The sequence below is a fragment of the Hypanus sabinus genome, chromosome 6, assembly GCF_030144855.1.
Source record: "Hypanus sabinus isolate sHypSab1 chromosome 6, sHypSab1.hap1, whole genome shotgun sequence".
In the NCBI taxonomy this organism is placed as follows: domain Eukaryota; kingdom Metazoa; phylum Chordata; class Chondrichthyes; order Myliobatiformes; family Dasyatidae; genus Hypanus; species Hypanus sabinus.
In genome coordinates, this window is record NC_082711.1 from 176,331,301 (window position 1) to 176,453,196 (window position 121,896).

Sequence of the window (121,896 nt, forward strand, 5' to 3'; positions counted from 1 at the left end):
GTTTCCTGCCTCTAGCGTGTCCAATTCCTTAATAATCTTACGTTTCAATCAGATCCCCTCTCATCCTTCTAAATTCCAGTGTATACAAGCCCAGTCGCTCCAATCATTCAACATACTACAGTCCCACCATCCTGGGAATTAATCTCGTGAACCTATGCTACACTCCCTCAATAGCAAGAATGTCCTTCCTCAAATTTAGAGACCAAAACTGCACACAATACTCCAGGTGTGGTCTCACCAGGGCCCTGTACAACTGCTGAAGGACCTCTTTGCTCCTAAACTCAACTCCCCTTGTTATGAAGGCCAACATGCCATTAGCTTTCTTCACTGCCTGCTGTACCTACATGCTTACCTTCAGTGACTGATGAACAAGGACACCTAGATCTCATTGTACTTTCCCTTTTCCTAACTTAACACCATTCAGATAGTAATCTGCCTTCCTGTTCTTGCCACCAAAGTGGATAACCTCACATTTATCCACAGTGAACTGCATCTGCCCACTCACCCAACCTGTCCAAGTCACCCTGCATTCTCCTAACATCCTCCTCACATTTCACACTGCCACCCAGCTTTGTGTCATCTGCAAATTGCTAATGTTACTTTTAATCCTTTCATCTAAATAATTAATGTCCCAGCACTGAGCCTTGTGGTACCCCACTAGTCACTGCCTGCCATTCTGAAAAGGAACAGTTCATCCCTACTCTTTGTTTCCTGTCTGCCAACCAATTTTCTATTCATGTCAGTACCCTACCCCCAACACCATGTGCTCTAACTTTGCCCACTAATCAACTACGTGGGACCTTATCAAAGGCCTTCTGAAAGTCCAGGTACACTACATCCACTGGCTCTCCCTTGTTCGTTTTCATAGTTACATCCTCAAAAACTTCCAGAAGATTAGTGGAGCATGATTTCCCCTTCGTAAATCCATGCTGACTCGGACCGATCCTGTTACTGCTATCCAAATGTCCTATTTAATTATGTTGATATGGGGATTCGCCAGAAAGACTCCGCTCGTCTGCAGGATCCTAACGGAATCTTTTGCCCATTTGACCATCAGTTCTTGGCCCAGCATAAACTAGTTGGAGTTTCTGGCCCTGCCGAGATGATTATTTTCCTCTGCTGCAGAGATCTAAAGGAAGAAAATTCAAATGCTAACCACGGGGGTTAATTACTGCAAAAGGAGACGTCAAAAATTGAACCACAACAAAGGTGTTTCTATTAAAGCATGTAACTTTTGTTTGTCTTGGACAGTCACTTTTTTTGTTTGACGTAGAGTTCACAATAAAGTTAAAAATCCTTATAGCAATGTTCCACTTTTTCTTCAGGAACTGGGAAATATTCTGAAATTTGAAGTTCAAAAAAATATAACCAAATGCTGTCGATGTCGTTTGGTTAGAAAAGTGGGTTACTCGTGGCCGTTACTGGCAATTCGGCACCGCGGTGCACCGTCGATAATCTTCACTTGGTGTCACTAGCCGTAGGCCGTTACCACCCAAAGCAGGAAAAATAAGGCCGAAACGTCATTGACTGATAAGGAAGCCTAGAAATGAGCCACTGAACACATCTGCAAAGAAAGCAGCATCCGTAATCAAGGACAGCTTCCATCTAGGCCATGCTCTCTTCTCGCTGCTACCATCGGCCAGGAGATGGAAGTCCCGCACCAGCAGGTTCAGGAACAGTTATTACCCTACAACCATCAGCCCCCTGAACCGGCGTAAACAACTTCACTCACCTCGTCTCCAAACTGAATCAATAACCTATGGTCTCACTTTCAAGGACTCTACGACTCCTGTTCTCAATGTTATTTATCACCCTTTACTGTTACTATTACCACTAATGTTGATTTTTCATTTATCCGATTGTGCTTCTTTGTATCTACTGTGAATGCCTGCAAGAAAATGCATTTCAGGTGTGACATGTACATACCTTGATAGTGAATAATGGAGTTCTCCATAATCCTGACTGCAGTTTACATACCCCCAGTAGCTACTACAATCAAGTGCTTGAGATACTCCATGATACTGTCCCCAAACAAGAAACAGTCAATCCCGGCGCATATCAAATCGTAGTTGGAGTGGTGGGGGGGGGGGGGTCTTCAATCAGATTTGTTTGAAGAAACAACTTTATTACTTACATCCTTCATATACATGAGGGGTAAACATCGTTACATTACGTTACGTCTCCGTCTAAATGTGCAATGTGCAATTTATAATAATTTGTAACAAATAGTATGTACAACAGTACAATTAATGTAACAGAAATACAGTTGTATCAGCATGAATTAATCAGTCTGATGTCTTGGAAGAAGCTGTCCCGGACCCTATTGGTCCTGGCTTTTATGCTGCAGTACCGTTTCCCGGATGGCAGTAGCTGAACAGTTTGTGGTTGGGGTGACTCGGGTTTCCAATGATCCTTCAGGCCCTTTTTACACACCTGTCTTTGTAAATGACCTGAATAGCAGGAAGTTCGCATCTGCAGATGCGCTGGGCTATCCGCAGTGCGATTGAGAAAAGTACGGTTCCCATACCAGGCAGTGATTCAGCCAGTCAGGATGCTCTCAATCGTGCCCCCTGTAGGAAGTTTTGATGATCTGTGGGGCCCCCACACCAGACTTCTTCAACCGTCTGAGGTGAACTTTTTAATTGAGGTGATTGTGACATGTGCGCCAGTCGTTCAGACATGTTATCTTGGTCTTTTTAGGTAGGGGAACAATGGTAGACGTTTTGAAGCAGGAGGGCAGTCTACAGTGGGAGATGGAGAGATTAAAAATGGCTGTAAACACCCCCGTCAGTTGTCCCGCACACACTGAGTACCCGGCCTGGGCTGCGGTCTGAGATGACCGTCGCTTTGCCGGCTCTCCTCGGGGTCTCAGTGTTGGCGACATCGAACCCAGTGTAAAAAAAAGAGATTACTTCGAGCAGTGGACCGAGCTGTGTTCATGGACCCGTCTGTGGATCTGAATGAACGCAGCATAGTTGTGACAGGCTTTATTAAAACAGTCTTAGGCGAGTGTGTTTCCACAAAATCAGTCGGAGTCTTCCCCAATCAGAAGCCTTGGATGAACCATGATATCTGCAATCTGCTGAGAACCGGATTAGAGGCATTCAAGTTTGCCGACCAAAACAGTTACAAGAGGTCCAGGTACAATCTCGGGAAAGCCATCTCGCCGGCGAGGTGGCAATTCTTGAAGTAATGACGGATGCTTGTCAGATGCCATCAGTTGTTATAAATTAAATCAAGCGGCATACTCGACAACAGGGCTTCGCTTCCAGATGAACTCGCTGCCTTCTGTGCTCGCTTTGACCGTCAGAGCATGGAGCAGACGTGCAGACATGGAGGAATCACCACGAACTCGCACAGCCCTTGATGGTCCTGTGATGTCAGTCTCTAATGCCGACGTGCGACCCGCCTTCAGGAGAGCGAACCCATGAAAAGCATCGTGCCCCCCTGGGGTATCTGGCCAAGTACCAAAGACCAGCGTTGATCAACTGGCTGGTGTGTTCATTGAGATCTTTAGCCTTTCACTTTGGCAGTCTGAGGTACCCACCCGCTTCATGTAGGCTCCAATAGGACTGGTGCCTAACAAGAACGTGGTAACCTGCCTCAATAACTATTGTCCAGTAACACTTACATCAACCGTGAGGGTGTTTTTGAGAGATTTGGTGATATCCTGCTGGAGAAGTGACTTGGATCAGCCTACCAGAGCAACAGATGTCATCTCATCGGCTCTTCACTCAACCTTGGGACATCTGGACAGCAAAGGTACATACATCAGGGTGCTCTTTATCGACTACAGCTCAGCAATCAATACCATCGTTCCCTCAAAACTAATCAATAAGCTCCAAGACTCCGGCCTCAATACTTCCTCGTGAAATTCGATCCTCGATATCCTCACTTGCAAACTCCAGTCAGTTTGGAGTGGCAACATCTCCTCCACGGTCTCCATCTGCAGAGGTGCACAACGGGGCTGTGTGCTTAGCCCCTGCTCTACTCGCTTTACCCTGTGTAGCTGGCACAGCTCCAGTGCCACATTCAAGTTTGCGGACGCCAACACTAGTAGACCGAATCAAGGTGGTGACCAGTCAGCATACACGGGGGAGATTGAAAATCTGGCTGTTGTTACAGAGTCAGCAAGATCAATGAGCAGGTTATTGACTTCAGGAAAAGGAAACCAGAGGTCCATGAACTATCAGAGGTGGAGGAGGTCAGCAACTTTAAATTCCTCAGTGTTATTATTTCGCAGGAGCTGTCCTGGGTCCAGCACGGCAGCGCCTCTACTTCCTCAGGGATTTGCCAAGATTCGGCACCTAAAACTTGGACCAACTTCTATAGGTGTGTAGTGGAGGGTATTTTGATTGGCCGCATCACAGATTGGTATGGAAACATCAGTGTCCTTGAACGGAAAATCCCACAAAAAGTAGTAGATACGGCCCAGCCCATCACGGGTAAAGCCCCCTGCTCACCATTGAGCATATCTACTTGAAACGTTGTCGCATGAAAGCGGCATCCATTACCGGGGATCCCTACCTCCCAGGACATGCTCTCTTCTTGCTGCTGTCAACAGGAGGAAGGTTCAGGGGCAGTTATTGCCCCTAACCAATCAGGCTCTTGAACCAACTTCACTCAACTTTATTTGTCCTACTATTGAAATAGTCCCAAAACCTACGAACTCGCTTTCAAGGACTCTTCACCTCATGATCTCGATAGTTATTGCTTATTTATCATTACTGTTATTCCTTTATTTTTGTGTTTGCAGTTTGTTGTATTTTGCACCTTGGTTAAACGCCCAAATTGGTGCGGTCTTTCATCGGTTCTGTTATGATTATTATGGGTTTATTGAGAGTGCCCGCAACAAAACGAATGTCGGAGTTGTATATGGTGGCATATATGTGCTTTGATAATAACTTTACTTTGAAAGTTACTTTGAACTCTCTGAACTTTGATCATTTTGATCTCTACAAAAGGAGACAGTCATCCTCTATTTCAACAGAGATCTAACCGCAATCCACAGAGTGCTTTCGAGCCTTCCTCCTCCGTAATCATCACAAAATAACTTTTAATTTCTTCAAACTCCAGTTGTCTTCAAATCAGATTGTTAATTCCGGTGGTTGTTAGCGTGCCTGGGCCCGTGGTCCTCAATCATCGTAGTGCTAGATTAAAAGGTATCTGATAGTCTTTCATGTCGCAAGATCTTTCACAACCATTTACAGTACAAAAAAAACCACTTAGGCTCAAAACAAAAAAAGAAACCTTATCACAGAAACAGAATCAGATTGGCAACACGAGATTTCAGACCGCCAACGTCAGCTGAGAAGCCAGAACAGAAGATGATGTGTCTACATTAATCTGGTTTGGAGTTTGCTTTCAACATTAAGCCAGAAGAGTGAAACTGTCAAACGAGGTCAAGTTGAATTTACCAATTCAAAGTAGCGAGGTGAGTAAAACAGACCTAATATCCAGTTATAGACAAGGGAAAAAATAAATCAAATCATCGTTTCAAAATCAGGAAATAACTTCAATCCAATTTTACAACATCATATGGAAAGAGAGAGTTGCGATGAAATTCTTCGGTTAAATTTGCGTTAAGGAATTTAATTATAACTCGCAGGGACTCCGCTTCAGACCGCGTTAGGCCTTTTGTCAGAGTGTTGTGTGGAGTCAGGGTAAAACGTAGATTAGTTCCTACCAGATTTAGTAGATAAATTGGGACAGTCAAGGGCGACTTAAGCGTCGGAAATCATTTACGAGGGGAGGGATGTATGGGAAAACTCGGCCGTGGACGGTCCCAAGCCCGGCTGCGAAAGGAGGAGGGTTGGGCATGAGGCTAGTAACCCCATCCCGTAAAAACCCAGAACTACAGAAACTTCAAAGGACTTGTCCCCGGGAGAGGAAGATTCGTCGACTATTCGGCTTATGAGGTCTTGCGGTGAAAGGAGTCACGGGGTCAGTCAGAGAAGGGCAGAGGACTGGCGAGTTGGTGTCGGCGGTGCCCCAGAAGGGGTGATGGGCTCTAATAAGAAGAAGAAGAAGAAGAAAAGTTCACAGGGAAGGAGGAGTGGGGGGAGGGGCAGCTTTTGTTCACAAGGCGCAATGGGCACGGAAATTTCATGTCAGGCTGCTAGCTTCAATGTAAAGCTTGTACTCCGGTCGCCAAAACCATTGCACAAAGCTTATGCAGTAAATTTAAAATTGCACTTATTTCGCTCCTTAGCACTGAACCCTGCACCAGCCGGAGAGCCGAGGTACCAGGTTGCGTGTATAGTTTTTTTTCCCCGATGAGATCAGTAAATCTCCGAAAGTTGGAGGAATTGAGGGTTATGGGGAACTGGCACACACAGGAGTCAAGGCTCATGTGGCTCAGCCATGTTCGGACTGAATGGTAGAGCAGGCCTGGGCGGCGTGATTGTCTGTTCCTGCTCCAGTTTTATCGTTTTGTTGTGAGACGGTGAGATTATCTAGACAGCAGTGGGCAGGCTGACAGCCAATTGGGGACTTGTCCATCGGTCAAAGTGGGTATTCGTTCATATCATCAGTGACAACATAGATGCAACTTTAATCATAAACACGAGACTCTGCAGATGTTCGAAAGCCAGAGCAAAACACACACACACACACACACACACACACACACACACACACACACAATGCTGGAAGAAATCAGCAAGTCAGGCAGCGTCTTTGGAGGGGAAGAGCAGTCGCCGTTTCGGGCCGAGATCACCATCAGCGGAGTCTACGACCGGAGGACACAGCCTCAGAATAGAGGGACGTCCTTTTAGAACGGACATGAAAGGATTTTGTTTAGCTGGAGAGTGCTAAATCTATGGAATTCGTTGCCGCAGGCAACACAAATATATTCAAGGCAGAAGTTCATAGATTCTTGATTAGCCGGAGTGTGAAGTTATACGGGGAGAAGGCAGGAGATTGAAAATAGATCAGCCATGATGAAATGGCGGAGCAGACTCGTGAGAGTGTGTGTAATATGTCAATATTAAACTATCATCAATGACGTTAGCTCACTGTTGAGTTTAGTCGAGCGAGAGGGAGCCTTTCAAAGACATAAGATCCTGAGCAGTCTTGACAGTAGATGTGATGAGGATATTTCCTCCTGAGGGAGAATCTGGAAGCAGGTTCATGGTTCCAGATTAAAGCACTTAAGACAGAGCTGGGCGATTTCCTTCTCTCGCTGAGGGCCGTGAAAAACTCTGTCACAGTCAAATTTATTATCAAAGCACCCCTATATGTACCATCTACTACCTTGAGATTCATTTTCTTGCAGTCATTCACACTGACATAAATAAATAAAATACAATTTTAAAAGCTGTACACAACAAAGGCTGACAATCAGCGTTCAAAAAGACAATTGCATAAAATAATAATGAGTTGTAAAGGATCCTCGAAAGTGTGTCGGTAGGTTGTGGAGTCAGTTCCGTGTTGATGGTTGTAAGGTAATAATTATTCCCAAGGCACTGTCAAAGAACAATAAAAGTAAAGTCTTTGGATGTTGATTAGGGCAGGAGGTGGATAGATTCTCGTTAAGGAAAGCAGGTGAAAGTTTACCGCGGCACAGGAACGTAGAGACGAGTTTACAGTGGGATCAGTCCTGATTTTATTGGAGGCCAAGGAGGCTGGAGGGGCCGAATTAGCTCCTCCTGCTTCTCAGAATCAGGTTTAATATCACTAACATATGTTGAGAATTTGTTGTTTTCCGGCAGCAGTACGGTGCAATACATAAAAAATACTATAATTTACAAATAATTGTTATAATTGTAAATTATTTCACTACACACACATATATGTAAATATATAAAATTTATTACATTATAGATATGTAGTGGAAAAAGAGCAAAAATGGTGAGGCGGTGTTCATGGGTTCATTGTTCGTTCGTGAATTTGATGGCTGTTCCTGAACTGTTGGGGCTCTGTGTCTTCAGGTTCCTGTACCTTCTCTCTGACGGCAGCAATAACAAGAGAACATGCCCTGGGTGATGGGGCCCTTGATAATGGATGCCGCCGCCTTGGGGCATTTCCTTTTCAAGATATCCCCTGTGCTGGGGTGTTTAATGTCCATGGCTTGAGATTGCAACCTTCTGCAGCTTTCTTTCCGGTCCTGTGCGGTGCTCCTCCATACCAGGGGCTGTTGCGACCGGTTAGAATGCTCGTCCCGGTACATCTGTAGAGATTTGTTAGTTCGGATGTTTGATCCTAATTTCTGTGTTAATAAATAATTAAATTGACGGTCGATGTTTTATGTTTTATTATATCTCAATACTTGTTTGATGCAGCTATAAGTGACCAATTATCATTAACGTTTACTTTTAGAGGTTAAAAATGAAGTAACACTGTGACACTACTCCGTGTCTTGTATCGTTACTTTAGGATGATGGTTCACGGTGATTAAAGAAACCTGCACCTTAACAATCTTCCAGTGTCTCTTCAGCGTTAATCAGATCTCTGTCACTGCTCGTGGCCACACAGTTAAATTTTATCCTGCAAAAGAAGTTGCAACATCAAGCTCACCGTTTGAAAGTGAAGCCGCCGTTTCAATGTGGCCACCACGAAAAGCATAGAATGACACAAACTTGCATTAACACAGATATAAATACAATTACATTTACTCAGACTAGAGGGAAAAAGCATATATATAAACGCAGTTAAAGCAGGCATACACACACTTATATACAGTAAACGCCACATTTGCCCGCACGCACACGCTAATACTTGAAATTTGCGTATATGAACCAACATATAATCCCGACTAATGTATGAATAAATATAGCATGTGTACCTGATCACAATATTTTTAAAATAGTAAAATTTTGTATTTAAAGTTTATTAAAATATTTCATTGCATTCCTAAAATAATGACGTGACAAATTTTCTTGCGGGGTAAAAGATGTTCCAGTAAGAGCGAGGTTGCCGTTTAAATGGAATAATCCCTTAATGGTTTCCACCAAGCACTCGGTTGCAATGTAAACGGGCAATAAATTAAGAGGCAAACCATGTCGCTACTTTTCCCCACGTTCGGTGTAATTCATTACGCACGATGCTATAGAAATGCAACAGGCTATAAATGTCAGTATTCTTGCTTGTGGTGCAGTTGTCTCTCACGACAGATCTGTGTCACAATGTATCAGTGTACGTGTGTCTGTTGTGAATTGCAACATGTACAACAGGCCGGGACACTGCAGGCAGAATCTGTGTTTATGTTATTAAATACAATGAATCTTCACTACGAATAGGTTGCGGGTCTTTTGTTCGGGGAGTACATTCAAATATAGTGTTGGGTATTTTGTTTCATGGAAAGTACGCTTGTCCGACCCTCGAAACGCGTCTAAAATTGTCTCATAATTATTCATGCTCCTGACACACGAATATTAATCTTGGATGGACTTGGCTCATCTTGGCTCTTTATTGAGTCTGTCATTCGGGCGGAGTGGTTTAGAATTACAAGATTAACACTGGTTTGGATACCTTTGTCGTTTAATATTTATCCTGTTGTTCGTGCTTCAATGTTAACGTTCATTGGGCCTGAATGCTAACTCGAAGACTTTCTGTGATATAATGATCCTATGAGTGTATTCCTCTCTTCTTCAAACGTTTTCTATTTGAAAGTATATTTTCTGCGCGGTCACGCCAGAAAATGCAAAGTCCGACCTGTTTGTAATCTGTAAATTATACTTTGCTTTCCGTAGGAATTAAATTTTCAGTTTTGGACAATAATTTTCCTGTTGGATAAAGGTTTGAAGAGGAAAGTGTTTTAGGAATACCCGGGCAGAGCCGGGTCGCGGGAACATTTGTGTGGCTCGTTGCCTTAGTTATAACATCGAGGGTGAATATTTTTCCACATAACATCACCATACTTACTGGCCAGCAATTTGGCGATGTGAATTCAATGCTGCCTCGAGGGACCAGTCTCGTCATGTTTGTGTTTTAACACGGGTGGCAGTATTACTTCAGCCTGTGGCAATGAGTTATTGAAAACCTGTTGGTCGACACGGTTCTATACCAGTGTTTCATTATCCTGGAGAGCGGAAAGTGAAAGTAGTTTTTGTTAAGCATTACCATGTAGCCACGTAGTCTCCGTAGAGTCAGAGAGGAGTCGCTGAACTTTACATATTCAAGTACTTTTAACTTAAAAATTTACAAATACTGGAATCGGCATTAAATTCCACGTACCGTATTATACGGTTTCAGGTAAAAGACTCAATGTGATTGGAAGAAAAAGGAACACGGTGCTGGAAATCTGTGGAGATTCGCAGATTAGAGAATTCAGGTCGATGATTTCTTGCGGTCTTATGAATTCCTCTGGAGAAGTTCGAAAACAGGTTCGAACTATGAGATGCAAAACCGACTGCGGCTGTGGAGCATCGGAAATAAAAGGAAATTGTAGAAATACTCAACAGGCCAGGCAGCATCTGTGCAAGCACGGAATTAACTCTATTGGTTAATTTATCAGTCTGCACAGGTGTGTTACAAGTTAGATACATCGGTGAGTTACCGTTGTTGAGTGTAACGTTGAGCCTTGAACGCTCTCTCAGCGGGCACTGCCGCCTCTTCTATCATCTAGCTTCTCTCCTTCTCCATCTTATCACAGACGTTCCACAAGGCATGGGAGAAGAATTAGGCCATTCGGCCTGTCGAGTCTGCTGCGCTATTCCACCATGGTTCATTTATTATCCCTCTCAACCCCATACTCCTGACTTCGCCCCATAACTTTGGTGTCCTTCCTAATCGAGGACAGCAGCTTTAACTATACCCAATGACTTGGCCCCCACATTCGTTGCTGTGTGGTAATGAATTCCATAGAGTCACCACGCTGTGGCTAAAGAAATTCCTCCTCATCTGTATTCTAAAGGGGCGTCCTTCTATCCTGAGACTGTACCCTCTGATCCTAGTATCTCCCGCTATAACAAGCATCTTCGCCACGTTCACTCTATATTTCAATATTGGTTAGGTTTAAATGAGATCCCACCACCCCCTCAATCTTCTAAGCTCCAACCAGTACAAGCCCAGAGCCATCAAACTTTTTATTCCCTTAATCCTCTCCACCCTCCCTCCTTCCCTTCAACCTGAAGCATGTTTGATTTCTAACCAAACCTGCCGGCGAAGAAACGCAGCAGGGCAGACAGCAGAAATGGCGAGATAGACTTTACATCCTGGCTTTGTTCTTCCTTCCTTTCCAGTCTCGGCACGAAACGTCTACTATTTATTCATCTCCATAGATGCTGCCAGACCTGCTGAGTTCCTCCAACACTTTGTCCTTGTTGCTTTGGATTTCCATCAGCTGCAGAATCTCCTGTTTATAATTTCGAAAAAAAAAATATTCGTAGCCATCCTAAAGTTTCTTTGTTCCACTCGCCATGTCCTGCTAAATTTCTCCAGTATTTTCTGATTTTATTGTCTTGCAAGGCATCGTAATGTGGATGTGACTGGGCCAATGTTTGCTGTTGAGACAGGACGTTTCCACCTTTTGGAGCCTGGACTGTCAACCCGGAGCGACATCTAGCGGTGTGTGCACGACATGACCCATTACGGCTGCGGCATTCAGTATTGTGAAACCAAACTCTGGCAACGCTTATTTCACAGTCCCCTAGCTGTTGAACGATTGAATTATTCATTGAATATTTTATGATGCATATTAAAAGCAAGGAAACAAATTGCATACATAGTAATGTTCAGCAGTAAATCTACACGCGTGTGTGAGTGTTTGTTTTTGCTGCTCTTGAATTTGAATTCTCAGTCGTATTCCTGGAAGCAATCACACGGGTCGAAGATACAGAGACTCCGAAACCAGGCCTTTTAAAGACTTGAGTTTTTACAAGTTGGGTTTAGGGACGCCAGCAATTATTGGATACGTTCTCCAATATCCCACTCTGCCAATAACCCTCTTTGACATTGATCTCAAAACTTGGAGACCACAACGCTTAGAAGCGCAATTAAGCTATTATTAGACTACTTTATTATCCATCTCTAACCTATTTTCCTGCCCTCTCCCTGTGACCTCCGATGCCGTTACTAATGAATATACGCAATGATTTGGCCTCCAGAACCTAATGTGGCAATGAATTCCACAGATTCACTACCGTCGGGCTAAAGAAAATTCCCCCTAATCTTGATTCTGAAGGAGAGTCCTCCTATTCTGCCCTCTGGCCCTTGACTACCCCACTATAGGAAACATCTTCCCCCGTTCACCATTCAATGTTCAATTGTTACAATAAGATCACCCCCCACCATTCTTCCATCAGCCGCTCCTCATACGTTAACCCTTTGATTCCCGGGATCATTCTCGTCAACCTCTGGATCCTCTCCAATGCCAGCACATCCTTTCTCAGATACGGGGCCTAAAACTGCTCACAAATATCTAGTCAACATTCATTAATACTAGCACCGTCTCCCGCCTCCGGCTGTTTAGTTCTTGTCGACAGTAATTTATATATTTAATGAGTGTGCCAGGTACTGTACATAAAGCTGCGCTGGATTAGATCAACATAACCTGTGTTACACATAGTGCAAACCCCAAACAATTCGCACACAGACACAATCAAACTCTGCATATACAGAATGCACGATAAATATATTGTATTCAATATAATATTGTCCCAAAGAACTTCTACAATAGCTCAGACGATTAAAGCAAGACAGTAAGAATACAGTAAATGAAAACGTAGATTCTGGAAATTGAAATAAAACAAGACGGGACTGGAAATACTTAGCTGCTCAAGCAGCATCTGTAGAGAGGGAAGCAGAGTTAACTCTTCAGGTCGAAGACCCTTCTCAGAGATGAGAAAAAGAGAAAACGCGTTTGCTAAATTGAAGGGAGGCTGAGGGGGGAACGAGTGACTTTCTCTGATAGGGTGAGACCAGCCTCTTGTTTGTTGGTCCAAAGGTTCAAAGGTTAATTTTGTTGTCAAAGTATGCATGTACAATCGCCTACTCAGAAAACGGCGGCTGAAGCATTGAACCCCAATTCCCCAACTCCCTCCTCTGCTAGAAAACAGCGACAATTACATCAAACCCCAACCCCCTCCTTCGCAGAAATGAACAGCCACAAACCCCCAGTGATATTGAAGAGAATTCACTCTGCAGTCATGGTCTGAAGGGAGAGAATGGTCAAGCTAGAGTATGGGGTGAGAAGGGGCAGGCCGCTTTGTCCTGGAGATAATGCTGAGTGCTGTCAGAGGTCTATTCATCCAACGTTCAAAGTAAATTTATTATCAAAGTACATACGCTCAAAGTCCACGTTATTAGGAACCTAATGAAGTGCCCAGAGGGTGTATAGTTGTGGTCTGCTGTCACTTTAGCCCATCCAATTCAAGGTATGACGAGTTCTGCGTTCAGAGATGCTCTTCTGCACATCACTGTTGTAACATGCGGTTACTTGAGTTACTGTCGCCTTCCTGTCAGCTTGAACCAGTCTGGCCGTTCTCCTCTGACCTCTCTCATTGATAAGGCATTTTCGACCACAGAACTACTGTTCACTGGCTTTTTTTTTGTTTGTTTTTCACGCCATTCTCTGTAAACTCTAGAGACTGTTGTGCGTGAAGATCCCAGGAGGTCAGCGGTTTCTGAGATACTGAAACCACCCCATCTGGCACCAAGAATCATTCCACGGTCAAAGTCACTTAGATCACATTTCTTCCTCATTTTGATGCTTGATGTGAACAGCAACTCAACCTCATGACCATGCCTACATGTGTTTATACTTTGAATGGTTGATTAGATATTTGTGAGCAGGTGTACCTAATAAAGTGGCCAATCAGTGTATATGTCAGTATTTTCTTGCAGGCGCTCACAGTAGAACAAAAAAAAATACTATAGAATTAATGTAAAGCTGCAGACAAAGACTGGTAACTAACAAATTAGCAAAAGAATACAAACTGTACAAATACAAAATACAAATACAAAAAAAAACAGATAATAAATGAACAATACAGCAACGAGAACATGAGTTGTAGAGTGTTTGAAAGTGAACCCGTAGGTTGTGGAATCAGGTCAGAGTTCAGATGAGTGAAGTTGTCCACGCTGGATTAGAAGCTCGATGTTTGAGGGCTAATAATTGCTTCCCAAGAAGGTGGTGTGGGACCTGATGCTCCTGTGCCTCCTTCCTGATGGCAACAGCAAGTGGAGAGCATTCCCCTGCACTCCTGACCTGTGCCTTACAGATAATAAAATTAATTTGATGATTCAGGCAATATGTCAGTTTTTTTAACAGAGAAAAAAATAAGTGATAACCCCGTGTAAATGAGACATCAAGCAAGATGATGGTAGGATTGAGGTTGAATCTGGTAAGACTGTTAAAAATCAGTTTGTCAAGAAGACATATTATGTGTAGTTCTATATATTAAAAAAAAACCCTCTGGTTAAACCGCATGGAATATTGTGTTCAGTTCTGGTCGCCTTATTATAGGAAGGATGTGAAAACTCCAGTGAGGGTGCAGATGAGAATGCTACCCGGATTAGAGAACATGTCTTACGGAGAGCTCTCCATTTCTTTCTGGACACCAGACCCAACCAGTTCTCCTCTGTCTAGCGGAACTTGCCCTCACCTTTAATAATCTCTCCTCTTCCTCCTCCCACTCCGTCCAAACAAAAGTTGTAGTTGAACAGTCTATGTTCCAAACCTACATCAGTGTCCATTCCCACTTTACCTACACTTCATCGATGACTGCATTGGTGCTGCTTCCTGCACCCATGCTGAACTTGTCAACATCATCAACTTTGCCTCCAACTTCCACTCCATCCTCAAATTTACCTGGTCCATTTCCAACACCTCCCTCCCCTTCCTTGATCTCTCTGTCTCTGGAGACAACTTATCTACTGATGTCTATTATAAACCCTCTGATTCTCAAAGCTTCCTGGATTATACCTCTTCCCACACTGTTACTTGTAAAAACACCTACCCTCCTTCTCTCAATTCCTCCGTCTCCGCCGCATCTGCTCTCAGGATGAGGCTCTTCACTCCAAAACAAATGGGATGTCCTCCTCCTTATTCAAAGAAAGGGGCTTACCTTCCTCTACATTAACGCTGCCCTCAACAGCATCTCTTCCATTTCACGGTTGTCTGTTCTTACCCCATCCTCCCACCACCTTACCAGGGATAGGGTTCCTCTTTTCCTCGCCTACCACCTCATCAGCCTCTGCGTCCGGCACATAATTCTCCGGAACTTCCGCCATCACCAACGGGATCCCACTGTGGTGAACTACATATACCTGTCTGGACACGCCCCTCTGCTGACTGCTCCTGTGTCTCCTCCCACAGACCCCGGTATAAAGGCGATTGGAGGCACTTGCTCCCCCCTCAGTCTCCAGGATGTTGTGTGGTGGTCTCTTGCCCCTAATAAAAGCCTATCGTTCGCCTCCCGTCTCCGAGAGTTATTGATGGTGCATCAATTTTATTAGCTGACAGTGATTGGTGGGAGGGGCACAGGACCCACCTTCCCCACCCCGCTTTCTGCTTTCCACAGGGATCTCTCCCTACCCCAATCCCTTGTCCATTAGTCCCTCCACGCTGATCTCCCTCCTGGCACTTAACCTCGCAAGCGGAACAAGTGCAACATCAGCCCCTACACTTCCCCCTTCACCGCCATTCAGGGCCTTCCGGGTGAGGCGACACTTCACCTGTGAGACTGTTGGTGTCCGGAACTCCTGGCGTGGCCTCCTGTATATCGGTGAGACCCGACGTAGTTTGGGAGACCATTTCGCCGAGCGACAGAGGAAGCAGGATCTCCCAGTGGCCGCCCATTTTAATTCCACGTTCCATTCCCATTCCGATATGTCTATCCATAGTCTGCTCTGCTGTCGCGATGAGGCAGCACTCGGGCTGGAGGAACAACACCTCATATTCCGTTTGGCTAGGCTCCAACCTGATGGCATGAACGTCGATTTTTCGAACTTCCGGTAATGCCTCCCTAATGCCTCCCACCACTCCCCATCTCCTTTTCCCTCTCTCACCTCATCTCCTTGCCTGCCCATCGCCTCCCTCTGGTGCTCCTCCTCCGTTTTCTTTCTTTTTTTTTCTGTTCCCACCAATCGGACTCCCCTTTCTCCAGCCCTGTAATCTCTTTCACCAATCACTTCACAGCTCTTTACTTCATCGCTCCCCCTCCCGGTTTCACCAATCACTTTACGTTGTTCTCTCCTCTTCCCCCACCTTATGAATCTACTGCTCATCTTTTTTTTCTCCAGTCCTCCCGAAGGGTCTCGGCCCGAAACGTCAACTGTACATTTTTTCCATAGACGCTGCCTGGCCTGCTGAGTTCCTCGGGCATTGTGTGTGTATTATGAGAGTAGTGTGAGCGAGCTAGGACTTTACTCTTTGGAACAAAGGATGGTGAGAGGCGACCTAATAGAAGTGTACAAAATGATGAGAAGCATAGTCAGAGTGAAATGATGCAGACTTTTCCCTTGGTGGCAATGGCTAATAGACGAGGACAGGCTTTGAAGGTGATTGGAGGAAAGTATAGGGCGGAAGTCAGAGATAAGTTTTCTACTCAGAGTGGCATGAAATTCACTGAAGTGGGGATAGAGGCATTAGGGGCATTTAAGAGATGCTTAGATAGGTTCGTGGAATGCAAGAAAAATGGAGAACAATATGGGAGGGCAGGGGTAGGTTGATCTTAGAGATGGTTAGAGGGTTGGCACAATATCGCGGGCCGAAGGACTGTGCTGTGTTGAATTGCTCTGTGTTTTATATCATATGCTGGAAATCTGAACAGAAAATGCTGAAACTACTCAGCAGGTCAGTCAGCCTGTGCCTGTGGGAAGAGAAATGGAATCCACAATCAGGTCCGTTCAGTTCGTGAACCAACCGACACAGTTTAGCACCACTGTGACCAATTTGACCACTTCGCACTAAAATGGTCATCGCTTTTATTGTTCTAATTGCACCTTCGTGCAAAACTTCCCATAATTTATGTTTAGTTTATGTTGTGAATACTGCCTGTGTGATGCCACTTGCCCGTGACGCTGCTGCAAGCGCGTTTTCCATTGCACCTCTGCAGACGTGAATTTGTGCACACGCTAACCCAGACCGACTCCGGATGAAGGGTTTCGGCCCGAAACGTCGTCACTACCTCCTCCCATAGATGCTGTCTGGCCTACTGAGTTCTGCCAGCATTTTGTGTTTTTATTTATTTATTTCCAGCATCTGCAGATTCACTGGTGTTAATTTGCCTTTGACTTGTTTTTCTTTCCATATCTTTCCATCCTGGGACCACGTGAAGCAGCAAATGATTTGCACCTTTTTTTTTCTAGTTAGTGAATTGCATTCTGTGTTTACAGTGTGGTCTCCTCACACTGGAGATCCGAAACAAAGATTGGGCCACTGCTTTGTGGAGCATCAGAGGTGACCCTGAGCTTCCTGTTGCTTGCCACTTTTATTCATCATCCTACTCTGACCTATAAGTCTGGTACTGTCACCGTGAGACCAACACGCAGGGGGAATGAGGAACCTCACCTCATTCTTCATCTGCTAATGGAGTCACAGAGCACTACGGCACGGAAACAGGCCCTTTGGTCTAGCTAGCCAATGGATCCAGGCAGATTAACTGTTATTCTGCCCAGATCCATTGGCTTGTACCTGGATCATAGCTCTTCAAACCTCTCTCATCCATGTACCTACCCACATTTTACTTAAATCTTGAAATTGAACCAACATCCATCACTTCTGCTGGCAGCTCATTCCATATTTTCACCACCCTCTGAAAGAAGAAGTACCCCCACAAATTCTACTCAAATAATTCACAGTTCACGTGTATCCTATAACCTCTCGTATTCGCGCCAAAGTCCAGCGGGAAAAAGCCTGTTTATATTAATCCTATCATGAGATTGTATGCTTCTCTCAAACTTTGCCCCATTCTTCTGTGGTACAAGGCATGAAGTCCTGGCATATTCAACCTTTCCCATAACTCAGGTCCCAGAAAAATCCTTGTAAATCTTCTTTGCACTCCTTCAATCTTGTTGATATCTTTCCTCCAGGTAAGTGACAGAACTGCACACATTATTCCAAATTTGGCTTCACCAACATTTTATACAACTTCAACATAACATTCCAGCTTCTGTACTCAATACTCTGGTTTATAAAAGACAATGTGCCAGAAGTTTTCTTTACTACCCTGTCTACCTGTGACACCATGTTGCAGCCTTCGGTATTTAACGCTGAATTCTGCAACTTGATTTCTCAAGTTGTTGTCCAACTTGATATCGGACAACCACCTGAATTACTAGTTCAACATTTTTTCCTTGTTCTGACTCGGATTGGAAGACAAACCGAGTCTGACCTGCCGGGCACATCCTCCTGCTTTGCACTTCACAACTCCCACATTTTATTGTCTGTGCTGTCACTCTCTAACTCACATCCATTAACTATTGACCAGCTATCATGGTCATCCTGGCTTTACCCTCTCAGAGTCTTTCACCCTCTCCACTCCCCTTGCAGTAGATGCCACAGAGGTATTCCAATTAGTGTGTACAGTGCCAGTGATTAGCGATCTCGGTTCAATTTCCACCACTCTCCGCTTGAGTTTTTGTATTCTCCCTGTGACTGTGTAGGTTTCTTCGTGGTGCTCTGGTTTCCACCCACATTACGAAGATGTAAGTGTTAGGGTTAGCAAGTTGTGGACATGCTATGTTGGCGGCACTTGCGGGCTGCCCCCAGCTCATCCTCAGCCTGTGCTGGTCACTGAGGTGCAAAGAATGCATTTCACAGTATGTTGCGATATTTCGATGTACACATGTCAAATAAAACTAACCTTTAACCTTTAAGCTTTTACAAGGTTCTGTTCCACTTTCAGTTCTGACGAAGGTTCTCCACCTGAAACGTTGACTCTTATTTCTCCACCCACAGATGCAGTCTGACCTATGGAGTAGTTCCTGTGTATTCTGTTTCTGTGGTAATGTCTCACCCTCAGATACAGGACAGACACCAAACAGTGTTTCAAAGTAGGCGTATTATCAAATATGTATATATCTCAACATATAATCCTGAGGTTCATTTTCTTGCAACTTTCACAGCAGAACATAGAATCAATGAAGAACTACACAAAGACCCACAAGCAGCCAATGTGCTTAAGAAGACAAACTGCAGATATAAATAATAAATAAACAAGCAAATAAATAAATAAATAGATAGATAGATAGATAATATTGAGGACATGAGTTGTAAAGTCCATTGGTTGTGTTCAGAGATCAGTTCGGAGCTGAGTTGCGCGAAGTTGTCCAAGCTGATCCGGGAGCCTGGGGTTGCAGGGTTCCTGAACCTGCTGGTATGGGACCTAAGGCTCCTGTATCTCCTTCCTGAAGGCAGCGGCCAGAGAGAGCGTGGCCTGGGATGGTGAGGGTGTTTGATGACAGATGCCGCTTTATTTTTGCAGCACAACAAAGCAAGAAAGGCAAACGTTTATCCGACCGTCTCTGCGCGTTCCCACTCCAGAAACATGGCGCGGGAATTGTGGGATGATAAACAGAGTAAATCCGCAGCTCTCTTCCATTCGGCCGTTCAAAGGAAGGGATGACATTAAATATGAATCTCCTGTGAATGCTACCAATGTGAGTGATAAGTTAAATATACAAAGGGTGTCGAGGAAGTATTTTACCAATGTGAGAAGAAGAGAGCTGACCATATTAAAAGTGCGGGCGCTGAATTCAACACCAGGACTTCACACCGCTGTTACCGCGTTCCTTCGACAGAGCGTGAGGCAATCCGTGGATTAGTCCGAGATATTATTGATGTTTCAAAGTGATCCGGCTACTTTCCGGCGGACAGAGAGTTAAAACCGCGGTATTGGCCGTTCCTGACCCCGCCAATGGTTGTATAATCATTCATCTATTGTTTCGGAACCTCCGGCGAATGCTTATTAATTTAGAGTCGATATCTTCATGTATTTTTTATTTAAACGTCAGAATTTCCAGTGGTCTGGCGAGCCGATGTTCGTTAGATGACTCCAAATAATTATAACGTAACTCCGAAGCTTGGTGAGGCGGAGAGGCTCCGAAGCCGCTTTGTGGACCGAGCCAGAAATGAGAGGATTTTATTAAAGGGTCGCACTTTATAAATCTGCCCCTCACGGTGTTGCTGAACCTGTCCCTCACTGGCTCGTTACCCCCCGCGCTGCAGTGCCATTAAAACTTGTCTAAGGGCTATGGCGCAGTTTACAAGACTTCTTTGCAATATCGGAGCCGTAAGGCCGTTCGGCTTAATGATGAGCGAATGCTCCTACAACGGGCGAGATCGACTGCAATATTAACACAACAGTTAACTTGCCCCGTTTATGGGTTATGTGTTGGTGTTACTTTAAGTACCTGCGGCAGGTGTGGCGGAGAGACCAATGATACCACCGAGATACCCGGGGGTCCCCTGCTGCCGGACTGGTTTAAATCGTTCGTAGACCCACCGTTAAAGATCTGTCGGCTTCATTGTTGAAATAGGATTTTTTTTAAAACTAATATCATATTTCGTCGATTAAATAACATAATCTTACAGAATGGGTTGAGGACACTCAGCCGATCTTTAATAAAATTGTCCAGTTAATGCCAGTCCTCCCCTGGCCAATATCTGTCTTCAGTCCTATCCTGGCCTTAACAATATGCAGACAAAAAGAGGGCCATTCGGTTCATCATGCCCATGCCAGCTCTTGGAGAATAAGGGATGATCTTACAGATGGGCATAAAATCCACGAGGGCAGAGTTAGCAATGTGCACCATCCCAGGGTTGTGGAATCAAGAGCTAGAGGTCATTGGTTTAATGTGTGAGAAAGGAAAGATTTAGTAGGAACCTGAAGGATTTTTTGCACCCAGAAGGAAGTCAGTGTATGGAGTGAGCTGGCAGAGGAAGTGATTGAGGCAGATACATGGACACGAGGGGGCGGGTGGAGATACATCTCTAGCAAAGGAGCCGAAAGGTGTTCCTTCTCTCCACTGGGCTGCAGATAACCCCTGGGCAAGGTGTACCACCTGCTTACTGCACCCCCACCCCCCAATCAGGGTCAAGTCCTGGTTCTGTGACTGCTGACACCAGGCAGACAATTTCTGCAGAGTACTGATAATGGCAGGGGTCACCCGTCTTGTAAAGACACTGCCCAGAAGAAGGCAATGGCAAACCACTTCTGTAGAAAAATTTGCCAAGAACAATCATGGTCATCAAAAGACCTTGATCACCTCTGCCCTACGACATGTCACATGATGAATGAACATACGAACATGGATAGAAAAGGTTAAGAAGGTTATGGGCCAAATGCAGGCGAATGGGACTCACTTAGTTTACGCTTGGTAAGGACTAGTTTCTAGAGAGCCCACTTCCATGCTCTATGAGTCTATGACTCATAGAAAACAGTGTCCAGTTGGTCTAATTCTCAATCAAATGTTTCTTTCTCCTCTAATAGTTAGATGCGATGGATTTGTAAAAGCTCACCAAAGCAACAAGGAAGCTGAATGATCCATACAGGTGACCGCAAACCATACCCTTGCTAATAAAGCCTTCAATCCTAAGAGTATATCCATTCAAGAACGTAAACCTTGGGCTGTTCTCTTTGGAGTGAGGGAGGATGAGAGGTGACTTGATAGAGGCGTCCAAGATGTTAAGAGGCATGGATAGAGTGAACAGCCGGAGACTTTTCCCAGGGTGGAAATGGCTAATGCTAAGAGGCATAATTTTAAGGTGATTGGAAGAAAATATAGAGGATTTGTCAGAGGTAGGTTTTTTTACACAGAGAGTGGTGGGTGCATCAATGGGTGGTGGTGGAGGCAGATACACTAGGGACGTTTCAGAGACTCTTAGATAGGCAGATGGATGAAAGTAAATGGAGGACTATATGAGAGGGAAATATTAGATTGATCTTGGAGTAGGTTGAAAGGTTGTCACAACATTGTGGGCTGAAGGATCTGTACTGTACTGTACTGTTCTATGTTCATAATGCCTGTTAAGAGTCAGGCACTATGGAAGCACAGGAGGGAACAAGCTTTGATAACGTTAAATGTACTGTATTACCAAGTGGAAGCATTAGAAAGATTTTTTTTAATTGGGTAAACATGCCTGGAGCATTCTGCAACGGTGCATTGGATTTATTTTATCAGCACTTTGCCCAGAACTTCTGTCTGCTGCTGCAGATGAGGTGCCAGCAAAATGTCTTGCTTTGTCTCATTTGACCTCAAGCATGAAGTACAGCTAATAGCTGCTTCTGAAGGACCTCCTGGTGTCGGTTTCACACTGGGTGTGCCTAATGGCACTGCTTACTCACTGTTCTCTGAAATGGGGTCATTTTGCAGATCCTGCCTTCTTCTCAACACATTCTCCCAGGCTGTTATCTTCCAGGGCAGGAACGTATTGGGGGAGGGATGTCAAAGGCAAGTTCTTTACACAGAGAGTGATGGGTGTATGGAGCACACTGAAAGGGCTGGTGGTTGAGGTCGAAGCATTAGGAGCATTTAATAAACTCTTAGATAGGCACGTGGATGACAGAAAAATGGAGGGCTATGTGTGAAGGAAAGGTTTGATTAATCTTAAAGTAGGTTAATAGGTTGGCACAACATGGTGGCTCAAGAAGCTATCCTGTGCCGTTATTTTGTATGCTGCGTGTTCTATTCTCTATGTTCCATTTTTAAATGCTGCCTCTGATAACAAAAGCAAAGATCTGGCTGTCTGTCCAGCATCAGAAATTCTTCATCTTCTGATCCAAAAGCAAAATTAAGAATTGATTTTACAATTTGTAACTAGAACAAATATCTGCCTCCCTTTAGTAGCTGCATGTCAGGCACAGAACTGGAATGGCCTGGGCAGAGTAAGGTAATTCTACCGATGACACACCTCTCTGTGCACAGGGTACAGAAATCATGGGTCATTAAACCTGATAGAAAAACTGGGAGGATTTTTGTTGGATTCCTTTTGTTGGATTCTTGTTGGATTTTTGTTGGATTCCTTTTGTTGGATTCCTTATGTCCCACATACCACATACCTCAAGAATTCAGATTCAGATCCAGAATTAACTATTTCTTGTGTGTACACTGAAACACACAGTGAAATGCATTAACAACCGACACTACCTAAAAGGATGTGGTTGGGGCAGTCTGTAAGCGTTGCCACACATTCCACAATGTTCTGCAGAACAACGGCAGCAAAGCAACAAACAAGCCCCCTTTTCTCACTCCCACACACCCAATCACACACACAGACAGTCCACCAACCCCAGGACAGACCACCCAGCCCCCACCCCCCAGGCTTGCAGCCTCCATTGGGCTTGTACACATCGAGACTCCAAGCCCAATGGACTCATCAGTGGGACGGATTCATCCTAGCCATATGACTTAAGAGACTGAAGATGCTGGAATCTGTAGCAGCAACAAAGAGGCTGGAAGAATTCAGTGGGTCAGGCAGTAGCTGTGGGAGGAAATGGGCAGCTGACACTTCGGTCTGAGAATCTTCAACTGGACTGAAAGACAGAAAAGAGGAATATAAAAGGGTGGGAGGGTAGGAGTTGGAACAAGAGCTAGTGAGCAGTGGGTGGGTCCACGTGAGGAAGGATGATAGGCAAGTGGAGGAAGGGAAAATAGAAATGGAGGTGATTAGGACAAATGGCTGCAGATGATACAATCAGAGAGATGAGGAAGGTGAACATGGAAGCCTCAGGGAGGTAGGGAGGGCAGGTGGGAAGAGTACAGGGGCAGGGTGGGAAGCCAGGAGAAGTGTGTGTGTGGATGGATGTAGTGGGCAGAGGAGTGGAAAGAAACAGGTTGTTTGGGGCTGGGCTGTGTGTAAGTAGAACTGAATAGATCAGGATGAGAGAGAAAGGGGACAGAGTGGGAACAGTTTGCCTGACATTGGGAATAGCTAAAATTCTAGAAAGACTGTGAACTGAGAGAATCTGTTAACAGAGAAGTGTTGGGTGCTGGTTCAATTGTAACATTTAAAAGTTTTATTAGGTATGTGATAAAGAGGTATGGGGGAGGCGACAGTGCATGTGCAGGTAGATGGGACTAGGCAGAAGACACAGCCAGTACAGATTAGGTAGCCGAAGGCTCTGTTTCTGTGCTGTAGTGTTCTATGTCTCTATAATTTCTTCATCAGTTCAGCATGTCCACTTACGCAGATGAAGTTCCCTGCAGAAAACCAAAGGCAACGACCACCACGTGCTTCAGTAGAAGGTAAACATACATTTTTATTTTATTCTAATTAGAGATACAGTATGATAACAGGCCCTTCCAGCACAACAAACCCATGCCAACCAGCTGTCTAACCTAACCTTAATTACACTCCTGTGACCAATTAATCTGTTAACCCATACGATTTTGGAATGTGGGAGGAAACCAGAGCACCCAGAGGAAATTATTATATAATGTACAGACTTCTTTCAAACAACAGTGGGAATGGAACCGTTCGCAGTTTGTAGAGACATATTTATGTTCATTAAAGTCTTTGAAGAGGCACGGAGGTTTGCCCGTGCTGCATCAGAGATGTGGGACTTCAGACTGCTTCAGAGAAACTACTTCCACTGAACGTGAGGCAAGAGCAAGTGATCTGCTGAATAGTGTGTGTTGGAGGAAAATGGCGTGCTCCATGCCTAGGGCAGGTCTCACACACTGACTAGTGGGAGGCAGGAGGAGTAATCCATTAATGGATGATTGAATAATTATGATCTGCTGATGTGAGAGTGAAAGGGTGTGGTGGAGGGGAGGAGAAGGTTTTCTTTCATTTTGGCATATACCATGGTAACAGGCACTTCTGGTCCAAAGAGCCTTTGCTTCCCTATTATACCCATGTGACTTATTAACCTACTTAACCCGTATGTCTTTGGAAGGTAGGAGGAAATGGGACCACCGGGAAGAAACCTATGCAGTCTCACGGAGAATGTAAAACTCCTTACAGACAGCAGCAGAATTTAACCCGGGTTGACGGCACTAACTGCCCCACTTAATTGGTTGAACTGCCAATGAGTGAATATCAATTGAAATTTAAGCCTCCTTTCCTTTCTCCCATGTTACACTCTCCTCTTCTATCAGGTTCCTTCTTCTTTAGCCCTTTACCTCTTCCACCCGTCTGCTTCCCACTTCATCCCTCCTCCCACAACCAACTACTAACTACCTTACCCCTCAGCTGGTTTCATCAGCTTGTGCTCCTTCCTCTCCCCACCCCCACCATCTTGTTCTGGCTTCTTCCCCCTTTCTTTCCAGACCTGATGAAAGGTCTTCACTTGAAGCATTGACTGTTTGTTCCTCTCCATAGATGCTGCCTGCCCTGCTGAGTTCCTCCAGCATATTGTGTGTGTTGCTTTGGATTTCCAGCATCTGCAGAATCTCTTGTGTTAATTGGAGTTTGTGACGTAGAGTTCACTTTCTAATATCGAAAGAGACTTGCTTTGTAATGACTAGATTTCCCCTTTTATATCTTCTTTGGTCTTCAGTTGGGTCAACGTACTTTATTTTATACATTCTACCTTCCTGTTTAGAGTGACCATTGGACCTTTTCTCATTTTCCCTGTGTAGAGTGACCATTGGACCTTTTCTCTTCTCGCTGTGTAGAGTGACCATTGGACCTTTTCTCTTCTCGCTGTTTAGAGTGACCACTGGACCTTTTCTCATTTTCCCTGTGTAGAGTGACCATTGGACCTTTTCTCTTCTCGCTGTGTAGAGTGACCATTGGACCTTTTCTCTTCTCGCTGTATAGAGTGACCACTGGACCTTTTCTCATTTTCCCTGTTTAGAGTGACCATTGGACCTTTTCTCTTCTCGCTGTATAGAGTGACCACTGGACCTTTTCTCATTTTCCCTGTATAGAGTGACCACTGGACCTTTTCTCATTTTCCCTGTTTAGAGTGACCACTGGACCTTTTCTCATTTTCCCTGTTTAGAGTGACTACTGGACCTTTTCTCATTTTCCCTGTTTAGAGTGACCATTGGACCTTTTCTCTTCTCGCTGTTTAGAGTGACCACTGGACCTTTTCTCATTTTCCCTGTGTAGAGTGACCATTGGACCTTTTCTCTTCTCGCTGTGTAGAGTGACCATTGGACCTTTTCTCTTCTCGCTGTATAGAGTGACCACTGGACCTTTTCTCATTTTCCCTGTTTAGAGTGACCATTGGACCTTTTCTCTTCTCGCTGTATAGAGTGACCACTGGACCTTTTCTCATTTTCCCTGTATAGAGTGACCACTGGACCTTTTCTCATTTTCCCTGTTTAGAGTGACCACTGGACCTTTTCTCATTTTCCCTGTTTAGAGTGACCACTGGACCTTTTCTCATTTTCCCTGTATAGAGTGACCACTGGACCTTTTCTCATTTTCCCTGTTTAGAGTGACCACTGGACCTTTTCTCATTTTCCCTGTTTAGAGTGACCACTAGACCTTTTCTCATTTTCCCTGTTTAGAGTGACCACTGGACCTTTTCTCATTTTCCCTGTTTAGAGTGACCACTGGACCTTTTCTCATTTTCCCTGTTTAGAGTGACCACTGGACCTTTTCTCATTTTCCCTGTGTAGAGTGACCACTGGACCTTTTCTCATTTTCCCTGTGTAGAGTGACCACTGGACCTTTTCTCTTCCTCCCTGTTTAGGTGACCACTGGACCTTTTCTCTTTCCCCCTTTATAGAGTGAACTCTGGACCTTTTCTCTTCTCACTGTATAGAGTGACCATTGGACCTTTTCTCTTCCTCCCTGTTTAGGTGACCACTGGACCTTTTCTCTTTCCCCCTTTATAGAGTGAACTCTGGACCTTTTCTCTTCTCACTGTATAGAGTGACCATTGGACCTTTTCTCATTTTCCCTGTTTAGAGTGACCACTGGACCTTGCACCTTTTCTCTTCCTCTGTACTGGACCTTTTCTCATTTTCCCTGTGTAGAGTGACCACTGGACCTTTTCTCATTTTCCCTGTATAGAGTGACCACTGGACCTTTTCTCATTTTCCCTGTTTAGAGTGACCACTGGACCTTTTCTCATTTTCCCTGTTTAGAGTGACCACTGGACCTTTTCTCATTTTCCCTGTTTAGAGTGACCACTAGACCTTTTCTCATTTTCCCTGTTTAGAGTGACCACTGGACCTTTTCTCATTTTCCCTGTTTAGAGTGACCACTGGACCTTTTCTCATTTTCCCTGTTTAGAGTGACCACTGGACCTTTTCTCATTTTCCCTGTGTAGAGTGACCACTGGACCTTTTCTCATTTTCCCTGTGTAGAGTGACCACTGGACCTTTTCTCTTCCTCCCTGTTTAGGTGACCACTGGACCTTTTCTCTTTCCCCCTTTATAGAGTGAACTCTGGACCTTTTCTCTTCTCACTGTATAGAGTGACCATTGGACCTTTTCTCTTCCTCCCTGTTTAGGTGACCACTGGACCTTTTCTCTTTCCCCCTTTATAGAGTGAACTCTGGACCTTTTCTCTTCTCACTGTATAGAGTGACCATTGGACCTTTTCTCATTTTCCCTGTGTAGAGTGACCACTGGACCTTTTCTCTTCCTCCCTGTTTAGGTGACCACTGGACCTTTTCTCTTTCCCCCTTTATAGAGTGACCACTGGACCTTTTCTCTTCTCGCTGTATAGAGTGACCACTGGACCTTTTCTCATTTTCCCTGTGTAGAGTGACCACTGGACCTTTTCTCTTCCTCCCTGTTTAGGTGACCACTGGACCTTTTCTCTTCTCGCTGTATAGAGTGACCACTGGACCTTGCACCTTTTCTCTTCCTCTGTACTGGACCTTTTCTCATTTTCCCTGTGTAGAGTGACCACTGGGCCTTTTCTCATTCTCCCTGTGTAGAGTGACTGCTGGGCCTTGCTTTCTTTCCTCTCTCTCTCTGTTTAGAGTGACCCCTGGGCCTTGCTTTCTTTCCTCTCTCTCTCTGTTTAGAGTGACTGCTGGGCCTTGCTTTCTTTCCTCTCTCTCTCTGTTTAGAGTGGCCCCTGGGCCTTGCTTTCTTTCCTCTCTCTCTCTGTTTAGAGTGACTGCTGGGCCTTGCTTTCTTTCCTCTCTCTCTCTGTTTAGAGTGATTGCTGGGCCTTGCTTTCTTTCCTCTCTCTCTCTGTTTAGAGTGATTGCTGGGCCTTGCTTTCTTTCCTCTCTCTCTCTGTTTAGAGTGACCCCTGGGCCTTGCTTTCTTTCCTCTCTCTCTCTGTTTAGAGTGACCCCTGGGCCTTGCTTTCTTTCCTCTCTCTCCCTGTGTAGAGTGACTGCTGGGCCTTGCTTTCTTTCCTCTCTCTCCCTGTTTAGAGTGACTGCTGGGCCTTGCTTTCTTTCCTCTCTCTCCCTGTTTAGAGTGACCCCTGGGCCTTGCTTTCTTTCCTCATTCTCCCTGTTTAGAGTGACCGCTGGGCCTTGCTTTCTTTCCTCTCTCTCCCTGTTTAGAGTGACCCCTGGGCCTTGCTTTCTTTCCTCATTCTCCCTGTTTAGAGTGACCGCTGGGCCTTGCTTTCTTTCCTCTCTCTCTCTGTTTAGAGTGACCCCTGGGCCTTGCTTTCTTTCCTCATTCTCCCTGTTTAGAGTGACTGCTGGGCCTTGCTTTCTTTCCTCTCTCTCCCTGTTTAGAGTGACCCCTGGGCCTTGCTTTCTTTCCTCTCTCTCCCTGTTTAGAGTGACCGCTGGGCCTTGCTTTCTTTCCTCTCTCTCTCTGTTTAGAGTGACTGCTGGGCCTTGCTTTCTTTCCTCATTCTCCCTGTGTAGAGTGACTGCTGGGCCTTGCTTTCTTTCCTCTCTCTCCCTGTGTAGAGTGACTGCTGGGCCTTGCTTTCTTTCCTCTCTCTCCCTGTGTAGAGTGACTGCTGGGCCTTGCTTTCTTTCCTCTCTCTCCCTGTGTAGAGACTGCTGGATCGTGCAGATTTTCTCTTGGGGGGTGTTGCACTCTGCATGTCATGGTTCTCATATCTCCCCCTCAGGAAAAAAAGACACAGTGAAAAATATCTCTGAAGGTTTCTCTGGCAATCTCCTGTCAAAGGAGAAAGTTACACCATTAGTGAACACAAAGGCCAATGAATTTACCCAGTGACTTGCCCTCTGCACCTGGGGCAGTGAATCCCACTGATTCAACACCAGCACATCCTTTTCACAAACTCGAGCTCAAGTCAGCCTTAAGGAGAGGTGGGTTGCTCCTTCAGGAACATATCAAGGCTGGCAAGAGCTTCTTGATCGAGTGAATGCCGTGACCTCAACAGGGGAACAAAAAGCTGATATGAGGGCCCGTGAGGGAAGTGTACCATTGATTTTGCAAACAGCAAGCTTTTGCTTCCTCCTGCATTGTAGTGAATGTCTTCATTTTGCCACAATCTGTAGTGAGAGGAGCCCGAATCAGCTGCAGATATAGAACATGAAAAGCGTTCCTTTAGTGAGGAGGCTGTATGTGAACGGTAACACCATTAGTCTAAGTGTGTAAATACTTAACTTCTGCTATTGATTTCATGCCAGTGATTGTTAATATACTGCTGCTGCCAGGAGCCGGAGAGTTCAGTACTCATTGTTATTTATTCTATAAGAGGGAAAATGTCATACACCACCACTAATCCTTGGTGACACGGCGTCACTGTGGCTACAAACCTTCAGTCATTTGTCCCCACTTGAGACACACGTCTGGGAACATGGCCCAATGTCACAACAACGAGGATAATTTGCAATAAGGATAAAATCTGATTAGTCACCAGACACTAAATGGCAGCCTTTTCTACTTTCTGGGTTTCATTTTGCATTCATATCCAGCACAATCTGTTCAGATATAACGGATCAGATTTGCTTGTTATGCACTTTCATACCCACTCCTCAAAGCAGTTAAAACGTAGCTTGACGAGCCCAATACTTTTCAAGGAACACTTTCAGCTGACATTTTATGCCACATTAATCAATTGTCTGGTTAACCTGGAGCCGATTTGATATCTTCCCTCAAAAGAATAGAATCAGAAGTAGGAGATTCTGACCACCGAAAGAGTCTCACCACTTTTTTGACAACTTCCCTGACCACCACTGTATTCCTATATTTCTTCAAGAATATTTCCAACTGTTCTTTGATAATTGTTAATAAATCTACTCCATTAACCCCCCTCTATCAGTTTATATTTCTGAGTTTACCTGCTTTGTGTGTTTGTGTGCAGCTAGTATTATTCAACAAAATTTGTAGCAGGTGCATTTAATATTGTAATGAAATGATTGCATGTCTTCTGTCCTGTAATATTACACCACTAAATTTCTCTGGTCTGGGGTTGCAAACTCGTATGTGCAATCTATTGCTCATATCCATGAATAGAGGAATTATATTTAGAATTATGGTTATCTTGCAACATAGGACAAAGGAATAGACTTTAAGAACAATCAGGCAGGGTACTGTGTATTATGTGGCCCTGAGGATTAGCAGTTACTTGCATTGATCTGTTTGCTGATTTACGTTCTGTTCTGCACTTAATTAGATGTTTTTCCAAAAAGAATAGATACTGTACATTCATAAAGATTATACTGTGGAGGCATTTTTGATTTAATGAATTAAGAAGCACTATTCAATTCAATGCAATGTATATAACTTAAATATTAAATGGAAACATAAAGAGGCTAATTATTTTTAGATGACTGTAGAGGAAATCTGCTATATATTCCCTTATGGTCCTTCAATTGACTGAATCTGAATTAAGATGTATATAATGTAAGGTTCACATTGCAGAGTTCCCTGGCCGTCCTTGTTAAATTTTCTTACAGTAGCATCAAATGAATAGAGTATATTCTGGAAGGTCCTGATGAAGGGCCCAAAACATTGGCTGTTTATTCCTCTCCACAGATGCTGCCTGACCTGCTGAGCTCCTCCAGCATTTTGTGGGTGTTGCATATATTTAGGAATTTCTAATACTCAATGGCATTGATGAATTTCTGTTCTTATTTATTTATTGAAATACAGTGCGGAATAACCCCTCCTGGCTCTTCGAGCCACACCACCCAGTAATCCCCCGGTTTCACCCGAGCCTAATCAAGGGACAATTTACAATTATCATTAACCTACTAACCAGAATGTCTGTGCACTGGGGGAGGAAACCAGAGCACCCAGAGGAAACCCACCGGTCACGGGGAGAATGTACAGTCTCCTTATAGACAGTGGCAGTATTAAACCCCAATCACCTGTACTGTGAAGAGTGGTGTTAACAAAAATATAGTGTTTGCAGTGAAACAAGCAATATATTTAATGACATGACATCTCAGACATAAACATAGCTGTGCATTACATTCAGGAACATAAGGAGAATTATTTATACAAGAATAAATGTTGTATCAATCAATAGCATTCTGAAGCATTTTCGAGCCATTCAATTACTGCCTTTTGAGGTAGTCACTGTTGTAAAATAGGGGAAGGGCTGCCCACACAGCAAGAATCACACAAACAGAATTGAATAACTACCAGATGATCTTTTCTACTGGTTTTGAATGTTGCCACCACCTACATCACCATGACAGAAAGATGGGACAATATATCAATAACTGGAGTGTAAGGTGGTTCCTCTAATGATAAAACATCTCTCTCAGTACCGTCTAGAATTTTTAGTGTGACTTGAGCTTAAGTTTATAGGAAAGGATGTGCTGGCATTGGAGAGGGTCCTGTGGAGGTTTACATGAATTATCCCAGGAATGAATGAAAGGGTTAATGTATAAGGTGCGTAGATGGCTCTGGGCTTGTACTCGCTGGAGATTAGAAGAATGGGGGGGGAGGGGCATCTCATTGAAACTTACTGAATATTGAAAGGCCAATACAGTGTGAATGTGGAAAGGATGTTTCAAATGGTGTAAAAGTCTAGGACTAAAACACGTAGCCTTAATATAGACAGATGTCCCTCTAGAATAGAGATGTGGAAGAATTTCTTTAGCCAGAGGGTGGTGAATCTGTGGAATCTGTATATTTAAAGTGGAGGTTGATAGGTTCTTGATTAGTAATGGTATCAAAGGTTATGGGGAGAAGGCAGCAGAATGGGGTTGAGTGGGAAGATAAATAAGCCTTGATCAAATGATGGAGCAGCATCAATAGGCTGAATGGCCTAATTCTGCTGCTATGTCTATAGACACATGGTTTTCAGCTTCTAGCTTGGAAAGGAAAGAAACACCATTGCAGGATACCCAATACTTCATAGAATACAATGTACCACATTTATACCACCTGCACTTCATTTTCCAAGTTACACCATGGCATCTATGCTATCAGCTCACTTAAAAAAAGAATATTCAGAGATACCTGGTGAGACTCCAGATAGGATATTTTGTACAAATTTACTCTCCCAAAGTAATGAGAATGTACTTATCGAAGATGTACACAAATGTTCATCAAATTGTGTTGGGATGGTAGATTTATTGGGTGAGGTTAACAGAATGAGCCTACCAGGGTGCCGAGCCTATGGCATGCTCAAAAATTTGATTGGCGTGTGGCTTGCAGTACCACCCCTCAATTCTTTAAACCCCACCCATAATAAAAAGTTGCATAACAGATTATCTTTACTGCCAATTGAAGCAGTGATTGATTTTTTACAATCCAAGAACAGTAAGATGTTTACACAGGAAATGTCTCATACTGGCTTGGAGCCAGCTAGATGGTTGCAAGAGCACATAAAGTTGGATGATACTTTTTGAAATCTTTGAAGACCTGGTGTACACATCAGTATTGGATGGTAAATGGTTGCAATGGCAATACTATTTAGAAAATGTCTTTTTCAAAAAATATTATTAATAATTTGACCAGGGTTTCTAAAGTGCTTCATTTATTTCAATCTGTTTTTGTTGTACTTCTATTAATAGTAAACCAATGAATACACATACACAAGTAACAGGATTCATCTTTTTTCCTTTAAAGTCCAGAATTATTGTTACTAATTCATTAATCAATGATAATCTCTGTTCAAATTTGCCATGGTCCTCAAAAGAATTGTTTGGAAGATTATTGGCATTTGGGAACACACTTTCAAAAAAGTTGACTTAAACTGTCTGGATTTTAGAAGAAGAAAAAGCTATCTTGTTGAACATGCAACAATACTATGGGATTGACAGGGTAGATACAGAATTGACATTTCTTCTGGCTGGGTACCCACAAACCATGATTATGGTCTCAAAATGAAGGGTCAGCAATTCAGGAAAGAGACGATAAGAAACGTCTTCACCCAGAATTTGGTGAATCGGAATCAGGATCAGGTTTATTATCACTGGCATGTGACATGAAATCTGTTAACTTAGCAGCAGCAGTTCAATGCAATACATAATCTAGAAGAGATAAATAATAATATAATAATAACAAATAAACAAGTAAATTGAATTCCTTGAATCCTTGAATCCTTGAATTCTCTGCCCTAGGCTTGAAGGTTCAGTTACTTAGTATATTCCAGGCAAGGGCTGGCAGATTTTTGTATGTCGATTTCTAGAAATGTGGAGTTGGTGTAGGAAAGCAGTACTGAGGTAAGAAATCATGATCTTATTCAACAGTGGAACAAGTATATAGGGCTGATGGGCTCATTTCTGTTCTTCATCTCATGTATTTATATTATGAAGGAATATTATGTATTTATATCTGAAAGAATTAGTATTTTAAACTGAAGCTCTTTCTGTTTTGTTATATAGAGCAAAGAGAAACTAATCTATTAGATGAGCAATCAATATTATATATGAGTTAACAGACCTGCTTTATATTATATATTAAATGTGAACTACAATGCAGCATTGTGCATAGAGTAACACTGGCTCCATGATAAGCAAGCAATTTGTATTAAAAAGTCATGAAAATGATTACCCAGAGTAGAAATTAACATAATCAAAGCTATTGTGAAAATTCAAGCAAAACACAGAAAGTGGTCCTTCTGGGGAGGGTATGACCTGTACTAAAAGGACACGTTACACCTAAACTCAAGGAGGACCAATATCTTAGTGGGCATGTTTGCTAGAGCTGTTGGGGAGGTTTTAAACTAATATGACAGGGGGGTAGGAACCAGTGTGAGGGGGCTGAGGTTGGGGCAGATGGTATAGAAGTAGATGCAGTGTGTAATGAGACTGTAAGAAGGGACAGGCACATAATAGGGCAAAATTGCAGTCAGTGGGATGTGTTGAAGTGTAACAAGGGGACAAAATTGAAAAGGATGATGAATACAAGAATAAAGATGTTATATTTGAATACACGCAATATATGGAAAACGGAAAATGATCTTGTAGTGCGGTTAAAGATTGGCAGGTATGACATTGTCGGCATCACTGAGACATGGCTGAAAGATCATAGTTGGGAGCTTAACATCCAAGGATACATATTGTATCAAAAGGACAGGGAGGTAGGAGGAGGAGCTGGGTGGCTTTTTTTGATTAAAAAAAATTAAATCAAATCCTTAGAAAAATGTGACGCCATCAGAAGAAGTAGAACCCTTGTGGGTAGAGTTAAGAAATTACAAGGGTAACAAAACCCTGATGGAAATTATATACGTGGCTCCAAACAGTAGCCTGGATGTGGGATATAAATTACATTGGGAGATAGAAAAGGCATGTAAAACGGCTATGCTGCAATAGTCTTGGGGTGACTGGGGAAATCAGGATGGTGCTGGATCCCAAGAGGATGAAGCTGTGGAATACCTTTGAGATGGCTTTTTAGAACAGCTTGTGGTTGAACCTATGAGGGAAAGCCAATTCTGGATGGGTGTTCTGTAATGAACCAGATTTGATTAGGAAGCTTAAGGTAAAGGAACCCTTCGGAGACAGTGATCATGATAGAATTCATACTGCAATTTGAGATGGAGAAGATAAAGTCAGATGTATCAGTATTCTAGTATAGTAAAAGGATCTACACGGGCACAGGAGAAGATTTGGCCAAAGTCGATTGAAAGGGGACACTAACAGGGATGATGGCAGAGCAGCAATGGCTGGAGTTTCTGGAGGAATTTGGAAGGCACAGAATAGATGCATCCCAAAGATGAAGAAGTGTTCTAAATGAAGGATGGGGCAACCATGGCTGATGAGGGAAGTCAAAGACAGCACAAAAAGGAAAAATAAGGCATATAATATAGCAAAAATTAGTAGGATGTTACAGGACTGAGAAACTTTTCAAAACCATCAGAAGGCAACTAAAAAAAGCCATAAGGAGGGAAAAGGTAAATTATGAAGGTAAGCTAGCCAATATTATAAAAGAGGATACAAAAAGTTGTTTCAGGTATATAAAGAGTAAAAGAGAGGCAAGAGTGGACCACTTCTTTTCACATTATATGTCAATGTTTAGGATGATTTTTTGGCTCTGTGACCAGGTTTGCAGACAATATGAAGAAAGGTGAAGGGGCTGGTAGTGTTGAGGATGCAGGGGGTAAAGAAGAAGGCCTTAGACAGGTTTGGAGAATGAGAAAAGAAATAGAAAATGGAATATGGTGCAGGGAAGTGTATGGTCCTGCATGTTGGTAGAAGGAATAAAGGCATAAAGTATTTTCTAAATGGGGAGAAAATTCAAATTTCAGAGTTGAAAAAGGAGTTGGGAGTCCTTGTGCAGGATTCTCTAAAGGTTAACTTGCAAATTGATTTGTTGATAAGGAAGGCAAATGCAATGTTAGCATTTATTTCAAGAAGACTTGATAATAAGAGCAAGACAATAAGAATGATAATAAGAATGCTTTATAAGAATTGATCAGACTGCATTTGGAGTACTGTAAACAGTTTTGGGCCCCTGTATCTAAGGAAAGGTGTGCTGGCATTAGAGAATGTCCCAAGGAGATTCACAAGAATGATACTGGGAATGAAGGGGTTAACATATGAGGAACATTTGATGGTCGTGGGCCTACAATTGCTGAAGTTTAGAAGAATGAACAGAGATGTCAGAGAAACTAATTGAATGTTGAAAGTTCTGCTATCTAGGAGTGGATGTGAAGAGAATGTTTCCTGTAGTGGAAGAGTGCAGTGGACAACAAAGATTTTGCTTCCTGAATACTTTTGGGTTTATCTTATGGATTTTTGGCTTCTGACCATGAAAATCACCATGAAATTTTCCTATCATGAACCTATTGAATTTGCCTATTTTTGTTATTTAAATGGATAATTAAAGCAAATCAAAATCTTGCCCACAATGTAAACTGTAAAGTTTTCTATCTAGTCCAGGTATGCCCGGGCATGCTTAGCAGGGTGGATGCTGCATGGCAGGACAGGTTTCAGAAAGGCTATAAATTTCCATGAAGGATTTCAATATTTGAGACAGATGTTTCCCAAAATAACTGATGCCAAGATTAAGGAAGGCATTTTTCTTGGTCCACAAATCAAACAGGTCATCAATGACAGGCCATTCTAGGAACTTCTAGTATGACCAGAGAAAATCACATGGAAAGCATTCAAGGATGACATTGAAAATTTTCTTGGCAACTGCAAACTATGTGCAGCTGATTGACAACATGCTTCAAACATGCAAAACCATTGAACAAATTCCAGTCAAGATGACAGTTGACATCTTCTGGATAGATCATGAAACCATATATTTCACTTCTTTTATGTCTTTTGCATTCTTTTCATCTTGAGTGTGATTCCGGAACTGTTGGAGCCTGTAATTTGCAGTTTGGAGATCATTTGGATGTTTCAGCTCTCTGCAGTCTCCAAAGGGATTCTGGGAGTTAAAGACAGCATGCGGGAGAGGGAGAATGTTGCCCAGATTTCCTGTGTTTTGGATGTGGACTTGGACTGCGGACTTCTTTATAGTCTTACTTTTTATTATTCTGTGTTTTTTGTCCCATCTTTCTCATTTTTTTTGTGTGAGGGGAGAGGGATTTGGGTGTTCATGTGCCTGTTCTATTTTTTTGTGCAGGAAGAAGGGATTTGGGGGTTGATGACCATGCAGCCATTCCTTTCTTTCTTGGTTTCATGGCTATCTGGAGAAGAAGAACTTCTGAGTTGTATATTTTGATAATAAGTGAACCTTTGGACTTTTGGATCTTTCTGTGTTCCAATTCAGACTTCTTCCCTGCAAATCTTGGTGTTGTCAGTGACAAGCACGGTGAAAGGTTTCTCCAGGACATCGATCAACGGTATGAAGGCAACTGGAATCCATCGATGCTCGCTGATTATTGTTGGACATTGAAGTGAGAAGCCTTAGACACAGAGTAAAATGAAAATCATCAACAAAACATTTTAGCTTAGTTAAACTATTGTGAGCATTAAATGCAATTAAATGCACTGAATTGAATAGAAGTTAATTTCTTGTTTTTCCAAATTCTTATGTGATACAAGAACTCTGAAATTATATGTGTTCAGCTTCAAGCGGTCTATCATAAACAAAAAAAGTGCTGAGGAAGCAACACTTTCAAACAATTTGTTGTCTGGTGGTATCAGACCAGCCTCATAAAAGAGGGATGTCCATTTAGAACAGGGATGAGAAGGAATTTCTTTAGATAGAGGGTAATGAATTTATGGAATTCAGTACCACAGAATGGCTGTGGAGACCAAGTCATTGAGTTAAGGTGGAAGTTAATAGTTCTTGATTAGCCAGTTTGTCGAAGGTTACAGGGAGCAGGCAGGATGGTGGGGCTGAGAGGGAGAACAAATCAGCCATGATGGAATAGCGGAGCAGACTCGATGGGTCGAATGACTTAATTCTGCTCCTATGTCTTATGGTCTCATGCTCTAACTCAGCAGCTCAGGGAGTGTCCATGGAAAGGAATGAAGTGCTGATGGTTCAGACCAGGACCCTTCACCAGGATTGGAAAGGAAACGAGAAGGGGGAGGACACTTCCTCTTCTTCAGGACGACCTCACTTGCAAACTCCGGTCAGTTTAGATTGGCAAAAACATCTCCTCCACAATCTCCATCAGAACAGATGCACCACAAGGCTGTGTGCTTAGCCCCCTGCCCTACTCATATTATACTGTGATGCTGAACACAATCCTTATTTAAGTGTGCTGACAACACCACTTTCGTTGGCTGAATCAAAGGTCGTGACGAATTGGTATACATGAGGGAGATTGAGAATCTGGCTGAGTGGTGCCACAACAACCACTCGTTTAATGTCAACAAGACCAAGGAGCAGATTAGAGATGGAAGAAGTCAGAGGTCCATGAGCCAGTCCTCATCAGGGGAATGGGTGGAGAGGGTCATCGACTTTATATTCCTTGGTGTTACCATTTCAGAGAACCTGTGGTGGGCCCAGCATTTAAGTGTGTAAGTGCCATTACAGATAAAGCACGGCAGTGCCTCTGCTTTCTTAGAACTTGTTGGAGGTTCGGCTTGACATTTGACACTTTGACAAACTTCTGTAGATGTGTGGTGGAGAGTACTTTGACTGGTTGCATCACAGTCTGGTATGGAAACACCAATACCCTTGAATGGAAAATTATACGAAAAGAAGTGGCCTTGACCCAGTTCTTTACGGGTAAAGTCTTCCTCTCCATCAGGCATATCTACATGGAGTGCCTTTGCAAGAAAGTAGCATCTATCATCAAGGACCTCCACCACCCAGGTCATGCTCTCTTCTCACTGCTGCTATCAAGAAGAACGTACAGGATCCTCGGGGCCTACACCACCACGTTCAGGAACTGTTATCACCCCTCAACCATTCAGTTGTTGAACCAGAAGGGATGACTTCACTTGCTTATCACTGAACTGTTTGCACAACCTATGGATGCACTTTAAGGGACTCTTTGTCTCATGTTCTCAATATTTATTGATTATTTATTTCTTTTGTATTGCAGTCTGTTGTCTCTTGCACATTGGTTGTTTGTCCGTTTGGTTGGCTGTGGTCTTTCATTGATTCCATTGTGTTTCTTAGATTTATTGTCTATGCCTGCAAGAAAGTGAATCTCAGTGTTTTATATATATGTACTTTGCTTTGAACTTTAATGCATACACACACTCAGTGGCCACTTTATTAGGTACACCTGTACACCTGCTCGTTAATGCAAATATCTAATTAGCCAATCATGTGGCAGCAACTCAATGCATAAAAGCTTGTAGACCTGGTCAAGAGGTTCAGTTGTTGTTCAGACCAAACATCAGAATGGGGATCTAAGTTACTTTAACTGGAATGATTGTTGGTGCCAGACAGGGTGGTTTGAGTATCTCAGAATTGCTGGTCTCCTGGGATTTTCACACAGAACAGTCTCAAGAGTTTACAGAGAATGGTGTGAACAACAATTAAACATCCAGTGAGCTGCAGTTATGTGGGTGGAACTGCTTTGTTAGTGAGAGAGGTCAGAGGAGAATGGCCAGACTGGTTGAAGCTGACAGCAAGGCAATAATAATTCAAGTAATTACACATTACAACAGTGGTGTGCAGAAGAGCATCTCTGGATGCACAACACTTTGAACCTTGAAATGGATGAAGTGGCCCACACCTGGTTCCACTCAAGTATCTAATAAAATGGCCAATATATACATGAATAAATAAATAATATACACACACACACACACACACACACACACACACACACACACACACACACACACACACAGATATATATATATATTCTATAGCAACTAATCTCTTGTGGTATGCCACACTGAAAATCCCAACCAAATTCTGTGGTGAATCATAATCACGAGGAAATGCATATAGCCACAATTTGTACCTCATAATAAAGTCATTCCATTTGTAATGGACTACTCTTATGTGGCGTTGTGTCCAACGTACTGACTAATTACAGTAAGCTGAAAGGCAGGGCGATGAAGTTGTTTAAAGAAGTGGAATTGCAGGACATATAAACTTGAGAACACAGTACCGATGGCATGAAAGGGACAGAAGAGACTGCAGGTGCTGGAATCTGGATCAATTCATAACCTTAAGAAACCCAGCAGGTCAAGCAGCATCTGTGGGAGGAAAGTAATTGCCACGTTTCAGGTCAAAACTTTGCGTCAGAACTGAGTGTGGGAGGTGAGGCCATCATATATCTTATTAGAATGAGTTGCATTATAAGGATAGGTGAGTGAGCTATAGTTTTACTCTTTGGAGTGAAGGAGGATGAGAAGTGACTTGTTAGAGCTGTACAAGATGATAAGAGGCATTGATAAAGTTGATAGCTAGAGACTATCTTGTCCCAAGATGAAAATGGCTAATATAAAGGTACGTGATTTTAAGGTGATTGGAGGTAAAGTGTAGGGGGGATGTCAAAGGTAAGCTTTTTTAAACAGAGAGTGGTAGGTGTGTGGAATGTCCTGCCAGGGGTGGTGGTAGAGGCAGGTACATTAGGGACATTTAAGAAACTTCAGATAAGCACATGCATGATAGAAGAATGGAGAGCTATGTAGGAGTGAAGGGTTAGATTGATCTTAAAGTAGGTTAAATGTTGGCACAATATTGTGGGCAGAATGGCCTGTTCTGTGCTGTACTGTTCTATGTTCTAGAGTGTGGAGAGGGGAGATGACCAGCACAGAAATCATTCACTACTGCCACTGTCTTATAAAGGAAGTATGATGACCAGTTTTCCCCTCCCTTATCTCATCCACCTGTGACTGAACCCAGTCATTCCACTCATTCCATAAATATCTCTTCTTTGCTTCTCCCTCTGACTGTGAATGTGTATTTCTTTTCTCTGACTCTTGCTATTTCCTTTCCCCTTGGAACATTTCATTATGTTAAAGCCCCATATAATTACAAATGTTATTAAAGTGAATGTAAGGCTTAATACTAATCTCAAAATTCATTGATCGAATATATATAATTCACTAATTCAACCATGATGATCTCATCTAAGCTTCTCCATTAACTTCCCATCTTCCAGTCAATCCCATTTATTCATTAATTGTATTCCACATTCTTTGTTACATCAGAGTATTATTTTTTTCTCTCATCAGGTATTCTATCTAGTTTTTTTTTAGCTTTATTGGAGAATTTGATTTATGTGGGAGTTTGTGCAAAAAGGCGGAAATACTCTTTCGTACATTGACTAAGCGGCTGCCGTTCACTTGTGAATCTGGCTGTTGGATATTGTTGACAAAAATAAAATAGTCTCTGCAGATGCTGGAAATCCAGTGTAGCACACAAAATGCTGAAGGAACTCAGCAAGTCAGGCAGCATCTTCCCCCTTCCTTTCCAGTGCTGATGAAGGGTCTCGGCCTAAATTCCTCTCCATAGATGCTGCCTGACCTGCTGAGTTCCTCCAGCATTTTGCGTGTCGCATTGGATATTGTTGGGTATTCTTCCAGAAAAGAGCCATTTCCTTTCTTCACTTGATATACACGCAAACACAACTTGGCGCAAAGCTAATCACAGGATCCAGATCGAAGCCCGAAGTTCGATCAGATGTCCAAAGCTCAACAGCAGGAGCCCTAAGTCTGCAAATCTCTGTGAGTCTGCTGGGGAAGTCGGGGCCTAAAGTCTGTGAATCCACGAGTGAGCTGAGGGTGGAAGACAACCTGTCCTGGGGTCAGACGACTGTGCACGCACGTGAGTGGTAGGTAGGAACAGGGCTTGTTTCACTGTTGCTGCGTTATTGCTTGTTGTATTCTGTGTTGCTCTGCTAAACACTGAGGGCACGCTATGTTGGCAGCAACTCTTGCGAGCTGCCCCCTGCGCATCCTTGGGTTGTTAGTTGTTAATGCAAATGACACATTTCATTGTGTGTTTTGATGCACGTGTGACAGATAAATATGAATCTGAATCACTTGGTGATCAAGAATAGAAACTCTGGTTAATTTATCATTTTTCTGAAGCTGATGATTATGCTTTTTTTTTCTGAAGGCCATGATTGGATAGTTTGGCACCAGTCAGGAATAGATGTGAGCATTCTGGACACAAAAGAAAAAAACATTTATTTCACTTCCTTGTATGTTCAGGAAACACCAGTCAAGGAAGCACTTCCAAAGTATTCACTGTTGTCAACCAATGCTTACTCGTATTTTTCACCCTTCATTAACAGGAATGGGGAACATCTGCCATAAAGTTCTCTACTGCTTCCCAAAGAAATCCCATCAATCTAATTCTCAGACTATTTTCCTGTAATGTTTTCTCTCTCACACACCATAACCAGCACACTGAGATATCCATAGAGGAATGTTGCCAACTGACACATTCCAGACTGCAGGAATACATACTGAAGCAAGACTCAGTGGGGAAGGATCACAGTGTAGGGTTCTTCTGTCACTGGACAGGGAGGGGCCAGATTGGGTGAGGAAACCCCTTAATTATTGCAGTAGTGTATCACTCCAAGGGGCCACATGAGTGGCAACAGTGGCCCACTGCTGAATGAATCTCTATGTAAACACTTCGATAATTCATTTACTTTGACTTGACTTTGACTTTAAGGCATGTAATAGAACCTTACTTTAAGCATTGGCTATGAATAAATCGGAACGGCTTTGCACCGTTTATTTATTTATTTAGAGATACAGTTTGGAATAGGCCCTTCCTGCCCAGCAACACACCAATTTAACCCCAGCAATATATAGGGGTCAATCAAGTACAGCATCCACATCAAAGTGAAGCTGTACCAGAGCCGTGTTCTGTCCACACTCTCGTACGGGTCAAAATGCTGGGGCATGACAGACAGCAACATCATTCCAAGCTATCATCATTCCTCACCATGAGTCTCCAGAAGATCCTCCATATTTTCTGGCCAAGGAAGATCTCCAACCACCTCCTACTCCTCCAGTGTCACCAAGAGGTCATGGCCACAGTCATCATGGGGAAACATTACGTTGGAGATGATTGGGCACGTGATGAGAAGAGAGGGCAACTCCATCATCAAGACAGTACCTCTTGGGACCCCTGAAGGGTGAAGGAAATGTGGGAGACCAATGACAACTTGGTGCCATGGCATAGAGGCAGAAATTAGGACTCTGAAACACACCTGGGCTCAATAAAGAAGATAGCCAATGACAGTCAGAGATGGACGACCTTCATTGCCTCCCTAAACACCAGTGGGGTAACAGGCAGTAAGTATATAAGTAATCACAGGACTACTTGCAATGACCAATTAATGACTAACTGGCTCTTGTACATAATTTTACAATTATGAATAAAGTCTATTTTGATATTTAAAAATTCTATTCTCTTGCACATGAGCAGTGGTTCTTTTTGAGATTCCTACCACCCCAGTTTCGGTATTTTTAGGGATAATTTTACAAATGCCACGTAAAGAGAAGGACAACGCTGTGCCAGTCAAGTGACTGATAACTGAGGCCTAGGTCACCGGGGAGGGGGAGTTCCCTACTCTTCGAGTAATGCTACCGAATACGTTCCTTTGGCTTAGAAGCCAAACGTACCTCAGTTTAATGTACTTTGGGCACTTCAAACAATGCAACACTCCATTAGCCGACGTGCGTTGTGTGCTCCGTTCTCTGCTATAGAGCTTCGCCTTAGCTTTCTGACTCTGAAACAGTGGCATGGTAGCGTAGAGTTCAATTCCTGTCGCTGTCTGTAAGGAGTTTCTACATTTTCCTCGTGACCACGTGAGTTTCCTCTAGGTGCTCTGGTTTCCTCCTACATCCCAAAGACGTATGGATTAGTGAGTTAATGGGTGATGTGGGTGTAATTGGGCGGCGCAGGCTTGTTGGGCTGGAAAGGCCTGTTACTGTGCTGCATCACTGAGTAACATAAAATGATCACTTATAGGTCCATTTCAAAGTACCACCTCTGGCATTAAAATATAGGAATATAAATGGTGCATAGTTCCCTGAAGGTGAAATCTCATGGGGATAGGGTGGTGAAGAAACCTTTTGGTATGCTGGCCTTTATAAGTCAGAGCATTGAGTATAGGAGTTGGGATATAATGTTAAAATTGTAAAAGGCATTGGTAAGGCCAAATGTGTGGTAATGTGTACAGTTCTGGTCACCGAATTATAGGAAAGATGTCAACAAAATAGAGAGAGTACAGAGGAGATTTACTAGAACGTTACCTGGATTTCAACACCTAAGTTACAGAGAAAGGTTGATCAAGTTAGGTCTTTATTCTTTGGAGTGTAGAAGGTTGAGGGGGGACTTGATAGAGGTATTTAAAATTATGAGGGGGATAGATAGAGTTGATGTGGATAGGCTTTTTCCATTGAGAGTAGGGGAGATTCAAACAAGAGGACATGAGTTGAGAGTTAAGGGGCAAAAGTTTAGGGGTAACATGAGGGGGAATTTCTTTTCTCAGAGAGTGGTAGCTGTGTGGAACGAGCTTCCGGTAGAAGTGGTAGAGGTAGGTTCAATATTGTCATTTAAAGTAAAATTGGATAGGTATATGGACAGGAAAGGAATGGAGGGTTATGGGCTGAGTGCAGGTCAGTGGGACTAGATGAGAGTAAGCGGTCGGCATGGACTAGAAGGGCCGAGATGGTCTGTTTCCGTGCTGTAATTGTTATATGGTTATATGGAAAGAGGTAAGTATTCTGCCGTATTTGCCTTGGCATATTTTCAAGAAGTAACCATGAAGTTGATGCTTAAAAAATAGCATTGAAAAACTAAAGTGCTTAAAATAGTCAGAAGGTCAGAGAGAATCTGTAGGAAGAGAAATTACCGATACTTTGAGGAGCGTTCATCAAAACTAGGAAAAGTTAGAAATGAAATAAGTTGTAAGTTGCAAAGAAAAAGAGACCAGTGCAGAGAACAGCAGAGATACAATGACATGTAAAAATGGTGCTGGCTGGAAAAGGGTGGTGTTCAATCGTGAGGGCAAATTACAGTTTGGGAGGTGCAATAAGGCAGAATAGGAGGAGCATTGAGGTCCTGAAGCCTTGCAGTATTGCAGGAGGTTACAAAGGCAGGGATGGTTCAGAATCAGGTTTATTATCACTGACAGACTGTCTATCATGAAGTCTGTTATTCTGCAACAGCAGCACAGTGAGAGAGTTGAAATGATAGATAATACTACTTTGAAGATTGAGAGGCTGAGACTGGGGGCAGTGCAGGAGTGATGGATTACAGGCAGCATTCTATTGGACGGCGGATTTGTGTACTGGATTCTCCTAGAACCATAATGTCATAATCTAATACAGGATGGAAACAGGTCGATCTCACCATTGTAAACCAAGATGGGCATCGAAAACTAGTCCAATTTGGCCCATATCCTCCTTCACATTTTCTATCCATGTGCCTGTCCTTTGAGTATTGTTACTGTACCTCCCTTAGACACTTCCTCCTGGCAACTCATTCCATATACGCACCCTCCTCTGCACAATGAAACTATCCTTTTCCCTCTCACCTTAACTCCTAGCCCTCTAGTTTTTGTTCCTGTTTCCCTCGGATAAAGTCTGTGTGCATTCATCGGGTGCCCCTCATGACTTCATACACCCCTATGAGGTCACCTCTCAGTCTCCTACACTCCAAGGAATAATGTCCTATAACAGGAACATAGAAAACCTACAGCACAATACAGACCCTTCAGCCCACAAAGCTGTGCCGAACATGTCACTACCTAAGAAGTTATTAGGGTTACCCATAGCCCTCTATTTTACTAAGCTCCATGTACCTATCTAGAAGTCTCTTAAAAGACCCTATCATATCCACCTCCACCACCGTTGCCAGCAGCCCATTCCACACACTCACTACTCTGAATAAAAAACTTACTCCTGACATCCCCTCTGTACCTACTCCCCATCACCTTAAACCTGTGTCCTCTTGTGGCAGCCATTTCAGCCCTGGGAAAAAAGCCTCTGACTATCCACACGATCAATGCCTCTCATCATCTTATACACCTCTATCAGGACACCTCTCATCCTCTGTCGCTCCAAGGAGAAAAGGCCGAGTTCACTCAACCTTTTCTCATAAGGCATGCTCCCCAATCCAGGCGACATCCTTGTAAATCTCCTCTGCACCCTTTCTATGGCTTCCTCATCCTTCCTGTAGTGAGGCGACCAGAACTGAGCACAAAACTCCATGTGGGGTCTGACCACGATCCTATATAGCTGCAACATTACCTCTCGGCTCCTAAATTCAATTCCACGATTAATGAACGCCAAAACACCATATGCCTTCTTAACCACAGAGTCAACCTGTGCAGCTGTTTTGAACGTCCTGTGGACTCGGACCCCAAGATCCCTCTGATCCTCCACACTGTCAAGAGTCTTACCATTAATACTATATTCTGCCACCATATTTGACCTACCAAAATGAACCACTTCACACTTAGCTGGGTTGAACTCCATCTGCCACTTCTCAGCCCAGTTTTGCATCCTATCAATGTCCCGCTGTAACCTCTGACAACCCTCTACACTATCCACAACACCTCCAACCTTTGTGTCATCAGCAAACTTACTAACCCACCCTTCTACTTCCTCATCCAGGTCATTTATAAAAATCACGAAGAGTAGGGGTCCCAGAACAGATCCCCGAGGCACTCCACTGGTGACTGACCTCCATGCAGAATATGACCCATCTACAACCACTCTTTGCCTTCTGTGGGCAAGCCAGTTCTGGATCCACAAAGCACTGTCCCCTTGGATCCCATGCCTCCTTACTTTCTCAATAAGCCTTGCATGGGGTACCTTATCAAATGCCTTGCTGAAATCCATATACACTGCATCTACTGCTCTTCCTTCATCAATGTGTTTCATCATATCCTCAAAAAATTCAATCAGGTCGTTAGGCACGACCTGCCCTTGACAATGCCATGCTGACTACTCCTAATCATATTATATCTCTCCAAATGTTCATAGCTCCTACCTCTCAGGAGACTGATGGGACTGAAGGCTGACAAATCCCCAGGTCCAGATGGTCTGCACCCTAGAGTACTGAAGGAGGTGGCCCTGGAAATTGCGGATGCATTGGTAATCATTTTCCAATGTTCCTTAGATTCAGGATCAGTTCCTGAGGATCGGAGAATGGATAATGTTATCCCACTTCTTAAAAAAGGAGGGAGGGAGAAAACAGAGAACTATCGACCTGTCAGCCTGACATCGGTGGTGGGGAAGATGCTAGAGTCCATTATTAAGGATGAAATAGTGGCATATCTAGATAGCAGTGATAGGATTGGGCCGAACCAGCATGGATTTACCAAGGGTATATCATGCTTGACTAATCTGTTGGAGTTTTTCGAGGATGTAACCAGGAAGTTAGACAGGGGAGATCCAGTGGATGTAGTGTACCTCGATTTTCAGAAGGCATTTGATAAGGTCCCACATAGAAGATTGGTGGGTAAAATCAAAGCTCATGGCATCGGGGGGAAGACATTGACATGGATAGAAAACTGGTTGGCAGATAGAAAGCAAAGGGTAACGGTGAATGGGTGTTTCTCAGAATGGCAGGTGGTGACTAGTGGGGTACCACAGGGCTCGGTATTGGGACCACAGCTGTTTACAATTTACATCAATGATTTGGATGAAGGCATTGAAAATAACATCAGCAAGTTTGCTGATGATACTAAGCTGGGTGGCAGTGTGACATGTGATGAGGATGTTAGGAGAATTCAGGGTGACTTGGATAGGCTGGGTGAGTGGGCAGATACTTGGCAGATGACGTTTAATGTGAATAAGTGTGAGGTTATCCACTTTGGCAGTAAGAAAAGGAAGGCAGATTATTATCTGAACAGTGTCGAGTTAGGTAAGGGAGAAATACAAAGAGATCTAAGAGTCCTTGTTCATCAGTCACTGAAGGTGAATGAGCAAGTGCAGCAGGCAGTGAAGAAGGCTAATAGAATGTTGGCCTTTATTACAAAGGGAATTGAATACAAGAGCAAGGAAATCCTCTTGCATTTGTACAGGGCCCTGGTGAGACCACACCTGGAGTATTGTGTACAGTTTTGGTCTCCAGGGTTAAGGAAGGACATCCTGGCTGTAGAGGAAGTGCAGCGTAGATTCACGAGGTTAATTCCTGGGATGTCTGGACTGTCTTACGCAGAGAGGTTAGAGAGACTGGGCTTGTACACGCTGGAATTAAGGAGATTGAGAGAGGATCTGATTGCAACATATAAGATTATTAAGGGATTGGACAAGATAGAGGCAGGAAATATGTTCCAGATGCTGGGAGAGTCCAGTACCAGAGGGCATGGTTTGAGAATAAGGGGTAGGTCATTTAGGACAGAGTTGAGAAAAAACTTCTTCTCCCAGAGAGTTGTGGGGGTCTGGAATGCACTGCCTCGGAAGGTAGTGGAGGCCAACTCTCTGGATGCTTTCAAGAAGGAGCTAGATAGATATCTTATGGATAGGGGAATCAAGGGATATGGGGACAAGGCAGGAACCGGGAATTGATAGTTGATCAGCCATGATCTCAAAATGGCGGTGCAGGCTCAAGGGGCCGAATGGTCTACTTCTGCACCTATTGTCTATTGTCTATCTTCTCCATCATCTTACCGACTACTGAGGTAAGACTCACTGGTCTATAATTTCCTGGGTTATCTCTACTCCCTCACTTAAATAAAGGAACAACATGTGCAACCCTCCAATCCTCTGGAACCTCTCCCGTCCCCATTGATGATTCAAAGATCATCGCCAGAGTCTCAGCAATCTTCTCCCTTGCCTCCCACAGTAGCCTGGGGTACATCTCATCCGGTCCCAGTGACTTATTCAACTTGATGCTTTCCAAAAGCTCCAACACATCCTCTTTCTTAATATCTACATGTACAAACTTTTCAGTCCACTGCAAGTCATCACTACAATCAGCAAGATCCTTTTCCATAGTGAATACTGAAGTAAAGTATTCATTAAGAACCTCTGCTTTTTCCTCCGGTTCCATACATTCTTTCCCACTGTCACGCTTAATAGGTCCTATTCTTTCACATCTTATCCTATTACTCTTCATGTACTTGTAGAATGCCTTGGGGTTTCCTTAATCCTGCTCGCCAAAGCCTTCTCATGGCTTTTCTGGCTCTGCTAATTTCCTTTCTAAGCTCCTTCCTGTTAGCCTTATAATCTTCTAGATCTCTAACATTACCTAGCTCTCCGAACCTTTTGTAAGTTTTACTTTTCTTCTTGACTAGATTTACTACAGCCTTTGTGCACCACGGTTCCTGTACCCTACCAAAACTTCCCTGTCTCATTGGAACGTACCTATGCAGAACTCCACACAAATACCCCCTGAACATTTACCACATTTCTTCCGTACTTTTCCCTGAGAACATTTGTTCCCAATTTAAGCTTCCAATTTCCTGCCTGATAGCCTCATAATTTCCCTTACTCCAATTAAATGCTTTTCTAACTTGTCTGTTCCTATCTCTCTCCAATGCTATTGTAAAGGGAGATAGAATTATGATCACTGTCTCCCAATGTCCAACACCTCCCTATATCTCGGGCCCTTGAGTCCTGACAACATTCCCATTAAAACTGCTGCAGGGGAAGGCTTTGAAAGGCTGTCTTTAATTCTTTGGCAGTGTCCCAGGATCAACAAGGACTTTAGAAGGCAGGTTCAGAACAGAAGTGTCCATCTGGAACTGTGGTGAACACCATAAACTCCAATCCAGTTCCAACCAGGACCAGCAATGCATTTCCTGATAAGTATATCAAACAGAGGAGCTGAGAGGGGGAAAGTTTCATTTCACACATCGAGTGTGATAGCTACCTGGAATTTGCTGCCAGGGAAGGTGCGATAGAGATTAGCTTTATTTGTCATATGTATATAGAAACGTCAAAACATACAGTGTGTTGTTTGTGTCAACAACCAATGCAGCCTGCTTCTGACATGCCCACAACTTATCTGTACATCTTTGGAATGTGGGAGGAAACTGGAACACCTGGAGGAGACCCACACAAGCATAGGGAGAGAGTACAAATTCTTTACAGACGGGTTTGGGAATTGAAACTCGATCTCACAGCTGGTACGCTGCAAAGTGTCATGCTAACCCCTACATGACTATGCTGCCCTGAAGTGGTGGGAGCAGATACCTGGAGCAGGACCTTGAAGAAGGGTCTCAGCCCAAAACGGCGACTGTTCACTCTTCGCCATAGATGTTGCAAGATCTGCTGAGTTCCTCCAGCATTTTGTATGTGTTGCTTTGAAGCAGATACAATGTTGGGGTTTAAGAGGCATTTATACAAGTACGTGAGAGAATGGAGAGATATTCGATCATGTGCAGGCAGATGGGTTTAGCATCTTACAGCAGTCAACGAGACATCAAAAGCCAAGGGGCCTGTTCTTCTGCTGTATCGTGTAAATTTATCTGAAATGCCATGGCATTTTAATAAGTGGTTTTAACAAACTTCTCAACCGGTTAGAAATGTTGGATATGGTGTCTAATTCCTCTACATATATTGTTCTTTTTAATGGAGAGTTTTAAGACACGTTGTTGTGGTTTATTTAGTCGTGTTTGCCAGTGCTGTTACTCAGTTGTCGAGTAATACCGGCTCTGACCAGCGGGTGGCTCTGTGCGCCGAGTGCCCGCGTCATCCGGCTCTCACACCAACCTGAGTGTAAATCCTCACATTCGTCACACAATACGGGAGGATTAGCAGCGATTTATCCAACAGAATGAAACCGCAGCAGGCAAATGTTCACTCAGTAATCAGAGGGACAGGCACCTGGCACAGATAGGGAGGACACCGACCTGTGTTGGGTCTGAAGAAACTTTGTCTTTGTACATCGCCCAGTCCCCTGTCATGTAGTCACGCGTGAGGAAGTGCAGATAGTATCGATAGATTGGGATCAAGAAGCCTAAGGACCAAAGAAAATAAATCCCAAATTTCCAAGGGAGGAAGCCAAGGGAAAGATTCCGCCAATCCTTCATACGCAGGGGAATGCATTTCCTTCGTTCTAGAGTAGAGTGCAAAGCACTTCCTGAACACAGGGAGCAAAGGGAGTTCTCTTCAGGACCGCTCGGATGTATTTAAAGCCAACCTTCAGAATTTTAGTTGCAGATCCTCAGTACGGAACACCTCCCTCTTTCTTTGACAACATCCCTTTCAAGATCAGTTGGCAAGAAAGATCATTGATGCAATTACAAAAAAGGCAGGCCAGCAGCTATACTTCATTGGGAGTGTGAGGAGATTTGGTGTGTCACCATAGAGGAGAAAATCCCTACAGATTCTCACTGGTTGCATCGCTGCCTGTAAGGAGAGTCCAATGCACAGGATTGATAAAAGCTGCAGAGGACTGAAGACTGGGCCAGCTCCATCATAGGCACAACCCTCCCCCCACCCCCCACTGAGAACTTCAAAAGTTGATATCCCAGAAAGCAGAATCCATCATTAAAGGTCATCAGGACAGGGCATGTCCTCCTCTCATTGTAAACGAGGAGGTACAGGAGCCTGAAGGCACACACTTAGCATTTTAGGAACAGCTTCTTCCCCTCCACCCTCTGATTTGTGAGTGGTCCACGAACTCTCCAACACTGCCTTACTATTCCTCTTCTGCGCTATATATTTAGTTTAGTTTTTATCGTTACTAATAAGTGTTTTTATATCTTGCACTATACTGCTGCCACAAAAAAAACAACAAATTTCACGACAGTGATAATAAACCCAACACTGATTCCGGTTCTGACTCATTGCTTTATATATGGGCTGATAACCTGAGGTTGGCAAAAGGAGGAGAAATTCTTCTATTGGAGAGTTGTATAGAACACAGAACAAAATAGTTCAGACCCTTTGACCACCATGTTGTGTCAACCTATTAATCTACTCCAAGATCATCCAGCATAGCTCTCCATGTTTTCTTTCATCCACGTGCCTATCTAAGAGTCTTGAAATGTCCCTAATGTATCGGTCTCCACCACCCCTGCAGTGCGCTCTATGCACCCACTATTCTCTGTGTAAATAAAAACCAGCTCTGACACCACCCCCCCCCCCCCCAGTGCAGTACATTCCTCCAATCACAAACTTTTGCACAACTCTGCCCTGGGAAAAGAGCCTCTGGTTTATTTATGCCTCTTATTCAGCTTGTACATCTTTATTAAGTCACCTCTCATTATCTTTCACTCCAAAGAGAAAAGCCATAGCTCTCGTATCCTTTCCTCGAAAGACATGCACTCTAGTCCAGGTAGTATCCTGGTAAATCTCCTCTGCACCCTCTCTAAAGCTTCCACATCCCATCTACAATGAGGTGACCAGAACTGAACACAAAGTTGGGGGGAAGTGGAGAATGATTTGTTAAATAATTTTTCAAGGATTTCTGAGGGTCCGGGTGCTTGGGATCAGGTATATAGAACTCCTTCAGAGATCCAGCATAGATATGATGGTCCAAATGATCTCGTTCACTGCTTCTCTGCGGGCATCATTGCTTCTCAACGCTCCCCCCCCCCCAGTGCAGAGGAGTACAGTTTCCAAGATTCATGAGGGAGGGTCGCTGAAGCAACCGTGAGATCAAACGCCAAATGTTGTTTCCGAATTCAGTGAGGGCACTGAGAGTTCTTCTTCAAAGCTGTGTGGAACGTTTGCCAACGAAGACAGCTGTGGTCTCATGTTACAGTCCTGTCTGAAAGAAGGGGGGCAACTTTGGCTCTCTGAATCTGGACCTCCAGACCCAGAGGGAGGTGGCTACTGGCTTAAGTTCAAGTTCGAGTTCATTGTCGTCTGACTGTACGTCCAAACAACCAAACAGAAGTGTTCCTCCAGACCATGGTGCACACACGAAACATCCATCACACACAGCACCTAAACCAAAATATTGCCACAAATAAGTTAATAAAATATAAAGTGCATGTAGTAAGCAGCACAGATAAGCAGTCTGGCTGTCCAAGTGAGCAGATCTCAGTGGTGCCAGGGTATTCATTAGTCTCACACCCTGGGGGAAGAAGCTGTTACCCAGTCTGACAGTCCTAGTCCTGATGCTCCTGTACCTCCTTCCTGGGGCAATGAGATTGTAGGGTGGGTGGCAGAGATCCTCAACTATGCTTCCGGCCCTTTGTCTACGACACTCCCAGTAAATTTCACTGTGGTGAATATAACCCACAATATTCACCCTACTAAATTGCACCAAGATAATGAATAATCAAGGGTTCACTTTATTATCACCCATTCCCCCAAACTAACCCCTCCCTATTACTGATAAAATTAAAATAGTTGCATAGTTTAATTGGACTTTCTGCGGTTGGGAATCAATTACCATTTCCAGCCGACTGATCTCTGATTAAAGGTGCAACACACACCAAGTGCTGGAGGAACTCAGCAGACCGGGCAGCATCTGTGGAAAAGAGTATAGTCGATGTTTCAGGCCAAGATCGTTCATCGGTCAGAAACTCCTGGCGGGCGCCGCCAGAACTGAACTCCCAACTCCGACGCCCCGAGCTGTAATAGCGTCGAGCTAACCGTTAGTCTACCATGGCACCCAAATATGTTATTGATATAGTTACTCTTGCACTTTTCCAGTATTCTCATCCACAATTCACACAATATTTTTAGATAGCGCCTAAACATTAAACTACTGTATTAATTAAGTTTTTAATACACAGGCACAACACTTTCCCATATACACACATACGGCATTTTCATTCACGTTAGTCACATACGCATGTATTCTGCACACAGTGACTGTGCGCGATCATGGACCAGGGATCAACTTTATTTGCCAAGTAGCTTTACTTGTATTAGGAATTTGCGGTGGTGTGTTGGCCAGGGCACAACATGGAACAAAAAGGCAATATTCAACACTTATAAAGAATAAATAATTATATAAATATAAAGGTTAAAGTATGGATGTAGAATACCGTAAATATGCAAAAATACACTAACACCAGCAAGTGTTTACAATGTAAGTAACATTATAAAAAGTGGTCTTAAGTATCTACAGTGCACTGTAAATGATGGGGGTAAGAAATAGAGGGGACTGAGGAATGGCAAGAATGGGTGAGCAGATTAACTGCCCCGGGGAAGAAACATTGAAGATGGCATTAAATTTTTAGTTCAAATAGCCTTATAGTGTTTTCCTGAGGGAGCTTTTGGAAAAGGTACTTTGCATGGTGGGTAGTGCCTGCAATGATATTTTCTGCCCGCTGCTTTGTCCTGGACATATAGAATTCCTGAAGTGAGTGTAGAACCTTTTCTGCTGACCTGACAACTGGCTGTAGTTTTTGTATATTGTGAGAAGGTGCTGCACTAAACCCAGGCTGACGTGAGGATGCTCTCTACGTGGAATTGCACCAGGATGTTCTGGGGAAGTTGGAATTTTACCAAGAACCTCAAGTACGTTCTCAGCCAAGCCACTTTGTTAAGGAAGGAGATAAGGTTCTCCCACCCAAGGTCCTGAGAAATAGTGACACCCAGGAAGCTGAATATTGAAGTGGTGCTGACTGTAGAGTTGTTGATGAGGGTGTAGAGGGTGGAGTGGAGATATATTTCTCCTGAAGTCAATATGCATCTCCATGATTTTGAAGGTATTTATATCCAAGTTGTTGTGATTGCACAAGGACATGAACTTGTTTATCTCCTAGTGATATGTGGATTTGCCACTTCTGGTGATTAATAGTGTATATGTAGATGCACGATTCGATAGAGATATATGTTCACAAGTGATTTGCGGCCACCTATTAGAACTCCATCCATTTCACAAACTAACCTTCAAAGACGCTCATCCATTTTGCTTCCACACATTCCTCCAACCGAACACTTCAGCTTTTCTCTGTGTATGGCACTAGATACGATTAAATTCTACCTTCACTGGTGCACACCATCACATACCCACTGACACAGTTAAACCATTTTGCAGCATACTGTACTTACAAATGTATTTAACAACGCATGTCCAAAACCAAAGTTCAAACTTCAGAATAAATGTATTATCAAAGTACATATAATTCACCACATACCACCCCGAGATTCATTTTCTTGCAGGCATACTCAATAAACTCATAATAGAATAATAACCATAATAGAACAATGAAAGACCACACCAGCTAGGCAATCAATTAGACAAAACCCCATATTTAATACTTATTCTCATAATACATTCTCACATAAAAGTTATGAAATAAGCACAATCTGTTGGAGCTTAAAGTCCTCTCCACATTCCTGCCTTTCTCCATTCACATAATTTTCTTCCTCTTTCAATCTTCAGCCATTTCTATATTATTTTATTTATAATCCCTTGGCCTCTTCCTACCCTCTTCGACTGTTCCATTTCTTCTTTCCCTTGTTATCTCCTCATCTATCTACAAAAGGTTGGTGGCATTGGGGGTAGTGTTGAAGGTTAGAATGGGACATTGATTGGACAGGCTGAGAAGTGGCAGATGGGGTTCAGTTCAGCAACACACCAAGGAAAGTCGAACTTGAAGGGAGATAGATTGGAGTCACTTAAGAGACTCTTAGATAGGTGTGGGAATGAAAGGAAAACTGAGAGCTATGCAGGAGGGAAAGGCTAGGTTGATCTTAGAGTAAGTTAAAATGTCGGCACAACACCGTGCTCCGAAGGGTTGTAATGTTATATGTTTTATGCATGTACAATAACCAGAGCTCCCACACCCTCTTGCTCTAATAAGCTTCTGAGCCACCTTGGAAGAGCTGATTAATTTGCTTCATGACGACCTGGATGGCGCCACTCCTAATCTATTGCATGCCTTCCCATCTAACTGATAACATAGTGATAGTAAAAGTCCATGAAAAGAGAAAGATGGTAATGATTCTGATCGAAGATTATCAGTCTGAAACATTGCTTTCCTCACCACAAATGCCACCTTGCCTGCTGAGTATCTCTTTACATTTATATTACACTACAGTCTTTTATGTAAAAACTGTCCTGTGATGTTTTGCAAAGAGGAAAGGAAGAATAACATTAAGTGGTTCAGGTTATCTCAGGGGGTGGATGAGCCAGATGATACGTATGCTATTGGAAGGAATGTTGAAGATGGAGCATTTCAGAAAGTGGGAGCAAAGTAAGTGGAAACGTAATGCCATACATGGGCATGGAGAAGAGCTAAAGTGTCCAGTTAGAGGAATGCATGGAGTGATAAAAATAGTAATAGTACAATAATAAGATGTCCATAAGATGTTGGGGAAGAATTAGGCCATCAGGTCCGCTCCACCATTGCATCATTGCCGAAATAGTATCCCTCTCAACACCATTCTCCTGCCTTTTCCCCAAAGCCTGTGACACCCTGACTAATCATGAACCTATCAACCTCCGCCCAAAATATACTCAATGACTTGCCCTACACACCCATCTGTGACAATGAATTCCACTGATTTGCCACCCTCTGGCTAAGAAAATCCTCCTGATCTCTGCTCCAAAGATACCTCCTTGTGTTCTGAGGCTGTGTCCTATGGTCCAAGGCTCTTCCAGTATTGGAAACATTCTCTCCATGTCCACTCTATCTAGACCTTTCCATATTTGATAGGTTTCAATGAAATTCCGCCTCGTTCTTCTAATCTAAAATAATAAAAGTGGTAGAAATGCTCAGCAGACAACATAGAACATAGAATAGTACAGCACAGTACAGGCCCTTCAGCCCATAATGTTGTGCTGACCCTTAAACCCTGCCTCCCATATAACCCCCCACCTTAAATTCCTCCATATACCTGTCTAGTAGTCTCTTAAATTTCACTGGTGTATCTGCCTCCACCACTGACACAAGGCAGAGAGAAAATGGACACTGTCAGACATTTACACTTGCTGGAGCTCGTTCTCCCATGCACTTGCTGGTCTTGTTCTGCTCGGCTAATATGATTGTGGCCACTAATACACCGAACGACCATATGATCACCAGATAGAGGAGAAGGGTTAGGCCATTGGGCCCATCGAGTCTACTCCACTATTTCATCATGGCTGATCCATTTTCCCTCTGAGCCCCAATCTCCTGCCTTCTCCACGTATCCCTTCATGCTTTGGCTAATCAACTTCTGTCTTAAACATACCCAATGATTTGGCCTCCACAGTCACCTGTGGCAATGAACACCAGAGATTCTCCACCCTCTGGCTAAAGAAATTCCTCCTCATCTCCGTTCTAAAAGGATGCCCCTCTATTCTGAGGTTGTGTCCGCTGGTTTTAGACTCCACCACCATAGGAAACATCCTCTCCACATCCACTCTATCAAGGCCATTCAATATTTGATAGGTTTCAACATTGTGTATTGGTGTTAGTGGTGTAAATGTTTAGGGTTACCAATCAAGTGGGCTGACTTGTTGGAGCTCTGCTCTTCTGGACAGGGGGAGAGTTTGCCTTGGCTTGCGCCTTGGCAATTGTGGAAAGTATCAAGAGATGAATTGTTTACTGCAGGATGAGGATGTGCTGGGGGCAGCCCACAAGTGTTGACATGCTTCCAACGTCAACATGGCGTGCCCACAACTTACTAACCTCAATCAGTGCATCTTCGGAATGTTGGAGGGAACTGAAGCACTGAGAGGAAAATTATGTGATCACAGGGAGAACGTGCAAACTCCTTGTAGACAGCGGTAGGAATTGAACCTGGATCACTGACTCTGTTAAAGTGCTGCAACAACTACTCCACCATGCTATCAATGATGTAAGATAATTGAACATCAAGGGTAAATGAAGTCCTGTTTGTTAGAGATGGTCATTTTCTGGTATCTTTGCAGCATGAATGTTATTTGCACCTAGCCTGTACAGTCCCACCAGCTGATTGTCAATGGCCTCATTATTCTAGCCTCTAGAGAACATAAACCTGGTCAACCTGAAGTCTCTTAATAAGTCAGCCCTGCCATCCCAGGGTCATCTCACAAGCAGGAGTACAGATGGGTCAGACCAGTCAGGCCCATGCTATTCACTCCCAAAAGGAGGGAAGTAAACACAACTTTAGTTTGGTGAAAAATCTGGCCAATTCTAGGGCAATTTTCATGGAAAAAATGTCGAGTTCTGATGTGCAGATATATTTAAATAAATACATGATAAATTCGAATGACACCTGCTGGATTACTAATGCAATGTCAGAACCATTTATTTCCTAAACAACACACACTAAGTACAGGAGGGACTCAGCAGGTCATGCAGCATCTGCGAGGAGAAATAAACAGCCGACGTTTCTACTGGACTGCTGAGTTCCTCCACCATTAATTTCTAAAATATTTTACTGTACTTATTCAACCTTGAACTACATCTGCCATCTATCCGCCCATCTCATGAACAGGTCCTCACATAACGCTTCATAGGTCTTGCTATTCATGGAATTCATTTCCGATCGGAAACGCTGATACTGTTCATTAATTCTAAAATCCTGTTCCTGTGTGCGTGATTATTTTCAGTTTACTTCGGGCTGTTCTCTGTTTAACATTTTTCATTTATTTTCAATTAAAAAAAAAGACAATAAATGCTGGAAATGATAAACAAAAGAGATTCTGCGGATGCTGGAAATCCAGGATAACACATTTATTTTCATCTCCGTTTAACCGGCTCACGTTCTCATCCCGTCAACTTGACGTCTGGATGATGAATTCAGTTCCTTGGTACACAAGTATCCTGGTGACAGTGGAGCCGATCAGAATCTCAGTAATAAACCGGAATTCACAGAATATATTTGGCTCTACGAAGCCCCGTCTCTCTCCCTCACTGGTCATTTTCTCCTGTGCGTTCGCCGGCGGATCATTTCCTGCTGTTTTCTCCCTCTCCACAGCCGCTCCCCCCCGCCTCCCGCACTTTCCCTTCTCTTCAGATCTCTTTGGAGTGCGTGCAGTCTCGGACATTACCTTTAATCCTCACCTCTGTGAATTTTCTGTTTGGCTCTGTCAATCGCTGCTGTCTCCGTGTCCATTTTGTGCCTCCCCAGCCCCACCATGACATACAAGTCCCCTAGCGTCACTTTATGTACATACAATCAGTCGGTGTATTTAACAGTTAATTTCACGTTATATTTTATAGAATTGATTTTATATTTATTGTGTTTTGTTGTTTTAATTGAAATCTTTATGCTTATTGTATCATTTCCTTCAGCGTCGGATCCAGAGTAATAACCATTTCGTTCTGAAGAATGACAATAAACAATATTGAACCCTGAATCTTTCACAGTCTCTCCCTGCGTCTTTCTCTTTTTAGACCATAAGACATAGGAGCAGAATTAAGCCATCGAATCCACTCCGCCATCCCATCACTGGTCCATTTATTAACCCTCTCAATCCCATTCTCCAGCCTTCTCCCCTACCAGAGGGCTTGACCTTGACTTGGTCTGTGGCAGTAAATACCCCAGAGTCACAATCTTCTGGAAAAATATGCCATCCTCGTCTCTCTTCTAAAACTATTCTGGAGTTGTTCGCTCTGGTCCTAGACTCCATCACTATTGGACATCCTCTCCATGTCCAGTCTATCTAGGCCTTTCAATATTCGGTAGATTTCAAGAAGACCCCCCCCCCAATAAACTCAGCGAGTACAGGCCCGGAGTCACTAAACGCTACTCTCTCACTCTCTGCAATATTCTCAGATTGCTCTCTCTCTCTCTCTCTCTCCGTCAGATTCTCCGTTTCTGCCCTCAGCCCCTCGCTCTCCATGTTTCTTTTTCGCGGGTCAAACGTGACTCCGTGTGCATGAACGTCCAGTTGAGAAATTGAACAGTAACCCTCCCGCCTCGGCCCAGTCCGCCGAGACGATTACACATAGATCCCGGTTCTTGCGAGATCCGTCCACAACTTCAACGCTACAACGCGCAGTGTGTCAAAATAGCTAAAACTTCAGCGAAGCTACCGGTATCTATTTACTTACTGAACTTAAGGAGAGAGGGAGGAGATTAAAAGTAACCCAAGGGGCATTTTTTCTCACCCAGGGGGTGGTCAGTATATGGAATAAGCTGCCAGAGGAAGTGGTTGAGGCAGGGACAGTATATTAACAATATTTTAAACGACGCTTTGAGGAGCATGGGTCAACACGGGTTGATAGACAATTGGTGCAGGACTAGGCCATTCGGCCCTTCGAGTCAGCACCTCCATTCACCGTGATCATGGCTGATCATCCACAATCAGTACCCCGTTCCTGCCTTCTCCCCCTATCCCTTTACTCCGCTATCTATAAGAGCTCCATCTAGACTATTCTGGATTCCCCCAACATCGGGAACATGTTTCCTGGTGGGACAAGTTTAAATGGGCATCTGGGTTCGTATAGACGAGTCGGGCCGAAGGGCCTGTTTCCTTTCTGTGTAACTCCATGACTACGTGCTCAGGACTGAGTTTCCAAAATTCTTCTATTAAAGGTTGCTGAAAGAATCAGTACATTAAACAAAATAACTACGCAAAGGTCGGCGTCAGTAAATGATAGTCGAATTTAATAGAAAGATGGGCACCTCCGTATCTTGAGCTTAACTTGAAAAATAACTATATTTTTAATTCATGAAAAACTAAAGGGCGGCTGAGAATTAGTGTCTTGGGAACCAGATTTTTAACTGTGTTTTGGAAGTTACTTCGGCTTTTCATGAAGCGATATTTTTTTGGATTTGCTGCTCCAGCACATCACCAACTCCCACCCGCAATGCCGCATCGTTCCAGGAGGTGGCGCCCAAAGTGCGTCGAAGCAGCGCAGGATCTGAAAATGAAGCCATCAGCTGGTGACACAAAGCCTCGTAAATCTTGCGGGTACGCAGCCATTGGTAATTGGCGAAGAAAAGACTGTTTATTTCATGCATTAATGGTCTGAACTTAAAGCCGCCAGGTTGAATTTGAGTACGACCTCCCATCAACCCATACATCAAAGTGATTTCTCTTTTTTTAATTTCTGGCCTTTGAGTAAGGGAGACAGCAAATAAAGTGATAGCCTTTCACTGTGAGGTGGAGCAAGTCCTCGGATCACTTTTCATTCACACATTTTACTCAGTTTTCCAAAATTAAAAGACTGCCAATCGCAGGATGTCTGGCAGGGGCAGTCGCTAAATCAATTGAACTCTTTAAGTTAATCAGATAGGGATTCGTAAACTGTTCTGCCGGAGAAGAAGGAAAATTCAGCATTCCGTGTGAACCAGTCTCGGGTGTGGGGGTGGGGAAGGGATGAAGAAAAACTTCCCAAATAATCGGACTGGAAGGAAACCCTGCGCCTTGTGTATTTGTGTACGTGTGAGTCCGTATCTGTGCATTTGTACCGTGTGTGTGTGTGTGTGTGTGTGTGTGTGTGTGTGTGTGTGTGTGTGTGTGTGTGTGTGTGTGTGTGTGTGTGTGTGTGTGTGTGTGTGTGTGTGTGTGAAGAGAGAAGGAAAGAAGCAGTGGGAGACGGAGAGAGAGAGAGAGAGAAAGAAGGAGGAAGAGGGAGAGATAGAGGGAAGGCAGAGGGAGAACATTGATGCTTCAAGTAGATGTGTGGCGTGACTGGCTGTCGAATTTGTACGAGTATTTGTGTTTGCGCGTATATGTGTGTCTGTGTGTGTAGTCCATTTTTAAAAATTTATTTTTCGGGATGAGGGTGGTCAATGTGATACCCGAATGTGTTTTTGTGACGTGATACCAATTAACTTGTATCTGTGAGCGTGAGCAAGTGTCAGTGTCTCCCGTCCGGCCGAATCCTATTCCTTTCGTCAGTGATTGCAACGCCATTTTCCAACTAACTTGCGTTACTTTATTAGGATTTTTGCTCCAATCTTTCATTGGTATCAACAATCCTCCTATTCTCATGTTTCGTTCTTCAGGGGATTCGCTGTCGAGAGTATTCGTACAGGGTAGTTTAATTCGTTTGCATTTCGCTCTCTCTTGATTATGAAAATGGCATGGGTTTTCCAAAATATGTTTTAATTTAATACACACTCAGCCCGCCAGGACCTGTCACTTTACCCAAATAATACCAATTAAAATCATCCTGCACCGTCCAGATGTATAATTTTGACATTTCCCTTTGGATAGACCAATTTCCTTGGCTACTTCCTCGTTCCAGATGATGACATGTGCATGTTTCAGTGCCATTTATTCGCCATGAAGCATTTTGACACAGCAGACGCCATCAAAACCTTTCATAATGTAATCAAACTTCAGACTCTCTCCTCAAACCAAGGTCAGCCTGAGACACCTGACTACCAGATAGATCCACAAGTTCCTTTGAAATCACTCTGAAGTACTGATACGGAATGCGCGGAACCCCCCACGGAGATGAAGGGTATACCGCCCCCCCCCCCCCCGAACATTCGTGTAAAAGATGCACATTTGAATGAAAAGACCCAGTAAGCATTTCCATTGGTAGATAATTCTTTAAGAGCTAATGGACATAAATCTTGTCTAAAACGCAGAGCGTACATTCTCAATGTTTTAAGAGGTTGTAATTGATATATACATTAGGGAGGAATCGAATTGCAATATAACCGACAGATCAAAAACCATTGGAGTTGCTCCATGCAAGTCAGCGGCTTTTCCAAGAGAAAAGGACCACGATAAATTCTGAATTTGAATCCAGTAGATTAGAAAGGCAGGTATAAATTTCAGGGAAACATGTTTAGCAAAAACAAAATCCTCACGGTGTTGTTTATTATCTATTAACGTATGCGGGAGACCAAGGGCGATAGAAAGCTCTAAAATGGAAAAGATTGAATATCTCGTTTCAGTTCCTTCACAGAGAATTCTGTTTCAGTGTTTTCCTTCAGTTTATCTGGGTTTTAAATCTTTAACAACATCCACTGCAGTGATTGAAGTTGTTCTTTAATGTGGCGGATCCTTTAATAACTATGTGCGCAATTCTAAGTCGGGTATTATCAAAGCCGATAGTGGTGAAAAACAGGCCGACAAGTTCAGCTACATAAACTGGAAAAGGCGAGCAAAAAAGAGATACAAAAAATCTGTGCTCGCACACACACACACAAACACTTATACATGCAGACACGAACCGTCACTGGGGGACGGGTCTCCCTCTTTCACACACACGCACACCATCACTGGGGGACGGGTCTCTCTCCTTCTCTCACACACACACACTCACACCATCACTGGGGGACGGGTCTCTCTCCTTCTCTCACACACACACACTCACACCATCACTGGGGGACGGGTCTCTCTCCTTCTCTCACACACACACACTCACACCATCACTGGGGGACGGGTCTCTCTCCTTCTCTCACACACACACACTCACACCATCACTGGGGGACGGGTCTCTCTCCTTCTCTCACACACACACACTCACACCATCACTGGGGGACGGGTCTCTCTCCCTCTCTCTCTTTCTGTCACACACACACACACACACACACACACCATCACTGGGGGACGGGTCTCTCTCCCTGTTTCACACACACACACACACACACCATCACTGGGGGACGGGTCTCTCTCCCTGTTTCACACACACACACACCGACATCATCACTGGGGGAAGAGTCTCTCTCTCTCTCTCACACACACACACACACACACACCATCACTGGGGGACGGGTCTCTCTCCCTGTTTCACACACACACACACACACACACCATCACTGGGGGAAGAGTCTCTCTCTCTCTCTCTCTCACACACACACACACACACACCATCACTGGGGGACGGGTCTCTCTCCCTGTTTCACACACACACACACACACACCATCACTGGGGGACGGGTCTCTCTCCCTGTTTCACACACACACACACACACACACACTGACCCTCACTGGGGGAAGAGTCTCTCTCTCTCTCTCTCTCTCTCTCTCTCTCTCACACACACACACACACACACACACCATCACTGGGGGACGGGTCTCTCTCCCTGTTTCACACACACACACACACACACACACACACACACACACACACACACACACACAGACAAACAGCACAAACTCTCACATCAGATCAAAACGCTTCACTTCAAAATGTTTATTGAACGTTGTGAGAGAACTCATTTTTCTAAATTGATAGAATACCCGAATAACCAACACAGTTTGAGATACAATTTTTTTTTATTTAAGCCGCTTCGCATGAGCCCGATGGGAGAGCCAGTCCACTGAGTCTCCGCACCTGGAGTTGAACCAAACCTGAGGTGGCCGGCCAAGCGGCACTTGGTATATACCCCGCTAGCACAGGAGTACAGAATTATCTTAAATTCCTTTAAATCTGTCATATTGTACAGTACATAACGCCGTTAATGTTTAACAGGTAACACTGGAATAGCAATGAAGTAATGGATGGCACGTTTTAAAACCGTTTCCACTAAAGCAGACGGAATAACCCTCTATGATAACACACAATTAGAAACTCATCCATTCTCTGGCACACACTTCCCAACGCGCTATATATTTTCATTTACAATATATTGTGATGTTTGTGTGTAAAACGAAACAAAAAAAACCATTAAAATGCACAGAATTATACTCTAATATATATGTACACGCGAATTTACAAATGGTGAATAAATTAATACCGATTTTGCATATTCTGCCATCCATAGTATATTTACAAAAAAATTACTAATTAATTACATAAATAGCAACGATCCTTTATTTTTCTCGTGTGAGGATACATTTCTGGTATGCGCTACTTTTAGCGAAGTGGTCGTTCCTTTATCCCAGTTTACACAGTCAACAGCGCGCCGCCGTCACTCTGTGGGGGCAGCTCTTTCAGTCCGGACACTGGGTGCTTCTAATCCCTGGACCGCACCAAGACCGCACGCCCTACTCGGTCGGATATTTGCACAGGGGTTGTAATTTTTCTTTTGCGTGTGCTATCAGCGCCGATACCCTGGGATGTGTCGAAGGACTCATTTGGGAGAATCCCGAGCCGGAGGTGTCTCCCGGTTGCTGTCCAGACCGCTGACTAACCTCTGGATGTTCTGGAGTTCGTTGATAGCGTCCTTAGAGGACGGTTTCGGGGAGGGGGCGCTGCCCACAGTCCTTAAACTGCCGCCGTTGCTCTTGTGGTTGAGTTCCGAGGCCAGGCTGGAAGAAACGGGGCTGGACTCTCGGCTGCACAGCTTCGTGTCGGAGCCGCCCAGAGCCGAGGGCATGGCGGTGGTGAGCAGGTTGGTGCTGGCCGGGATAGACACAGGGATGGGGTAAGGGTTGAATCGAAGCCGGGGTCGTCCGCCACTAAGGAACGGATGCCGGTGGAGAGAGGACGGCGCTCCGGAACTGTTGGGCAAGGCGGCGGCTGCGGCAGCAGCGGCCATGTACGTGTAAGGGTAAGGGAAAAGGCCTCCGAATGTGGTCATTGGGATCCCCTGTATCATAAAACAGAAAGAGAAAAGCAGGTTTGGTGAGTGCCATCGGATGATGCACGGAAATGAAGATCTACAACAAAATCAGACCTAGGCCGATGTTTAGAAATAACGGGCTCTGGAAGAAATATAAATCCGCAAAAGCAAATCTAAGTCGGAAACTTGAAGGTGGAGGGGAGAGGGAGAGCAGGAGAAACAGACCCACTCATTGAAGGGGGCAGTGATGAACGGGAATAACCTCTTGCTCACACGTTCCCACATTCGGGAGCAAGCGCACGGTGAAAGGGAAATAAATTGGAATTTTTTTTTCACATTTTTGCTTTTAGATGCATAGTTGAATCTTGGATTTTATCCCAGGGCCCAAAGATTGGGAGCAGGGCTGGCTGACACTCGGACACCTGCACATGACCCTCCCCCTTGGCGTGCTGCAGGTTATAAAACAGAACGATGCACTGTCTCTCTGAGACTAAAGTGGCCTTCCTTTTATTTCACAGCTGCAGGACTCTCTGCCCTGGGTGCACCTAGTCTTCCAGGACTTGGTTTGTATTCCTCCACATTCAACAATTCAAATTTAGTTGTGTTAATTTCAAAATTTCAAAATTTATTTCAAACAGGGAGAAGGCAGTAACAATGTTAAGAGAGATAATAAATTAGCCACAATGGAATGACAGAGCAAACTCGATGGGCTGAATGGCCTAATTCTGCTCCTATGTCTTATGGTCTTAAAGCGTGCATATTAAAATCAAAAAGAGTTAATTCAGTGGAGTCTAAAATGCAGATTTGAAACGGGAGTTGGGCGATAAAATACCGGGCTGGAATATAGTCTGTGTGTTTGAAAAAGAGGAAGTGCTGTGAATCTACTAGAGGTTTGAAGAAAGTTAGCTGAGAGTGTGAACAGATGACTAAACAAAATAACAAAAAAATAACTTTTTTTTTCTCTTCCAGGCATCCGGCAGGCAGCCCCGTATACTTCTGAATCCAGTTTAAACAAATAAAATGCAATCTGTCAAAAGACTTTGAGTGCAGACAGAATAAAGTTCAATATGCCCTTACAACATGGTGAGCAGATTTTAGCATTGTTAAAACAATTTGTATAAATAAACTAATATTGGGTTGGGTTAATCAGATCCTGCATAAAGACATTCTAAAAATATATTTATGCTTCTGACTACATTCATGTATCACCTTCTCTGTAAAACATTACTGTATCAGTATTTATATATTAATAATAATGTAATTGTTTCAGGAGTCTTTTCACATTAGTTTAGGAGGAATTAATTTAAACGTTCTGCACTATCAGGTGGTGAGCTAGTTTTTCCAAAAATACCCCAGCAGAGAGGAGAAAGAGATGTGGTTGTTATGAATTGCAACATAATACAGGGATAGAAGATGTCATGTCACTGTAGTCACGTATGACCAGTATCAGCCAGGCTCCGAAAGATAGGCTGGAGGCTGATTGAAACCCTCAGCTAAGCTTACAGGGTAGGAGGACCTGGTGACCTATCTATCAGACACTGAGTTGTTTAAATGAACTATTGATTACACAATCAACAAATGATTGGGAACAGGTTAATAGTTTTAACGGTGTATTTCTTCATTCTCCCATAAACCCACTGCCACCATAACACCAAGTGATAAATTCTGAGTTAATACTGATGGTGGAAATTGGAATGAATACCCCAGTGTATCACTGGGAGAAAGAACTTGCCTGTTCATTGGTATCTTGGCCATTCCAATTTTAATAAATAGTGATGTAATTTTACAGCCATTGCTTGGCCTCGACATATTCTCCCATTTTATTGGTCAAAGACGATTAACCCTCAATTCATAGAAAACACTTGGACTGACAAGGCAGGGCCGTAACAATAATCGGAATCAGAAACACATCTCGAGGAACTAACAGCGAGAGCCTGCCGAACCAGTGATCTCCGGGGCCGTTTCTCTCTCCCTGTAACTACCCACTGGATTTTTATCCTGCTCCCCTGTAGGTGTCCTGTCTCCCTAAACTGACCCTATCTCCAGCTCATTACTCTACCAAACGCTGTTTTCCGCAGGCACATTCTCACAAGCTATAAAATATATAAGACAGTGTGAGGGAGAAGAAGACTTCTACTTTAAGAAAGGGAGTCCATGCTCCTGTCTTCAAAACGAAGTCAGACGTTGTTCTCTAGGAACTAACTATATTGGACTATATTAAAATTACAAATCCGTGTCATTTACTAGGAGATCCCTTTATTTACGATCAACGACCCAATAAGTGCAACGCCCGTCCGCACTCCACTGACAACAGACTCCTTACCTGAGAAGCCAAAACGTGTTGAGAGAGGTGGAAAGGGAAGTGCGGGGCGGTTCCAGCCGAGGCCTGGGCTGAGGATATACTCGCGTTCTCCAAGCTCCCAGCTCCCGACACCGAAGCTAATAAATGTCCCATGCCGGTGGCCATGGCCGAGAAAGCTCCCGGGGCGACTGCAAACTGCCCGGGATGGATAAAGAGAGGCTGTCCAACGTTTAAAGGGTTAAAAAACTGCTGGCTGTGCAACCCCGAGAAAGCCAAGCTTTGCATATGTCCGGCGTTAAGATGCGAAGGTCCGTCCGTTTGGATTACCAACGGCGAATAGCTCTCTTTACTCAAACATTCGCCGTCTTTCTTGGAGTCATCCTTTCTTCGCCCGTCTCCTTTCTCCCTGTGACTGAAGCACGTGTCACTGTCCCTGCGCGATTCCAGCGGCTCCCTCTTCTCAGCCGCCAATCCCTGTTTCTGCCGGTGAGAGGAGTCTGCAACAGCCTCCCCCGCCGGCGGGGAGCCCGCCCTGGAGACCCCCACCCGCGGACTGCAGGTGACTGCTCCCGGAAGCTCCCGGTGCCTCTCCAGCTCCGGCTCACTGTCGGCTCCTGACTTGTCATCTAGAGATAACCGGGAGATAAACAAGACGGATCCTGGCATTAAAACAAAGTCAATAGAAGCACGAGATTTCAGTGCTATTCGGCGAGCATGGAGGCGTTTTCAACTATTCTTGATAGATTTTGTACCTCACATATCGTTACAGATAATGTTCAAGCATAGAACTAAACACATCAGAGTCTTTTGCATTTACTATCAAATAAAATATCAAAACAAAGGTTTTTTTTCCCCTTGTTACGCTTTGTATTTCTGTGTCTGACCAACGGACGGGTCTATTCTGAAATCTATACAATCCCTATAAAACAAGAGAAGGCCGAAGCAGAGAGGATCTGGGAATTTCATGCAGGACATTTTCAGAAATATTAATTTTGACGTTTATGTTCATTATCCAGATCAGTGAGGAACACCCGATGTGATTTTACACAAACTTCACGCAAATGATATTCTGTTACGTCTCATCTCAAGCGCATCAGAAACAAAGTCGAGACGGATGAGCCGTTAAATCTAACCTGCACAGGGGAAACGAAGTTTGAAACTAAAATCGCGATTATCGACTCCCTAAGGGTTACAGAGGTTTATGCTCGTCTCTTTTGTTACCAACTTTTCTCTGCTGGCGACGTTTTATCTTTAAAATATCTATTTGATAACAAGGGAAGTCTTTAACATTCTGCCAGAAGATCAGATTCCGAGCAGGACTCCAAGTCTACAGTTCCCAATCACACTCTCGGTGATACAAGCGCCATTCTCAGTGTGACGGGGTCGTTAGGGTTATAACTCGCATAAAACACTCCGCTGTGTATTTTATACTTCAGGGATTTCTGAGTTATGAACAAAAGTGATCCGTAACTGCAGATTACTGACCTCCCACTTATATGGACGCTGTTGAAACATTTTTAAAATAATCGACACATTAAAAATTGTCTCCTCGTCTCCCCTTCCCCGACCCCCAGTGTTTATATTATTTCAAGCTTTACCCGTGTCTATTATAATATCAGGAAATAGCATTTAAATATGGGTGAGCTGGAAATGGAATCCAGCTAAATCTATCTCTTGAAACATTCCCCAAGGCTGCACATTCGCTGATTTATATACTATTTATTCTGAGTTCAGGGCAAGGTTTTAATCTCATGCTGTCTTCATTATGATTAATACTTTAGAAGTTGGTGTTTCCCCGTGTGCCGGTGTCCTCGGGACCCATTTATTAGAATTTACTGGAGCAGATAATGGCACTGGTCTTTAAAGGTTAAGCCAGTCGTCCCGTCGTTAAGCCGGAGGACGCCATGCGGTCAACAAACCGTGCGCCCTTGATCTCTGGATTGGATCAGCAACCCCGCTCCTCCCTCTTGCCCCGCCCCTCCCTTCCAAACATTTACCTTTAGGAGTTTGACCGAAATGGAGAGAAATGGGGTCTAGAGGCAAGGGCGAACGGAGGGTCTCCCTGGCTGGGGGCTGGTCGCTGGAGGAGGCATCAGAATCTCCGCCATCTCGATCGCCTTTACACTGATCCTCGTACACGCGCAAAGAGGGGAGCGAGAGTTGTTTTCTGGAAAAAAATGCAAATTCTTAGTTTTATAACGAGAGCAATAACGATCTTAAATGCTGTTGTTTAAAACCAATTAAAATAATATGCAAATTAAAAGTAAATATCAGAATACAGTTAACATACAGTTTTCCTAAGACATTTCAACTGAACCTCGATATTTCATGTTGTCATTTCATGAATGACCACTAGGAGGGGCCCAGGGACAGTCTGGATACACCATCATTACAGGAAGAGGAACGGGTCGCCCCTCTGTCGACTCCAGTCCCTGCTTCTCCGAATTATCAGGGTTAAACGCATCAAGGGGAGAGAAAGAGAATAATCTCTCTGCCAGCTAATCCCCTGTGTTCTAGATAAAACTGCTGATGCCCGGACTGATAATGAACCGATCTATCTCTCTACCTTTTTTCTCTTCTCCCGTTCCCAGTGTCTCTGAATCCTTTCGCAAAAGGGTTGTTGTCAATCTTAAGCTGCGTTATCTGTTGAATTAAATAAAAATGGTTAGAAAAAGTAAAATTTGTAAACAGCAAAAAAAAACCTGCTTCATTAGCAAAGGAATAAAAAAAAACTCTCCAAGATATCCGAATGGATCTTTTTTTACCTACACGTGCCCTGTACAATATTCCACAATCAACATCACCAAAAAAAAGTGCTTCTTTTTGTGAAGTCTTGCTCCCTACAAAACGTTACCAACTGTTTTCACTAAGGACCTCTATCATCCAGGACGTTCTCTCTGCTTCCATCAAGGCGGAGGTACAAGTTCACTCAACGTTTAAGGAACAGGTTCTTCCCCATCAGCATCAGATTTCTGAATGGACAGTGAATCCACATACACTACCCCATTATCTTTTTTCTTGTTTTGCTCTCTCTCTGTACTTTATATTTAATTTATACACTTCTGCCACAGAACAAGAAAAAATTCATGACATACACCAGAGATACCAAAATCTGATTCAGATTCCTCGGTAAATCAGTAACAGTTCCCACTTTGTTATCATAGGGGTACCGTTACTGTTCAGAGTTCAATTCTGGCATCCTCTGTAAACAGTCTTTATCATTCATCCTTGTGGAATACTTGGGTTTTATCCAGGTGCTCTGGTTTCCACCCACATTCCAAAAATGTACAGGTTTAGTAGGTTATCTGGTCATTGTAAATTGTCCTGTGATTAGGTTACTATTAAATTGGAGGTTGTCAGGGTTTGCAGGGCAGCCTGGCTTAAAGAGCCTATGCTGTGCTGTATCTTTAAATAAATAAAAGTGCTGCATTTTGGAAGCACAATACTAATAGTCTGGTGAGACATTTGTATCATTCTATTAATACATTCAGTCGGAAATTTGATTAATTAGAATCTATGATAAACCCCTCCCAAAAATGCTAAAAACGGAATTGCTGCCTTTGCAGAATTTGTTCCAGCATGTGAAAGCTTATCAACTTGAAACACTAACTCTAGTTCCCTCTGCATGGATGCTGCATAACCTGCTGAGCATTTTCCACCGTTTTAAAACTAAACTTTAATACCTCCAGCAAAGGCTGGGTATTTTCAGCTTCAGGTTCGTTATTTATCACATGTACATGGAAACGTACAGTGAAAGGTGTTGTTTGCATTAACAACTGACACAGCCTAAAGGTGTGCTGGAGGCAGCCCGCACGTGTCAGTACACATTCCAGCACCAACATAGCATGCCCACATTCATGGTTTATCATTTTCTCCGTGTCTTGCTGAGATGTTTAATCTCGGTTGCCAACAAGGAGGTTATGAAGCACTGCGAAAAAGCTTCTAACAGCTTGTTTACATGTTCAGGTTATGAATGCTTCAGACAAATTATGGTGTGCCTTTATGAAAACAGCAAGCACAGAAATGCATCTCTCTAGCTTAGCCTGTATCCATAAGTTGGGTTGTGCAAAAATATGTTAATACTGTTAAGGACGGGCAAAACACGTGACAAGTAAAGAATTAAACCTGTAAAGTATCATAGATCTAGTGGGATAAGTAAGGTACTCCTTGTTATAATGCCTGAAGAACCGCCTATTGGAAGAGGCCCCATTGCAAATTTGAATTCTTATTGCAATTACGTTGGCAACCATATCAATGGAAATGCACTGTCAGGGGAGATTTGGCTGCAGTATCTTTGTGGTTTAATCTATGAGTTTATCTTTAAATGTTGATATATCGTGCACCAATAAGTTTGTTAATATCAAGCAAGATCAACAGAGCAGAGGCGACGTTCGGGCTTCGATCAGGGGAGTCTGCAGTGATAAGTAGACTTTAATTGATTTCGATTCTCGGCATAAATTGTTGGTGGAGAATCAGCAGAAACTGTCCAACCGGTAAAAGATAGAACAGAGAGAAAGGGGGAGGGAGAGAGGGAGAGAGAGAGAGAATGGGAGCGAGAGGATGAGAGAGTAAATGACAGAGCGAGGGGGGGGGGAGGTGGGCAATGCCAGTTGCATTTTAGTATTAAATGAACACAGGTCTAAACCACAATTTCCTACCTGCACAGAAAAATTGTTTTGATCTGTAAATAACTCTTTAGATGCAATGGCTTCTTGGAATTACACTGTAATCGCTTTATTGTACTAATTCTTCATACAGGATCAGACCAGGGGATGTGGTGGAGTTTTTCCGGATCGCACAGTGAAATGCTGATTTTCAAACAATCAGGATCCGTTTAAGCTATCCAATATTAAATTTTTTGAACTGTCTTTAATTTCTGCGTATCCTCAAAGTATCCAATTAAACGTCCCTTGACAGTGAATGCTGTGGGTTGCAATATTTGACCAATTTTGAATGCCGTTTTAAAGATAACAGTTGTCGGGATTTCGTAGCTTCCGGAGTTGGACTTATTTCCAAATCGCTATCAAATAATAGGTTATAATTTAGCAGGAGCGTAAAACTTTACACGAAACTGCCTAATGCTGCGTGGGAAAGTAAACGTGTTCGAATTCGGGCTCAGCAACAGAGGGACAAGAAGTATTTAAGCATTTTTAATCACGGAATCGAATCGTTACCACCTGGAGCAGGCGAGTCTCAGTATACCTGCACCCAGTGGCTCCCAGGTAGTGCGAGAGAAGCGTGCCGCGGACTCACCTTATCATTCTGATAGGCTGTGACCGCAATGAACTCCGTCTCTGGGAACACGTAAGTTCGGAAAGTGCTGTAGGGCAGTTTAAGAATATCGTTCGCGCGGACCACGTGGAATCTGGGCTGGTATTTGTGCATGGAGTTCAGGATTGTCTGAGAAAGCGACAGAGAGAACGGTCGGGTTAATTTCTCCGAAAGGAAGCTCGCGCTCGGCCTCGAACGCACCTGGGGGGGGGGGGGTCACTAAACTTATTAAAAACTACCGATATTCCTCCTCCCCCCCGCAATGAAATGGTCAGGGGAAAGGGGTGCCCTGTTGTTGATGTCGCCTTACACAGAAACCTGGAAACCCCAGTTACTCCCAGTTTTTCAGAAACGCTGTAAAAATACGAGGAAATTGTGTCGTTTACCTGAGCAGAGAGAGGTGAGTGGTACCCTCATCCTGACCACCTCGTATTCTAATTTTCATTTCTGTCTTACAACCCAAAGGGTGTAACATAAAACTGACTGCAAGACCAAAATCGCCTTTATTTACTACTTAACATCACATTAAAATAAACGATTCCGAACCGGAATATTAATACTTTTTTTTCCTAACTCGCGGCAAACATCTCATTGTTTGAGAGGCTAATTTCCTCAAATAATCTAACTCAGAGCTCGCACCAATACCCCGCCCGCTCCCCCCTCCTATTTCCCCCTTTTCCGCCTCTCCCCACCTCTATCATATTTTAGATGGATAAGGATTTTTTTTACTACGGGGATACGCCAATAATCGAGACCCCAGTTTCAAGAATAGTAAAGAAAAACATTAAATATATATATATATATGTAAGTGAGTGTAATATATACATACACACATATAGGATATATATATCCTGCCATGCAGTGAAGGGGAAAACGCGCCATTGTGTCTTGATATATAAAAGATACAGGCATCAGATCTGGGCACTGATGTGTCATTTGAACTCTGTCCTGGATTTATACAGTATAAAATGTTACAGTGCTTTCCCGTTCAGGCGTGCAAATCAGCTAAAGAGTTCCACCACTTAAGCCTGGATCCGTAAGACAAACTTGCCAGCCTCTGTTTTCCCAAAATCCCTCTGAACTGTTCCAAGACATAATTCCTTTACGGTTAGACAAGAATCTTCAGCCAAGTGTTACACGGGATACACCTTTTAAAACAATGAATATTATTTTCTATCATTTATTTATAATATCAGTGGCGCTTGCAACAGAAACACAAGAAGGACTGTCGTAGTCGGGCGATTGAGTCTTTACGGGTTTTGGCTATGTCTCCGTGGAAGCAACACTCTAATCCACTGAAACCCCGGTTCTCAGTTTTAGACCGCGAGACGCTAGGAGCAGTGGTAGGCCATTCGGGGCCGGATAAACAGTGCCTCCCTCCCCAGCCCGGAGAGAGCCGGGGAAAGGCCAGCGAACAGGAGTCGCAGCCTCAACCATTCACTACAATAAATAAATAAAGAAAAAAGTAGATTTTAGCACATTCTTGATTAACTTTTCAGTCCGTTGTTGGTAAAAGCAAGCGGCAGATTTTCTTTTCACGCTAGCGAATCTAGGTCGAAAGCTCTGTCTTCAGGGCTCTCGCTGCGGAGTGCCGCTTTTATTCATAATGGCTGCTTTTTACCTCCAGTGTCGTTCCTACAACCTGCAATCAAGTTTCCCAGGCACTGCATTAACAACACTCATTCCCTGCGCAAATAAATGCTCACAAATTGTTCTCTACTGGCGCTTGTCCACCTCTAAAGCATCATTGGAATGATCTTTAAGAGACTCGCTGGCGGGAGATAACAGATCGTCCTTTCTACCTAAACAGCACTCCCCCCCCCCTCTCTCTCTCTTTCTCTCTCTCTCTCTCTCTCTCTTCCCTGACGCCACAAAGACTGACCTGCTTTTCACAACTCATATCCGTAATACACTTCAGTTTGACCCCGAGTTAGCATACAGCAAAAAAACACAAAGCGGACAAACAATAATGTTTAAAGGCGTAATTATAATCCCCTAAACAGTCCCTTGAGCAAAGCCTGATGCCTCTCCAGCATAGATTTGTGTCTTTATTCTGAATCACGGAGCAGCCGATAATTAATAAGTATGACAGTTTTAATGCATTGTTCCAAATTGTGTAAGCCTGCCTTAGCAAGCAGTGTACACGTCGTGTTCCCGCAAAAATTAAAGCCTTTTACATTTTCTGACACGTCTTTTAAATGATCATAAACAATTTGACTTAAAGGTAAAATTTAAGTTTTAATAGGAGCTTCGGGGTCTTTCTGTGACATTGTATGAATGGAATTGTAACAACCCTACATTAAAATGGGCCGTCCCACACCGGTGACTGAGGATTAAAGGTGGCCTGGGTTTTCCGACCCTCGACTCACTTTATATATTTCTTTTTCAGAGGCGTACAAGTTTCGGTGTATGTGTGTGTGTGTGTGTGTGTGTGTGTGTGTGTGTGTGTGTGTGTGTGTGTGTGTGTGTGTGTGTGTGTGTGTGTGTGTGTGTGTGTGTGTGTGTGTGTACACGCACGCTTGTGGGGAGACGGTGAATTCTCCTACATTTGCAAAACCTCAAGTAAAAATAGCCACGTTTTATTTGATGTTTTGAGCTTGGTGAGGACGTTTGGGAGAGAGGGGGGAACAGTGATGCACTCTCCAACGACATAGGAAGAGATTTACTTGTGACAACAAGAGAGCGAAAGATGCGGCCCAGCCAAGCAAAGAGTGGTGCAGATTTACCAAGTTACCTTTGTTGAACACTTACTAAAACGTGACAATCAAAATGGAAAATATATAAATGGACCTACAGCAACACTTACGAATCCATGCTTGTCAGATATGTTGTTGGTGAGTTTCAGTTTGTGAAACGTGACCGCTTTGGCCATCCATTGTTCGCCTGTGGCTGGACTATCAGGATGAATATACATCCGCTTTGGCATCTCGGGGTCGGCCTTCCCGGCTACCATCCAACGCGAGTTGTGAAATTTGTAGCGGCAGTCATCGGCGGCCACAATGTCCATCAGCAAAATATATTTCGCCTTTTTATCCAAACCGTTGACCCGCACTTTAAACGGGGGGAACATCCTCCTGAATTGAACACACGAAGCGGCACATTTAATGTAATATGGGATATTCCAAGTGAAGAAAAACACAGCTCGACATGAAAATACAGATGTAAAAACACAGAATACAACCGAAAACATTATACTTAGAAACTTGCTCGACTATGCGTTAAAATTATTATATTTTTCTTCCAATCTCTTCTTAAATATGTGCCTGAATTTATTCTTTTACACGTGATCAAACTAGCAGATTTTTAAAAACTTAAGAGGCTATCCCAAGTACTCTCATCGCAGTTAAGGCGGTCAGCAGCATCTCGGCTGCCCCGGTGTGTATTGACTGCGAAGAATGCGTAGCATTCCTTCTAAGTGTGATATTTCTAAGATATTTGGTGAGTCACTGTGAAGTTTGGTAGTTTTAAAATGTGGAATCCCACCGCATTTGTCTAATGCTTTCTTCCCGATCTATCCGAGCCTTTCCAGCGGTCCACACCGGCCGATTGCAATCAAGGGCTATTATTAGCAACAGACCTATGGCTTCAACCTCACAGCTTCTGCTAAGGTCCAAACAGTGTTCGGGAGAATTGGGGACTAAGTGGGATTCCTCCCATTAACGACGCGGCAGTTCACAATAGATTACGATTATATTTCGAGACAAGGAAAAATTCGCCGGAAGATGCTTGTTTTTACAGTGTAGATATTAAAAAGCGTTCATTTTAATTTAAACTGCTTGAAAGGATCGAAATACCCGGAGCGCGGACTTTATATAGATCTAAGATAAAGAAGCGAATGGGCATCCGGAGCAGAACGCATAACCTTTAACAGTTGCTATTTAGCTCTTTAATAAGGGACTGGACATTAAAACGCTCAGATTTCACTGGCAAATCCGATTGCGCCTTTGGCACGTTGACAACTGGCTTCTCTCAAGGATTTCGCAAATTCACTAGAATTAATTTAACAGATGACTGATTCTTAATTGTAGTTTTGATTTAAATAAAAACAAAATGAGATAGAAATGATCAGAAAAAGTTCCAAGGAATGATAAGAACGGAGAGGGGGGGAACACCGCTGCGTTAAACTGAGAGTGGCTACGAACACAACCATACCTCCCAGACTTCGTAATCACCATTTCGGTGCCCACTTTGTGAAACTGGTCCCACAAATCTTTCGCTTCCAGGTTCACTTTAGGATCGTCCTCGACCTCGTCCTCCGGCTCCAGGCTCTTGAGGGGCCGCAGGTGTGTCGACTGATGCCCGAGAGCCGAAACGTGGATCCCGGCCTCTGCCATACTCGAGTCCGTCAAGGGTTTGCCCAAAGCTCCGGGTAGCGAGAGAGCAGCCGCTCCGCTCGGTGGCAGCGCCAGAGCGGGGAAGAAAGACGGCTGAGCAGCCAGGAACGCGTTCATTGGGAAATCCGCGGCTCGGTGAGCGTGAAACGGATGATAAGCCATACTGGTCGCCGCTAAAACTGGATCTCTCATGGGTGCATCCGGAAAAGAAGAAGTGGGGGTATAGGAAGATTTCTGTCGGAAGAATCGCCTTGCCGGGTCTTCTGTACACCACCTGGAAGAACCAGTGCCGATCGACAATTCTCTCTCTCTCTCTCTTTCTCTATCTCACTCACGCACACACACACACAAACACATACACACACACATACACACACACACACACATACACACACAGGTCCTTCCTACAATGATCTTCCTTCGGCTTCGTCCTGCTAATGAACCGCCCAGTTGATTGGTGATTTTACGCGTCCCGACCAATTGTGTGCCTGGATAGGCGGAGTTTTGACAACTAAAATCAGGATGGATGAGTTAGGAAAGAGGAGGGGTGGGAGAAAAGGTGTCGGAAGCTCCAACGTACAGTAACCATCAGTAAGATCGCTTTTTGAAAACATGTCAACAAAATTAAATATTAACCAATGACAGAAAAGCATGATACCCCCTCCACACCCCCCCGCCAACACACACTCCCCGTCCTTTTCCCTCCCCCCGGCTGTCTCCATCCTTCCCGCTTCCCGGATTAAGAGTGCCCGGCCCCGGACGGAGACTTTACGGCGCATACAAACACCTAGAGCCGCTAAAATCGCCAAAACCCGCAGGTAACGACATACAGATTGTGGATTTATATATATATATATATATATATATATATATATATAAACTAAAATGGTCCGACCCGAACCGAAGAGACTTGACATTTTCAGATGTGTTTGTTACTCCAGAAACGGATATACTTTCTTTAAACGGCTAAATCTATAGTTTTACGCACTAATTGCAGGATATTTAGAATTACGTTGTCGCTGCGGACTGGCATCACTGGTAAGACGGGTTAATGGATTCTTGAAATTTTACTTAGGGTACTGCAGCGCCTATTATTCGTCCCAGTACAGCCATATTCTGAGCACAGAGCCTAACAGTTTAAAGATATTTTTTTAAAATCACAAACATAATCTTTGACCTATTTCGAAAGTTATCTGCATCAGCAAACGCTGCGGTAGTTTCATTTTACCGAAATGTCGTTATTTTTAGTCCGAACTTTGTGAAGTCAAACACTTTTGATTCCGCGTCGTTTCATTCAGCTAGTACCGTCTGCTGGTTAACTCACCAGACCACGGGGATTAAAAAAAACGTCAACTTTTTGGCGGTGGGTCCCACCAGATGGCGTAATTATGATTTGAAATAAAGTTATCGGGAAACAATCGCATAATCGCAACCTTAAGTTGTAAAGCAGGTTCGAAACGTTTTTTGTTTGCGTGGGGAGGGTAGTGATATTTGTCTCCCCTCTCCAAGGTGCGTGTTTATCTTTAGTCACTGAATCAGTACTGGCGTCTAAATAAGGACATTGCCCTTTTTAATTTCCCAGCCAGCGAGTTGTCCAAACGCTCCAGCGCGTTACGAATCGTGGGAATAGCCAAGCGAGACGCGCCCGCAAAACGCCGCACTCGGTACTCATTCCGAGTGCTTACAGACCCCTAAACTATCAACCCGGTGTTTTGAGTGACGAGGAGTGGGGGGGTCAGATAACCGCATTGAGAGAAAACCCCGCGAGATCGCGAACCATAAAGCTTTCGGGTGATGTAGTTGTAACGCGACTGGCGTGTGTTTCAACCCAAATATGAACATGTTTTAAGGGAGAGAAGGTTTAGCGGGGTTAGGCGGATTCTCAGAGTGGAAGATGCAAGGTTCCTCGGAACCATCTCCTCCGATTAAGTCGGACATGGCTTGTCGAGAGCGCTTGGCGCCAGACTGCTGACGTCTAACAATAAGCACCGTCTCCTGTCACTTCGCATTAACCAAAGAAATTTTATCAGCGCCCCTCCTCTCTCCATTCTCCCCTCTCACCTCTCCAATAACCACTGCTGGTGAAAAAAAAATAGAAATCTAAACTCGCCGTGTTCAACGCGGATGTCCGCCGATTTCTGAGAGAGTTCAAACACGAAATTATTTAAAATCTTCCGTCCGGGTTAAGATACTCGAGTTTAAGAATTATTAGCGACAGGCAACACAGTTTTTTCGGTCATATTTCCCTTGGTTTCTAGTCTTTTTTTCTCATCCCCAATATTATTCATTATTTATTTATTTAATAATATTATTTTGTTTTTACATTTCCATGGCTTGTTATATTTTGCACCTTGGTTGTTTGTCCGTCTTTGTGTGTAGTTTTTCATTGATTCTATAATGTTTCTTTGTATTTACTGTGAAAACACCAAGAAAATAAATCTCAGGTTGTATATGGTGACATGTATGTACTTTAATAATAAATTTACTTTGCAAATTTTGAAGCGGCAGATGGGACAGGGTGGAAAATTTAATCACCTGGCCGGGAGGGGAAAACAATCATACTCATCACTTATCACAAATTTGTGGGAAAAAAAGCTCGAATGTTTGTTAACTGATTTAATTTCCACAAATTGCCAAAAAGGCTTTTTAGTATTCAAAAATGTGAGAATCAACAGTTCACCAGACAAGCAAACTGGTTTAAAATCCCAGTAATTGTCTCCTGGACACTGGCTTCTCACACTGTAAATATTTTTGTTAGCTTCTTGGAATGCTTCATATTCAAAATCACTTCCTTCACCAGTGACAAAAGTCGGGACACTGGACCATGGGTGCATACAATCAATCTCTAAGCTATCTTATGTATTTATATTTATTGTGTTTTTTTTAAATTATTTTGTTATTTTTATCTTATTGTGTTTCTTTTTGTGTTGCATCGTATCCGGAGTAACAATTATTTCGTTCTCCTTTACACTTGTGTACTGGAAAATGGCATTAAGCAATCTTGAATAAAAAGCGGAACATTTTGTTCCATACCAGCCCTGTTCCGTGTTGTTCCCTGTGAGTTACCACCATTTCCGACATGGAAGCATTGTGTGTTGAGAAATTAATCGTATATACAGTACTTCGACTACTAAGACGTGGGCCAGGGCTGATACATTGCAATTCAACCCAATCACTGTGCAAAGGAGAGTTAATAATACGTTCCCCTATCCAACAAGGTGTATTGCACCTTTGTTTTAATCTCCTCTATCTGTTGGTCAAATAGTGTCAGTGGCGCCACAGATAAAATACCTGCAAAAAATACTGAGACCTTGCCTAGGACTGTTTATTCTTCACCTCCCTACTTGAAGCTGAAACATTAATCAGCAATATGCAGGTACTTTGAGATGATTACTGACCTATTCCGTGAAATAACTAGCCAGTCAATAGAGCAACCCCGCACCCCACTTCATCCACACAATAATTTACCAACCATTTAGGAGGGAGGACAGATCCCCTTTGCGAGGCGTTTTTATTCAAGGTAATTACACTCTCACCTAAAATTGATCGCGGTGTGTGAGGTCTGGTAGATAGCAGCCTGGAGTGCTCCGTTGTCCAACTCGTAATGCAGGGTGTTTTAACACACGACGAACCCTCCTCACTGAGTATACAGTTATGTCTGGTTCAAAGATCTTGTGCAAATAGAAAGGTTTTAGAAAGTGCGTGTGTTCGCGTGTGAACGTGTGCGCCCGTGTGTTTGAGAAACAAAAACATACACAACAGGTATGCGAAATGTTACAAAGTGTGACCATAGGAACAGCTCGATGACATTGGAATTAAATTATACTATTTCTCAGAGACGTTAACCGTCACTTAAAAAGCAATTTTTCGTAAATATTTTATTAATCAGTAAATTAACAGGGATATTCTACACAGATAACAAACGTAGAACATATAAAGCATTTGGTATTATTTAAACCATACATGATTTTAGTATGTTTAATTTAGTTATCAAAATTATTATCCAGCAACAATCTACCGAGGCAAGTTTCGGAGTGATTGTAATTTGAATGTATATTTTTTTATTGTAAGGAGTGCAGAAATATCCTGGGATTATACGCAGAAACAAGAGTTAAGCCGCTAACTCGCGATACGTATTTTAGCAAACACGTTAGCTGTTTTGTTAAGGGGCCGAAGTCGCGAGGCGGACGCGCTCGGAGGACGGTCGAGTGACCGATTGGGGCCGATTGCCGTTCTCAATTAGCCACCGGCTTCGCATGACCTGGTTGTTATGCGCCAGAACAAGCAGACACCGCCACCATGTTTACAGTATTTAATCCTTGTGGCCGGTGGCTGTTTGAGACGCGAGTTCCAAAATGCATCTGACGGCCAGGTTGTTGATTGCGTATGAGATCCCTGGGACGAAGTCACCATCTTGAGGTCACTCCATGGTTACTGAAGTGTTAAACTGCCACTTTCTGGAAGTTCTATGTGAAATATCCCTTTGAAATGCAACCTTTATATACAGCTTGTATCAGAGCTCTGTGTGTGTGTGTGTGTGTGTGTGTGTGTGTGTGTGTGTGTGTGTGTGTGTGTGTGTGTGTGTGTGTGTGTTCACACAAAACACATACAAATAGCAATTAACCAAGCTTAAAATGATGTGTTTAAAGTTCAGTAGTAGATGCTATGAGCGGCCGTTTTTGCAGTTTCTGCAGATTTCCCCGTAGTTTTGAGTTGAAAGTCTTTGTAATCAATTGCACGAAATGTATTTGTGAACGCAAACTGACCTTGTATTTTAAACTCAAATGGGTCCAACGAGAGTGTCTTCTCTACCTCTTGTCTTTTCTTTCCTTTACACAGAGGAACCTAATTCGTTGCAAAATTGCGTCATTTTGAGTTCGGTGGAATAAAATTATCACATAACACTTTGAACGGGCCAGCTTATTGTGCCCGCAATTACCATCACGGTGCTGATTGCAAGATACATAAATGTTGCGGATATTTACCTGTTATGTTCAATTATTAATTTACATTTGTATTTGTAACGGAAACTGGCCTATTTTGTGGACCAGTTCACCGAGGTTACAAAGGGTATATTCACTTGGTGTACGCTATCCGATTTTATTTCCTTTAGAACACATATTCCGCAGTCCCGATAAAGAATAGAGATTATTTCCCCCCCAGCGGCGAAGTATGAATTAAATCTCGCACCACGCTTCGCGCTTGCTCGCGCAAAATATTATAAAGGCAAAGTTTGCAAATTTTTAATTGTTTCATAGAAAGGACCAACGAGGGATGTTGAGCTCGCTGAATAGGTGTTCCAAGGCTTGTTAAGCTTCAAGGCAACTTTAAAAATGGGAGCCGTGAAAACAGCTCAGTAGTTACTGAGTTGTCTTGTTACCTCCACTCATTACCACCCGGATTTAAACTACATGGTTGGAAAGATGGAAAGATGAAAGTGCGCGAGCTGCGAGTGCCTATTGTGTTTATAAAAGTGAGGGTGAATGTGGAGTGCGGGGAATTTAAGATTTTCTGTCTGTGCTATGTGACTGCATGTGCGTCTGCATTTTCTCTTTTTGAGTATAAGCGTTTGGGCATGTGCTGTGTGAATAGTGTCTGTTCTGTGAGTTTTGTAAATGTGCCTGTGAGTGAGTCTGTGTTTGTAGCCAGAGTTCTAGGCAGATGAATTCAATGAAAACTACCTTAAAAATCAAAACGGATTATTTTCTTGGACGTTTGAGGTTCACTTTAGGGAAAAAATAATTATCCTTTAAGTATTTAGTTATTATCATCTTTGCCTTTATTCGTTTGCGTGCCTTTTCTTAAAGGGTCTCTTGTTCTGGGTAGTTTAGTTTTTATACCATTACTCATTTAATGTTTATGTTCATCGCCAGTATTTAAACGCACTCATCAGTGGGATGCACAATTCTGCGTTTCGAAAGACGAGGCATGGTGAAACATGATTTCTTTTTCATTATCCCTCTCTCTACACTCCTCTCTGACTCCCATTTTAATTTCTTCAGCAACACCACCGCCTCCCCATCCCATCCCATCTGTGCCTATTTTTAGCAGAGACCACGGGCCGTGGCGCCAGGCAGTTTAAGACCTGTCAAAGTCTTTCATAATTTTTGATATCACATGTAGACCATCAATGTAAAAGCAGCCCGCCTTTTCCCCGTGCTCTGGGAAGGCAGCGACAGCGAATCGTATTGACCTTGTCATAGTGCCTGTACCCTGTCGGAATGGAATACAATTAATTACGCCTGCACAACTTTTTTTTCTCCTCTCTGCCCGAATTCCTAACCAAGTCCCCATCTTCTGCCCTCTCTTCGCCCCTTTCTCTCTGCCCTCCTTTTCGTGTTCCAGCCCTTATATGTCCACATTTCTCCTTTTACCTTCCTGTGCCCCTACCTACCGGACACTACTCCCTCCCTGTGCTTCGCTGTGCGCATGTCTCCTGTGCCTTGGTCAACCGTCTGCCCCATTCCTCAGTCTCCGATCTTCTTTTATTCTTCCTTCCACCCATCTCTCTTCATCCACTTCTACCCCATCCCTGTTCCCCTCACCCATCTATCTGTCTCTGAAATACTGCACGCTCTGTAATTTGGAATCTACTACTGGATTCTTTACGTTCAGTTCTTTTCAACAAGCTTCAATCGCTCGACGCTGAAACACTGCCTTCACCTGTATGCTTGAGAACCGCTTTCATAACGCTTAGAAATTTATCAGCCAAATATAAAATACACCTGGCTAATGATGAACGACTGTTAGATTTTACGGGTCGCTATAGAAGTAAATGAGTATGTTATGTTGTCACTTCTGGGATCCTAGGTTTTCACAAGAGGTTGTGTTGAGAAAGTTTCGGGTCAAGTAAAAGATGATATAATTTTACACGCAGTTCCGTGCTGACCTCCCGAATATAACCGTGCCAGTGCCTTTAAATGGCCGGGACACGTTTAAAATTTCAGCTAGGAGGGAAGTGGTCCTCTGTGAATCAGCGAATTTGAGACGGATCCGTTCAGCAGGTGATTGAGTGCTGATAGAATATGTATCGATAGACAGGTCAAAACCTCTAATTAACCAAAGGAAATTAGAGGAGAAAAGCAACGGGGAACAGGAACTGGCGCAATCCCGGAGGTAGTTAGGAAAACAGGTGCTATCTGTTCAGGTTCAGAGTTCAGTACTCACCTGGATCTGGAACTTTAGATTCGCTGAGCGGAAGAAGCCATTTGTGCTGCATCACCAAGGGCATAATAATAAATATCTCTATCCATTAATAACTAATCCCATTTTTTTGTTGAGTGGAAATTTCCACTTGATGGCTAGTTTTTGACGCTCGCTGTATCTGGCTTTAGGTGGTGAATATCTTCCAGCTATTACCAATCCTGCTATGAGGATATGCTTGCCTGTCTTGCCTCCAAGACCTCGAGGAGATCTAGGGGGCCTCCAAGACCTCGGGGAGATCTAGGGGACCTCCTAGACCTCGGGGAAGTGCGCCTTCTGTCCGGCTTTGAAAATCAGACCAGACCGACACTGTCACTGCCATTTGTGAGATAATCCAACAAAAGTAGAAAGAACACGGAGGGGAACCTCTAAATTAGAGTGGTGCGAGTTGGGGATAGCACATGGGTCCGTTGTTTACCACGTGGCCCACGAGCTCGGGAGGATTTCTTCCTATTCGCTATTTCTCGCGTGATATAAAACGAATAAAAACAAAAAATAGGAGCAGCGGAATATTTTTGGAACCAGTTTGTTACATTTACGGACACAACCCAGAGCATTCCATGACTCTCTGAAGATCGTGGGAATTATATAATTGACTTAATCCTTATAGAAAATGCATTTAGTAGATTCGCGTGTGCAGAAATGGTGACAGAACTGCTACAGCTACCTTTAGACCTACCAAACTATTTCTTCATTTATTTATCTGTCTAACTGCAGGCACGTTTCCATCTGTCTGTCTCTACGTATCTACATCTATCAATCATGTCTGCATTTGTCTATTTTATCAATCAGCTATCAATTAATACAGTATTATTTTACCTAACTACCTGCCTACCTTCCTACTTACCTATGTATCTACGTACTTAAATGCAGTATACCTATCAATCATTAGAAAATAATTAGGAAAACCAGTCCCTAGTGCCCGAGCATCAGACACAAAATGCTGGAGGAACTCAGCTGGGCAGGCAGCACCTACCACCTTGCACTTCCTCCTCCCCTCCCCCCACCTTCTTGTTCTAACCTCTTGCCTTTTGTTTTCGGTCCTGATGAAGGGTCTCAGCTCGAAACGTCGTCGACTGTTTACTCTTTTCCATAGATGCTGCCCGGCCTTCTGAGTTCCTCCAGCATTTTGTGTGTGTTGTTTGGATTTCCAGCCCTAGTGTCCGAGTCAGGCGAGATCTTTCTCTCTTCCTTATCATCCCATAACCCAAAATTATGAAAAGTGCACTTGTCCCTGAGCCGATTCGGGTTGGAAAGCGTTAGGAGCAAAAATATCTGCGGAAGCCAAGCAACTTGCCCAGGGATCTTTATCTCACTGTGTGTGACTTGTGCAAAAAGGAGCGAGTGAAGCAAATAACTCTATTAGCAGAGGAGTTGTAGGGGTAAAGAATCCGTTATAAACCGCCAATTAGTCGGGAATGTGCGTATAGCAGTGGGATTGACGAGGCAGCCAATTCCTCGGGTCATTTACTGTTGAATATTATATTCATCTATCCAGAGAACGGCAGCAGCGATTTGTTACAAGGCTTACATGTCATGTGCGGTCACACTATCTATTAGGTAGCATAAACGTGTATTTCTGCATAGCTGGGAAAAATAACCTGTTTCCCAAAGTCCTGGCGCTGCATAATTTACTAAATGGAAACATAATATTTAGAATGCATTAAATCACTTGCGTGAACGTGACGCGGAAGTTATCAGTTTTACAGTTTCTGTGACTTAGCTCTGCTCAGCGAATAAAATAATACTTCTGCGAACTTATTCTATTACCAACTCAAAACTCATAATCGGTTCAAGCGTATTTGCTCAAATTATTACTTCGTTCTTTGGCTGTTCCGTGGGACAGTGGACACGCGTTAATAACTGCGTGAAATAAAGACTAATTCTCAAGACCCGATCATTTCTTTTCAATTAAGATTTTGGTGAAATTCTAAGATGCAATTTATAGCTGTGATTGCAAATATAAACTCATGGCTTAAAAGTAACATTTGAAAGCTTAAAAATAAAACAATATATATTGCTATCGGGTGCACCGCATCAATTATAGTTCCATCTCCGTGTAGGTTTCTTTTTAATGCTGGATTGAAGATCGCTTCGGTGTTGGGTATGTTGATATGGCTGCATGTTCTCATTCACCGGACAGATTTTGGCTGATGCCATCGTTTCCTTCGACAGAATGGTAATCCGAAGTTCAGAGTAACTTTATTAAAGTGCTTATATGTCACCATGTATAACCTTGGGGTTCATTTTCTCGTGGGCATTCACAGTAGAAAAAAAAACCAATAGAATCAATAGGAAACTATAGACAACAACCAGCGTGCAAGAGATAACAGATCGTGCAAATATAAAAAAAATAAGTAATAATAATATTGAGAACATGAGTTGCAGAGTCGTTGAAAGTGAATCGGTAAGGGAAGTGAATGAGAGAATTTGAAATACTCCGCAGGACCGGCAATGATCGCTCACTGGAACTGGCTAATGTAAGGACACCCACCCCAAACGTGAACCCAGTTTCTTTCTCCACAGATGCTGCCTGACTTGCTAAGTCAGTTTTCAGTTTGTAGAAGAACATAGAAGAGTAGAGCACCGGAACAGACCCTTCTGACACAGTGTTATGCCGAGCAAAATAAATTGGTAATCATCTTTCAAATAGCAATTCTGAAACAGCTGGCTGAAATTCACCGTCATAACTTTGTGGTGTCAACTTTTTTTAAATTCTAAGTTCTTCCTCCTGTCGCTCTGTTTCCCGCATCTTCAGCCGACCGGATTGCGGAAACCTGCTCGCATTGCGGAATGTCATTGCGACATTTCCACTTACATCCATTCGCAGTGGGGACGAGCAGTCTCCCGGTTAAATGGTCCAATTAAATGGTCATTCACCGATAACATCAGAGCAGACGCTTCCAGAATATCATTAATTTCCTCTAGTCATCTTTGTCCAAAGGCTAATGACAATATTGTGCCTTTATTAATATTGATAAAAGATGAAATTACCTAGAAATGTCAAATCTTGCAGCATCTGATCAGAGTAGCTCGGCTGTGCGCATTCCACGACATCAATTTAATCACTTTCTGTTATTAGGCAGAACTCCGGATTCAAACCATTACACACATCGGGAAGTTAATTATACATTTACCCTCCGATATTATTACCGGAGAATAATATATAATTCCTTCCAGCTCCATTTGCTCCTATCTTTAGAAAATTACCACCTGTGTGTCCTCACAGGTGCCGAGTGAAGAATTTTATTCCATTCAAGTGCAGGGAAGGGGCCGCATTAATACCTTCTTCATTTCTAACTTACTCGCAGAGGGCAAACTTTGTCCTACCCGAAAATCAATAAAAGCAGAACAAGTATCTACGCCTTAAATGAAGAAATTCTTTAAAAAAAAAACAAAATCAAGGAATAAAATATGTGATTAACGTATATCTTACTAATAAATTGTATTGATGATTTGGGGCGCGTTTTTTTTATTTGACTTTTAAAATTCACTGCTTTGTGCACGTGTGTCTATAATGTTAAACTAAGGGGAATGAACAGATTTGGTTTTAAAAGCCAACCAGGTAGAGGGTACCAAAGAAACCGAACGCACTACCGATTTTCCATAGAAAAGAGGGATCCATGATGTATCCGACCTTGTGTGTGATACGGAAATAAGCAACGTTCATGTCTTGAGCTGTGGATTCCTGCAGCAGACGGAGATCAGAGGCATCCTTTCAGCCTCGTAAAACCAAAGTGGAAATTAAACAGACAGGCAAACCGACAAAATAATCGCAATCATTTCATCCAACACCGAGACCTTTTACTGAACAGACGAAATTGAAACCTTCCTCCCAGGAACCTATATGTTTTTTAAAAGTATGAACAGAAGGGTTGCTCCCATCACCCGATCGCAGCCCCTCAGTTCCTCAGTCCCTCAGCCCCTCAGCCCTCACTCGTTAAATTGCGGCTGCGGTTGGGAACTCCCAGCCGAACGTGATCCTTTCGTTATAACTAACCCAAATCTGTAGGCCGTTTACAAACTTTAGGCGTTTGCATGTGTCCCTAATTTGTTAACTCTCTCCGTGTCCGCATTTGATGCCGGAGAGTTTCATCTTTCGCTCTCACCCCTCTCTCTCTCCCTCGCTCTCTCTCTTCTCCCTCAGTCTCTCTCTCCCCCCCCCCCCAGCCCACCCCACCTCCACCTCGCTCTCTGCCTCCCCTACCACTCCCATTCTTCTCTCAGGTATCGGTTGGGGGCGCTGACACCAACAACTTTTGGCCATATTAAGGGTCACAGAGAGGGAAAAACTCTGGCCGTTCGCCGCATTGATGCGGAACAAGCCGCGCGCTCGCTGTTCAGAGCAAACAGACGGGTAACTTTTCCTAACACGGCAAATATCATGTGGGCGCAATGATACAGAGACGTACAATATTGTTGTTGTTGATAGGTATCATTGCAAATAAAGATATATTATTTGGGACGTTTTCGTTCAGTCTTAAAACTTTCACGTGTTTGGTTCAAAACTGGGATGCCAGTGAGAGGGTCAGCGGGCGAGAAACTAGCATTAGACGCCAGAGGCTGCACACCGTGACCGAATGATGAATCCCTTGGTACTGGAGATGCGCGCCTCGCCGCTTCTCTCCACTGCAGCCGGAGCGGTTAGTACCCCGGATAGCAAAGTGGACACGATGACACGAATGAAGTAATTCCACATAATGAACATATCGATTGTCACACTTGCGAGGAAAGCCGTAAATCTCATTGGCGGCTAGTGACATCCTAGGGGTAGTGGACAGCGAGAATGGGACAAAAATTGTTTTCTAGTTAATTTATTAACCACACGAATAAAATGTGATTATTGCATTTTTTGTACAAAGCATTCGTAATCTATTATATACTAATTGGTTATTTCTGATGCTCGGATCAACAAAATGAATACTAAATGTAAACTAAATACATTCCATTGAGATTAGCGACATTGCCCAGAACGAACGACAATTTCCTTAAAAGCATAAAATTATTTTTCTCTGCTGATCAACCTCCAGTTAATGCCAAATTTCAAATGTTATACAGTACCTACTTTCAAATATGTTCCGAGAAGGGGTTTTATCGAAAGGTGTCATTGCGATAATGGAAATACTTGAACATCAATACCTCATGAACAGTTTAATTTGTATTAGAAAGGGGAAACATGCATTTTTGCAGAGATGTTATAAAAATTGTGAAGTCTGCTGAGTGCGCGGTATCTCCAGATGCTATTGAGAGATCGGAGATAAAAGAGGCATCTTAAAGTGAAAGGCTAATTTTAAATCGAGGATCGGGGATCAAGGGCCAACTTTATTCGCCATATACATTTACTGTGCCTGTATTAGGAATTTGCTGTGGAGTGTTCGCGCGACAAGCAACAAAAAGCAACATTCAGCAATTATAAAGAATAAAGAATCAACTCTTGTAGTAGAATGGAACTCCATAGTACTGATCGTGTCGACAGTTATTAGTAAACTCCGCTTTAATATAGAGAGCAGGAGAGAATGGTCTTCGGGAAGACGGGAGGGTGCAGGTTGCAGGTTGCAAGGAGCAAGTAAGGATTGATGACTAAATGATGAGAGAAGGGAAGGGTATGTAAATAACAGGTAACAACAGAATGCGTGAAAAATATCCGGGTAAGAAATGGAATCAGTTCGAAAACACCATAATCCCAGTCAGGGAAAATGGCATGCAAGGAAATTAAAAATAAGATTTAATAATGGACTGTCGCTCTTTTCGTGGAACTGAAAATGGACCAAAGCGATAAACGCCATGATATTAATATGTTGATTATTCCATATTTATACCAGATTATTATTACAGTGTATCTGTATTGGTTAACACAGATTATTATATTCATAACTATCAATTAGCAGATGAATGAAAAATGTATTGGTGAAATATGCTTCCATTAACACAAATAATATATTACAGTTGTTATACTTATATCTGAATAAAGCATTGTGAATACTTAAATCTGAAATTATAAAGAGATGGAAAACTGAGGAGCGTTTCCTGCATTTTCTAATATATATTTAGAACATAGAACATACAGGAACAGGCCCTTCGGCCCACAATGTTGTACCTTCCCAATTAAATTACGAATCAAATGGCCAAATAAACCAATCTCTCTTGCCTACCCTATGTCCATGTCCCTCCATTTTCCTCGCATTCATGTGCCCATCCAAACATCTCTTAAAAGTCCCTAATGTTTCTGTCTCTACCACCACTCCATTTACCCACCACTCTGTGTAAAACATTTCACCCTCACATATTCTTTGAAATTATCCCCTCTCTCACCTTAAATGCACGCCCTCTGGTATTCGACATTTCTCGACGAGATTAGACAGTTATATTGATTAATGCATTGACATATATGTTGACATTAAAGAGTATATTGATAACATGTACGTAACTAACTGTATGAAGAACACAGTTTGATATATAACTACATAAACACGCACACGAATGATTAAGAAATGTCACTAGAGAGAAACTGAGACACTAATTGAAAACTGCACGCCATCCCAACGGACCTGAGAAAGGTGCAGTGATTTTCAGAGAGTTCTGGAGAGCCCACTGTGTAGTGGGAGGGGGGTGGGGTGAACTCACTGCGTCAGACATTCACTCAACTGCCCTGAACAGAGAAAATTTATTAACGGTCTCCCGCTGCCTTTGATCAGGCAACTGTGACCCCGCCTGTAAATCAGTTGAATGGTGGAACAGGTGGATTTATTTTCAATCAAAAGTTTGCTCAGTAGCCTCGGGGCTGACGTCTCGCTGCTGCTCATTGGGCCGGGTGAGGAGAGAGCGCTGTCGTGTCCGGCACGATGGAGCTGTGAACGCGGCCACTGACAGCCGGGGGGACGCCCCGTCTCGGCCCCGGCACATTAGCTCATTGTCGCTGCCCCAGTCGCGGCTCCAGCTCCAATCAGCCGCCTGGCCAGCCGCTTTGATCAGAGAGGGAGCGACTAGCAGCGACTGACACCGAGAGTTAGGCTGTGCTGTTCCCTCCGCTCCTGTAACCGCAGGTACCAAGCACCCCCAGCACCAGACCCTCGGTACTTGCGGCCATTTAAGTGTCACCAGTCCACTGAGATCAACACCAGGCTATTCCCCGCACATAATGAGGACTGTCGCGTCACGTCAGGCCAGCCGCAAAGAATGCGTTGACCCGAGGAAATCTTTTCACCAGCGTACCTGACTAGCTTGTCATTCAAATCACCATCAGCGAGGTAAATGTCATGGGTTGCCAGTATAACTAACGTCCCTCACTAACTATGAGCCGGCGCCCAGCGGGAGGTTACAAAACACTTACAGCGAAGTCTCCAGGTGACCATTTACTGAGATCCACTGGATTGTTTCTTTTGTGGAGAAAAATCATTTCAAAGAAATTGACCAACACGCACAAAATGCTGGAGGAACTCAGCAGGCCAGGCAGCATCTAGAAAAACAGTACAGCCGACGTTTCGGGCCGAGACCCTTCCGCAGGACGTTTTAAACTGGCACAGTGCCGGCGATCAGGGTTCAATTCCCGCAGCTGTCTGTAAGGAGTTTGTATGTTCTCCCCGTGACAGCGTGGCTTCGATTTCATTGTTCCTACTAACAAGGGATGTCCTTGTTCCACATCCCAAACCCAGACGGTTAATTGGGCCAGAAGTATCTGCGCTGTATCTAAAATAAAATAAAGGTGCCATCATTGAAGTGACGTAGTCATAGGGTCTAGGTATGGCGAAGAGCCTCAAGAATCAAACTAAATTTATGATTTGACCAAGCAAGCTGAATGTTGGAGATGATGGAAACCCATTACATGTGGAGTTATAAATGAAGTATCTGCCCAAAAAACAGACCAGATCCCAGCATCTGATCCAGATTCTTCTCCTCCCCATAGATGCTGCTCAACCAGATGGGTTAATTATTGACCAGTCCTCCACTGCTTATTCCCTGGGTAACTGATGACTTGGCACTTGTAGTGAAATCTGATGTAGTTGATCCAATGCAACTATGAACATTGGAGGACACCCCAACCAGCGGTGTTCTGTAACAAGTGGCAGGGCAGGCAATTTCCTCCATGTCTGCCCAGAGAACAGGGCAGTCCTTGAAAACATGATTGGTCTCAATCCCACCATCACCCCTTTGCTCCAAGTTACACAATACACAGAACAATAGTGCACAGCACAGGCCCTTCGGCCCACCTTCTCTAAAATCAACCCTTCCCTTCTAGAATAGCCCTCCATCTTTTAATCATCTATGTGCCCATCAAATAGTTGCTCAAATGCCTCTAGTATATCTCCCTCTGTGATTACCCCTGGTGGGCTCTGTGTAAAAAAAACTTACCTCTGCCACCCATTCTTTCCTCCAATCACCTCAAAATTGTGCCCCCTCATATTTCTGCCCCGGGAAAAAGTCTCTAGCTATCAAGTCAATCTATCTTGTACCTCAAAGTAATACTGCTATCAGTGTTGAGAGCTCCAACTTATCTCCATGAGCCAGAGAGATCCCAATGGCAGCATGTTCTGCACAAGGGGTGGGGAGTGCTCAGTGTAGGTTTTATTCATGAACAGCGAGGTGAAGTAGGGGCCTGGTGCCCAGCAGTGGGTGTGCCTCCCGTGCACTGTGGTAACGTGACACTGTGCTTTGGAAGGACAGCCGTAGATGTACACTGCACATTGCAGACATGGGGGAGGTTAACTCCTTAAACCACCAGCTCAGGAACAGGAAAAGTCTCACTCAATTTGATAAAATCATATTGAATCTCAATTCTAAAGCCAAATTGATTTGTTTCTGACTCGTTCACACCCTCAAGCCTCAGATCCCAGAACCAACTCTTAACCCACTGCTCCAGAGAACACAGAGAGCACTGCCAATGTTAATATTAAAGGATTATTCATCAACTTGAGTTCATGAAACTGGAGACATTTATTGTATTTCAATTTGTACTGAAATGTTGTTCCATCGGTTATGAGGAAGGAAGCCATTCAGCCCATCTTTGCCTTTCCATCCCAAGCCCTCTCATTCTCTGTTCACTTGTCAGATAGCTTCCCCATTCCTTCTGATGGGATTTGTGATTTTCAACTCATCAATCATCACAAGTAGTCAACTTCTGTTTTATGAGGTTGTTTAACTGTTTTGAATCCTGGGGTTTTCATAACCTTATAAAAATGCCAACGTTTTCTGAAAGAGATTGTAAAACTGCATAGCCCAAGGGCCAAACACCATGCCTGCTCTGCTCTACCTAACAAGGGAGTGCACTGAAATGGGATGTGGTTGCAATGGAAAGGCCACATTTAGTGCCCTTTCTAATTGCCCTTGGGAAGTTGGTGGTGCACACCTTCCGGAACCACTGCTGTCCATCTATTGAAGGTGTTCCCACTGTGCTATTGTGGGGAGGGAGTTCCAGGAACTGGACCCAGCCAAGTTGAAGATATTCCAGGTCAGGAAGTCATTTTACCTGGAGCTTTCTGCTCTTATCCTAGTTGGTAGGCGTAGCAAGCTAATAGAAGGAAATATTCAAACATTAGTAAAATTGAGAATGTTTTTGGGGTGAATTGTTTTAAAATATTTCATTTTGATCTGTGGACCTTAGTGTCGGACAGTAGGAAAAGAACGGGAAAAATTCTTAAACACAAGAGATTCTCAAATGTGGGAAATCCAGAGCAACACACACAAAAATTTAGAAGAACTCAGCAGGTCAGGCAACATTTATGGAGGGGAATAAACAGTTGATGTTTTGGGCTGAGACTTTTCATCAGGACTGGAAAGAAAGGAGGAAGGAACCAGAATAAGGTGGGTCGAGGGGCATAGTACACGCTGGCAGGTGATAGGTGGAAGAGATGAAGTGTTGAAGAAGGAATCTGATAGAAAAGGTGAGTGGACCATGAGAGAAGGGGAAGGAGGAGGGTCACCTGGGGGAGGTGAGAACAGAAGGGGTAAAAGAGGAGCCAGAATGGTAAATGGGAAAAGAGAGAATGGGAATGAGGGAGAAATGTTTGGAAATTGGAGAAATCAAAGTTCAGTTTGGAGGCTACCCAAATGGAATATGAGGTGTTGCTCCTCCAACCTGTCTTTATGGCAGTAGAGGAGGCCATGGGCCATGTCAGAATGGGAATTTGAAGTAGAATTAAAATGGTTGGCCACTAAAAAACCTGTCTATTGTGGTGGATGGAATGAAGGTACTTAATAAACTTATTGCCTGTTTCGCTATTGGTGCTTAGGGCAGCAATGAAGGCTCTCCAACGTCATTGCTGTTTGCTTCCATAACAATTGTTTTTTAACCAGTCAGTGTTGTTAGCCCTGAGCTGGACACCAAACTGATGGATCACTCTTAGTTTGACCTGTTTGGCGTGGGTGACCCTATCAAGAATCAATGTATAAGATCCTGACTCCAGCCAACATATAGTACCTCTCCAGGTCATTGAGGCATGCAAGCATCCAAACCCTACAACGAGGTCGTGGTCCTCTTGGAGGTGCTCGATGAAGCAGACCCCAATCTGCATCAGCTTTCACTGATGTAAAAGAGGCCACAAAATTCTTAAGTTGCCATTTTAGACAAAGTAAACACATTCACTGTTGAAGTAGCATTTAATCATGTGATCATTAAAGACAACAAATAATTCTGTACTCTTTATGCAAATTATTAAGGAACATTGAACATTGAACTGACTCATTTAGCAGAAATATAAATATTAAATCCATTGAAATTTCCTTTACAACATGTCCATTTTATTCTCTATTGACACAGAATATTTTTACTGTAAGTTGCATTATTTATGAACAAGATTATTTTTAGGAATGATTGCTTCATCAGAACTTAACACAAGCACCAACACTGCAGGATACAAGATCAATGCTAAAGAACCAGTTGCATTTTAACTGCACCATGGGTGAATGGTCTCAAGCCCGACTGTGGTTTGGGCATGGGACTAGCTGCCCCATTGCTTAAAAACTCAGGGCTACAGATCTGCCAGTGGAAGCTCCAAAGTCTTCATCCCTGGGAGAGGAAAGATCTTCGAAGATGGGCTACGCTTGGGGACAACTTGAAAGACTAGCCCAGGACAGAGGAATTCTGTCAGCAACCTATGCCCCAGTATGGGTAAAGGGCTTAAAACAGCTGCATTTTAGTCTGTCTTGATGTAATGTGGATCATATAGGTAGATGTCATGGGTTAATTTCATTGACACCGTTGGCTCTTTGGTTCAGAAACTAATGTTCATAGCATCTCCAAATGACAATGATGCTTCCTCCCCACCCACCCACCACCGAGCACCTCCCACCTCACCACTTCCCATCTCTCTTTCTCTCTGACACACTCACACACAACAAGTTCTGTTATTCATTGTCATCTGACAATAAGAACCTGTTTCTTAGATCTGTTGTTCAGGATGTGTGTCATTGCCAACATCCCAGCAAAAACTTCTTTTGAAACAACAAAGCAGCTTCTCAGTTGAGTTGTGAGCACCATTGCTCACTATAGGGACTGGTCAATGGAAAATACTGGGAATTATGTGTTCAAAACGTATGCAAAGCATAGCTACAGTTGCACATTGGTTCCTGCGTCTCAACTGGAGCACTGAATTTGAGTCGGTTGAATGTTTTAATTGCTTTGTCCAGAGAGGAACAAAGATTTATTTATTTGTTTGTTTGTTTATTGAGATCCAGTGTGGAACACAGCTATCTGGAGCTTTGAGCTGCGCCACCTGGCAACCCTTACTTCAACCCTAGCCTAATCATGGGACAATTTACAATGACCAATTAACCTACCAACTGGTATATTTTAGGACTGTGGAGGAAACTGGAGCACCCAGAGGAAACCCATGTGGTCACGGGGAGAATGTATAAACTCCTTACAGGCAGCACAGGAACTGAACCCTGGTTGCTGGTACTGTAAAGCGTTGTGCTAATCATTATGCTACCATGCTGCCCATCTGAAATAATACTGAGACCCCTCCGCAGAAATGCCCATAATTTGCTTATATACCATGACTGCCCAAGGTATTTAGTTTTACATAAACTCATACAATCAACATCTAGCGTAGAAATTAGAAGTCTCAGTTTAGAAATTGAGACTTCATATAAAAAATCAGTTGAGTTATCTGAGAATTTCTCAAGAATGATGCCTGTAGAAATATTTATGCTATATCCAAACTATGGTACACTTGTTAGCATTGTTTGCTAGTATAGTTTCTGGGTTTAATGTTATGAGACAGTTTGATGTGAAAATATGTGTCAATATGAAAGAATGCCCAAGATAATTTATGAAGTTCAGGAATATTGACCTTTATCACTAAACAAAGGCCAAGAGGATTTAAGAAGAGCTGCATTACTATTTTTGTTCCCTTTTTGCAATACTTATTTATTTATTGACATTCTTTGGACTGTGGGAGGAAGCAGGAGCTCCTGGCGGAAACCCACAGGGCACATGGAGAATGTACCAAATCCTTACAGGCAGTGATGGGAATTGAACCCAGATTCCGGGTACTGTAAGGCATTCTGCTAACCACTATGATACCATATATGTTAATTATATGTATCTTTTTCTTATTGTAATTTATAGTATTTGTTATGTATTGCATTGTACTGCTACCACAAAACAACAAATTTCATGACATTCACTATTGATAATAATCCTAATTCTGAGCTTTCTCCACAGCAGCTGACTGCAAGCTCCAACATACAAATTATTTTGGTGAATAAAGCATTGCTTCTCAGGTCATATTACTGACACAGTGTGGGCATTCCCAGGTTTTCAGTGATCAGTGGTACAAAATGATGAAGATCAATCACATAAACAGTGGTCCTGGTGTAAACAGGAAGAACATGTAATTTTCATTGAGTGGGAAATGTCTATAAATCATCTTATTTGGTATCAACTGGGAGCATAAAATATGTTCCTGAATTTTATCAGTGATTGTAATCTGTGCTTATCCTGTTATCACATGTGTAACATCATGCTGTCTGACACAGTACTAATGTGTCTGCATTTTGGGTAAATGTGCAATTTAGATTGTGATTCCACATGCACATGTGATTTCACTCTAATGGGTTAGATCAAAAGCAGATATGTGTAATTACATTTGGGGAAGAAAGCAGAAATTTTAGCATTTCCATAACATGCTTTAGAACCTCCGGACATATCAAAGTGTTTCACAGCCAAGGCACACAGTAGTGTAGTGATTAGCATAACGCTACTACAGTGGCAGCAACCCAGGTTCTTCCTGCTGCTGCTTGTACATTCTCTCATGACCATGTGGTTTCTTCCAGGTGCTCCAGTTTCCTCCCACAGTCCAATGACATACAGGCTAAGAGGTTAATTGGTCACATGGTGTAATTGGGCAGCACAGGTACAGTGGACCAGAAGGGCCTGTTACCAGGCTGTAATCAGGATTAGGTTAAATATCACTGGCGTATGTTGTGAAATTTGTTAGCTTCCCAGCAGCAGTAGTAAAATGCCATGCATGAAAATACTGTGAATTACAGTAAGTATATATGTGTACATTAAATAGTTAAATTAAATAAGTGGTGCAAAAACAGAAATGAAAAGTAGTGAGGTAGTGTTCATGAGTTCAATGCCCATTCAGAAATCACATGACAGAGGGGAAGAAGCTGTTCCTGAATCATTGAGTGTGGCCTTTCAGACTTCTGTATCTCCTTCCTGACGGTAACAGTGAGAAGAGGGCATGTCCTGGGTAGTGGGGATCCTTAATAATGGATGCCGCCTTTCTGAGGCACTGCTCCCTGAAGATAGATAGATAGAGTTGACGTGGATAGGCTTTTTCCATTGAGAGTAGGAGATTCAAACAAGAGAACATGAGTTGAGAGTTAGGGGGCAAAAGTTCAGGGGTAACACGAGGGGGAACTTCTTTACTCAGAGAGTGGTAGCTGTGTGGAACGAGCTTCCAGTAGAAGTGGTAGAGGCAGGTTCGGTATTGTCATTTAAAGTAAAATTGGATAGGTATATGGACAGGAAAGGAATGGAGGGTCATGGGCTGATTGCAGGTTGGTGGGACTAGGTGAGAGTAAGCGTTTGGCACAGACTAGAATGGCCGAGATGGCCTGTTTCTGTGCTGTAATTGTTATATGGTTGTATAAGATGTCTTGGATACTAAGGAGGCTAGTGCCCATGATGAGCTGACCAATTTTACAACTCTCTGCAGCTTATTTTAATCTCTAAATATAAGTAAAACCTTTGCTGTAAAAGTTGGAAAGCTGTCCATAAGCTTCCTATGCAGAGGCAGTGCAATATTCTCATTTACACTGGGTGCTGGGTGTGTTAGTATAAATCACTTGCACAGAACGGTGATGAGTAATTCTCTGGCTGGAGATGGGATATGTGAAACCTCACTGCATACAAACTGGTGAGACATCACATTCCTACATGACTTCTCAAAAACCAATTTGAATTTTATTGTATTCTTTACATTCCTTGAAACCATTAGATTTTCACATTAACTGTTTGACTCTTTGCAATTGCATGTTATAAAATAAGACATGATACACAACCCCTGCATCTCTTTTGAATAATCTGTTCTCATTCTTTTAAAATGGTTACCTGAGGTAAACTGAAATACAATTGGCCGATGTCAGTTGTCTGTCACACTCTTGCCCTCCCCCCACTCTGATTGGATCTGACTGGTTGGATCATGGCCTGGTATGGGAAAACAAATATCCCAGAATAGAAAAGCCTAACAAAAAGTGGTGGACACAGCCCAGTCACGGGCAAAGGCCACTCCCCTGTTGCGCGCATCTGCATGGCGCGCTGTTGGAAGGAAGAGGTATCCATTGTCAAGGACCACAACCATCAGGCTCCTAAACCAACATGGATAACTTCACTCACCTCAACAATAAACTGATTCCACAACCTAAGGACGTACCTTCAAGGACTCTACAACCCACGTCCTCAGTATTATTTATCTATTTAACTGCCTATTTATTCATTTACTTTCTTACTAATTATTAACATTCTTAATATTATTATGTGTTCAGTTTGTATTTGGACAATTTGTCCTTTTTTGCACATTGGTTGTTTGTCATTCTTTGTGAGTATTTTTTCATCAATTCTATTGTACTTCTACTGTGAATGCCTGCAAGAAAATTAATTTCAGGGTAGTATATGACGACATATACTTACTTTGATGCGAAATGTACTTTGATCTTTGAAAGGCCTTTCCACTACTTCCTCATTTGAAAGTTCTTCTCTGAATCCATCCTGGGCCTCCAGAATCATTGATATGTGACAAATGACATCCCATTCATCCGGAATGGGTGACCAATAGAGGACAATTGAAGAAAGATGTTGTTACCTCAAGGTATAATTAAATGGTGTCACTTTCTGAGGCCAGTTATGATTGAATTTCCACCTACTCTGGCCTATCCCAAATATCCTCTTCCAGAATTTGTTAGTGTAGCTTGCTGACTCAGGTTGGAGCTTGATGCTGAATATCTGCTGCTTGGGTGTTCTCTTATCTTTCACCTCCTACCCACCCCCCCCCCACCAGCATAAACTACAGTTCCTTCAAAAGACAAAAAACTCAAAACCGGGATCACCGAAGAGGCTCACTGTGTAAAGGATTGCAGCCTTCAGAACACTCGTCATCACTTTGATGACACCAAACACACTCAGCTCTCAGTCCTCACTGACTGTCAGTGGTTCTGGAATTCATATTCTGGAGTTCAAATCCATTCATGGCCTTGCCCTTTGTATTTCTGTATTCCCTACTTTCCCCTCATAATCTCTACGATCTCTGCCCTCCTCCAATTCCACCCTCTTTGGCAATTTCCTGCCTTTAAATGGTGCCAAGTTGGCAATTGTGCTTTGAGCTGATAAGGCCCCGACCTCTGCAATTCTCCCTCCATTCCCAGATGTCTCCATCCAGTTACCACTGAGATGTGTCGTAAAACGTGTTTCTTTAATCAAGGTTTTGGTCAGCTGTGCTTCCAATGCTCTTTATAAACACAACACTGAGTTGTTGAGTTTTATGTCTGGATATGGATGACATCCTTTGAGTGATAATCCACTCCTCATTAACGACTGGGTACAAGACGTGGACAGTAAACTAAATTCCATGAATGAATCTGAAAATGGATCACTGTCACAGCACTATCTCTCTGCTATTATGAATCAAAGCAACACCTACAATACACTGGAGGAACTCTGCAAGTCAGGCAGCATCTATAAAAAAGAATGAACAAGTCCTGATGAGGGGACTTGGCCTGAAATGTCAACTGTTTGTTCCTTTCCATAGATGCTATCTGATCTGCTGACTTCCTCTAGCGTTTTGTATGTGGATTTCCAGCTTCCGCAGTATCTCCAGTGTTCGTGTTGGTTAAGTAATGGAATAATGAATGTATAACATTGGTAATGTTTCAATTGGTAAATTAGATCCTATTGAATGTTGTCACGCCTCGATAGAGTGGACGTTCCCTATGGTGAGGGAGTCTAAGACCAGAGGACGGAGCCTCTGAGTAGACGGGTGTCCTCTTAGAACGGAGGTGAGGCGGAATTTCTTTAGCCAGAGAGCGGTGGAAGTCGTTCACAGAGAGCTGTGAAGGCCAGGCCATCAGGTATATTTAAGGCAGAAGTTGATAGATTATTGATTAGTCAGGGCATGAAGGGAGATCGGGAGAAGGCAGGAGACTGGGGCTGAAAGGGAAATTGATCAGCCACGATGAAATGGCAGAGCAGACTCGATGGACCAAACTAATTCTTCAATTTCTTATGGTTTTATGGTCTTATTGTCATATGTACCCAGGTACTGAGACACACTTTGAATTTCATGCTATTCATACAGATCGTTTCAGTACAGAGAGGCAGCACAAGGAAAATAATAATAGAAAGCAGAATAAAATATTACAATTGCAGAGAATGAAGAAGGCAGGTAGACAACGAAGTGCAAAGCCATGATGCGGTAAACTGTCAGATCAAGTATTATTCCCATGGACTCGACTACAAATGGGACAGTGGGTTCCTGCTGAGGTATAAACGCGGGAGATCCTATAGTTGCTGGAAATCCACAGCAACGCGCACAAAATGCTGGAGGAAGCTCAGCAAGTTAAATCCTCAGCTTGGGCGCTGTCTGTGTGGAGTTTGCAAGTAACCCCATGTGATGGCTGGTTTCCCTCTGATTCTTCCCCCAGCGCCACTCACCCCACACCACATCCCAAATGGCTTGTGGCCGCTGTAAGCTAGCGCCGTTGTGTCTAGGGAAGTGGGAGGGGGCGAATGCGGGGAAATTAAAAAGTGGATAGTGTTGTGTTGCTAGCAGGCTGTGCCGCGCTGTATAACTCCGTGATTTCACCTGTCCACGAAACGTGGTCTGACTTTCTCGCACTCCTGTGGTTTGCCATGGGACGTTATATACAAACAACGGAGTTTGAAATTTACCGGGGTTTTTCTAATTTACATTTAAAATACTGGTCTTATAAAATCATTAAACAACACTAGAGACACGGGAAGCTTCGGATGCTGAAATATGGAGCAAAGAAACCTACTGGAGGAAGTCAGCGGGTCGAGCAGCATCTGTGATGGTGATGAGGGGGCGTGGGAAGTCAAAGGAAACCGGGAGTAAATTCACATGGAGGACATGCAAATGCCACACAGACAGCGCCGGAGGTCAGGATCGAACCCACGTCGCTGGCAAACCGCCGACCTGAAACGTTAACCCCGATTAAGGCCAGGTCATTGGGTATATTTAAGGCAGAGGCTGATAGATTATTGATTAGTCAGGGCATGAAGGGATACGGGGAGAAGACAGGAGACTGGGGCTGGAAGGGAATGGATCAGCCACGATGAAATGGCAGAGCAGACTCGATGGGCCAAACTAATTTTTCTTCTATTTCTTTTGGCTTTGTGGTCTTATTGTCATATGTACCCAGGTACTGAGACACACTTGGATTTTTAACCTCGTTGACCCAGCATCCTCGGATGCTGCCGGAACCACCGCGTCCCTCTGATATTTTGTACCTTCCTATCGACAAAACGAGTTGCCTTTGGGGGAGAGACGCGCACCGCAAACACAGGTGGAAACAAAAGCTGGCGAACGCCTGGTCTGCGACAGTATCACAGAGATGAAGAAGAATAGGGATCTGTTGGAACATTCGAACCTTAAAACAATTACAAGACCAAAGGAAGAGAATAGATTGACTTGTGCCTGTATGAAATACTTTATAAGAGGAGGTTCGCCTATTCTGAAGGGCAGCCCCCTCAGCGGCTCCATTGGGACCACAGCGAACAGAACGGAAATTATTTAGAAGATCGGCCAAGAGCGAGAACTCCAGCATCCACGCTGTCTTCCTTTCAAATCAGGACACCGTCTGATTGCCGGGGTTCCACTTGCTCGGTTCGGGTCAGTTATGATTGCCCCGGGATAGCGGTCTTTCCTCAACGTATTTGAAACTTTAGGAAGCGAAATGCTTTCGCTGCGATAGGCAGGACGGGAATAAACTCATCACCACAACTCTGAACCGATCGTTGAACCTTTCTGACGAAGGGTCTCGGCCCGAAACGTCGACAGCGCTTCTCCCTACAGATGCTGCCTGGCCTGCTGTGTTCCACCAGCATTTTGTGTGTGTTGTTGATTGAACCTTTGGGCTCACTTGCAAAGACTCTACAACTAATGCGCTCAGTATTGTTTGTCTATTGATTATTACTTGTTTTTTTTGTATCTGCACAGTTTATCGGTCTTTGTCTACAGTTTTACATTTCGCGTATTGAATTTCTTTGTTTTACTCTGAATGCCTGCAAAAAAATGAATCTCGGAGTTTGTTAAAGCGGCACGCACGTACTTTGATAATAAAATTAACTTTGAACTGTGAAGGATGTTTGGTAACTCGCGACACCACCCAGGGCATAGCATCTCCCCATCAGGGAGGAGGTACAGGAGCCCAAAGACACACACTCAACGTTTTAGGAACAGCTTCTGCCCTTCGCTTATCAAATTTCTGAACGGACAATGAACCAGCCCATGAACATCACCTCAATAGTTTTTTTTCTCTCTTTTTGTACTACTTGGTTAGTTTAATTTCATTTTAGATATATTTCAGTGTTTTTTTTTAATGTCTTGCACTGTACTGCTCCCACAAAACAACAAGTTTCACGACATACGTCAGTGGTATTAAACCTGATTCTGAATATGACCGGGTACCGGAGTTTTACAAATCTTCTCTTTCCCGTTACATCCTCCCTCTCGGAGTTCTTCTGGAGGAGATTCGATCCCAATGCCGAGTAACTCCTTGGATAACATAGGGAGAGGATCCCGAATCTGACCAGTGTCTAAACCATCAATGAACTCAGCCATGCTCGTCGGGTATTGCGATTACAACTGTCCTGGCAAATGCTTGTCCGGTGGATGATTTAAACCAATTTGATTGGCGACATAGGAAAACGTAAGCTAATGAGAATTTGATTTAGAAAGGGCGGCAGGCTGGCAATCATTGAAACAGATTATTTGTTCCCCTTGACACTCGTGTAGTGGAAAAGGATCCTTGAATCTTGAGTTATCACTCACTTAGGTGACGTGACATTTGTTGTTTAGGAACAACACACACAAAATGCTGGAGGAATTCAGCAGGTCAGGCAGCATCTATGGAGAGAAATGAACAGTCCAGGTCTCGTGCCAAGACCCTTCCGCTCCTGACGGTTCGATATTTCAGTCGATGTTTAAGAATCTGAATTGGTTTATTATCGCTCCCCTTCCCCCCCCCCCCCCCCCCCCCGCCGTTGAGCACATCTACATGAAACACTACTGCAGGACAACACCATCCGTCCTGGAGGACCTAGGTCATGTTCTCCGCTGCCATCGGGGAGAAGGTACAGGAGCCTCAGGACTCAGATCAGCAGGTTCAGGAGCAGTTATTACCCTCAACCACCAGACATTTGAGCCAATGGCGATAACTTCCCACAGCTTCACTGGCACATCATTGAAATGTTCCCCCAACCCATGGACTCACTTTCAAAGACTCTTCATCTCACGTTCTCGATATTTATTGCTGATGTATTTATCGTTATGTTTATTTATTTATTTTTGTATTTGCACGGTTTGTTGTCTTTAGCACCCTGGTAGAACACCCAAGATGGTGGGGGGGGGGTCTTTCATTTATTATGTTATCGTTATTATTCTATAGATTTACTGAGTATGCTCACGAGAAAATGAATCCCTGGACTGTATTGTGCTTTGATAATAAATTTTCTTTCACACATCCCGCTTGTCCCGCATTCTGTTCACGCAGAGCAGACCATTGCTCACAGTGAACTGGGCAAGAACAAGGTAGAACAACAGCAGATGCAGAACAGAGTGTTGCGGTGCGGGTAAATAAGAAGGGGCAAGACCGCGATGAGGTAGATTATAAGGTCAGGAGACCTTCTTTCGATGGAACCATTTAATAAACACGAGGTTGTGAGGATGTTGGAAATCCAGAGCAACACATACACAGCATGCTGAGAACTGGCAGCATCTGTGGGGGTGGTGGTGGCGCTGGGGAAGGGGGTAAACAGTTGGCTTTTCGGGATCAGATCCTCCATTAGGATTTGGCGGCAGCGCAGTGCAAGGACAAAAGATTACTATAAATAAGTAAATAAATGGTGCGGATGAAAGCAATTTCTGAACGTGGATAGTTCAGAAATCTGTCGATGGAAGGGAAGTGGCTGTTTCTAAAACGTTGAGTGTGGGTCTTCAGTAACGAGAGGAGGGCACGTCCCCCGATGGCGCTGCCTTCTTGTGGTACCGCTTCCTGATGACATGCTCAGTGGTGGGAGGGTTGTGCCCGTTAGGTGCTCGAGAAACAGTCAATGGAAGTGAAGAATTAAAAACCTCTGTAGATCTGATAAGCCTCCAGTCTTTACTGAGTGCACTAGCTCAGAAATCCAGTAAAAATAAACTTTATTTTAGCTGCAACATTGACAAAGTCTAAACAGGGAAAATACCTACAAATCGGAGACGGTAACTAGGAGGACTACAATCTATCCGCTAAACACGATATATTTTTGATCCTTTCCAACATTTGTAACTTCAACCGATGGGAACGTTCTTCCTTGGGAAGACAGCAGCCTGATGTCTGTTCCTGGGGCATTCTCACTGCGTTCACGCGTGTGATTTTGCTAATTTCCTGGCTTTGTACTGGGCATCAACTTTAGTCTCTTTTGTGTGTTTTCGAGGGGGGTTAAAAGTGACAGAATATCGCCAGCGATTCTGATGGGAATTTAATCTCGTGATGTCAACATCATCTTATCCAGGCCACAAAGACGTGCTGTTACCCCATTATATTCTGTATCGGAGAGCCATTTTAGGCGGAAGCTACGTGACATTCATTCAGTGGCCACTTAAATACACCTGTATTTGCCCCATTATCTCGCGTCTAACCAGGCAGCAACTCAATGCATAAAAACATGCAGACATGGTCAAGAGGTTCAGTTGTTGTTCAGACCAAACATCAGAATGGGGAAGAAATGTGATCCAAGTGACTTTGACCATGGACTGAGTGTTGGTGCAGATGGAGTGGTTTGAGTATCTCGGACACCAGAAAATCAGCGAGTGCTGGAAATCCAAAGCAACACACACAAAATGCTGGAGGAACTCAGCACGTTAGGCAGCATCTATGGAAAAGAGTAAATAATCGACGTTTTTGTCCGGTTCACGTTCCTTCAGGCCCGTCCTGATGACGGGACTCGGCCCGAAACGTCGGCTCATCTCTATAGATGCTGCCTGGCCTGCTGAGTTCCTCCGTGGGGGGGGGGGCGGGCATAGACCGGCCAAAAAAAAAAAAATGCACCTGTGCAGGAATAAAAGGGCCCTCCTTATCCGGAGGTACAATTTGTCAGCTTAACAAAATTCATGTTTTATTTTCGATTATTGTGTTCATTTTAGCCAACAATCTCCCTACAATAGTGACGGCAATCCGTAAATTTAAGAAGCGCCCTCTCCCCCCCCCCCCCACCCCCAATCCAGGACATGATCTCTTCTCACTGCTGCCATCAGGAAGAAGACACAGGAGCCTCAAGTCCGACACCACCAGGTTCAGGAGGAGTTATTACCCCTCGACCATCAGATTCTTGAACCAGAGGGGATAACTTCTCTCACCCCAACACTGAACTGATCCCACAACCTACGGACCCTCCTTCAAGCACTTCAGCTCATTTTCTCAACATCTATTGTCTGTTTGTTTGTTTATTCATTTTTGTATTTGCCCCATTATCTTTTGCACTTCAGTTGTCCATCTTTGTTGCGCGCGGTTTCCCATCGATTCTATGGTGAATGCCCGCGAGAAGATGATAATAACTTCATTTGGAATTTCAAACTTTGGTCAGATTTTACGGCCGTGCACACTGTGGCAACGCTCACGTTTCACGATTAGCAATTAATTTATCCAGCAAACATTTAATTACCTTCCTATGAGATGGGATTCTCTTGGCTCTTCCCAAATGCCGGACTGACGGCAGTCACACCAGAAGCAGGCGGCTCGCACTTTCTGGGCACGCCAGCTGGAGATGCAGCCAACAGCGAGAGACGTTTAAGGTTACTGTACCCGGGACCATTCTCTAATTCGGGCTCAGAGGTTAGAGAGCACCTTACTCCCAACATGAGTTACATCCTCCTGCTGAAATCTCACTGCTGGCTCCCAGGAGATCTGAAGTGTAAGACTGACAGTCCAGTCTTGTAAATCGGTAACCAAAGCCCTCGAATGGGAAGCATCGTGTCACTACGCTAACCTTCCGGGGGCATCCAGTCGGAGAACAGAACCTAAAGAGTTTAAACTCTGAACTCACCTTATATTCCGTCTGGGTAGCCTCCAACCTGATGGCATGAACATTGATTTCTCTAACTTCCGTTAATGCCCCTCCTCCCCTTCTTACCCCATTCCTTATTTATCTATTTATTCATTCATTCCCCCTTCTCTCTTTTTTTCTCTCTCTGCCCCTCTCACAATCTCTCTTTGCCTGTTCTCCATTCCCCTCTGGCGCTCCCCTCCCTCTTTCTTTCTCCCTAGGCCTCCCGTCCCATGATCTCCAGCTCTGTGTCCCTTTTGCCAATCAACGTTCCACCTCCTCCCCCTCCGGTCTTCTCCTATCATTTCGTATTTCCCCTTCCCCCTCCCACTTTCAAATCTCTTACTATCCTCTCCCTCAGTTAGTCCTGACGAAGGGTTTCGGCCCGAAACGTCGACTGTACTTCTGACTATAGGTGCTGCCTGGCCTGCGGCGTTCCGCCAGCGTTTTGCGTGTGTTGCTTGAACTCTGAACCGTTGTCGCTCAAAGCGAGTGGCCGTTTGATGGAGAATGGACGCTCAGCCACTGCAGGTGATTGGCCCTCCCGGCCCAATGAACCCATGTGACCAACCAATCCGCTTACCCGTAAGCAGGTGGAATGTGGAAGGGAACCGGGGCAGCCGGAGGAAACCCACACTGTCACGGGGAGAACGTACAGACAGCGACGGGAACTGAACCCGGGGAGCTCGCTCTAACCGCTACGCTGTCATGCTATAACATAACTTGCCAATTTGCACATCCAATGTTCTGATCAATGGAGTTGAAGAGACCTGAAAGGGGTTCATAGAACCATGAACACAACCTCTCTATTACTCTTTCGCTGTGTTTATTTACTTATTTGTGACATAACGAAGTTTATTTCTTGCACTGTACTGCCGACACTAAACAGCAAGTTTCACAGCGTCTGTTGGTGATGACAAACCTGATTCCAAAGACGTCACTAACTATCCCAAATTCTGACAGAGAAATTTTCGGTCGATTTTTAGCAACGGTGGAATTTATTCAATGAGGCAGTCTCAGGTTTGCTCCCTCGAACTACCCAAGGCCAGGGCTATCCCACCCCGCCATTTGCAAGCACAAACTTATTTAATAAATATAGTCTTCGGATACAAAGTAATACATTAGTCTTCGGCTAACAAAGCACAGCGCTGTCTGGAAACCCCTGCTTTAGTTTAGCGGAGGCTGACAGCCGCGAGGTTAATCAAAGTAGGAAGACTTCGGCGGGGACTGTAGTCAGCCTTTGATCGTTTTTACATAACGTTAACGGAGGGGAGGAGATCAGGGGGAGAATTGGCCGCAGGTGGAGGCCGGACCAGATGCCGGCGATGAAACCTCAGCAGACAAGGGATGTGGCAGAAATTCTCGTCCCTTTCCGTCGGCGCTGCAGAACAACTGGAAATAACAGAAATGTGGATTTCATTTTTTTGATATTACTGATCCCTGGTTGTGCCAAACAACGTTAAGTCACCTAAGATGAAAACCCGCTGGCTACAATCAAGTGTTCTGAAACATTTTCAAAACAGATCATAAACATTATTAAACATATAGACCTTGTGCCTGATATTCACAGAGCGGGGAAAGGCTGCATCTTTCATCTGTATTTCCAGCAATTCAAAACTAAATTTATTAAGAGTGAAAGCTTCATGGATCAATTGAGTCCAGGACCGAAGCAATTCCGCCCCCATATCTGCCAGCAATCAGCACCATAGCAAGGAAGATTAACTCTCTATGGAGCGGCATCCCGCAAATATCTTCATTGATTTCTTGCAAAGCGGAAGGGGCTAGAGAGGAGCAAACTTCGTAGGTATCTCTTGGAAGAGGCAACTGCAGTCCAGGTCAACGCTACTAAAGATATCAAGGTGCTTCAAGATCTCGGTTTACACTGGGACCCAAGAGCAGAGAGGGTGGTTCAATGATTCCATTGTCGAAACACAAGAGATCGGGCAGATGCTGGAAATACACGCTGAATGCTGAAGGAATTCAGCATCTATGGAAGGGAATAGACAGGCCAGGCCCTTCATCATTTTAGGAGATTAGTTTTTAAAAAAGATCCTTCTGGGAACCCCATTGATCCGGCTGGAACTTGCTTCCAGCATGTGGGCTTTATTATCACTGTTCGCAGTCCCTGGACCAGTTCGATTACCTCAGACCGTGGTTTCTTGTTTGTTAAAATTATTTTTATTTAGATAGGCAGCAAGGTAACTAACAGGTCTTTGCAACCCAACGCCCCTGCCGCTCCACTAAACCCTTGTGACCAATTAACTTACTCTCTGCATGTCTTTGGATAGTGGGAGGAAACTGGAGCATCCAATGGTAACCCCATGCAGTCACAGGGAGAACCTACAAACCTCTTACAGGCAGTGTAATAGGTAATGCTGGGCCCAGTCGGCAGGAAAATGAATGTAGAGGAGGCATGGTCCTGTCATATTGTCTCCTGGTTTTGAAAAGGCTCAGGAGGAGAGCCACAAGAATAACCAGGAATGAAAGGTCTAGATAGAGTAGACATTTCCAATAGGGTGCAGAGTCTAGGACCAGAGGACACAGCCCTCTGGGGGCCTCTCAGGACAGAGTTGAGGAGGAATTTCTTTAGCCAGAGGGTGGTGAATCTGTGGAACTCATTGCTACAGACTGCTGTGGAGGTCAAGCCATTAGGTATCTTCAAAGCAGAGGATGGCAGAGTCTCTCTGTTTGCAGTGCTGACCATGGATGTTGTGTCCTAGCTGTCTACCTTGTTGCCAAGAGTTGATATGCAAGCCAGGGCAGTACAATATGGAGTACACAGTTGTTCATGCTGCAGCCGATGAATCCAAAGGAACAGCAGAGACTGATACAGCCTGGCACCATCGGCATTGCAGGAGTTGCCAGTCAGCATTGAACAACATCGGACTGCCTTGGAGACTCCATTCCAGAACTTTCCGAGGGGTTTCCTCCCGTTTCCTCCCAAGGCAGCAGGGGCTTGAAATCTGAGTTTTCTTTCACCAAGTGGTGAATGAAAGGTTCTTGATCAGTAAAGGTGTTGAGGGTTATGGGGAGAATTCATGAGAACAGGGATGGGAGAGATAACAAATCAGCTATGATTTAAGGGTGGAGTAGGCACAATGAACTGAATGGTCTCCCGAAATATCCAGTCAGAGTGGGCAGTGACCCCTTCTGTAATGCTGCAACCTGATGTCAAACCAGCAGAGAGGAAAGAGAAAAAAGCTGAGAAGTGGAAATCATGGCCTCACATAAAAGTGTGTGTGTGTGTGTGTGTGTGTGTGTGTGTGTGTGTGTGTGTGTGTGTGTGTGTGTGTGTGTGTCTGTGTGTGTGTGTGTGTGTGTGTGTGTGTGTGTGTGTGTGTGTGTGTAAGTTCATTCTATAGAATAATGATCTGGGACTCCTTGATGTACCTGAATTTGTTCTGTTGATGCAGAGACAGTGAAGCTATTACTGACACCTCTCAGTTTTCAGATTAGCCATTAGTGTTTTAGGGCCTCTGTGTCTGCTCTTTGACGTTGAGTTTTGAAAGCTCCAGAGGGACAATTAAAGCTTTCGATCAGAGAAGAAGAAACACAATTCACAGGAGCGTGAAACCTGGCCCCAGTGAACTCTGGATTTCAGTCTAACCTATGCAATTTGAAACAGTCTCCTCAAATTATACAATGGTTTCACAAACCCAGACTGCCTTGAGGCACTTTATAGGCTGTAAATTATTTTATAGACCAGTTACCACAGCCAATTTGTGCCCAGCAAGCTCTTAGAGATGGCAGCGACAGATTGACAAAATAATTTTATTTTTTAGTGTTGTTCGTGGATGGATATGTGTTGCCCAAGGTCCAAGAAGGAGGTCCCTGCTTCCCCATTCTCTTGAGAGGCTCAGATTAATGCATAATCTGGAGAAACAGCATATCTGACAGTGCAGTATTTCCATTGTACTCGTCATGAATGTAAACTTTGGGCTCCAGTGTGGGTGTTGAATGGTTGGTTTCAAAGCAGTAGGTAAAACTGACACATCAAAGAAAACTAAACCTACTTATCGGGTACAGAAAATCCCTGTGAAGACTTATTCAGGAGGCCATAAAACATAGGAGCAGAATTAGGCCATTCAGTCTATCAAGTCTGTTCCATCATTTAATCTTTCTCAAATTCTCCTTCTCCGGAGTGGACGGAGGCCTATCGGTTAGCAAAACACTGTTACAGTGCCACCTGTGAAATCATGGCTCAATCCCTACTGCTGTCTGGAAGGGGTTTGCACATTCTCCCTTTGACCGCATGGGCTCCCCCTGGTTCTCCACTTTCCTCTCATGTTCCAGAGATGTGCGAGTTAGGATTAGTGAGTGGCACTTGGTGTTAGAAGTGTGGCTGCCCAGTACGTCCTTACTGATTTGATTTGATGTTTGGCTGCATGCTTCAATGTAGATGTGGCAAACAAAGCTTATATAAACCAAGGTAACAATGCATCTGTAGCCTCAGCTGGAAATTCCCAGTGGGACACAAATTAACACTGATCATAACTGTCTCAGATTACTGCTTGTCTAACCTGTGATCCATGTCAATGACCACTGGAGTTTCACAGAGCCCGGCTGGTGTATACTTGATCAATCGGCAGGAAATCCACAATAAAGAATTTCAGCTTCTTCCACTACATAGAAACCTGCAGAACTAAGAGATCACTTTAATATAGTTCACAGAGGATTGATGGAAACAGAGTATCTCTTACCGTGGTCAGAAAGACACAATACTAAACACCACTAGAATTGTCCAAAAAGTTCTTAGCAATAAAGAAATGGATGTGCTTTGCTTTGCCCTTACCTCAGGTTTTTACCAGCTTGAACTGTGAAAAATTATTTAATAATAATTACAATAAATAAATATCAAGAAATTGAGAGGAAGAGTCCTTGAAATTAATCCACAAGTTGTGGGAATTTTTCAGTGATGGGGTGAATGAAGTTGAGTGAAATTATCCCCTTTGGTTTTAGAGCCTGTTGGTTGAGGGGTAATAACCGTTCCTGAACCTGGTGGTGTAGGTCCTAAGGCTCCTGTACCTCCTTCCCATGGTGGCAGTGGGAAGAGAGCATGGCCTGGATGGTGGGGGCCCTTGATGGTAGATGTTGCTTTCCTGTCACAGTGCTCTATGTAGACATACTCAATGGTGGGGAGGGCTTTATCCGTAATGGACTGGGCCACATCCACTACTTTTGTAGACTTTCAAGGGCAGTGGTGCCTCCATAGCAGGCCCTGATGCAACCATTAAATATACACTCCACCACACATCTGTAGAGGTTTTCCAAAGTTTTAGGTGACATGCTGAATCTTCACAAACTTTTAAGTAGAGGTGCTGCCATGCTTTCTTCATAATGACACTGACATGCTGGGCCCATGACAGAACCTCTGAAATGATTACACCAAGAAATTTAAAGTTGCTGACCCTCTCTGCATCTGAACCCTTGATGAGGACTGGCTCACGGACTTCTGGTTTCCTCTTCTCCTGAAGTCAATAATCAGCTCTTTGGTCTTGCTGACACGGAGTCAGATGTTGTTACGGTGGTAGCACAAAGCCATAGTCAATCTTCCTCCTTACTGCTAATTTAGCACGCCTTTGATTTGGCCATTGGCGGTGGTGTTGTTAGCAAACTTAAATATGGCATTGGAGCTGTACTTAGCCTCACAGTATAAAGTGAGTAGAGCAGGGAGCTAAACACTCAGCTTTGTGGTGCACCTGTGCTGACGGTGATTGTGGATGAGATGTTGTTGCCAATTTGAATGATTTTAGTCTGCAAGTGAGAACATTTGAGGATCCAGTTGCACAAGGATGCATTGAGGCCTGGATCTAGATCTCGAAGCTTATCGATTATTTTTGAGAGGATGATAGTATTGAATGCCGAACTGTAGTCAACGAAGAGCATTTGGATGTTCCAGGGTTGAGTGAAGAGCCAATGAAATGGCATCTGCTGTTGATCTCTTGTGACGGTAGGCAAATTGGAAATTTGCCAGTGATTCTCACAAATTTCAACATAGGTATTGTGGAGAGTAATCTGACTGGTTCGTTACTGTCTGGTATGGAAGCACCAATGCAGCAGACCAGAAAAGCTGCAGAGGGTTGTAAACTCAGCTAGCTCCACCATGGGCACTGACCACCCCACCATGATGCCTCAGAATGGCAGACTCCATTATGAAGGAGCCTCACAATCAGAGATATTATGTCTTCTCAATACTATCATCAGGGATCTATAGACACATGATCAACATTTTAGGAGCAGCTTTGTCCCCTCCACCATCAGATTTCTGAACAGTCCATGAACACTATCTCACTTTTTTGCACTACTTATTTATTTTTAAAATATATTTCTCATTGTAACTTCCTGCATAGTAATTTTGCTTGATACTGCTGCTGCAGAACAACAAATTTCATAACAAACGTTAGTGATAACCTGATCCTGAGATCTTTGATGGTACCTTTGTTATTTCTCAGCTAGTCCATGAGTGAATGCTGCTGTGTAACATGTTCCAGGGTGTGGGAATCCATGCTGGGAGACGTACCAAGCCTCAGTGCAGGCTCTGCAGGGGAGGACTCTGTCCCACAACCTTGCTACCACTGGACACTGGAAGGCTGGGTCCTGCGTAACAGGCTCTCAATTGCTTCAGGAGTGCATTGTATAAATGAGTAGCAGCGGCTCATTGTCAGAGAATGTATTGATTTCATGGTAAGCTGAGTGTAGAGAAAGAAGTGTGTTAATTGTATATCCTGTCAACGAAGTGTATTTCTGAAATAAAGAAAAGTCTTGAATCCAAGCACAGAACCAAGTTTCCAGTCAGCAGTGAAAAGTACTATCCGCATTGTTTGTACTGTGTCAAACCTCAGTTCATAAATTAAACCTTTGTCTGTTGCAGGTTAAACCTTTACAGGGAGATGAAGTAAAGGAGCAAACAGTGTGCAGTTAAACTTAAGGTCACTCACTCCACACTGGAAACCATCTGACTGGTTGCATCACATCAGGTATGGAGATCCCAGAGCACTGGACTGCAAGAAGAATGCAGAAGTTGTAGACTCAGCCAGCTCCATCATGATCACAAGCCTCTCCATCCTCAAAAGACATCTTCAAAAGGCGGTGCCTCAAGAAGACAGCATCCTTCAGGAAGAAACCTACCCACCCAGGACATGCCCTCTTCTCATTGCTACCCTCAGGGAGGAGCCTGAAGACACACACTCAACATTTTAGGAACAGCTTCTTCCCCTCCACTATCTGATTCCTGAATGGACAATGAACCCATGAACATTACCTCACTATTTGCTCTCTTTTTGCATTACTTACTTATCTTTTATATCTCTTCTTGTAAATGATAGTAACCTTTTATTTATTGCACTGTACTGCTGCCACAAAACAACAAATTTCTTGACAAAACTGACTGTTAATAAATCTGACTCTGATTCTGATCCTGGACTGGGTGTGGATTATTAGCATGAATTGGGGAGTTGACTTGTAGATCACTCAATGTTATGGGCTAGAATCCAGCCTTGAAGGGGAAACCTTTCCAGCTGACAGTGAGAACAGCCACTGATGAAACTGATGGAAGAAATTAGGGAAGGCAGTGAGAATATCACTCCACCCCTCCACTTCCCTCTCGCAATTACTCCGGCAGACCAACTTGCCAGCTGTTGCCTGGTGAGATCTCTCTCACCTCTGAAATCAGAAAGTGGTCCAAGATATAGTATGTAACACTGATTGGAATCCGGTACCCAGATGGAGGGAGTACTACACTCCAAGTTCCTGTCAGACCCCTTAAGTGTCTGTGAAGTAACTATGGTATTATTCAAGCAAGTTCTTCTGGTGTCCTGGCTGCCACCTGAAGATAGTCAATTTGATTATTACGGGAACTTGCCATACACAAATTGGCTGCAATGTGATCATGGCTTCAGTTCAATAGTATACAATTGGCCCATCCTGAGATGATGTCATGGTTCTAAGTGGGAATGCTCACTCTTTCTTTCCATTCAGGATTTTTGAGTCACCAGATAACTTGCAACTCTCAGGGAGTCACTGTAGTTTAGCCTAAGCCCATCGCCTCTATTGGGACGTAGGCTGCCGACAGCAGCTCCCCGGAGCCTTCTGTCTTGGGGCCAGTCTTTCAAGTTATCCCAGGTGTAGCCCACCTTCTCCTTCCTCTCCCAGGGATAAGGTCTTTGGAACTCCTGTTGGCATTTCTTTAGCTCTGGGTTTTTACGGGATGGAGTTGCCAGCCCCATACCCAAAATACCTCCATTCGCAGCCAGACTTGGCAATCATTGTTTCACTGCATTATGGAGGGTTTGCATTCCCGGAAAACTATCTATACTACAATGTTCTGCAACATGAATCCTTGACAAAATTTGCTGTTCCATTTGCATTCTCTGTTTTTTAATCTCACATCAATTCTGTAGGAGGACTTCTTTATGGAAGAGATTTGTACATTCTGTGAGGGTGAATTTCTATAGATGTATGGCGGAAAGCCAGCAGAACATGCTCACAACTCACAAACACTAACCTGTACATTTTCGGAACACCCAGAGGAAATCCATGCGATTACAGGGAGAACCCTGGTCTTCCGATTACTAGTGCTGTAAAGCATTACGCAAACTGCTATGCCACCACGCCCCATGTAAATCCGTCAGGATAAATCCCCAGGATCAGATCACATGTACTCCAGGGTGTTGTGGGAAGCAAGGGAAGAAATTTAAGAGGCCTTTGTACTTTCCTTCACCATGGCTGACTGGAAGATATCTAATGTTCCTTTATTTAAGAAGGGTTGCAAGGCCAAGCCAGGGAACTACACACTGGTGAGATGAACATCAGAAGAGGTACTGAAAGGGATTCTGAAAGACGGGGCCTACCTGGAGTTGGAAAGGCAAGGAGTGATTAGGGATCATCAACATGGCTGACTGGAGAAACAGGTCTCAAAGAATTATTAACTAATTGAAGAAGTGACGAAGAGGTTTAGCAAGGGGAGGGTATTAGATGTCACTTACATGGATTTAGGGTGTCAGAGAGGCTTTGGAAAGAGTTTATTTTATTTCAATTTATTTAGAAATACAGTGTGGAACAGGCCCTTCAAGCTAGTGAACCACACCACCCAGCAAACCAGCTGTTTAAACCTCGCCCAGTCACTGGATCCAATTAACCTACTAACCGGTACATCTTTGGAGTGTGGGAGGTACACCTTCACAAGAATGTTGTTGGGACTGGCACGTCTGAGTAATAAGGAGAGACTGGACAGGCTGGGACTGTTTTCCCTGGAACGAAGGAGGCTGAGGGATGACCTTTGAGGGAATTACAGAATCATAAGGGGTGTGGATAAGGTGGACGGTTAGAGTGCTTTTCCTAGCATAGGAGAGTCTAGACTAGTGGTCATAGGTTTAAGGTGAGAGGGAGAGATTTAAAGGGGACCTGAGAGGCAAGTCTTTCACACAGAGGGTATGTGGAATGAGCTCCCAGAGGAACTGTGAGAGGTGTGTACAATTACAACATTTAAAAGACACTCGGACAGAGTCATGGATAGGAAAAGTTAGAGGGATATGGGCCAAATGCCAAATGGAAATGGACAGTTGATGTTCTGGGTCGAGACCCTTCATCATTTCACTCCATAGACGTTGCCTGGCCCTCCAGCATTTTGAGTGTTTTTCCCAATGTCCAGTGTCAGCAAACTCTCCTGTGTCACCGCTGGGCTGGATTGTAGTTCTGAGGGAACACAGTGGAGGACAGAAGAAATTTCGAATGGAGTCTTTATCTTGAAAGGTGGAACTGGTGCTGTCTACAAACTGAATATCTTCATTCACATCCTGTGTAAATGACCAGCCCTGCCTGGAGGCGACCTGTCCTGGGGTAGAAGACCTGACTGTGTGGGTGGAAGGAAAGGGGCTTGCTTTGTTGTTGTTGCCGTTGCTTGTTTCGTTAAGATCACAAGTCCAGAAGTTGAGGCCTGATGGCCGAAGCCCTGAATCTTCGAGTCCACTCGAGGGCAGATGTCTGTCAATCTGTGAGTCCAGTGGAGGCTGGAGGCCCAGAGGTGGCCCATCCTGGGATTTGAAGACTGTGTGTGTGTGTGAGAGTGAGTGAGTGGGTGGGTAGGAGAGTGGGAGGGAAGGTTGTGTTGTTCTGCTGAGCATGTTACACAGGCACTGCAATTGGTGGCAACACTTATGGGCTTAGGGTGTGTAGGTTTTTTGCTTATTTATTGAGATACAGCACAGAATAGGCCCTTCGAACCACACCACCCAGCAACCCCCCCCCCCATGTAATCTGAGTCTAATCGTGGGACAATTTATGACCAATTAATCTACCAAGTGGAATGCCCTTGGACTGTGTGAGCACCTGGAGGAAACCAACATGGAGAGAATATACATGGCAGCAGCAGGAATTGAACCCAGGTCGCCTGTATTGCAAGGTGTCGTGCTGACAAGGGTGCACTTCACAGTATGTTTCAATGTACATGCGATAAATAAATGAATCCAAATCTGAATGTAAACAAGCGAAGAGTGTGGGCGTGCGATGTGAGTGCCAAAATATGTGCAAGCTGCCCCAGCACACCCTTAGGTTGTTAGCAAACAACACATTTCACTGTATATTCTGATGTACCTGTGATAAATAAATATATCTGAATCTGTATGGACCGAGGGCCTCTCCCCAAGTCCTATGAGCACCCAGAGCAGGACATCAGCACCACAGACAGACACTTGATGGTTACCATCAGTGGGATCTGGAAATTGATGATTATCAGTCACTTTTACTAATTACTTGATGGACCAGAGCAGTTCCAGATGCAGAGCCTCAGCATCTGTGTGCAATTAATCCGAATAAATAATCAGGTAAATGGATTCAGGTGTAGTCTCGGCAGCTTCCACCAAGGGTTTAAACCCTCGCTGGATGGAGCCATTCCAGCAAGTAGACGGTGTCTCAGAAGGACAGACTGAGGGAATCCCCCCAATGATTAGACACAAGGACTAAAACATATGGGTCAGATGTTCCCTGTGTGGAAGCGGCTTAATCTCAGCCCTGGGCACAAGGTTGGGCTTCGAGCAAGTGAAGAATGTGAGGGTGGGAAGATACATTCCAGCTGTACAGACCTGTGGTCAGACCCCATATGAAGCCCTGCATTAAATTACATGCCCCCCCCCCCAACACACTCAGTGAGGATGGATTGAAGCCCGTGGGGAGAGCAGAGCCGATTCATCAGAATGACCTCAGGGCTAAAAGGGCAGAGTTATGACAGGTTGCAGAGTAGAGGCTTGTAGTTCCCAATGCAGAAGGATAAGTAGTCATCTAATTGAGTCAGTTAACATGATTAAAGGGATTGATTGGAGGACGGAACCTATTTAGTGGTGGAATCCAAAGAGAACAACATAAAAAGCAAGAGGTCAAAGGGCACTTAAAAACTGAGATCAATATCATTTGTGTCTGGGGGATATTAAAGACAGTCAGACCAGGCAGGTAGATACAATCAAGCCACAGACCAGCCATAAAGTACAGTAGTTAAAAGGTGGCGGGGGTGAAGGCTAAATTGAACATCATTTTTGGGCCCCAGATCTGAGAAAAGATGTGCTGACATTGGAGAGGGTCCAGAGGAGGTTCACAAGGATGATTCCGGGAATGTAAAGGTTATGAGGAGTGCTTGATGGCTCTGGGCCTGTATTTGCTGGAGTTTAGAAGAATGAGGGAGATCTCATTGAAACCTCCCGAGTATTGAAATGTCTAAAGAGAAGGGTGAGGTGCCTCAAAAGTTCTGGCTAAAGAAATGCCCCTTACCCTCCACTCTTTTACACTGATGATCACCCCGTTTCCAGTCCAGTTGGTCTCAACCCGAAATGTAGTGTCCATTTCCCTCATCAGATGCTGTCTGATCTGCTGAGTTCCTCTAATGTTTTTGTCTGATTCTAAATATAAACTGCAGCCACTGTCAATTTTCACTCAGTACAAATTCTTGAATGGGCCAGACCGAATAGTCTCAGAAGTTTAATTCACTACCTAAAGACTTTAAAACAATCAAATGTTTGTTGCAGGTTCACTGATGAATTATAAAAGACTTGAATCAACAACAAGTTCCTATCAGAGTGTAGTGTGTGGCACACAAGGTGGATTATTTGCTCTATGCTGGCTCAGCTAAGCAATTTTTACCCTGATCCCACTGTTACTCTAAATTAAACATTGACCCACTCCCATCCACTCTGCAGACCCGATCATAGTCACCCTCCACAGAAAAAGGTCTGTCCTCACATCTGCTGCATGTCTTTTGATACATCTTCTCTCACTGAGTAACTGGCATTGGTATTATTTCCCCAGAATCAGAATCAATATTACTGACTTATGTCATGAAATGTGTTGCTTTGGGGCAGTAATATAGTATTGTATAGTATTGTAATTACTATAAATTAAAATAAGAATAAATAAAAGAGAGCAAAATATTGAGGTCGTCATCATTCCTTGTCCGTAGGTTATTGACTGTTCAGAAATTCAACACATCGTTGGGACTCAATTACCAGACCTGGAGACAACCTACAACTCCTGATGCCTATGCCACACTCATAACATAAAGACCCATTCCATCCTGGACCCTGTTTGTTCAATACATAAACATCTTAGCCAAGACACTAAGACTGAAAACAGCTTTTTCCCAAGAGCTGTTGTGCAGCTGAATGATGCTACACTCCAGCTTGCCAATGGCCTTTGAGTGTTATGGAGCATCGAAGTCATTTGTTGATGTAGATATGGGAATTTTCTTTTTAATTAAGTCGTACTACATGGATTGTAGATATCCTGTTTTGTACAGACTGGAGTGACAATGCAATCTTGTTGTCTTGAGCAATAACAAAAACATTCTATTCTATTCTAAATATGATGGCGGAGGGGAAGAAGCAGTTCCTAAAATGTTGAGTGTGCGTCTTCAGGCTGCTGTACCTCTTCCCTGATGGTACTAGTCAGAAGAGGGACTTATTCAATCTAACTTTAGATTTCCAGTTTTGGTATATCCTCCACAGTAACAATGTTATTTCATAATTTTTCCACAGCTTCATCTTTGATGTTCCCTAATATACAGAAATATCAGGGAAGGCTCACATTCAGGTGTTTTCAAACAGCTCCTTCTCCTCTGCCATCAGATTTCTGAAGGTCCATGAATTAATGAACACTGCCTCAGAATTTCTCCTTCACACTGTGTTTATTTTTATTTAATTTATGGTAATTTGTTTACATCTACTACCGTATTGCTACATCAAAACAACCTGATAATAAACCTGATTCCAATTCTGTGTTAAGGTACTATTTTTACTAGCACTTTTTCTGTCTACCACTTACATCATAGAGTATTAGAGTACAACAGTACAGAACGAGACCCTTCAGCCCTTCTAGTCCATGCCAACCTGGTTTTCTGCCTAATCCAATCTACATGCACCTGGACAATAGCCTTCCATACCTCTCTCAACCATGTACCTATCCAAACTTCTCTTAAGTGTTGAAATTAAACCCACATCTACCACTTCCACAGACAGCTCATTCCACATTTGTACCACCCTCTGAGTGAATAAATTTTCCCTCATTGTCCATAAATATTGCATCTTGCACCCTAAACCCATGATATCCAGAGCTAGTCTCACTCAATCTGAGTAGAAATAAACTGCTTGCATTTACTCCAAATGATACTCCTCATAATTTTGTATACCTCTATAAGATGTCCCCCTCATTCTCTTGTGGTCTATGGTATAAAGTCCTAACCTGTTCAACTTTTTCCTATAACTCAGGTCTCAAATCTTGGCAAAATCCTTGTATATGTTCTCTGCACTCTTTTATTGATCTTTTCAGTTGGCAAGTAAGCAGAACTGCACTCAACACTCCAGATTTGGCTCTACCAATATCTTAAACAACTTCAACATAACATTGCATCTCCTGCACCCAATCCTGTACTTATGAAGACCAATGTGCCAAAAGCTCTATGACCTTATCTACCTATGGTACCACTTCAAGGAATTCTGGATCTCTATTCCCAGGTCCCTTTGTTCTATTGCACATCTCAAAGCTCTACCATTCACTGTGTAAGCCTTACCCTAGTTTGTCCTTCCAAAGTGCAACACCTCACACTTGTCTGCATTAAATTCCATCTGCCATTTTTCTAGCCAGTGTTCCCAGATGGTGAAGATCAACCTCTGATACCTTTCCTCACTGTTCACTATGCCCCATTCTTGGTGTCATCTGCAAATTTGCTGATCCAGTTTACCACATTAATATAGATAATAAACAACAATCGGTCCGCCATTAATCCCTGCAGTGCATCACTAGTCACAGGGAGAGAGGGAGAGGGAGAGAGGGGCAGAGAGAGAGGGAGAGAGAGAGAGAGAGAGAGAGAGAGAGAGAGAGAGAACGAGAACCATCTACTACCACTGACTGGTTTCTCCCGTTAAGCCAATGTTGAATCCAATTGAGTACTTCAACCTTCTGGACCAACCTCTCATGTGGGACTTTCTCAAATTACTCTGCAGACGGCAATATCCTGTTTGTTCAGGGTAACAGATTCTTGTTCCTTTTACCTCATATGTAACAGCACCTCCTGTTAAAACAGTTTCCTATTACAAACATTATTATGTGGATTTTAGAAACATTACACAGGAGTTGTGCCGCTTTCTGATATGACGAATATTATCTAGTTAGAACCCTTCGGTTGCTCTATACATTGCCTTTTGATCTTTTACAATATTGATGTAATATCTTACTCATATTTTACTCCACATTGGAAGCTGTAACTTGTGTGAAGTCATTGTTATCTTATGGAAAATATAATGGCTGTGTTATTGTTGATAATGTGTTATAGTAAAGTAATATTTTTACATAGTGTGCAGGGATATTAACAATTCACATATGTTTCACTCTCCATTATACACAGGGCTCACAGAATTCCATAAGGCTTCTGCTTTACGTCAAGATGTACTGTAATGGTCTGTTCCAGTTAACACATAATGTATCATGCCTTGAAATAATTTTGTGTTATATTACAATATCTAGTTAAGTTTTATATAGTTTGTGTTATTTAGATGTGTTGTTATAATGCTGGAATTTGTGGCAACACTGGAGAACTGCCTCCAGCACATTCCCAAGTTGTGTTGGTTGTTAACACATTTCACTGTATGTTTCTGGCTAGAAGTGATAAATAAATCTGAAATCTGACCACAGCTACTCTAGTGAAATGGTACCGAAACAAATCAAAGACCAAAGTCGCCAAGCCTGGAGGTCAAATCCCAAAGGTCAAAGACCGTGGGTAGGCGTGTCCAGAAATTGGAGGCCTGAGGTCTATGAGACTGAGAGTCTTGGGGCCAAGGACCCCAGATGCAGTCTGTCCTG

The 121,896-nt window shown here is 43.6% G+C and overlaps 1 protein-coding gene and 1 long non-coding RNA gene across 5 annotated transcripts; one reads left to right on the top strand and one right to left on the bottom strand.

The window, feature by feature from the left end:
• Positions 1-63,434: 63,434 nt before the first annotated feature.
• tbx2b (T-box transcription factor 2b) lies at positions 63,435-81,434 on the bottom strand. Of its 4 annotated transcripts, none has more exons than XM_059973661.1 (7): positions 81,356-81,434; positions 75,050-75,329; positions 72,238-72,384; positions 69,551-69,627; positions 68,982-69,151; positions 67,006-67,610; positions 63,435-64,709 (listed from the first exon to the last, which is right to left on the bottom strand). In XM_059973661.1, the coding sequence occupies exons 2-7, from the start codon at positions 75,323-75,325 to the stop codon at positions 64,251-64,253; spliced, it is 1,734 nt and encodes a 577-aa protein (XP_059829644.1). In that variant the 5' UTR covers positions 75,326-75,329; positions 81,356-81,434; the 3' UTR covers positions 63,435-64,250. The 4 variants fall into 4 exon arrangements, with proteins under 4 accessions (XP_059829644.1, XP_059829642.1, XP_059829641.1 ...); XM_059973659.1 differs by lacking the exon at positions 81,356-81,434 and adding an exon at positions 76,408-76,978 and having other exon boundaries at positions 75,062-75,329; XM_059973658.1 differs by lacking the exon at positions 81,356-81,434 and adding an exon at positions 76,408-76,978.
• Positions 77,219-113,975, top strand: LOC132396146 (uncharacterized). The gene is made up of 2 exons (XR_009512873.1): positions 77,219-77,407; positions 113,432-113,975. It is a non-coding gene; the product is annotated as an uncharacterized LOC132396146 (long non-coding RNA).
• The last annotated feature ends 7,921 nt before the right edge of the window (positions 113,976-121,896 follow it).

Excerpts from the sequence above, each read along its gene's own strand:
- tbx2b (XM_059973658.1), bottom strand. The coding sequence starts at position 76,781 with ATGAGAGATCCAGTTTTAGCGGCGACCAGTATGGCTTATCATCCGTTT. Across the intron at positions 72,385-75,049 it reads ATGGATTCGTAAGTGTTGCT|ACAATCCTGAACTCCATGCA; the intron begins GTAGGTCCATTT and ends TCGCTTTCTCAG. Across the intron at positions 67,611-68,981 it reads TTTCGGTCAAACTCCTAAAG|ATGACAAGTCAGGAGCCGAC; the intron begins GTAAATGTTTGG and ends GGTTATCTCTAG.